The sequence below is a fragment of the Dendrobates tinctorius genome, unplaced genomic scaffold (genome assembly GCF_039654945.1).
Source record: "Dendrobates tinctorius isolate UK_male_01 unplaced genomic scaffold, ASM3965494v1 ptg000296l, whole genome shotgun sequence".
Classification (NCBI taxonomy): Eukaryota; Metazoa; Chordata; class Amphibia; order Anura; family Dendrobatidae; genus Dendrobates; species Dendrobates tinctorius.
Window position 1 is genome coordinate 418,665 of NW_027361963.1, and position 117,069 is coordinate 535,733.

The 117,069-nt window shown below is 46.3% G+C and overlaps 2 protein-coding genes across 6 annotated transcripts; one reads left to right on the top strand and one right to left on the bottom strand.

Moving 5' to 3' along the window:
* Positions 1-18,330: 18,330 nt before the first annotated feature.
* On the bottom strand, positions 18,331-53,451 carry LOC141073080 (uncharacterized). Its single transcript, XM_073560408.1, has 7 exons — positions 53,290-53,451; positions 52,706-52,853; positions 52,207-52,386; positions 50,910-51,033; positions 43,780-43,877; positions 43,539-43,656; positions 18,331-20,002 (listed from the first exon to the last, which is right to left on the bottom strand). The coding sequence occupies exons 2-7, from the start codon at positions 52,781-52,783 to the stop codon at positions 18,534-18,536; spliced, it is 2,067 nt and encodes a 688-aa protein (XP_073416509.1). The 5' UTR covers positions 52,784-52,853; positions 53,290-53,451; the 3' UTR covers positions 18,331-18,533.
* Positions 53,452-53,464: 13 nt separating this feature from the next.
* Positions 53,465-102,264, top strand: LOC141073090 (uncharacterized). Of its 5 annotated transcripts, none has more exons than XM_073560425.1 (10): positions 53,465-53,567; positions 54,649-54,796; positions 59,798-59,977; positions 60,793-60,916; positions 72,560-72,657; positions 72,736-72,814; positions 80,749-80,846; positions 80,959-81,088; positions 100,355-100,487; positions 100,782-102,264. In XM_073560425.1, exons 2-10 carry the CDS (start codon positions 54,719-54,721, stop codon positions 101,620-101,622), a joined length of 1,761 nt encoding a protein of 586 aa, XP_073416526.1. In that variant the 5' UTR covers positions 53,465-53,567; positions 54,649-54,718; the 3' UTR covers positions 101,623-102,264. The 5 variants fall into 5 exon arrangements, with proteins under 5 accessions (XP_073416526.1, XP_073416525.1, XP_073416527.1 ...); XM_073560424.1 differs by having other exon boundaries at positions 53,559-53,768; XM_073560426.1 differs by lacking the exon at positions 59,798-59,977 and having other exon boundaries at positions 53,559-53,768.
* The last annotated feature ends 14,805 nt before the right edge of the window (positions 102,265-117,069 follow it).

The window sequence follows — 117,069 nt, forward strand, 5'->3', positions numbered from 1 at the left end:
TCCCTGTATAGTAATTCTACATAACATACACATTATAGATGGCACGCTCTTCATCCCTGTATAGTAATTCTACATAATATACACATTATAGATGGCGCGCTCTTCATTCCTGTATAGTAATCCTACATAATATACACATTATAGATGGCGCGCTCTTCATCCCTGTATAGTAATTCTACATAATATACACATTATAGATGGCGCGCTCTTCATCCCTGTATAGTAATCCAACATGATATACACATTATAGATGGCGCGCTTGTGACGAACAGCCCACCGCTGTTCGTCCAAATACGGAGGCGACTGACGGGGGTCCCGCTGCCACCAAAACACGACAGACAGCGGACCCTGTGTCACCACTATGTCACAATCCCACCACTGACACGGGTGTATCAGCGGACGGAGGGACGAGAAACAATGCCGGCATACGGCTATCACAGGCACAGTTGGGGCTTATCTGTTATCTCACCACTGGCACCATGTGACAAAAATATCCAGCAAGCTAATCTTGCTCTACAATTTGCCACAGGGGGAGTTTAATTTGGATGCCCCACCACTGCTATCAATCTTCCAAGTACTGCGGGGATTTATGTATATCCCACTTTCTCAGTTCCACTTTGGATCTCGCAGCTCTCCGGCACCCCCCTTACCCTCAGGTCAGTCAGAGAACTGCACCTAGGATAATTAGTCGCCGGACGGGCTGCCTGTTGTGAATCGGCAATTAGGCTTCTGCAGTAAGGGAATTATCAATGCTGTGGCCGCAGCCCCTCATTCAGCAATATAAGACCCTTCTGGACTGCCAGCAAGCCGCAATAGCCGTGCTGCCACGTGCTCCATCCCCAAGTGTCCAGCGAGTGGAATCTCATGGGCAATCCGCAACAACTCAGTTCTGAACTGATAGGGGACGACCAGCTGTCTCTCCCTCAACCACTCCTTTTTAGGATCTCCGGATACTGTCTCCCGGTACAACCTTCCTCGTTCCCAGAACACCTTCTCCTTATCAGACTCGGAGGTGGGCGTCTTGGCGAGACCTCTCAATTTCTCCAGGCTGGCATCTGAGTGCAGAGCAGCCTGGAACTCCATGCTGGAGGCTGCCAGAAGTGACGTCAGGGTCCCCTCTTTACTGGGACCCTCTGGGACCGGCTCTGGGTTCACCTCTGGTTCAGTCTCTCCTGTAGCAGCAGAGGGTCCAGAAGACAGTGCGTTACCTGCGATCTGGGCACTCTGACTGCGTGTGACAGCTTCTATGTATGCTGCCTCCCTGGGGATTTCTACAGACCCACCAGCCGGTGCTGCCCTGGGCTCTACCTCCCCATCCACCCCCAACACTTCAGGAGCAGTGCTACTTATGAGCCAGTTACCTTCCTCGGTGGCACTGGTCAGCTGCATGGCATTACCTTCCTCATGGTCCCCATGCACCTCCCCGTTTCCTTGAGCACCGTTGCTTGCTCCTATCAGGGGTTCCTCAGCCGTCTCACTCCGCAGAGTAACGGGGCTGAGCACTTCAGTACCTGTGGACACATCTACCGTTTCAAAGAAAGGGTTAACGGGTTCAGTCGGCACAGATACATCAACATCATCATCATCCTTCGTAGGAAAACAATGGTTATCAGATTGCTTTGGTACATTCACATCAGCATCATACCTGGGGGAAGAATGGTTGTTAGTTGCATCATTACTCATCAAGGCATTAGCAGGTAACACATTCAGATTCCCATCATCATCATCAGGGTTAACGTTACCCTTATTATCAGATTGGAGAAGGGTGTCAGGGACGTAGTATGCAACCATCCGCCCCAAGTCAGTCCCCAATAAAACATCAGTGGGCAAGTTTTCAGACACTCCCACCTCCCTCAACCCGCTCCCAGCACCCCAATCAAGAAAAACCCGGGCCACTGGCAAGGGACATCGGGTGCCTCCAATCCCGGTGACAGTCAGGGTTTTCCCCTCAACAAACTCTTCAGGGGCCGCCAGTCCAGGACGGATGAGGGTTCGTTCAGCCCCGGTGTCCTTGAGGCCTGTAGCAAGACGGGCCCCCACCTGAACAGGTTGAACGTTGTCGTCAGCCCTCCCAACCACACCTCCCACCAAAAGAACAGAGGCGTTGGGCCCGGGGGCCTTGGCTGGGGGGTTCTTCGGCCTATTCGGACAGGCGTAAAAGAAGTGACCAGGCCGCTGGCAGTGGTGACACAGGCGACTGTCAGTAGCCGGCCTGCTGTTGGCAACAGGGACTGGGCTTCCGGAGGGACGGCTAGCTGGGGCACTGGGGTTGGTTGCAGGCTTACCCCCTTTCCAGCTGGTGGCGACTGGCCTCCGCGTCTCGGGCTTCCGGTTGGCCTTGTAGTTGTCGGCGATCTGCGCCACTTTGTCCGCGTTCGTTGGTTCGCGGTCCAGGATGAACTGTCGGACCTCAGCTGGGCAGAGATGCAGGAACTGGTCTTTGATCATCAGGTCCCATAGCAGCTCAAAGGATTCAACGGACAGTCCATGGATCCACTGGTCAAAGTGGGTCCTGAGTCCTTGCACCACATCACTATAGCTATCGTGTGGGCCATGTTGGAGGTTCCGGAACTTCTTTCGGTATACCTCAGGTGTCAACCGGTATTTGGCGATCAGGGCCTGCTTTATGGCACCGTAGTTGTCATCGGCTTCTGGCGGAAGAGAAGCAAATGCCTCCAGGGCTTTGCCTTTTAGCCCTGGGGTCAAGCACCTTGCCCATTGGTCTCTAGGCAGCTGGTACTGTCTGCAGGCTTTCTCAAAGGCTCGCAGAAACGTGTCCAAGTCCCTGTCCTTTTCCATCACGGGAAAATGCTCTGGCCGGGGTTTAGGAGTCTGGACACTGCTGGGCTCACCGTTTCGGGCTGTGGGAGCATGCCCCCCTTGTCGGAGCATCTCCAGCTCATGGGCTCTCTGGGCCTCAGCTCGGCGCTCAGCTCTCTCCGCCTCCCGCTCGGCTCGCTGCTCTCTCTCGAGCTTGCTGGATCATCGCCAGACGTCTATCACGGTCTTCGGCAGGGAATGCGTCCAAGGCCGCTTGCAGGTAGGGGTCCAGCGTGCTCTGATTGAATGTGGGGCTAGCGCTCATGAGTGGAGCCTCTGCTGCAGCCCCATTGCCACTTGGGCCAACTTCTGCGCCCGCTGGATTCTGGTCGTTGTCCAGCTGCACTAGAGCAGCGATCATTTGAGCTCTGCTTTTGTTCGTGGCGTCAAGGCCTTGGTACGTGCATAACCCAGCAAGAACTTCCTTTGTCTGCTGTTTGTACCAAGGTTCTCCTTTTGCCGCCATGGTTGCCAAATAAAAGATAGAAAAGAAAAATGGAGAAAAAGGGAGGGAATACTTGCACGTACACAAAAAATGTCTCAGGACTAGTAACCACTGAGTCTGTTCTCCAAAACCTATGATGCAGGATTCCCGCAGGAACTGTGCAGGTTTTTAGTGAGAGGAATGATTGCTCAAACCAAATCACTAATGCTCTAGGATTATCCCACCGCTCTGCCATCAATATGTGACGAACAGCCCACCGCTGTTCGTCCAAATACGGAGGCGACTGACGGGGGTCCCGCTGCCACCAAAACACGACGGACAGCGGACCCTGTGTCACCGCTATGTCACAATCCCACCACTGACACGGGTGTATCAGCGGACGGAGGGACGAGACACAATGCCGGCACACGGCTATCACAGGCACAGTTTGGGCTTATCTTAGTTATCTCACCACTGGCACCATGTGACAAAAATATCCAGCAAGCTAATCTCGCTCTACAATTTGCCGCAGGGGGAGTTTAATTTGGATGCCCCACCACTGCTATCAATCTTCCAAGTACTGCGGGGATTTATGTATATCCCACTTTCTCAGTTCCACTTTGGAACTCGCAGCTCTCCGGCGCCCCCCTTACCCTCAGGTCAGTCAGAGAACTGCACCTAGGATAATTAGTCGCCGGACGGGCTGCCTGTTGTGAACCGGCAATTAGGCTTCTGCAGTAAGGGAATTATCAATGCTGTGGCCGCAGCCCCTCATTCAGCAATATAAGACCCTTCTGGACTGCCAGCAAGCCGCAATAGCCGTACACAACGTGCTGCCACCAGTCACGGTTACTTAATTCACAGTGTTAAATTAAGAGGGTCCGTGGCAAACCCCTTGAATTAGTAGCGATTATCTATCAAAGGCGTATAGTTCGATTCTTAGAGCATGGAGACAGGCTAAATATTAAATCATTTATTTTCCGAAAGAGGACAGTGATTACAGATGAAAGTTGCTATAAAATTGAGACATAAAATATGTTCAGTACAAATATAAAATAAAAGGATTAAAAACAGAGGTACACTCACGGTTGTTCATGACTCTTTAGGCAAACCCATGCGGCGGAGAAAGAAGGTGGAGCCACACATCTCCACTCATCTGGAGTTCTTGTCAGCACGAGGATTGGAGCTCTTCTGAGCTGGTTTTGCCCAGGGAATGCCTTATAGACTTTCCTATGTGACATCACGGAGAGGTGCATTCTGGGTTGATCCCACCTCTCTCATCCAAGTTATGTTTTGGTTACAAAACTTAGATTAGCTATAACTTTATGGGAGAAGCTGGTAGGGATTCATCATTGGTATCATGCTTCCCAGCGTAATGAGCCCATCAAGAAAACATCAAACATCTATGCGATATGACCGTCCATTTGGGAGCAAATCATTTCTCAGGTTCTGGACATGGTAGAACTGCAGAAGTGACACTGTAGCGGAGCTGGGACCGCTCTGATCACAAAAATATAATTTTTATATTTCTGCTGTGTATGGTTTTCGCGGGGCAGGCTCTTAAAGTTTTATCAAAAACTCCTGGCTTCGGACAAAGTTTTTTCCCTCTCTTTTTTTTTCTCTCAGCTGTGGAGAGGAACCAAATGGTTGTAACAGCAGGGGGTCTCCTATTACTAGTGCGAACGCAGGCTGTAGAGGAGGGGGGTGGCACTGCTCTGTGTGTGTGAAGGGAGGAGGGGTGAAGCTGCAGGGCCAGCAGCCTGGATTGTCATATCTGCTGGATCTTTCTGGAAAGTAACAACAGAAAACATCATATTTTTGTAGGCAAAACCCCATACCTCACAGACATTGTATATCACAGCGCTCTTCATCCCTGTATAGTAATCCTACATAATATACACATTATAGATGGAGGGCTCTTCACCCCTGTATAGTAATTCTACATAATATACACATTATAGATGGCGAGCTCTTCATCCCTGTATAGTAATTCTACATAATATACACATTATAGATGGCGCACTCTTCATTCCTGTATAGTAATCCTACATAATATACACATTATAGATGGCGCGCTCTTCATCCCTGTATAGTAATCCTACATAATATACACATTATAGATGGAGCGCTCTTCACCCCTGTATAGTAATTCTACATAATATACACATTATAGATGGCGAGCTCTTCATCCCTGTATAGTAATCCTACATAATATACACATTATAGATGGCGCACTCTTCATTGCTGTATAGTAATTCTACATAATATACACATTATAGATGGCACGCTCTTCATCCCTGTATAGTAATCCTACATAATATACACATTATAGATGGCACGCTCTTCATCCCTGTATAGTAATCCTACATAATATACACATTATAGATGGCACACTCTTCATCCCTGTATAGTAATCCTACATAATATACACATTATAGATGGCGCGCTCTTCATCCCTGTATAGTAATTCTACATAATATACACATTATAGATGGCGCACTCTTCATTCCTGTATAGTAATCCTACATACTATACACATTATAAATGGCACGCTCTTCATCCCTGTATAGTAATTCTACATAATATACACATTATAGATGGCGCACTCTTCATCCCTGTATAGTAATTCTACATAATATACACATTATAGATGGCGCGCTCTTCATTCCTGTATAGTAATCCTACATACTATACACATTATAAATGGCACGCTCTTCATCCCTGTATAGTAATTCTACATAATATACACATTATAGATGGCGCACTCTTAATCCCTGTATAGTAATCCTACATAATATACACATTATAGATGACGCGCTCTTCATCCCTGTATAGTAATTCTACATAATATACACATTATAGATGGCGCGCTATTCATCCCTGTATAGTAATCCTACATAATATACACATTATAGATGACGCGCTCTTCATCCCTGTATAGTAATTCTACATAATATACACATTATAGATGGAGCGCTCTTCATTCCTGTATAGTAATTCTACATAATATACACATTATAGATGGAGCGCTCTTCATCCCTGTATAGTAATCCTACATAATATACACATTATAGATGGCACGCTCTTCATCCCTGTATAGTAATCCTACATAATATACACATTATAGATGGCGCGCTATTCATCCCTGTATAGTAATCCTACATAATATACACATTATAGATGACGCGCTCTTCATCCCTGTATAGTAATCCTACATAATATACACATTATAGATGGCGCGTTCTTCATTCCTGTATAGTAATTCTACATAATATACACATTATAGATGGCGCGCTCTTCATTCCTGTATAGTAATCCTACATAATATACACATTATAGATGACGCGCTCTTCATCCCTGTATAGTAATTCTACATAATATACACATTATAGATGGAGCGCTCTTCATCCCTGTATAGTAATTCTACATAATATACACATTATAGATGGTGCGCTCTTCATCCCTGTATAGTAATCCTACATAATATACAAATTATAGATGGAGCGCTCTTCATCCCTGTATAGTAATCCTACCTAATATAGACATTATAGATGGCGCGCTCTTCATCCCTGTAAAGTAATTCTACATAATATACACATTACAGATGGCGCGCTCTTCATCCCTGTATAGTAATCCTACATAATATACACATTATAGATGGAGTGCTCTTCATTCCTGTATAGTAATCCTACATAATATACACATTATAGATGGAGTGCTCTTCATTCCTGTATAGTAATTCTACATAATATACACATTATAAATGGAGCGCGCTTCATCCCTGTATAGTAATCCTACATAATATACACATTATAGATGGCGCGCTCTTCATATCTGTATAGTAATCCTACATAATATACACATTATAGATGGAGCGCTCTTCATCCCTGTATAGTAATTCTACATAACATACACATTATAGATGGCGCGCTCTTCATTCCTGTATAGTAATTCTACATAATATACACATTATAGATGGAGCGCTCTTCATTCCTGTATAGTAATCCTACATAATATACACATTATAGATGGCGCGCTCTTCATATCTGTATAGTAATCCTACATAATATACACATTATAGATGGAGCGCTCTTCATCCCTGTATAGTAATTCTACATAACATACACATTATAGATGGTGCGCTCTTCATCCCTGTATAGTAATCCTACATAATATACAAATTATAGATGGAGTGCTCTTCATTCCTGTATAGTAATCCTACATAATATACACATTATAGATGGAGTGCTCTTCATTCCTGTATAGTAATTCTACATATTATACACATTATAAATGGAGCGCGCTTCATCCCTGTATAGTAATTCTACATAATATACACATTATAGATGGCGCGCTCTTCATTCCTCTATAGTAATTCTACATAATATACACATTATAGATGGCGCGCTCTTCATTCCTCTATAGTAATCCTACATAATATACACATTATAGATGGCGCGCTCTTCATATCTGTATAGTAATCCTACATAATATACACATTATAGATGGCGCGCTCTTCATCCCTGTATAGTAATTCTACATAACATACACATTATAGATGGCGCGCTCTTCATCCCTGTAAAGTAATTCTACATAATATACACATTATAGATGGCGCGCTCTTCATCCCTGTATAGTAATTCTACATAATATACACATTATAGATGGCACGCTCTTCATTCCTGTATAGTAATTCTACATAATATACACATTATAGATGGCGAGCTCTTCATTCCTGTATAGTAATTCTACATAATATACACATTATAGATGGCGCGCTCTTCATTCCTGTATAGTAATTCTACATAATATACACATTATAGATGGCGCGCTCTTCATTCCTGTATAGTAATCCTACACAATATACACATTATAGATGGCGCGCTCTTCATCCCTGTATAGTAATTCTACATAATATACACATTATAGATGGCGCGCTCTTCATTCCTCTATAGTAATTCTACATAATATACACATTATAGATGGCGCGCTCTTCATCCCTGTATAGTAATTCTACATAATATACACATTATAGATGGCGCACTCTTCATCACTGTATAGTAATTCTACATAATATACACATTATAGATGGCGCGTTCTTCATCACTGTATAGTAATTCTACATAATATACACATTATAGATGGCGCGCTCTTCATCCCTGTATAGTAATCCTACATAATATACACATTATAGATGGCGCGCTCTTCATTCCTGTATAGTAATTCTACATAATATACACATTATAGATGGTGCACTCTTCATCCCTGTATAGTAATTCTACATAATATACACATTATAGATGGTGCACTCTTCATCCCTGTATAGTAATTCTACATAATATACACATTATAGATGGCACGCTCTTCATCCCTGTATAGTAATCCTACATAATATACACATTATAGATGGCACGCTCTTCATCCCTGTATAGTAATTCTACATAATATACACATTATAGATGGTGCACTCTTCATCCCTGTATAGTAATTCTACATAATATACACATTATAGATGGCACGCTCTTCATCCCTGTATAGTAATCCTATATAATATACACATTATAGATGGCACGCTCTTCATCCCTGTATAGTAATCCTACATAATATACACATTATAGATGGCACGCTCTTCATTCCGGTATAGTAATTCTACATAATATACACATTATAGATGGTGCACTCTTCATCCCTGTATAGTAATTCTACATAATATACACATTATAGATGGCACGCTCTTCATCCCTGTATAGTAATCCTACATAATATACACATTATAGATGGCACGCTCTTCATCCTTGTATAGTAATCCTACATAATATACACATTATAGATGGCGCGCTCTTCATCCCTGTATAGTAATTCTACATAATATACACATTATAGATGGCGCGCTCTTCATTCCTCTATAGTAATTCTACATAATATACACATTATAGATGGCGCACTCTTCATCACTGTATAGTAATTCTACATAATATACACATTATAGATGGCACGCTCTTCATCCTTGTATAGTAATCCTACATAATATACACATTATAGATGGCACGCTCTTCATCACTGTATAGTAATCCTACATAATATACACATTATAGATGGCGCACTCTTCATCACTGTATAGTAATCCTACATAATATACACATTATAGATGGCACGCTCTTCATCCTTGTATAGTAATCCTACATAATATACACATTATAGATGGCACGCTCTTCATTCCGGTATAGTAATTCTACATAATATACACATTATAGATGGTGCACTCTTCATCCCTGTATAGTAATTCTACATAATATACACATTATAGATGGCACGCTCTTCATCCCTGTATAGTAATCCTACATAATATACACATTATAGATGGCACGCTCTTCATCCTTGTATAGTAATCCTACATAATATACACATTATAGATGGCGCGCTCTTCATCCCTGTATAGTAATTCTACATAATATACACATTATAGATGGCGCGCTCTTCATTCCTCTATAGTAATTCTACATAATATACACATTATAGATGGCGCACTCTTCATCACTGTATAGTAATTCTACATAATATACACATTATAGATGGCGCGTTCTTCATCACTGTATAGTAATTCTACATAATATACACATTATAGATGGCGCGCTCTTCATCCCTGTATAGTAATCCTACATAATATACACATTATAGATGGCGCGCTCTTCATTCCTGTATAGTAATTCTACATAATATACACATTATAGATGGTGCACTCTTCATCCCTGTATAGTAATTCTACATAATATACACATTATAGATGGTGCACTCTTCATCCCTGTATAGTAATTCTACATAATATACACATTATAGATGGCACGCTCTTCATCCCTGTATAGTAATCCTACATAATATACACATTATAGATGGCACGCTCTTCATCCCTGTATAGTAATTCTACATAATATACACATTATAGATGGTGCACTCTTCATCCCTGTATAGTAATTCTACATAATATACACATTATAGATGGCACGCTCTTCATCCCTGTATAGTAATCCTATATAATATACACATTATAGATGGCACGCTCTTCATCCCTGTATAGTAATCCTACATAATATACACATTATAGATGGCACGCTCTTCATTCCGGTATAGTAATTCTACATAATATACACATTATAGATGGTGCACTCTTCATCCCTGTATAGTAATTCTACATAATATACACATTATAGATGGCACGCTCTTCATCCCTGTATAGTAATCCTACATAATATACACATTATAGATGGCACGCTCTTCATCCTTGTATAGTAATCCTACATAATATACACATTATAGATGGCGCGCTCTTCATCCCTGTATAGTAATTCTACATAATATACACATTATAGATGGCGCGCTCTTCATTCCTCTATAGTAATTCTACATAATATACACATTATAGATGGCGCACTCTTCATCACTGTATAGTAATTCTACATAATATACACATTATAGATGGCACGCTCTTCATCCTTGTATAGTAATCCTACATAATATACACATTATAGATGGCACGCTCTTCATCACTGTATAGTAATCCTACATAATATACACATTATAGATGGCGCACTCTTCATCACTGTATAGTAATCCTACATAATATACACATTATAGATGGCACGCTCTTCATCCTTGTATAGTAATCCTACATAATATACACATTATAGATGGCACGCTCTTCATTCCGGTATAGTAATTCTACATAATATACACATTATAGATGGTGCACTCTTCATCCCTGTATAGTAATTCTACATAATATACACATTATAGATGGCACGCTCTTCATCCCTGTATAGTAATCCTACATAATATACACATTATAGATGGCACGCTCTTCATCCTTGTATAGTAATCCTACATAATATACACATTATAGATGGCGCGCTCTTCATCCCTGTATAGTAATTCTACATAATATACACATTATAGATGGCGCGCTCTTCATTCCTCTATAGTAATTCTACATAATATACACATTATAGATGGCGCACTCTTCATCACTGTATAGTAATTCTACATAATATACACATTATAGATGGCGCGTTCTTCATCACTGTATAGTAATTCTACATAATATACACATTATAGATGGCGCGCTCTTCATCCCTGTATAGTAATCCTACATAATATACACATTATAGATGGCGCGCTCTTCATTCCTGTATAGTAATTCTACATAATATACACATTATAGATGGTGCACTCTTCATCCCTGTATAGTAATTCTACATAATATACACATTATAGATGGTGCACTCTTCATCCCTGTATAGTAATTCTACATAATATACACATTATAGATGGCACGCTCTTCATCCCTGTATAGTAATCCTACATAATATACACATTATAGATGGCACGCTCTTCATCCCTGTATAGTAATCCTACATAATATACACATTATAGATGGCACGCTCTTCATCCTTGTATAGTAATCCTACATAATATACACATTATAGATGGCACGCTCTTCATTCCGGTATAGTAATTCTACATAATATACACATTATAGATGGTGCACTCTTCATCCCTGTATAGTAATTCTACATAATATACACATTATAGATGGCACGCTCTTCATCCCTGTATAGTAATCCTACATAATATACACATTATAGATGGCACGCTCTTCATCCTTGTATAGTAATCCTACATAATATACACATTATAGATGGCGCGCTCTTCATCCCTGTATAGTAATTCTACATAATATACACATTATAGATGGCGCGCTCTTCATCCCTGTATAGTAATTCTACATAATATACACATTATAGATGGCGCGCTCTTCATCCCTGTACAGTAATCCTACATAATATACACATTATTGATGGCGCGCTCTTCATCCCTGTATAGTAATTCTACATAATATACACATTATAGATGGCGCGCTCTTCATCCCTGTATAGTAATTCTACATAATATACACATTATAGATGGCGCGTTCGTCATCCCTGTATAGTAATTCTACATAATATACACATTATAGATGGCGCTCTTCATCCCTGTATAGTAATTCTACATAATATACACATTATAGATGGCGCACTCTTCATCCCTGTATAGTAATTCTACATAATATACACATTATAGATGGCGCGCTCTTCATCCCTGTATAGTAATTCTACATAATATACACATTATAGATGGCGCGCTCTTCATCCCTGTATAGTAATTCTACATAATATACACATTATAGATGGCGCGTTCGTCATCCCTGTATAGTAATTCTACATAATATACACATTATAGATGGCGCTCTTCATCCCTGTATAGTAATTCTACATAATATACACATTATAGATGGCGCGCTCTTCATTCCTGTATAGTAATTCTACATAATATACACATTATAGATGGCGAACTCTTCATTCCTGTATAGTAATTCTAGATAATATACACATTAGAGATGGCACGCTCTTCATCCCTGTATAGTAATTCTACATAATATACACATTATAGATGGCGAACTCTTCATTCCTGTATAGTAATTCTACATAATATACACATTAGAGATGGCACGCTCTTCATCCCTGTATAGTAATTCTACATAATATACACATTATAGATGGCGAACTCTTCATCCCTGTATAGTAATTCTACATAATATATGTGACGAACAGCCCACCGCCGTTCGTCCACTTACGGGCGACACTAACGGGGGTCCCGCTGCCACCAAAACGCGACGGACAGCAGACCCTGTGTCACCACTATGTCACAGTCCCACCACTGACACGGGTGTATCAGCGGACGGAGGGACGTGACACAATGCCGGCACACGGCTATCACAGGCACCGTTGGGGCTTATCTTAGTTATCCCACCACCGGCACTATGTGACAAAAATATCCAGCAAGCTAATCTCGCTCTACAATTTGCCGCAGGGGGAGTTTAATTTGGATGCCCCACCACTGCTATCAATCTTCCAAGCACTGCGGGGATTTATGTATATCCCACTTTCTCAGTTCCACTTTGGAACTCGCAGCTCTCCGGCGCCCCCCTTACCCTCAGGTCAGTCAGAGAACTGCACCTAGGATAATTAGTCGCCGGACGGGCTGCCTGTTGTGAACCGGCAATTAGGCTTCTGCAGTAAGGGAATTATCAATGCTGTGGCCGCAGCCCCTCATTCAGCAATATAAGACCCTTCTGGACTGCCAGCAAGCCGCAATAGCCGTACACAACGTGCTGCCACGTGCTCCATCCCCAAGTGTCCAGCGAGTGGAATCTCATGGGCAATCCGCAACAACTCAGTTCTGAACTGATAGGGGACGACCAGCTGTCTTTCCCTCAACCACTCCTTTTTAGGATCTCCGGGTACTGTCTCCCGGTACAACCTTCCTCGTTCCCAGAACACCCTCTCCTTATCAGACTTGGAGGTGGGCGTCTCGGCGAGACCTCTCAATTTCTCCAGGCTGGCATCTGAGTGCAGAGCAGCCTGGAACTCCATGCTGGAGGCTGCCAGAAGTGACGTCAGGGTACCTCCTTTACTGGGACCCTCTGGAACCGGCTCTGGGTTCACCTCTGGTTCAGTCTCTCCTGTAGCAGCAGAGGGTCCAGAAGACAGTGCGTTACCTGCGATCTGGGCACTCTGACTGCGTGTGACAGCTGCTATGTATGCTGTCTCCCTGGGGATTTCTACAGACCCACCAGCCGGTGCTGCCCTGGGCTCTCCCTCCCCATCCACCCCCAACACTTTAGGAGCAGTGCTACTTATGGGCCAGTTACCTTCCTCGGTGGCACTGGTCAGCTGCATGGCATTACCTTCCTCATGGTCCCCATGCACCTCCCCATTCTCTTGAGCACCGTTGCTTGCTCCTGCCAGGGGTTCCTCAGCCGTCTCACTCCGCAGAGTGATGGGGCTGAGCACTTCGGTACCTGTGGACACATCTACCGCTTCAAAGAAAGGGTTAACGGGTTCAGTCGGCATAGATACATCAGCATCATACCTGGGGAAAGAATGGTTGTTAGTTGCATCATTACTCATCAAGGCATTAGCAGGTAACACATTCAGTTTCCCATCATCAACATCATCATCAGGGTTAACGTTACCCTTATTATCAGTTTGGGGAAGGGTGTCAGGGACATAGTATGCAACCATCCGCCCCAAGTCAGTCCCCAATAAAACATCAGTGGGCAGGTTTTCAGACACTCCCACCTCCCTCAACCCGCTCCCGGCACCCCAGTCAAGAAAAACTCGTGCCACTGGCAAGGGACAACGGGTGCCTCCAATCCCGGTAACAGTCAGGGTTTTCCCCTCAACAAACTCTTCAGGGGCCGCCAGTCCAGGACGGATGAGGGTTCGTTCAGCCCCGGTGTCCTTGAGGCCTGTAGCAAGACGGGCCCCCACCTGAACAGGTTGAACGTTGTCGTCAGCCCTCCCAACCACACCTCCCACCAAAAGAACAGAGGCGTTGGGCCCGGGGGCCTTGGCTGGGGGGTTCTTCGGCCTATCCGGACAGGTGTAAGAGAAGTGACCAGGCCGCTTGCAGTGGTGACACAGGCGACTGTCAGTAGCCGGCCTGTTGTTGGCAACAGGGACAGGGCCTCCGGAGGGACGGCTAGCTGGGGCATTGGGGTTGGTTGCTGGCTTACCCCCTTTCCAGCTGGTGGCGACTGGCCTCCGCGTCTCGGGCTTCCGGTTGGCCTCGTGGTTGTCGGCGATCTGCGCCGCTTTGTCCGCGTTCGTTGGTTCGCGGTCCAGGATGAACTGTCGGACCTCAGCTGGGCAGAGATGCAGGAACTGGTCTTTGATCATCAGGTCCCATAGCTGCTCAAAGGTTTCAACGGACAGTCCATGGATCCACTGGTCAAAGTGGGTCCTGAGTCCTTGCACCACATCACTGTAGCTATCATGTGGGCCACGTTGGAGGTGTCGGAACTTCTTTCGGTATACCTCAGGTGTCAGCCGGTATTTGGCGATCAGCGCCTGCTTTATGGCGTCATAGTCGTCATCGGCTTCTGGCGGAAGAGAAGCAAATGCCTCCAGGGCTTTGCCTTTTAGCCCTGGGGTCAAGTACCTTGCCCATTGGTCTCTAGGCAGCTGGTACTGTCTGCAGGCTTTCTCAAAGGCTCGCAGAAATGTGTCCAAGTCCCCATCCTTTTCCATCACGGGAAAATGCTCTGGCCGGGGTTTAGGAGTCTGGACGCTGCTGGGCTCACTGCTTCGGGCTGTGGGGGCATTCCCACCCCGCTGGAGTACCTCCAGTTCATGGGCCCTCTGCGCCTCCCTCTCGCTTTGCTGCTCTCTCAGCCTCCGCTCGGCGCTCAGCTCTCTCAGCCTGGGCTTGACGCTCGGCTTGGGCCTCCTGCCGATATTGCTGGATCAGCCTCACCCGCCCATCACTGTCTTCGGCGGGGAGTGCGTCCAAGGCCATTTGCAGATAGGGGTCCACCCCGTTCTGGTTGAATGTGGGGCCAGCGCTCAGGAGTGGAGCCTCTGCTGCAGCCCCATTGCCACTTGGGCCAACTTCTGCGCTCGCTGGATTCTGGTCGTTGTCCAGCTGCACTAGAGCCGCGATCATTTGAGCTCTGTTTTTGTTCGTGGCGTCAAGGCCTTGGTACGTGCATAACCCAGCAAGAACTTCCTTTGTCTGCCGGTTGTACCAAGGTTCTCCTTTTGCCGCCATGGTTGCCAAATAAAAGATAGAAAAAGAAAAACGAAGAAACGGGAGGGGGATACTTGCAAGTACACACTAATGTCTCAGGACTAGTAACCACTGAGTCTGTTCTCCAAAACCTATGATGCAGGATTCCCGCAGGAACCGTGCAGGTCTTTAGTGAGAGGAATGATTGCTCAAACCAAATCACTAATGCTCTAGGATTATCCCACCGCTCTGCCACCAATATGTGACGAACAGCCCACCGCCGTTCGTCTACTTACGGGCGACACTAACGGGGGTCCCGCTGCCACCAAAACGCGACGGACAGCGGACCCTGTGTCACCACTATGTCACAATCCCACCACTGACCCGGGTGTATCAGCGGACGGAGGGACGTGACACAATGCCGGCACACGGCTATCTCAGGCACCGTTGGGGCTTATCTTAGTTATCCCACCACCGGCACCATGTGACAAAAATATCCAGCAAGCTAATCTCGCTCTACAATTTGCCGCAGGGGGAGTTTAATTTGGATGCCCCACCACTGCTATCAATCTTCCAAGTACTGCGGGGATTTATGTATATCCCACTTTCTCAGTTCCACTTTGGAACTCGCAGCTCTCCGGCGCCCCCCCTTACCCTCAGGTCAGTCAGGGAACTGCACCTAGGATAATTAGTCGCCGGACGGGCTGCCTGTTGTGAACCGGCAATTAGGCTTCTGCAGTAAGGGAATTATCAATGCTGTGGCCGCAGACCCTTATTCAGCAATATAAGACCCTTCTGTCCTGCCAGCAAGCCGTAATAGCCGTACACAATGCGCTGCCACCAGTCACGGTTACTTAATTCACAGTGTTAAATTAAGAGGGTCCGTGGCAAACCCCTTGAATTAGTAGCGATTATCTATCAAAGGCGTATAGTTCGAGTCTTAGAGCATAGAGACAGATCTAAATAATTATTTCATTTATTTTCCGAAAGAGGACAGTGATTACAGATAAAAGTTGCTATAAAATTGAGACATAAAATATGTACAGTACAGGTATAAAATAAAAGTGGAGAAAACAAAGAGATTACACTCACAGTTCCATATTGTTCCTTAGGCAGACCATGCGGCTAAGGTGGGTGGAGGCGGAGCTGCACTTCTCCGCTCATCTGAGTTCTTGTCAGCACGGACTCTGCAGCTGTTCTGAGCTGGTTTGCCCAGGAAATGCCTTATAGACTTTCCTATGTGACATCACAGAGAGGTGCATTCTGGGTTGATCCCACCTCTCTTATCCAAGTTATGTTTTGGCTACAAAACTTAGATTAGCTATAACTTTATGGGAGAAGCTGGTATGGACTCATCAGTGGTATCATGTTTCCCAGCGTAATGAGCCCATCAAGAAAACATCAAACATCTATGCGATATGACCGTCCATTTGGGCGCAAATCCTATCTCATGTTCTGGACAGGGTAGAACTTCGAAACATACGCGGTCTCGAAGCTGGGACCGCTCAGGTTACAAAAATATGATTTTCATATCTCTAGGGTATTTGGTTCTTATGGTATAGTCTCTCATAGTTTTATTCGTTTCAAACAAAGAAGTTTAGTTCCCGCACTTTTTCTCTTTCAGCTGAGAGAAGCCAAATGGTGTGAGGAAGATGGTCTAGCTAATTAACATTCCTGCTCTTCCAGAGGAAGTGGCAGGGTTGGTAAAACCTGGGGGGAAGGAATTCCTACTACTGACAGTTTACAATGTCCTAGGATGGAGGATTTGTTAGCACATTGCAACAGAAAACATATCTTGCAGATATTGTACATCACAGAGGAATACAATGAAAATGCATGGTGCCTACATTGAAACATGGTGGTGTCAGTGTCCTTATGTGGGGCTGCAAGAGCGCTGCTGGTGTCGGGGTCTACGTTATTGATGGAATTCACAAATGTTCTGCTTTATAGTGAAAGAGAAGATGCTGCCATCACTCCGTGCTATTGGCAGGCCTGCACTTTTCCATCATGACATTGGTTCAAAACACATATGTAAGGCCAATGTTGTATTTTTAAATAGCATCGTAAAAGTGATTCAGTGGCCAAGTATTTTCTGATCTGAACCCCAAACACCTATGGTGAATTCTGAAGAGACAAGTTGCCATCACTTTCCATCCATCATCCAAGCGCTAAGAGCGCTCGTTATTGAAAAAGAGAAAGATAGATGATGTATTATGTAACAAGGCCTAGAAGACTTGGTGCTGTCATTAAAAAATCATGGAAGACATTCAAAATGATAGATGGAGTAGCTTTTGATGTGGGGTGTACTCATTTTTTATCAACTAATTTGTGTAACCCTAAAGATTTTGTAATGAAAGTTATATTAACCTATCTTACATGTTTTGATTGCAATAAAAGTTCCATGAAACTCAGTGTTGGCAACATTTTAGAAATTGTTCTTGTGTTCAGTGAGATATTAATAAAAATCTTACCGATCAAAGGGGTGTACTCATTTATGCTGAGCAATGTTTATTAAAATTTAAAAAACACAACATAATTACAGCTTGTTTCCTGCATGCCTTCTCTCCTGTTTTACAAGATATGATTTATGTATGAAAGATTTCCACCATTCTGAACATGCGTCTATGTGTGACTTCTCTCGTGGCTCACAAGACTTGATTTTTTTTGTGAAGCATTTCTCACAGACTTAACATGAATACGGCTTCTCTCTTGCGTGAATTCTCTGATGTTTAATAAGATTCCTTTTATTTGTAAAGCATTTCCCACATTCTGAGCATGAATATGGTTTCTCTCCTGCATGAATTCTCTGATGTGTAATAAGATTCCCTTTATCTGTAAAGCATTTCCCACATTCTGAGCATGAATACGGCTTCTCTCCTGCATGAATTCTCTGATGTTTAATAAGATTTCCTTTAACCGTGAAAGACTTCCCACATAGTGAACATGAATACTGCTTCTCTCCTGCATGAATTCTTTGATGTATAACAAGATTCCCTTTAACCGTGAAAGACTTCCCACATTCTGAACATGAAAATGGCTTTTCTCCTGTGTGAGTTCTCTCATGTGTAGCAAGCTTTGATTTATATAAAAAACATTTCCCACATTCTGAACATGAATATAACTTCTCTCCTGTGTGAATTCTCTGATGTATAATAAGACGCCCTTTATCTGTGAAAGACCTCCCACATAGAGAACATGAGTACGGCTTCTCTCCTGTATGAATTCTCTGATGTGTAGTAAGATTCCATTTATCTGTGAAAGACTTCCCACATAGTGAACATGAATACGGCTTCTCTCCTGTGTGAGTTCTCTGATGTGTAATAAGACTCCCTTTACCTATGAAAGACTTCCCACATAGTGAACATGAATACGGCTTCTCTCCTGTATGAATTCTCTGATGTGTAGTAAGACTCCCTTTAAACGTAAAAGACTTCCCACATTCCGAACATGAAAATGGCTTTTCTCCTGTGTGAATTCTCTCATGTGTAGAAAGATAAGATTTATGTAAAAAACATTTCCCACATTCTGAACATGAATATGGAGTCTCACCTGTATGAATTTTCTCATGTGTAATCAGAGTCCATTTATTTGTGAAGGACTTCTCACATTCCGAACATGAAAATGGCTTTTCTCCTGTGTGAAATCTTTGATGCATTAGAAATGCTGTTTTACGTTTAAAGCATTTCCCACATTCTGAACAGGAGTATGGCTTCTCTCCTGTATGAATTTTCTGATGTGTAATGAGATTCCATTTATTTTTGAAGGACTTCTCACATTCCGAACATGAAAATGGTTTTTCTCCTGTGTGAAGTCTCTGATGTATAACAAATTTTGATTTAAATGTAAAGCATTTCCCACATTCTGAACAGCAGTATCTTTTTTTTGCTTTGTATATTCTTTGTGCTAAAAAATCTGAGCTTTTAGTAAGTTGCTTGTCACACTGAAATCTTGTATCCACTTTGTCACCTGGAATTGTGGTAACAATGTGAGATTGCTCAGGAGAGGGTTCCTCATGATTAGGAGGATTATAAGAAAGTGAAGTGCTGTGAAGTCCAGGAGCTCCATGAAGGGTAATGAGGTTTTCTCCATTAGACTGCTTCCTGATATCTTCTTTTTTACAATTTAGTGATAAACCGTTACCCTCACAAGGATTTCCTAAAAGGATGAAAGACAGAGTGGATGTGAATTTTTTTTCTACAACACAAAAGGGATTTCTACATTTATTTTATGGAGATCACAATGAAAACCCTCATCAGTAAAAGTAGCGGTAATAAAGCAGTGTTTCTCAACTCCAGTTCTCAAGACCCACCAACAGGTCAAGTTTTCAGGATTTTCTTAGTATTACACAGGTGATAATTTCATCACCTGCTAAAGCAATAATTCCATCACCTATATGTCATGATCCAGGCCGAGTTTTGCATCCTGTCTCTCTTTCTCGGTCTGATCATGTCAAGGGTTAACTTTTCTCTGCCTCGTTCTGGCATCAGGTCGGCTATTTCTCTCCACTGGATCCTGCAGGTGGTGTCAGTTATAGTTACTACCTACGGCGTGTGTAGCTGACTCTGTTTGCCCTGATTTGTCCTGCTGTTTTTGCTGACTGTACCCTTGTCTGTTTATTCACCTCTTCCCGTCTCTACTCTGTGTTCCCCATCTCATGTTTTGACTCCCTGGTATTTGACTTGGCTTGGATCCTGACCTGCTGTTTGTCTCTTGTTTTTGGCATATCTGCTCCTGACCGATATTGACCCATTTGCCTTGTTTCTGACCCTGTGCTTGGTTATTCCTTTGGTACTGCACTACAGACTATTATAAACCTGGCTTGTTTCACTATTCTGCTACCACCTGGTGGTTGCCTTGCTGCTGCGCTTCAGGTTTGCTCCTGCTGTGTGCAGTCCTCCCTCCACTCTATTGCCATCTAGTGGAGCTGCATCTACCTGCTTAGCAGCAGCGTGACATTACTGACCACAGAGTTTTTTTTCCTTTGCTTCTCTGTTTATGGATCCTCTCCGTACCTTGGCGGATCAGATGTCTAGTCTGTCACTACTGATGCAGGATTTGTTTGTCGAACATAGGGCCATGGCCATGTTCCATAACCAACTACAAAGGGAGCTTTCTGTGACTGTTAACACCCTTCAGGGTTATATTTTCCAATCTACCTGTAAGCACTCTGACCCTGTAGATGTGTTGCTACACTCTCCTGAACCTACAGTCAAGCTCCCAGATACCTTCTCCGAAGAAAAGGATAAATTCCGTAAGATCAGGGAGAGTTGTAAGCTACTGTTCTCTCTTAGACTCCAATCCTCTAGAAGACGAGTCAATGGGTGGGGATAGTTATTTTGTTACTGCGGTAGGGTCCCCAATCGTGGGCTTTCTCTTTACCTGCTTCTGCCCCTGAACATGTGTCTGTGGATAGGGTCTTTGAGGCCTTAGGACTGATTTTTGATGAACCAGACTGGTTCAGGGTGGCAGAGGACACAATCACGGGTCACTCCCAGGGTAAACTCACTGCCGGATGGTGTTGCACAGAGTTTAGGTGATGGTCCACTGAAGTGACCTTGGACGACTCAGCGCTAAGATGCAAGTTCAGGAGGGGACTGTCGGATCATCTTAAGGACGCTTTGGCTCTCCATTCGCCACCCAGCTCCTTGGAGGAGGCTATGACTCAGGCCATTCATATGGATCGAAGGTTGCAGGAGAGAGGTGTAATACAGCAAGAGATTCCATTACATTTGGCTAACTCTGATGTGGTACCTCACACGGAACCTACAGAGGGGAGATCTTGTTTTTATTGTGGAGATCCTGGACACTGCATAAAGGACTGCCCCTCTTGCCTATCATCTAACAAGCTGCCGAGTCTGGGTGATTTCCGAGGCGGTCACCCAGACTCTCAGGTACCTTTTTCCTCATATCAAAGAATATTGTTGTAGGTTGAACTTTGTTGTGGGAGTTGCTACACGTCCACTTCAGCTTTTGTGGACTGTGAGTCATCCATGAACTTTATTAACTCTAACTTGGTGACCAAGTGTAAGTTAGGGACAGTTAGGCTTGAGACTCCAATTCATATTATTTCCAATGACAAAACACCACTGGTTAAGAATGTATTTAATTTGGTCTCAGAGGAGTTCCTCAAAGTGGGTTCCTTGCATCAGGAACGTATCTCATGTTATGTCCTGGACAATCTTCCAGCGGGACTGATGTTGGGATTTCCTTGGTTAGTTACACAACAAAGTTATAGACTGGTAATCTCGGGATATTGCAAAATGGGGTCCAAATTGTTTTACGGGTTGTCTTTCTACTGTATTTGTGTCATCCGTTAATCTGGAGGGTATTTCGGAGTACCTGAAGGATTTTGAGGATGTATTTTCCAAAAAGGAAGCCGAGGTCTTACCACCACACCGCTCTTTTGATTGTACGATTAATCTGATTCCGGATGCTAAATTACCTAAGGCCTGTCTGTACAACCTCTCCGGCCCGGAGCGAACCGCTATGAAGAAGTATATCTCAGAAAGATTACGTAAAGGTTTCATCCGTCCCTCTGTCTCGCCTGTGGAAGCTGGATTCTATTTTGTTAAAAAAAAAAAAAAGATGATGGTTTCGCCCTTGCCTGGGTTTTTGGGAATTAAATAAAGTTACAGTGAGAAATACCTATCCCCTCCCACTCATTCCTGATCTGTACAACCAATTATCTGGGGACAAGTGGTTTTCTAATTTGGACCTCAGGGGAGCGTATAACCTTATTCGTATTCGGGAGGGGATGAGTGGAAAACGGCATTTCTCACCTCTGAGGGTTTGAGAATTTGGTCATGCCCTTTGGTCTAACGAATGCACCAGCAGTTTTTCAGAATTTTATTAACCATGTCTTTGCTGACTTCATTGGGCACTTTATTGTGGTTTAGACGATATTCTTGTATTTTCATCTGACAAAGAAGCTCACATGGGTCATCTACGTGCAGTTCTCTAGAGGTTACGGGAGAACTCCCTGTTTGCTAAGCCTTAAAAGTGCTCATTATTCATCCAGAAGCTGTCCTTTCTGGGGTTCATCTTGTCTACCAAGGGATTTGCATGGATCTTGGAAAGGTACAGGCCATTATTGATTGGGTACAATCCAGAGACCTTAAGGGTCTTCAGCATTTTTTGGGTTTTGCCAGTAATTACCATAAATTCATTAATGAGGTTTTCTCAGGTGGTCAAGCCCCTCACGGATCTCACTCGGAAGGGGGCTGATCTCAAAAACTGGTCTGCTTCAGCAGTGGCGGATATTTTCTTCATTAAAAGAATGTTTTATGTCTGCCCGTGTTGAATCAGCCCGATCCGTCTGAACCGCTCATTGTTGAAGTGGAGGCATTGGAGGTGGGGGTGGGGGCGGTGTCTCAAGTACCCGTCACTTTAATTTAAGACCTTGTACCTTTTTTCTCGAAGAAATTTTCTCCTGCTCAGAGAGATTATGATGTTGGGAATCGTGAGTTATTGGCCATAAAACTGGCTTTTGAAGAATGGAGGCACTTTTTGGAGGGGGCTGTTCATCGGATCACAGTGATTACGGACCACAAGAACCTGTCCTACATTGAGTCTGCTAAATGTTTGACTCCTAGACAGGCGAGGTGGTCGTTTTTTTCTCATGCTTTCATATTTCCATCACTTTTCAACCTGGTTCCAAGAATGTCAAGGCTGATGCCTTATCTCGCAGCTTGGATCTGATATCACCTCCCGAACCTCCTTCCTCCATTCTTCAACACGGGGTGGTCATTGCTGGGGTGTCCTCAGAATTGGAGCGGAAGATTTGTGAGGCTCAGTCTCTTGCTCCTCCGTCTTTGCCTGATAAGCTCTTTGTTCCTGTTCAATACCTGTTGAGGGTGCTTCGAGTTTCACGATTCTGCTCTCAGTGGGCATCCTGGAATCTCGGCCTCCCGGAGAGCTATTGCTAGGTTGTTTTGGTGGCCCTCTATGGCCTTGATGTTACTATGTTTGTGTCTGCTTGTGATACGTGTGCTCTTGCTAGAGTCTCCCATAACCGGCCGGGGAATTGGTGCCATTGCCAATTCCGGACAGACCTTGGACTCATTTGTCCATAGATATTATCACTTATCTCCCTCTTTCTAATGGTAAAATGATGGTCTGGGTAGTGGTTGACAGATTCAGTAAGCAGGCGCATTTTGTATCTTTGGCAGGACTACCTAATGCAGAGACACTAATTGCTTGTGTAGCACGTTTGTGTGGTTACATGACGTGCCTCTGAGTGTTTCTGATAGAGGGGTTCAATTTGTGTCCAAATTTTGGAGGACTTTTTATAAAAGGTTGGGTATTAGCTTGACCTTCTCCTCAGCCTACCATCCCGGGACCCACGGTGACACAGAGGACCAGTCACTTCAACAAATTTTGTGGTCTTGCCACATCTCAGCAGTGATTGGTGATCTTCGTTGCCCGTGGCTGAGTATACATTTAATAATCGGATTAATCAGTCCACTGGCACCTCTCCGTTCATTTGTAACCACGGTTTTCACCCACATTTTGGCAAATTTTCCAGGATGGATGCAGTATGTCCAGGGGCAAATTAGGCAGTTTAGTGCTTGGGGAAGATTTGGAGGGAGGTCCAGAAGAACATTGGGGAGACTCAGGACAAACATAAACATTTTGCTGATAAACAACGATCTTTAGGACCTGTATTTCTGGTAGGAGATAAAGTGTGGTTGTCTACTAAGAACATACGGTTGAAGGTGTGTCCCAAGTTTATTGATCCTTATGAAATTATTGAGGTTGTCAATCCAGTTGCCTTTCGTTTACGCTTACCTCCGTCGCTTTGGATTTCCAATGTGTTCCATAAGTCCCTCCTGAAGTCATTTGTACCTTCCTCTGTGCCGCCACCTGTCTCTGTGGACGGTCAGATTGAGTATGAAGTGGAATGGATTGTGGATTCTTGCATGGTCCGCTGTTCACTTCAGTTTCGTTCAGTGGAGGGGTTACGGCCCGGCACGATCTGTCCATGCTGATCTCCTGGTTTGGACCTTTCACACCTGATAACCTGGAAAGCATGGGGGTCTGGTGGCCCCCCTTGAGAGGAGGGTACTGTCATGATCCAGGTGGAGTTTTGCATCCTGTCACTCTTTCCCGGTCTGATCATGTCAACGGTTAACTTTTCTCTGCCTCGTTCTGGTGTCAGGTCGGCTATTTCTCTCCACTGCATCCTGCAGGCGGTGTTATAGTTTCTGCTTGCAGCGTGTGTAGCTGACTCTGCTTGCCCTGATTTGACCTGCTGCTTTTGCTGACTGTACCTGTGTCTGTTTATTCACCTCTTCCCGTCTCGACTTTGTGTTCCCCTTTTCATGTTTTGACTCCCTGGTATTTGACTTGGCTTGGATCCTTACTTGCTGTTTGTCTCTTGTTTTAGGCATATCTGCTCCTGACCGATATTGACCCATTTGGCTTGTTTCTGCCCCTGTGCTTGTCTATTCTTTTGGTACTGCGCTACAGACTAATATCGACCCGGGTTGTTTACCTATTCCACTGCCACCTGGTGGTAGCCTCGCTGCTGCGCTGCAGGTCTGCTCCTGCTGTATGCAGTCCTCCCTCCACTCTGTTGCCATCTACTGGAGCTGCATCCACCTGCATAGTAGCAGCGTGACACTATGCAATACTAAGGCAATCATGAAAACTTGACCTATTGGTGGGTCTTGAGGACTGGAGTTGAGAAACACTGGCCTAAGGGCATGATAGGAACCCTTAGGGTATGTGCACATGTTGCAGATTAGCCTGCGGAATTTTCTGCACAGAACCCGCTCCTCTTAGCAGAAAACGCAGGTGCGGATTTGATGCAGATTTGTATGCGTTTTTGTAAAGCTAAATAAAAATGTTATTTAACAAAAAAAGATTTGTGATGTCATTTCTGTCCACCCTCCTCTTTTACATTTGTCCAACCCACACTCCATTACACACACAGATAGACAGATGATAATAGATAGATAAATACACCATGTTCCAAATTATTATGCAAATTGCTTTTAAGTGTCATAGCGTTTTTTTGTCAATGAAACCCATTGTATTATGTCTCAGGGTTCTTTGGATCACTGAAATCAATCCCAGATACCTGTGATAATTAGTCTGCCATGTGAGCCCAATAAAAGGAAAACTGGATGTTCCACACAATTGAGCAGGGCACAATTTTCAAGTAACATGTGAAAGAAAAAGGATCTCTCTGCTGGCAAAAAAGCATCAAATAGTGAAATGCCTTGGGCAAGGGATGAAATCATTAGATATTTCCCAAAAACTTAAGCGTGATCATCGTACTGTTAAGAGATTTGTGGCTGATTCTGAACACAGACGTGTTTGTGCAGATAATGGCAGAATGAGGAAGTTTTCTGCCCGGCAAGTTCATCGGATTAAGAGAACAGCTGCTAAAAAGCCATTACAAACCAGCAGATATTTGAAGCTGCTGGTGCCTCTGGAGTCCCTCGTACCTCAAGGTGTAGGATCCTTCAAAGGCTTGCTGTGGTGTATAAACCTACTATGTGGCCACCCCTAAACAGTGCTCACAAGCAGAAACTGTTGCAGTGGGCCCAGACATACATGAAGACTAATTTTCAAACAGTCCTGTTTACTGATGAGTGTTGAGCAACCCTGGATGGTCCAGATGGAGAGGTGGATGGTTGGTGGATGGCCACCATGTCCCAACAAGGCTGTGACGTCAGCAAAGAGGTGAAGCAGTCATGTTTTGGGCCGGAATCATGGGGCAACAACTGGTAGGGCCCTTTAAGGTTACTGAAGGTGTGAAAATGACCTCCGCAAAGTATATAGAGTTTCTGACTGACCCCTTTCTTCTATGGTATAAAAAGCAGAAACGTGCCTTCAGGAGCAAAATCCTCTTCATGCATGACAATGCACCATCTCATGCTGCAAAGAATCCCTCTGAGTCATTGGCTGCTATGGGCATAAAAGGAGATAAACTCATGGTGATCTATGTATAGATCTATCTATCTAGCTGAAAAGAAGAAGAGCAGCATCCAATCCAGGTGAGAAATGTATAAATTTATTCAGCCATGAAGAAATGCAACGTTTCAACCACCAAGTGGTCTTTTTCAAGCGCTTGAAAAAGACCACTTGGTGGTTGAAACGTTGCATTTCTTCATGGCTGAATAAATTTATACATTTCTCACCTGGATTGGATGCTGCTCTTCTTCTTTTCATTGGGATTCCTGTTGTCCGACTGGGTCTTTGGACTGTGAGTGTGCATCTCCCTGATCCTGTAAGTGCTGTTTGCCATTTTTCTATTTACTATCTATCTAGCTGTCTGTCATTCCATCTATCTATCGATATATCTATAGCTAGATCTATGGATATATATCAAAAGATAGATAAATCCATATCTATATCTATCCATAGATATTTCTATCTTTTGATATATCTATGGATAGATATAGATAAATAATAGCAAGGCCGATGTTTATTAATGATCAATGTTTAATTTTTCAAAAAAATAAAGAGAAAGAAAATGGCGTGAGCTCCCTCACAATTTTCTGCGCCAGAGGGGGAAAGCCGACGGCCAATATTTGCAGCCTGAGATGGGGATCTTCCCAGGCTATGAATATCAGCCCGCAGCTGTCTGCATAGCCCTTACTGGCTATTAAAATAGGGCCCCCCCCCCCCAAAAAAAAAAAAAAAAAATGGTGTACGATGCGCCAATTCTGGCACTTAGCCTCTCTCTTCCCACTGCCATGTAGCAGTGGCATATGGGGTAATAAGGGGTTAATGTCACCTTGCTATTGTAAGGTGACATTAAGCCCGGTTAATAATAGAGAGGCGTCTATGTGACGAACAGCCCACCGCCGTTCGTCTACTTACGGGCGACACTAACGGGGGTCCCGCTGCCACCAAAACGCGACGGACAGCGGACCCTGTGTCACCACTATGTCACAATCCCACCACTGACACGGGTGTATCAGCGGACGGAGGGACGTGACACAATGCCGGCACACAGCTATCACAGGCACCGTTGGGGCTTATCTTAGTTATCCCACCACCGGCACCATGTGACAAAAATATCCAGCAAGCTAATCTCGCTCTACAATTTGCCGCAGGGGGAGTTTAATTTGGATGCCCCACCACTGCTATCAATCTTCCAAGTACTGCGGGGATTTATGTATATCCCACTTTCTCAGTTCCACTTTGGAACTTGCAGCTCTCCGGCGCCCCCCTTACCCTCAGGTCAGTCAGGGAACTGCACCTAGGATAATTAGTCGCCGGACGGGCTGCCTGTTGTGAACCGGCAATTAGGCTTCTGCAGTAAGGGAATTATCAATGCTGTGGCCGCAGACCCTTATTCAGCAATATAAGACCCTTCTAGACTGCCAGCAAGCCGCAATAGCCGTGCACAACGCGCTGCCACCAGTCACGGTTACTTAATTCAGTGTTAAATTAAGAGGGTCCGTGGCAAACCCTTTGAATTAGTAGCGATTATCTAACAAAGGCGTATAGTTCGATTCTTAGAGCATGGAGACAGATCTAAATAATTTCATTTATTTTCCGAAAGAGGACAGTGATTACAGATAAAAGTTGCTATAAAATTGAGACATAAATATGTACAGTACAGGTATAAAATAAAAGTGGAGAAAACAAAGAGATTACACTCACAGTTCCATATTGTTCCTTAGGCAGACCATGTGGCTTTAAGGTGGGTGGAGGCGGAGCTGCACTTCTCCGCTCATCTGAGTTCTTGTCAGCACGGACTCTGCAGCTGTTCTGTGCTGGTTTGCCCAGGGAAGGCCTTATAGGCTTTGCTTTGTGACATCACGGAGAGATGCATTCTGGGTTGATCCCTCCTCTCTCATCCGAGTTATGTTTTGGCTACAAAACTTAGATTAGCTATAACTTTATGGGAGAAGCTGGTATGGACTCATCAGTGGTATCATGTTACCCAGCGTAATGAGCCTATCAAGAAAACATCAAACATCTATGCGATATGACCGTCCATTTGGGCGCAAATCATATCTCAGGTTCTGGACATCCGAGAGTTTTGCAACAGGCACCACAGCGAAGCTGGGTCTGCTCGGATCGCAGAAATATGATTTTCATATCTCTACTTGGTACGGTTTTCGCAGGGCAGGCTCTTAAAGTTTTTATTTCAAAGACCTTTTTCCCGCATTTTTCTCTTTCAGCTGAGAGAAGCCAAATGGTGTGAGGAAGATGGTCTAGCTAATTAACATTCCTGCTCTTCCAGAGGAAGTGGCAGGGTTGATAAAACCTGGGGGGGGAAGGAATTCCTACTACTGACAGTTTACAATGTCCTAGGATGGAGGATTTGTTAGCACATTGCAACAGAAAACATATCTTGCAGACATTGTACATCACACCTCCCCCTTAAGAGGGCGCTAAGGAGGCATTACCTCTCGGTAATCGGCCATGCGCACCTCAGCGGGTTCGCCCCGGCGGGACAACCCATCGGCATTGCCGTTTTCACTGCCCTTCCTGTGTTTTACAGTGAAGTCATACTGCTGAAGGGCAAGGCTCCAGCGGAGCAATCTTCCATTGGTTCCCGACACTGTGTGCAACCAGCTCAGAGGGTTGTGGTCAGTTACCACCGTGAAGGCGCGCCCGTACAGGTAGGGCTGCAAACGTTGCAGTGCCCACACCATGGCCAGACACTCCTTCTCGATGGTCGAGTATGCCACTTCCCTCGGCAAAAGTTTCCGGCTTAGGTACAGCACGGGGTGTTCTTGGTCTCCCGAGTCGACCTGGCTAAGCACAGCACCGAGGCCAAACTCGCTGGCGTCGGTCTGTACCAGAAACGGGCGACTGCTGTCGACTGCTCTCAACACTGGAGAGTTGCACAGGGCTGCTTTCAAAGCTTGGAAAGCCGCCTCACAGTCATCTGTCCAGTTGACTGTTTGGGGTAGCCTCTGCTTGGTGAGGTCAGTCAAGGGTTTGGCAAGGGCGCTATAGTCCTGTACAAACCGCCTATAGTACCCTGCAGTGCCCAAGAAGGACTTCACCTGTTTCTTGGTCCTGGGGGTGGGCCAGGACACGATTGCGTCCACTTTTTCTGGCTCCGGACTCATGGAACCCCCGCCTACCCGGTGCCCCAGGTAGTGGACCTTGTGCATGCCTATCTGGCACTTCCCCGGCTTGATGGTCAGGCCTGCCTTGTGAAGACGCTTGAGCACCTCCTGGAGGTGCTGAAGGTGTTCCTCCCAGGTGGAACTGAAGACGGCAATATCGTCTAAGTACGCCACTGCGTACTCCTCCAGTCCCCGAAGCAGGTGGTTGACCATCCGCTGGAAAGTGGCAGGGGCATTCTTCATGCCGAAGGGCATGACCGTGGACTCGTACAGTCCAAAGGGGGTGATAAAGGCGGATTTCTCCTGCGCCTCAGGGGAATCTGCCAGTATCCCCGACTCAAATCCATGATGGATATGTAGTTGGCGTTTGTCAACCGCTCGAGCAGATCCTCGATGCGCGGCATCGGGTGGGCATCAGAGGTTGTGATGGCGTTGAGCCCCCTGTAGTCCACGCAGAACCGGGTGGTTCGATCCTTTTTAGGCACGAGGACTACAGGTGAAGCCCACGCACCTTTTGACCGTCGAATCACTCCCAGCCTTAACATCTCATCGACCTCTTGGCGCATGACTTGTTGCACCGTTTCAGAGATCCGATAAGGTGTTCGCCGTAATGGGGCATGATTCCCGGTGTCCACCTCATGAACCGCTAACTCCGTCCTCCCAGGACGGTTGGTGAACACGGGCCGGAAGAGTTCCAGGGTGGCCATCAACTGCAACCGCTGGGACACGGTGAGCGAACCACTTATCTCCATGTCCTCAATGGACCCATTGGCCTTGGCCTGGGCCAGCATGTCCAGGAGGGAATCTTCCTCCCCATCCTCTGGCAGATTGCAGACCGGTAGGACGCAAGCTTCACGTTCGTAGTGCGCCTTCAGCATGTTGACGTGAAAGGCCTTGCGCCTACCCCGAGCATGGTCAAGCGTGACCACGTAGGTGACCGGGTTGAGCTGTTGGTGGACGACGTACGGGCCTTCCCAGGCTGCCTGAAGCTTATCCGTTGGTACAGGGACCAGCGCCCACACCTTTTGACCCACCTGGTAGGTCCGCTCCCGGGCGTTCTGGTCATACCAGTGCTTCTGGTCAGCCTGAGCCTGCGTCATGTTGTCATGCACCAACTGCGTCAAGGTCTGCATCTTGTCACGGAAGCGCATGACATAATCCACGATGGACACTTCTGTGGGGTTTGGCTCATCTTCCCAGGATTCTCTTATCAACCCAAGGGGTCCCCGGACTCGCCTGCCATACAGGAGCTCGAAGGGGGAGAACCCGGTCGAGGCCTGCGGAACTTCTCTGTAAGCGAACAGCAGGTGTGGGAGGTACCGCTCCCAGTCGCGCCCTTGGGTCTCAACCAGTATGCGGAGCATCTGTTTGAGGGTACCGTTGAAGCGTTCACACAAACCATTAGTCTGTGGGTGATACGGACTCGATACCAGCTGCGTCACCTGCATTTTCTCACAGAGAGCCTCCATTAGGCGAGACATGAATTGGGGCCCTTGATCGGTAAGCATCTCCCTGGGAAATCCTACTCTTGAAAAGATGGTCACCAGTGCGTCAGCCACCTTATCTGCCCTGGTTGAAGACAGAGCTACTGCCTCCGGGTACCGGGTAGCGTAGTCTACCACGGTGAGAATGTATCGCTTTCCGGAGCTGCTGGGGACGGACAGCGGCCCTACAATGTCCACCGCGATTCTCTGGAAAGGCTCCTCTATCACCGGCAAAGGAATAAGGGGAGCCTTAAGAGCAGGCCCCGCCTTACCCACTTTTTGACAGGTGGCACAGGAGCGGCAGTAGTGTGTTACATCTGTCCCCATCTTGGGCCAATAAAAGTGTTGAGACAGCCGTGCCTTTGTTTTGCTGATCCCCAAGTGTCCAGCGAGTGGAATCTCATGGGCAATCCGCAACAACTCAGTTCTGAACTGATAGGGGACACTGTCTCCCGGTACAACCTTCCTCGTTCCCAGAACACCCTCTCCTTATCAGACTTGGAGGTGGGCGTCTCGGCGAGACCTCTCAATTTCTCCAGGCTGGCATCTGAGTGCAGAGCAGCCTGGAACTCCATGCTGGAGGCTGCCAGAAGTGACGTCAGGGTCCCCTCTTTACTGGGACCCTCTGGAACCGGCTCTGGGTTCACCTCTGGTTCAGTCTCTCCTGTAGCAGCAGAGGGTCCAGAAGACAGTGCGTTACCTGCGATCTGGGCACTCTGACTGCGTGTGACAGCTGCTATGTATGCTGTCTCCCTGGGGATTTCTTCAGACCCACCAGCTGGTGCTGCCCTGGGCTCTACCTCCCCATCCACCCCCAACACTTCAGGAGCAGTGCTACTTATGGGCCAGTTACCTTCCTCGGTGGCACTGGTCAGCTGCATGGCATTACCTTCCTCATGGTCCCCATGCACCTCCCCATTTCCTTGAGCACCGTTGCTTACTCCTGCCAGGGGTTCCTCAGCCGTCTCACTCCGCAGAGTGATGGGGCTGAGCACTTCGGTACCTGTGGACACATCTACCGCTTCAAAGAAAGGGTTAACGGGTTCAGTCGGCACAGATACATCATCATCCTTCCTAGGAGAAGAATGGTTATCAGTTTGCTTTGGTACATTCACATCAGCATCAGCATCGTACCTGGGGAAAGAATGGTTGTTAGTTGCATCATTACTCATCAAGGCATTAGCAGGTAACACATTCAGTTTCCCGTCATCATCATCATCATCATCATCAGGGTTAACGTTACCCTTATTATCAGTTTGGGGAAGGGTGTCAGGGACATAGTATGCAACCATCCGCCCCAAGTCAGTCCCCAATAAAACATCAGTGGGCAGGTTTTCAGACACTCCCACCTCCCTCAACCCGCTCCCGGCACCCCAGTCAAGAAAAACTCGTGCCACTGGCAAGGGACAACGGGTGCCTCCAATCCCGGTGACAGTCAGGGTTTTCCCCTCAACAAACTCTTCAGGGGCCGCCAGTCCAGGACGGATGAGGGTTCGTTCAGCCCCGGTGTCCTTGAGGCCTGTAGCAAGACGGGCCCCCACCTGAACAGGTTGAACGTTGTCGTCAGCCCTCCCAACCACACCTCCCACCAAAAGAACAGAGGCGTTGGGCCCGGGGGCCTTGGCTGGGGGGTTCTTCGGCCTATTCGGACAGGTGTAAAAGAAGTGACCAGGCCGCTGGCAGTGGTGACACAGGCGACTGTCAGTAGCCGGCCTGCTGTTGGCAACAGGGACTGTGCCTCCGGAGGGACGGCTAGCTGGGGCATTGGGGTTGGTTGCTGGCTTACCCCCTTTCCAGCTGGTGGCGACTGGCCTCCGCGTCTCGGGCTTCCGGTTGGCCTCGTGGTTGTCGGCGATCTGCGCCGCTTTGTCCGCGTTCGTTGGTTCGCGGTCCAGGATGAACTGTCGGACCTCAGCTGGGCAGAGATGCAGGAACTGGTCTTTGATCATCAGGTCCCGTAGCTGCTCAAAGGTTTCAACGGACAGTCCATTGATCCACTGGTCAAAGTGGGTCCTGAGTCCTTGCACCACATCACTGTAGCTATCATGTGGGCCACGTTGGAGGTGCCGGAACTTCTTTCGGTATACCTCAGGTGTCAGCCGGTATTTGGCGATCAGCGCCTGCTTTATGGCGACATAGTCATCATCGGCTTCTGGCGGAAGAGAAGCAAATGCCTCCAGGGCTTTGCCTTTTAGCCCTGGGGTCAAGTACCTTGCCCATTGGTCTCTGGGCAGCTGGTACTGTCTGCAGGCTTTCTCAAAGGCTCGCAGAAACGTGTCCAAGTCCCCGTCCTTTTCCATCACGGGAAAATGCTCTGGCTGGGGTTTAGGAGTCTGGATGCTGCTGGGCTCACCGCTTCGGGCTGTGGGGGCATTCCCACCCCGCTGGAGTACCTCCAGTTCATGGGCCCTCTGCTCCTGGCGCTCGGCTCTCTCAGCCTCTGCTCGGCGCTCAGGTCTCTCAGCCTGGGCTTGACGCTCGGCCCTCTCAGCCTCAGCTTGGCGCTCACGTTCGGCTTGGGCCTCCTGCCGATATTGCTGGATCAGCCTCACCCGCCCATCACTGTCTTCGGCGGGGAGTTCGTCCAAGGCCATTTGCAGATAGGGGTCCACCCCGTTCTGGCTGAATGTGGGGCCAGCGCTCAGGAGTGGAGCCTCTGCTGCAGCCCCATTGCCACTTGGGCCAACTTCTGCGCTCGCTGGATTCTGGTCGTTGTCCAGCTGCACTAGAGCCGCGATCATTTGAGCTCTGTTTTTGTTCGTGGCGTCAAGGCCTTGGTACGTGCATAACCCAGCAAGAACTTCCTTTGTCTGCCGGTTGTACCAAGGTTCTCCTTTTGCCGCCATGGTTGCCAAATAAAAGATAGAAAAAGAAAAACGAAGAAACGGGAGGGGGATACTTGCAAGTACACACTAATGTCTCAGGACTAGTAACCACTGAGTCTGTTCTCCAAAACCTATGATGCAGGATTCCCGCAGGAACCGTGCAGGTCTTTAGTGAGAGGAATGATTGCTCAAACCAAATCACTAATGCTCTAGGATTATCCCACCGCTCTGCCACCAATATGTGACGAACAGCCCACCGCCGTTCGTCTACTTACGGGCGACACTAACGGGGGTCCCGCTGCCACCAAAACGCGACGGACAGCGGACCCTGTGTCACCACTATGTCACAATCCCTCCACTGACACGGGTGTATCAGCGGACGGAGGGACGTGACACAATGCCGGCACACAGCTATCACAGGCACCGTTGGGGCTTATCTTAGTTATCCCACCACCGGCACCATGTGACAAAAATATCCAGCAAGCTAATCTCGCTCTACAATTTGCCGCAGGGGGAGTTTAATTTGGATGCCCCACCACTGCTATCAATCTTCCAAGTACTGCGGGGATTTATGTATATCCCACTTTCTCAGTTCCACTTTGGAACTCGCAGCTCTCCGGCGCCCCCCTTACCCTCAGGTCAGTCAGGGAACTGCACCTAGGATAATTAGTCGCCGGACGGGCTGCCTGTTGTGAACCGGCAATTAGGCTTCTGCAGTAAGGGAATTATCAATGCTGTGGCCGCAGACCCTTATTCAGCAATATAAGACCCTTCTAGACTGCCAGCAAGCCGCAATAGCCGTGCACAACGCGCTGCCACCAGTCACGGTTACTTAATTCACAGTGTTAAATTAAGAGGGTCCGTGGCAAACCCTTTGAATTAGTAGCGATTATCTAACAAAGGCGTATAGTTCGATTCTTAGAGCATGGAGACAGATCTAAATAATTTCATTTATTTTCCGAAAGAGGACAGTGATTACAGATAAAAGTTGCTATAAAATTGAGACATAAATATGTACAGTACAGGTATAAAATAAAAGTGGAGAAAACAAAGAGATTACACTCACAGTTCCATATTGTTCCTTAGGCAGACCATGTGGCTTTAAGGTGGGTGGAGGCGGAGCTGCACTTCTCCGCTCATCTGAGTTCTTGTCAGCACGGACTCTGCAGCTGTTCTGTGCTGGTTTGCCCAGGGAAGGCCTTATAGGCTTTGCTTTGTGACATCACGGAGAGATGCATTCTGGGTTGATCCCTCCTCTCTCATCCGAGTTATGTTTTGGCTACAAAACTTAGATTAGCTATAACTTTATGGGAGAAGCTGGTATGGACTCATCAGTGGTATCATGTTACCCAGCGTAATGAGCCTATCAAGAAAACATCAAACATCTATGCGATATGACCGTCCATTTGGGCGCAAATCATATCTCAGGTTCTGGACATCCGAGAGTTTTGCAACAGGCACCACAGCGAAGCTGGGTCTGCTCGGATCGCAGAAATATGATTTTCATATCTCTACTTGGTACGGTTTTCGCAGGGCAGGCTCTTAAAGTTTTTATTTCAAAGACCTTTTTCCCGCATTTTTCTCTTTCAGCTGAGAGAAGCCAAATGGTGTGAGGAAGATGGTCTAGCTAATTAACATTCCTGCTCTTCCAGAGGAAGTGGCAGGGTTGATAAAACCTGGGGGGGGAAGGAATTCCTACTACTGACAGTTTACAATGTCCTAGGATGGAGGATTTGTTAGCACATTGCAACAGAAAACATATCTTGCAGACATTGTACATCACAGTCAATAAGACACCTATGCATTATTAATCTAAGTAATAAAGGGTAATAAAAACCACACACATAAGAATAAACAGGGATTTTTGTGAGTACTCACCGTAAAATCCTTTTCTCCGAGACGCTCATTTGGGGACACAGAGACTGTGGGTGTATGCTACTGCCGTCTGGAGGCTGACACTAGGTATACAAAAAACAAGTTAGCTCCTCCTCCGCCACATACACCCTCTCCCCGTTAGCGGGCGGAAACCAGTTTAGTGCAAAAAGCAGTAGGAGGACATAAACATAATTTTAACTTATGCCAAACATATGTCTGAAAAAGGACCACCCTACCTTAAATAAGGAATTATACTAATTAAATAAACAAGAGCCAACTGGCTATCAGGGTGGGTGCTGTGTCCCCCAATGAGCGTCTCGGAGAAAAGGATTTTACGGTGAGTACTCACAAAAATCCCTGTTTCTCCTTCGTCTCATTGGGGGACACAGAGACTGTGGGACGTCCTAAAGCAGTCCCTGGGTGGGAAGACAACTCACCGCTCCAAGCCGCATGCCCTCCTGACTAAAGGTGTGCCACTGCTGCCTGGAGAATTTTCCTACCCAGGCTCGCATCAGACAAAGCCTGAGTATGCACATTGTAATGTTTACAAAAAGTGTGCAGGCTGGACCAGGTTGCTGCCTTGCATACCTGCTCTGCCGAAGCCTGGTGCCGAAGCGCCCAAGAGGCGCCCACTGCCCGAGTAGAGTGCGCCCCTATTCCCGTAGGAATCGGCGTGCCTCTAAGACGGTAAGCCTCCTGAATAGTTAGGCGAATCCATCTGGCTATGGTTGACCGTGAAGCTGCGAGCCCCTTACTGCGCCCTTCGGGGATCACAAACAGCGAGTCTGTCTGGCGGAAAGGTGCTGTCCTTGACACATACCTCCTGTGAACTGGTGCCAGACAAAACGAAGGCAGAACAATGTCCTCATTAATATAGAAAGAGGACACGACCTTCGGCAAAAAAGGCGGCGGCGGTCTAAGGACTACCTTATCCTTAAAAAAAGTCAAAAATGGAGCCCTGCAAGACAATGCCCCCAATTCCGAGACCCGCCTAATGGAAGTTATGGCTACCAGAAACACCACCTTCCTGGAGAGATATTGCAACGAAACCTCCTGTAGCGGCTCAAACGGGGCCTCCTGCAGGACACTCAGTACCAGATTCAGGTCCCAGGCCTCCAAGGGTGCCCTAAAGGGGGGTACCAAATGAGAGACCCCTTGAATGAACGTCCTGACCTGCATGATGGTAGCGATCTTTCGCTGAAAAAGGACCGACAAGGCCGATATCTGCCTCTTAAGAGAACTCGGAGCCAACCCTGCGTCTAGGCCGGACTGGAGAAAAGCCAGGATGTTGGGGACCGAGAAGGATAATGGCGCAACTCCGCGTTCTCGACACCACTGAAAGAAAACCTTCCAAGTGTTATGGTAGATTCTCGCCGAGGCCGGTTTCCGGGCGCTAACCATTGTAGCCACATCACGTCCGAACCCCGCCCGAGTCAGAACCCAAGATTCAACGGCCATGCCGTCAAACACAGGGCCCCTAAGTTCGGGTGGCAGATCGGCCCCTGAGACAGCAAGTCTGGACGTTCTGGTAGCCTCCAGGGTACGTCTGCGAGGAGCTGCACCAGATCCGCATACCATGCCCGACGGGGCCAGTCTGGGGCCAGCAGAATCGCCTGAACCCCCTCGGTCTTGATCTTTCTGATGACCCTCGGGAGAAGTGGCAGCGGGGGAAATAAGTACGGGAGCCGAAACTGGTTCCATGGTAGGACCAGCGCATCTACTGCGAGCGCTCACGGGTCCCGAGACCGGGTGACAAACACGCCCACCTTGGCGTTTTCCCTGGAGGCCATCAGATCCACGTCTGGAGTCCCCCACCGCTGGCAAATTTGCTGAAAAACATCGGGGTGCAGAGACCATTCCCCGGTCGCGATCCCCTGCCGGCTTAGGAAATCTGCCGCCCAATTTTCCACGCCTGGTATGTGGACTGCTGAGATCATCGAGTGGTTCCTCTCGGCCCAGCGGAGTACATGTTCTATCTTGCGCATGGTTGCCTTGCTGCGCGTGCCTCCCTAGTGATTCACATATGCTACTGCCGTGGCGTTGTCTGACTGAATCCGGACCGGGCGCCCTGCCAGCAAGTGCTGAAACTGCTGCAGTGCCAACCGCACTGCTCGAATCTCCAACAAGTTGATAGGGAGACGCGCCTCCTGAGGCGACCATTGCCCCTGGGCCGTGTGGTGGCGGAAGATTGCCCCCCAACCGAAAAGACTTGCATCGGTCGTGATCACTAACCACTGATCCGGGGGAAAGGGCCTTCCTTGACGGAGAGAGGAGTCGCGCGTCCACCACTGAAGCGCCCCTCGGATCTGAGAGGACAACCTGCACTGATGATCGAGCGAGAACGGGCTTTTGTCCCATGTCGCTATGAGAGCATGCTGCAGGGGGCGGAGATGAAATTGCGCAAACGGAATTGCTTCCATCGCCGCCACCATCTTCCCTAGAACCCTCATCCCAAACCGGATAGTGTGGGCCCCGGCTGTTGAAGGGTTCGAACTCCCTGCCGCAGTGCTCGAGCCTTGTCCTGAGGGAGAATCACCAACCCTCGGGAAGTATCGAAAATCATCCCTAGAAATAGAATCCTCTGGGCTGGAATAAGGGATGACTTCTTCCCGTTGATCAACCACCCTAGGCGAGTTAGGGTGTCCAGAGTAATGCTGACATTCTCTTCGCAAGCTCGAAAGGTCGAACCCTTTACCAGGAGGTCGTCCAGGTACGGCATAACCACTATGCCCCGAGAATGTAGGGTGGCCATAACAACCGCCATCACTTTCGTGAATATCCTGGGGGCCGTGGCCAACCCGAAAGGTAGGGCCACAAACTGGAAATGTCGCCCATTGATTGCGAACCTCAGGAATTTTTGATGCGGGGGAAAAATAGGGATGTGCAGGTAGGCGTCCTGGACATCGATGGGAGGCCAAATATTCTCCCTGCTCCATGGACGCTATGACCGACTGGAGAGATACCATGCGGAAATGCCTGACCCTGATGAACCTGTTCAGGAGCTTTAAGTCCAGAACCGGCCTTACTGTTCCATCCTTCTTGGGTACCGCGAATAGGTTGGAATAAAAACCCCAGGTTTTCTCGCCGTGTGGTACCGGGACAATGACCTCGTTGCGATGCAGCACTTTGATGGCCTCTAGCAAAGCCTGTGCCCGAACTTCCGTCTTGGGAAGCCGAGAAAGAAACAATCGTTTTGGCGGATCCCTCATAAATTCTATTTTGTACCCGGAAGACACTAATTCTGCCACCAATGCGTCGCGCGCCACTGCGACCCAGACGTGGCAGAACCTGAGCAGACGTCCGCCTACCCTGCTGTCCCCGGGTACTGGATGTTTCGAGTCATTTTGTTGAGGTCCTTTGAGATCTGGCCCCCCTTGATCTGGGCGGCCGGCCCCGCATTCTGCCCAAGGGGTTGGCCTTGTACGTAACCTGACGCTCTTTGTCTTGGCCATAGCGAGCTGGGCCGGAAGTACCGGCCGCTGCCATCCCTGGGGTACGAAATGCTCGAAAGCGCGTTTGTGGTTGACGAAACGGCACTTTATTCCTCTGTTGTGGAAGAAAGCTGCTTTTTCCCCCCGTGGCGTCTGAAATAATCTTATCCAATTTCTCCCCAAATAACCGGTCCCCCTGAAAGGGCAGAGAAGTCAACGATTTTTTAGAGATTGAATTAGCTCGCCACAGCCTTAGCCATAAGGCTCTCCTAATGGCGATTGCGTTTGCCGCCGCTAGCGCTGCGCCATTAGCTGCATCTAAAGATGCATTGATTAAATAGTCCCCTGCCATTGCGATCTGACTTGCTATCTCGCCTACTTCTGTCGGCACCTCTCTATCCTGCAGGATTTTGTTCAAAGACTCCGACCACGACATCATGGCCTTGGCTACCCATGTCGCTGCAAAAGAAGGGAGGAGCGCTGATCCTGATGCCTCATATACCGAGCGGGCTAAGCCCTCTCTGAGCCGATCCGTGGGGTCCTTAATGGCGGAGCCACTGGGAACTGACAACAGGGATCTTGAGGCTAGGCGAGACACTGGGGGATCCACTACCGGGGATTCCGCCCATTTTTTACAGAGCTCTGATGCGAACGGATATTTCGCTTCTAGCGTTTTCTGTCCCGAAAACCGCTTATCAGGACGTTCCCTGTGCCGCTGCACAATGTCCTCGAACTCAGGATGGGATCTAAATACTCTGTGTGGTATCCTGGCCCTTTTAAAAGATACCTTATGACCTGTAGCTGGGGAGACATCATCCTCAATACCCAGAGTCTGATTAACAGCTTCAATAAGACTGTCTACCGTCTCCCGACACCCCGGTATATCCAGGTTCAAGGGTTCCTCTACGTCGTCACCCGAACTCTGCTCGTTCCCGGAAAAAGGTGACGGTGAGCGTGATGCCACACTCGCGGATGCTGACGCACCGGAGGGGCCTGGAGACACAGTATGGGTTCTTTTCCTGTGCGTCTGCCTTGAGAGTGTGCGGCCCCTGCAGCCCGGAGGCTCCTGTGAGGTGGACGACTCCTCCCAAACAAGCGAGCCATCGTCTCTACCCCTATCCGGGGCCTGAAGGGTCTCAATCGCTTTCGTAAGTGAAGCCATGGACCGAGACAGTGATAACGCCCATTCCGGGGGATCCAGACCCCTGGGCTCTGTCGCAGGGGAGGGCTCCTGGGCGCGTTCGGAGTCGCAGGCTTCACACAATTTGATAGTCTGTGCTCGTGGGAACATAACCCCACAGGAAACGCATGCGGCATAAAGGAACGTGTGCGTTTTCCCTTTTCCAGACATAATGCCGCTTACTCCTATCACAAGCTAAAGGGGAAAGGAGGAGGAGGAGGGTAACTTTTAAATGTGCCCCGGGCAGTCCAGGACAGGGTCGCACTTACCCACAGTCTGTGTGCCCCCCTTCCAGCGTGACTCCTTGCCCTGGCGGATGCTCAGCCTGGTGCCGACCCTCTGGGTAGGTTGCCCGTGCTTTTTCCGCATGCGGCCTACCCTGCTCTGAAGCCGGTGCCTCAATTTAAGCCAGCGCCCGCCCTAGGCTGAGGGGCGGCGCCGGATCGGTCACGCCGCGCTGGGGGCGGCGCCGACCGTGACGTCACGCTGGGGGCGGCGCCGGCCGTGACGTCGCGCCGGGGGGCGGCGTCGGCTATGATGCTGCGCCGGGGGCGGCGCCGACCGTGACGTCGCACTGGGGGCGGCGCCGGCCGTGACGCCGCGCCGATCACGCCGCCGCGTGCCCCTAATGGCGGCGCCGACCGTGACGCCATCCTGATGAGTCCAGCTCACCCCCCGACGGCGCCCGGCCCTGGGCCTACTCCGGTCCTACACCCTCGCCCTTCCTGCAGGTATTCTTAGGCGAGGGGCAAGCGAGGAGCGAGGGGGAGTGGGGGTACCTGGCTCCTACTCCTTGCCCAGAGCCCTCCCCAGCTGCAAAAACTTACCGGGTATTTTGCTCCGTGGACGGTGCAGGCACCCTAACTCCGTCTGCCCAGCAGGGGCGAGGAGAGGGACCGTCCGCCGCCATGCAGCACCGCCGTCTAGCGTTGATGGAGCAGTGGGGGCGCACAGACTAGTCTTGTGCCACTGTGCAAGCCCATGGTTTCCATACCTAGGGGTGGACAGGGCTAAGTCTGGCATAATGTCCCACGTTGCGGGAGAGAAAAACGTGGAGGGATACTCGCACTTGGTCGCCCGTTGCTGGTTTGGGGAAATCGGATCCTTTCAATAGGATGCGTTGCCCCTGTCTCATCTTCAAAAAATAATAAACACGGAAAAAATAGATGTCTGGGGAAAAATCCCAGAGATGTCCCTCGGTGCGGGAAAGGATACGCGGAGCGATGCTCAACGCGTGCTCGCCCGTTGTTGGTTTGGGGAGATCGGACCCTTTCTATAGGATCCGTCGCCCCTGTCTCCTCTTCATAGCGAGAGAACCGAAAAGGAATTAAAAAAAAAAAAATAGTCTGGAGAACTCCAGACTGCGTGTGCCTCCAAAGACACTAAGCATAAAACTGGTTTCCGCCCGGTACCGGGGCGAGGGTGTATGTGGCGGAGGAGGAGCTAACTTGTTTTTTGTATACCTAGTGTCAGCCTCCAGACGGCAGTAGCATACACCCAAAGTCTCTGTGTCCCCCAATGAGACGAAGGAGAAAGTATGTTAAGGAAATAAAACACAACATTTTTACATAATTTTTATTACACGCCCAGATCCAAGCGAAGCCATCAATCACCTGCAAAAAAATAAAAAAAACAAACCAATATACTCCCTGTCCAACGTAATCCCAATAATAAGGATTGTCCCACGACCATCTCCCCTATAGAGCTGTCACATCAGATGTGACCACTCTATAGGCCTCCGATGACACACTGACCGGAGATAACCCTCCAGCAGTGTGTCATTGGAGATAAGCCTCTCGCTGTACGGCACTACAGCGTGAGAACATTTTAGTAGTATTGTAGTGCCCTGTACATTGCGGTGTCCAGTACACTGTAGTGCTCCGTATACTGTAGTGCCCAGTACAATATGCTCAGCTTGTGCTTCTGGAGACATGTACCCTGTAAATGAAGTGGGGATCCTCGATACATTAATGTTAAATGTATGGAGCCCAACTGAGGTTTAGGAACACAGTGGGGCTCAGGAGGAGGGTGTATTTGGATTTGAGAGCTCGTATTTTGGTGGATTTCTTTTGTTCTTTGCCATGTCACTTTTCCAAAGCCTTTGTGCCATCAGTAACGTGGACACCTCCTACATTTCTGTTAACAAATGAGGAACCTTAGTGGGGACTTTTTTTTATCTAGGTTAACTAGAAGCTTTTATAGGAGGCATTTTGAGGTACACAACATTTTGATTCACATTTATCCTGTGCTCCACGCTGAGCACTTACATCAGGTTTTCCATCTAAATCTACAAAATACGTGATTCAGATGACACTTCCGAGGTATCCATTCCCTATAGTGAGGCAGTAGTTACTCTGGACTGTCTGGCCTCTGTTCAGTGGTGTCCTCCTTTTCAGTGCTACACAAAACTGTGGTCGATCGCCCTTTATGCACGCTTAAAAAGACGGTCACTGCCGAACCATAGGACAGAGTGCGTCCACAGTGTCTCCATCTTCCTTATTATAGGGAATCTTCCACCAGAGGTTCAGTCTGAATCATAAGCTCAGACATATATATGGCAGCACAGGATTTATGTAAGAAAAATATTAAAGTAAAGGAAGGAATATTAAAAATTTATCATTAGAAAAATTAAATATACGCTTCCTAAATCATTAAAAAGAGGTGTGAAGGCGGCCCTGTTATTCATCGGTGCACCGCCAGACTCTGTACAGGAGCAGTCGCGCCATCGCCGGACATTTCTGTAGTGAACAGTGAATAAAGCTTCACTGCACTGGAGACTTCACACGATATCACACACCGGTCATCATTGTCACACGCCAATCATTATTACAGACTAGATATTATGACAAACCTGTGGAAACATCTACCGGAATCTCCTCCTTCCCGGCACTGACACACGGCTGATTCTCCCTCGTCATCACTTCTTCATCTGTCTCATCCTTCACTTTATTCTTAGTCGGATCTTCCTCCTGATATATCAGATGTAACAATCAGCACAATACAAGAAACCACCAAAATCTGTGACACCTATGACCTCGATCAGAAATGTCCCCCCCATATACAGATCCGGTACATGGCTCAGCGTCGTCTACCTGATGATCCTCCGGGATGTTGTGATTCTCCTCTGGACAGTCCTGGGAATACAGAGGTCGGGGACAGCTCTCTGGTGGATTTCTTTCCACGAGTTCATCTGTAGGAAACACACAGTGAAGGAACACCGGGTCAGTGGTTACCCGCCGATGTTCATTTCTATCCTTAGTTAATAATAATAATAATAATAATAATAATACATTTTATTTTTATAGCACAGACATATTCCGCAGCACTTTGCATTTCAGAGGGGATTTGTACAGACAATAGACATTACAGCATAACAATAATCACATACAGTAGATTATAACAAATACCAAGAGGAATGAGGGCCCTGCTCGCAAGCTTACAGTCTATGAGGAAAGAGGTAGACACGAAAGAATAGAATAATAGAATAATAGAATCGTAGAGTTGGAAGGGACCTCCTGGGCCATCTGGTCCAACCCCCTGCTCAAAGCAGGATTCGCTAAATCATCCCAGTTAGATGTCTGTCCAGCCTCTGTTTGAAGACTTCCATTGAAGGAGAACTCACCACTTCTCGTGGCAGCCTGTTCCACTCATTGATCACTCTAACTGTCAAAAAGTTTTTTCTAATATCTAATCTGTGTCTCCTCCCATTCAGCTTCATCCCATTGCTTCTAGTCTTTCCTTGTGCAAATGAGAATAAAGTTGATCCTTCTACAATGTGACAGCCCTTTAGATATTTGTAGACAGCTATTAAGTCTCCTCTCAGTCTTCTCTTTTGCAAACTAAACATTCCCAAATCCTGCAACCTTTCCTCATAAGACAGGGTTTGCAGACCGGTCACCATTCTGGTCGCTCTTTTCTGAACTTGCTCCAGTTTGTTGATGTCTTTTTTAAAATGTGGTGCCCAAAATTGGACACAATATTCCAGATGAGGTCTGACCAAAGAGGAGTAGAGGGAAATAATTACTTCACGTGATCTAGACTGTATGCTTCTGTTAATACATCCTAGAATTGCATTTGCCTTTTTTGCTGCTGCATCACACTGTTGACTCATATTCAGTCTGTGATCTATTAGTATACCCAAGTCTTTTTCACATGTGCTGTCACTTAGCCCTATTCCTCCCATTCTATATATGCTTTTTTCATTTTTATTGCCCAGATGTAGTACTTTGCATTTCTCCCTGTTAAAAACCATTCTGTTAGTTGCTGCCCACTTCTCCAGTTTATTTAAATCTTTTTGAATCCTCTCTCTCTCTTCTCTAGTATTAGCTATCCCTCCTAGCTTTGTGTCATCAGCAAATTTAATCAGTTTACCCTCAATTCCTTCATCTAAATCGTTGATAAAGATGTTGAACAATACAGGGCCCAGGACAGAGCCCTGTGGTACCCCACTTGAGACATTCTTCCAACTGGATGTGCAGCCATTTACGACCACTCTTTGGGTCCGATCACTAAGCCAGTTATGAATCCACCTAACAGTTGCCTTGTCCATTCCATACTTAGTCATTTTTTCAATAAGGACTGTATGAGAGACTTTGTCAAATGCTTTGCTGAAGTCAAGATATACTATATCTACAGCATTTCCTTGATCCACCCAATCAGTAATACCATCATAGAAGGAAATTAAATTAGTCTGACATGACTTATTAGTTACAAACCCATGCTGACTCTGTTTAATCACTTCATTCTTATCCAGGTATTGACATACATGTTGTTTAATAATTTGTTCAAAGATCTTTCCTGGTATAGAAGTCAGACTCACCGGCCTATAGTTGCCTGGGTCCACCTTCTTCCCCTTTTTGAAGATAGGAACAACATTTGCTCTTCTCCAGTCTTCTGGCACTTCTCCTGTTCTCCAAGAATTTTCAAAGATTATGGAGAGGGGTTCAAAAATTTCTTCTGCTATCTCCTTCAGTACTCTGGGGTGTAATTCATCTGGACCTGGAGACTTGAATACATTTAGGTTAGCTAAGTGTTTCCTCACTATCTTTCTGTTTATAGATATCCTGGATTCTTCTATTCCCTTAATAGGACAGTGAATAACAGTTGATGTTACATTTCCTTTCTGAGAGAAAACAGATGCAAAATAGGAATTTAAAAGTTCAGCCTTCTCAACATCCTGTCTTACCATTTCATCATTTTCATCCTGTAAAAATCCTATAGCATCTTTGACTTTTCTTTTACTTTTGACATATCCCCAAAATCCTTTATTATTGCTTTTGACATCTCTTGCAAGCCTCAATTCATTTTCAGCTTTAGATAATCTGATTTGTGCCTTGCAGGTTCTGCAGACAGCATTATATTCTTCTTTAGATATGCCTCCTTCTTTCCATTTTATAAACATTTTTTGCTTCCTTTTTAGCATGTGCTTAAGTTCTGTGTTCATCCATCCTGGTTTCCTTAAATGCTTCCTATTCTTCCCTCTTTTCGGAATTGTTAACAACTGTGCTTTGAGAATTTCATTTTTCAAGATTTCCCATCCTTCCTGGTCATTTTTGTCTTTAAGGATATCCAGCCATTGGATCCCTCCAATTCTCTTTCTGAATCCCTTAAAATCTGCCTTTCTGAAATCTAACCTTGACGTCTGAGTCTTCACAGGTCTTCCGCCTCTAGTTATCCAAAATTCTAAAATAGCATGGTCGCTACCTCCTAGGGTCCCAGCCACTTTTACCTCCTCAACCATTTCCTCCCTGTTTATAAGGATTAGATCCAAGGTAGCAGTTCCCCTTGTTTTCTCCCTTACCTTTTGGAAGATAAAGTTGTCAGCAAGAGAGGATAAGAATTTCCTTGACCTGTTAGTTTTGCCTGAGAGAGATTCCCAACAAATGTCTGGATAGTTGAAATCTCCCAAAGGTGGGTGGTAACAGTTGCCCTGATTGTATGGACCAGCCATAATGTTAAGTGTGTAACAGTACGGACACAGAGGGCTAATGGATGCATAAAGCATGTGGGAACATGATGCGGGGAACCTGGTTATGGTAAAACTTTTGGCTGTGCCACACAGGAATAGATTAGGTTAATGTGTTGAGGCGATAGGCCAGTCTGAATAATTGCGTTTTCAGGGAACGCTTAAAATTGTGGGGATTGGGGACTAATCGTATTGACCTGGGAAGTGCATTCCAAAGAATTGGCGCAGCAAGTGTAAAGTCTTGGAGACGGGAGTGGGAGGTTCTGATTATTGAGGATGCTAACCTCAGGTCATCAGCAGAACGGAGGGCGCGGGTAGGGTGGTATACTGAAACAAGGGAGGAGATGCAGGGTGGTGCTGAGGCATGGAGGGCTTTGTGGGTGAGGGTAATAAGTTTGTACTGGATTCTGGAGTGGATGGGTAGCCAGTGTAATGACTGGCACAAGGTAGAGGCATCGGTGTAACGATTGGCGAGGAATATGATCCTGGCTGCAGCATTCAAGACAGATTGGAGAGGGGAGAGTTTGGTAAGAGGGAGACCGATTAGAAGGGAGTTACAATAGTCGAGACGAGAATGAATAAGAGAAACAGTAAGAGTTTTTACAGAGTCAAAAGTAAGAAAAGGTCGAATTCTAGAAATATTTTTGAGGTGCAGATGACAAGAGCGAGCCAGTGATCGGATGTGGGGGACAAAGGAAAGCTCGGAATCAAGTATGACCCCAAGACAGCGTGCATGTTGCTGGGGAGTAATAGTGGAACCACACACAGAAATGGCAATGTCGGGTATAGGTACATTAGTAGAGGGAGGAAACACCAGGAGTTCAGTCTTTGACAGGTTCAGTTTCAGGTATAGTGAGGACATGATATTAGACACAGCGTTTAGACAATCGCCGGTGTTTTCTAGAAAGGCTGGCGTGATATCAGGAGAAGAAGCGTATAATTGGGTGTCATCAGCATAGAGATGGTACTGGAAACCAAATCTACTGATTGTTTGACCAATAGGGGCAGTGTACAAGGAGAAGAGGAGGGGACCTAGAACCGATCCTTGAGGAACCCCAACAGTAAGGGGAAGGTGAGAGGAGGAGGAGCCAGCAAAAAATACAGTAAAGGAGCGGTCGGAGAGATAGGAGGAGAACCAGGAGAGAACGGTGTCCTTGAGGGCAATGGAAGGGAGCATAGTGAGGAGGAGCTGATGATCCACAGTGTCGAATGCTGCAGAGAGATCCAAGAGAATTAGAATGGAGTAATGACCATTTCATTTAACTGTTAGTAGATCATTAGAGACTTTAGTGAGGGCAGTTTCAGTGGAGTGTAAAGAGCGGAAACCAGATTGGAGAGGGTCGAGAGCAGAGTTTTCTGAGAGATAGCGGATCAGACGGGAGTGGACCAGGCGTTCCAGGAGTTTAGAGATGAAGGGAAGATTAGAGACAGGTCTATAGTTAGCGGCACAGTTTTGGTCAAGGGATGGTTTTTTAAGTAGTGGATGTATGATGGCATGCTTAAATGAGGAGGGAAAAATACCAGAAGAGAGAGAGAGGTTAAATATTTTAGTTAGGTGAGGGGTGACAGCAGGAGAAAGGGACTGGAGGAGATGTGACGGAAATGGATCACTGGTGCAAGTGGTTGGGTGAGAAGATGCAAGGAGCCTGCTTACTTCTTCTTCTGTGACTGGTTCAAAATCAGAGAGTGAGCTAGATGCAGTGGGGGAGGGAGGACAGTGCATGGTATGAGGTGATTGGGAGATAATTTCCTGTCGGATCTGGTCAATTTTTTCTTTGAAGTAATTGCCCAGATCGTCAGCTCGGAGCTCCGTGGTTGGGGCCTGTACTCTTGGATTGAGTAGAGAATGAAAAGTGTCAAAGAGACGTTTCGGGTTATTGGACAGTGAGGTGATGAGGGTGTTGAAATAGGCTTGTTTGGAGAGGTGAAGGGCAGTGTTGTATGTTCTAAGCATAAACTTATAATGGATGAAATCTTCATGTAGATTTGATTTTCTCCACAGACGTTCGGCGCACCTGGAGCACCGCTGCAGGAAACGTGTTTGCACCGTGTGCCAGGGTTGTCACTGTCTGCATTGTGGTGTTCTATTTATAGGGGGTGCAAATTCATCCAGGGCAGTTTGAAGTGTTTCATTGTAATGCTTCAATGCAGAATCAGGACATGAGAGGGAGGAGATAGGGGCCAATGAAGACTGCAAGTTCTTCATAAGTTTCTGGGTGTTAATGGCCTGTATGTTTCTATAAGTCTGGACAGTGGGGGTGACCTGAGCAGCCTGGCAATTCTTGATAGAGAATGAAAGAAGATTGTGGTCAGAGAGCGGGAGAGGGGAGTTTGCAAAATCATCCACTGCACAAAGCCGAGAGAAGATCAAGTCGAGGGAGTTTCCGTCTTCATGTGTTGGAGAATTAGTAAGCTGCGAAAGGCCAAATGAGGAGGTTAGAGATAAAAGGTGAGTAGCAGATGGGGCGAGGGGAAGAGCAACGGGGATGTTGAAATCTCCCATGATGAGGGTAGGGATGTCACAGGAGAGAAAATGTGGAAGCCAAGTGGCAAAATGATCCAGGAACTGATGGGAGGGGCCGGGAGGACGATACACCACCGCCACTCGTATGGAGAATGGGGTGTAGAGTCTGACGGCATGGACCTCAAAAGAAGGGAAGACTAGTGAGGGTAGTTGAGGGATAACCTGAAAGGTACATTTTGGTGATAGGAGCAGACCAACGCCTCCACCTGCTCTAATGACAGAGGTCAATTACAGGCCTCTCTCATCTTTTTATGTGGGAGAACTTGCACAATTGGTGGCTGACGAAATACTTTTCTTCCCCATTGTAACTTAAAAATCATGGTTATTCCACAAAATATTGATTTCTGAACTCTTCCTGAGTTAAAACATTAGTACTGTTGATGCTAAATGATTATGAACTTGCTTTCTTTGCAGTATTTGAGGTCTGAAAGCACTGGGGTTGTTTTGTAATTCTGACCATTTCTCATTTTCAGAAAAAAAAAAAAATACAAAATTAAGTGCTTGGAAATTCGGAGACATGTTGTCAGTAGTTTATAGAATAAAAGAGCAATTTACATTTTACTCATAAATCTTTATATATAAATCTGAATGTGTGTGTATCACCAACAAATCACAAAGCAGCAGAGCGGGGCTGAGGATGGATACAGCAGGACAGTGCATGGAAAGCGGGGCTGTGGAGGAAGACAGTCTTCATGACAGGGGCCGAATAGTGCCGGCACCCTCCCAAACCTGTCCCAGTTCAGTCGGCGCTCCCCATCACCAACTGCGCTCTCCCCTGCAGCTTCCCGGCCTAAATTTAGTCCCCGGCTTCTACTGCGGCCTACTACAGCGCTAGGCCACGCCCCCCGCAGACCTCCCAATCACATGCGCTGCAGGGCTGCTCTAGCTCCGCCCACTCTGGCCGAACTAACAATCTGCACACCTCTCGCTCCTGGTGCCGGCGGCACCGCGTGTGGTGCATGGAGAGCGGGGACGTGGAGGAAGGAAGACAGCGGGGCTGTAGAGGGAGAGAGCGGGAGACCAGAGCTGTGGAAGGACACCAGGACATGAATGTAGAGTGCGGCAGCAGAGGGATAGAACGGGACGGCGGATGGAGAGTGGGACTGTTAAGGAAGACAGCGGGACACACAGTTAAGTACTATGCCCGGGCTCTCCAGCTAGTATACCTATAAAGAGAAAAATCAGACAAACTGAACATTTCAAAATGGTCTCTTAATTTTTGCCAGAGCTCTATATTGGGGGGAAACTCTCTCTCCCATATCTCTCGCAAGAGTTATCACGTCTCTTCTGGAAAATCCCTTAATAAATACTATTTGGACACCAACAATCTGTATACACTCTACATTAGTGACGTAACTACTGAAAAATCAAAACCCATTGTGACGGGGGAGGAAGATGTGAATGGATGTTTATCGCCTGAGTCATGGAAAGAAGCGACTGAAATGACAAATCAGATGGAAATCAAAGGTGCCCCCAGGTGCTCTAAGGAAGGCTAAATAATTCTGAAAGAAGCCGCCGAGAACGAAGACTCAAGACTGATGAAGACGAGACGACAGCGGAGAAACCGCGACTCACAGATCAGAAGAAAATAATCAGGAAAATGAAAGCTGTTGTCAGACGGAGAAAATGTAGAGAAAACCAGAGCAAGTCTGGAGAAAACTCATCTATTATAGGACTACGCCGGAGAGACGTCATCACATCCACCGGAGCCAACAAGGAGCCTCGCTGCTCACCTCGTGGTGTAAGAGGCCGGAGCTCCTCCATCATCACGGCCTGGTACCGATCCTGGTGTCCTTCTAGATACTCCCACTCCTCCATGGAGAGATAGACAGCGACGTCCTGACACCTTATAGGAACCTGACAACAACGACACCGTCACCACCCAGAATCCTCCAGTGCTGTATAATGTCCCAGCAGTCACCTCTCCGCTCATCACCCAGAATCCTCCAGTGCCGTTCTGTATAATGTCCCAGCAGTCACCTCTCCGCTCATCACCCAGAATCCTCCAGTGCTGTCCTGTATAATGTCCCAGCAGTCACCTCTCCACTCATCACCCAGAATCCTCCAGTGCCGTTCTGTATAATGTCCCAGCAGTCACCTCTCCGCTCATCACCCAGAATCCTCCAGTGCCATCCTGTGTAATGTCCCAGCAGTCACCTCTCCGCTCATCACCCAGAATCCTCCAGTGCCGTCCTGTATAATGTCCCAGCAGTCACCTCTCCGCTCATCACCCAGAATCCTCCAGTACCGTCCTGTATAATGTCCCAGCAGTCACCTCTCCGCTCATCACCCAGAATCCTCCAGTGCTGTCCTGTATAATGTCCCAGCAGTCACCTCTCCGCTCATCACCCAGAATCCTCCAGTACCGTCCTGTATAATGTCCCAGCAGTCACCACCTCTCCGCTCATCACCCAGAATCCTCCAGTGCCGTCCTGTATAATGTCCCAGCAGTCACCTCTCCACTCATCACCCAGAATCCTCCAGTGCCTTCCTGTATAATGTCCCAGCAGTCACCTCTCCTCTCATCACCCAGAATCCTCCAGTGCCGTCCTGTATAATGTCCCAGCAGTCACCTCTCCTCTCATCACCCAGAATCCTCCAGTGCTGTATAATGTCCCAGCAGTCACCTCTCCGCTCATCACCCAGAATCCTCCAGTGCTGTCCTGTATAATGTCCCAGCAGTCATCTCTCCGCTCATCACCCAGAATCCTCCAGTGCCGTCCTGTATAATGTCCCAGCAGTCACCTCTCCGCTCATCACCCAGAATCCTCCAGTGCAGTCCTGTATAATGTCCCAGCAGTCACCTCTCCGCTCATCACCCAGAATCCTACAGTCCTGTATAATGTCCCAGCAGTCACCTCTCCGCTCATCACCCAGAATCCTCCAGTGCCGTCCTGTATAATGTCCCAGCAGTCACCTCTCCTCTCATCACCCAGAATCCTCCAGTGCCGTCCTGTATAATGTCCCAGCAGTCACCTCTCCTCTCATCACCCAGAATCCTCCAGTGCTGTATAATGTCCCAGCAGTCACCTCTCCGCTCAGCAGCTCGATCATCTTGTTGCTGAGCTCCAGGATCTTCTTGTTCCTCTCATGTATCGGGGAGTGCGGGGGAGGCTCTGTGATGGGGTCCAGGCTCCGCCCTCCTGACTCCTGGAGATGGATGATGGGAGTCACACAGTCCCCCGGTGTCTTCCTCACTATTGTGTAGTCCTGTGGATGGAGAGAGACACTTAGGGAGAAGAATTCCTTCCCGACTCCAGATCTGACAATCAGTAGAAATCCCGGGATCAATAACCGTCTCCAGTAATCTGGGGCCATAACCGGGAATATTATTACACTCCGGACAGACATCCCGGCCCCTCTACAGCTCTTACAGGGAATCCCCATGACAACTCCTCCGGGCAGAGAGCTCCACAGAATCCCTGCTCTTACAGTAGAGAATCCTTCTCCTCCTATTCTGGATTTCCTCTTCCCGGTGTCGGACTCGTCACATCACACAATAAAGCTGATAGAAATGTAGAGGAGTTACCTCTCCGCTCAGCAGGGAGATGATCTCCAGGGCGCAGTGGAATAATCTCCTGGTGGTCTCATCCCTGTCCTCGTCCATCCTCGGGGGTCATTCAGGAGGAGGAGGGATGAGCACTGGATCAGCTGGAGGGATCTCGTCCTGCCGGCGTCTTCATGATGAAGGAGAAGATGGAAATCACAGGGGACGAGAGAACGACAATCACTAAATTCTGCCCAAATATCAACATTTATCAGGAAGAATCTGGAGGAGAAGCCACAAAACTCCACCGCGGCCTCCTCCGCCGATCTGACCGCTCATCATCAGCCTCGTAGGCGGAGGACGGTCACCGTGGTAACTACACCGCCAGCGGGGGACGGTCACCGTGGTAACTACACCGCCAGCGGGGGACGGTCACCGTGGTAACTCCACCTCCAGCGGGGGCCGTGAGGTGAGGAGGAGACGCTGCACATCCCCCATACAATGCTGTCCGTCCCCAACACTGAGGAGCCGCAGTCACATGGAGCAGGAGCCTCCACAGGAACAGCTCTGATCTCCCCCCACACTCTCCTCTCACAGATTCACCACAAACCCTCCTGTCATCTCACCGGAATGGCGGGAACCGGAAATCTGCTGCTGGCTGACCCCAGAGAACACGAGCTGCGCACACCCGGGACGGAGCGGCTGCACTGAGCGCGGGAGGACCTGTGGTGACGTCACCGTCATGTGATCAGGGGGCGGGGCTCAGGAGAGAAGAGGTGAAGGACCTGTGGTGACGTCACCGTCATGTGATCAGCTCATTCCCTCAGCTCCTGCAGTGCAGCAGAACCCTCTAGTTGTTAATATGCAACGCTGTGGGAGTAAATCACCAACCAAGCTTACACTGGTAAGATCCGCTCCCTGGTCACATGACGGTGACGTCACCACAGCTCCTTCACCACTTCTCTCCTGAGCCCCGCCCCTGGTCACATGACGGTGACGTCACCACAGGTCCTCCCGCGCTCAGTGCAGCCGCTCCGTCCCGGGTGTGCGCAGCTCGTGTTCTCTGGGGTCAGCCAGCAGCAGATTTCCGGTTCCCGCCATTCCGGTGAGATGACAGGAGGGTTTGTGGTGAATCTGTGAGAGGAGAGTGTGGGGGGAGATCAGAGCTGTTCCTGTGGAGGCTCCTGCTCCATGTGACTGCGGCTCCTCAGTGTTGGGGACGGGCAGCATTGTATGGGGGATGTGCAGCGTCTCCTCCTCCCCTCACGGCCCCCGCTGGAGGTGGAGTTACCACGGTGACCGTCCCCCGCTGGAGGTGTAGTTACCACGGTGACCGTCCCCCGCTGGAGCTGTAGTTACCACGGTGACCGTCCCCCGCTGGAGGTGTAGTTACCACGGTGACCGTCCCCCGCTGGAGGTGTAGTTACCACGGTGACCGTCCCCCGCTGGAGGTGGAGTTACCACGGTGATCGTCCCCCGCTGGAGGTGGAGTTACCACGGTGACCGTCCCCCCCCTGGCGCTGTAGTTACCACGGTGACCGTCCCCCCCTGGCGCTGTAGTTACCACGGTGACCGTCCCCCCCTGGCGCTGTAGTTACCACGGTGACCGTCCCCCGCTGGAGGTGTAGTTACCACGGTGACCGTCCCCTGCTGGAGGTGGAGTTACCACGGTGACCGTCCCCCCCCTGGCGCTGTAGTTACCACGGTGACCGTCCCCCCCTGGCGCTGTAGTTACCACGGTGACCGTCCCCCCCTGGCGCTGTAGTTACCACGGTGACCGTCCCCCGCTGGCGCTGTAGTTACCACGGTGACCGCCCTCCGCCTACGAGGCTGATGATGAGCAGTCAGATCGGCGGAGGAGGCCGCGGTGGAGTTTTGTGGCTTTTCCTCCAGATTCTTCCTGATAAATGTTGATATTTGGGCAGAATTTAGTGATTGTCGTTCTCTCGTCCCCTGTGATTTCCATCTTCTCCTTCATCATGAAGACGCCGGCAGGACGAGATCCCTCCAGCTGATCCAGTGCTCATCCCTCCTCCTCCTGAATGACCCCCGAGGATGGACGAGGACAGGGATGAGACCACCAGGAGATTATTCCACTGCGCCCTGGAGATCATCTCCCTGCTGAGCGGAGAGGTAACTCCTCTACATTTCTATCAGCTTTATTGTGTGATGTGACGAGTCCGACACCGGGAGGAGGAAATCCAGAATATTATTATTATAGCGCCATTTATTCCATGGCGCTTTACATGTAAGGAGGGGTGTACATAATACATACAAGTGCAGTAATCTTAAACAATACAAGTCATAACTGGTACAGGAGGAGAGAGGACCCTGCCCGCGAGGGCTCACAATCTACAAGGAATGGGTGAGGATACAGTAGGCGAGGGTAGAGCTGGTCGTGCAGCGGTTTGGTCGGTCGGTGGTTACTGCAGGTTGTATGGTTGTCGGAAGAGGTGGGTCTTCAGGCTCTTTTTGAAGGTTTCGATGGTAGGTGAGAGTCTGATATGTTGTGGTAGAGAGTTCCAGAGTAGGGGTGATGCGCGAGAGAAATCTTGTATGCGATTGTGGGAAGAGGAGATAAGAGGGGAGTAGAGAAGGAGATCTTGTGAGGATCGGAGGTTTTGTGCAGGTAAGTACCGGGAGACGAGGTCACAGATGTATGGAGGAGACAGGTTGTGGATGGCTTTGTATGTCATGGTTAGGGTTTTGTACTGGAGTCTTTGGGTAATGGGGAGCCAGTGCAGGGATTGACAGAGGGGAGAAGCTGGGGAATAGCGGGGGGACAGGTGGATTCGTCGGGCAGCAGAGTTTAGAATAGATTGGAGGGGTGCGAGAGTGTTTGAGGGGAGGCCACAGAGCAGGAGGTTGCAGTAGTCAAGGCGAGAGATGATGAGGGCATGGACTAGGGTTTTTGCAGATTCTTGGGTGAGGAATGAACGGATCCATGAAATATTTTTGAGTTGAAGTCGGCAGGAAGCGGAAAGGGCTTGGATATGTGGTTTGAAAGAGAGATCAGTGTCAAGCATAACCCCGAGGCAGCGATCTTGTGGGACTGGGGAGAGTGGGCAGCCGTTTACTTTAATGGATAGGTCCGTTGGGGGGGGTCACATGAGATGGGCGAAAGATGATTAATTCTGTTTTGTCCATATTAAGTTTTAGAAATCTAGCGGAGAAGAAGGATGAAATAGCAGATGGACATTGAGGGATTCTGGTTAGTAGGGAGGTGATATCTGGTCCAGAGATGTAGATCTGTGTGTCATCAGCATAGAGGTGATACTGAAATCCATGAGATTCTATGAGCGTTCCGAGGCCGAAGGTGTAAACGGAGAAGAGCAGGGGCCCTAGGACTGAACCTTGCGGGACTCCGACGGATAGGGGGCGCGGTGAGGAGGTGGTGTGGGAGACACTGAATGTCCGGTCTGCTAGGTATGACGCGATCCAAGATAGGGCCAAGTCTGTGATACCAAGAGATGAGAGGGTCTGTAGTAATAGGGAATGGTCCACTGTGTCAAAGGCAGAGGACAGGTCCAGGAGGTGGAGGACAGAGTAGTGTCGCTTGGCCTTGGCTAGTAGGTCATTGGTGACCTTAGGGCAGTTTCAGTGGAGTGGTGTGGCCGGAAGCCGGATTGCAAGTGGTCAAGGAGGGAGCAAGAAGAGAGGTGGGAGGATCGTTCAAGATGGACGTGTTGCTCCAATAGTTTTGAGGCATAGGGGAGAAGTGATATAGGGCGATAGCTAGATATAGAGGATGGGTCAAGAGAGGGCTTTTTGAGGATAGGTGTGATTGAGGCATGTTTAAAGCTTGAGGGGAAAACACCATTTGTTAGTGATAGGTTGAAGAGATGGGTTAGGGTTGGGTTGAAGACTGTGGTGAGGTTTGGGATGAAGTGGGATGGGATCGGGTCAAGTGCACAGGTAGTGAGATGTGATCTTGAGAGTAGAGTGGAGAGTCGATCTTCTGTAATGGTGGAGAAGTTGGTTTTGGGGGAGAAGGGCAGGGCAGGTAGGAGGAAGGGCACTGGGGGTTGTTGACCAAAACGGTTTCTGATGTTATCAATCTCCTTGAAAAATGAGGCAAAGTCTTCAGCTGAGATGAGTGGAGAGGGAGGAGGTGCTGGGGGGAGGAGGAGAGAATTTAAGGTGTTGAATAACTGTTTGGGGTTGTGAGACAGGGAGGATATGAGAGATGAGAAGTAGGTTTGTTTTGCTGCAGCGAGTGTGGCCTTGAAAGTAGTGAGGGACTGTTTGAATGTGATGAAGTCCTCATTGGAGTGGGATTTTTTCCATCTCCGCTCAGCAGCCCGCCTCAGTTCTTTGGTCAGACTGGTGTGCCAGGGCTGTCTGTTATGAATGAGTCACCGGAGGAGGAAAAAACAAAAATACAAGCTAAGTCCCTAAAACCGGAGAGGTTGGTAGCTAGCGGATTGCAGACCCCTGATCCTATTCACAACAACTAACAGTAGCCGTGGGGTGTTCCTACGGTGGTCCTAGACACCTCGTTCACAGCCGCAGAACTAAAATAACCTAAAGAAAGAAAGGGGAAATATAAACTGCCCCAGAGCAGACCCCAGAGCAATAGACAGCCCCCAACATGTATTGACGGTGAAAACAGATGAAAACACAGACAGAAAGACAGGCTGAGCAAACGATGGGGCCCTCACTAACTAGATAGGACAGGAAAGAAAAGCAACTGTCTGCAATCACGCAAAAACCCTGCCAAAAATAATGTTCAACACGTCTGATAGAAAAGGCCCTGAAGTCACTAGACTTCAAAATCACTATATCAGCACTCAGGTATATTCTGAAAACAGAGCAAAGAGATCAACTGATCAGAGACAAAAATGGAATTCAGCCAGTCCTAGCCAGGGCTGGCTGCACACAAACACTAAGTAAACCAGACAAAATCTCATGGAACAATAGCAGAGCAAAAACTTAGCTTTAGTAGACAGGACTAAACTGGAGGCCAGAGCTCAGAGCAGAGAGGATCACCAGCAACCCAGCAGGGTGTTGGAGGCCTTATATCCACTCAGAGATTCCGGATGTCCAATCACACTCCACCTGTTCAGATGACAGGTTTTTCCCATCCAAATCAATTTCACTACCTCCTTTCACCAGCAGATGGAGTTCATCGGACATCAAAGGTGAAGGAGAAAATGAGCTCATAACTGCTTTCTGTTGATTTTGCGAGTTTTGGTATGTTTGAGAGGGGTAACTGATTCCAAAGCTACAGCTATTGTGGTGTTATATAGAGCGGCAGCGGCATCCGCATTGTGTAGGGTACTTATGTCTGTAAGAGGGAGGAGGGATTCAGACAGTGAGTGTAGATCGAGGTGTTGAAGATTTCTGCGAGGGTGTGCGAGTTTTTGAGGTGGGGATTGTGGACCTGAGGAGGAGAGGGAAGAGAATGTAAGTAGGTTGTGGTCAGAAAGAGGAAGAGGTGAGTTAGAGAGGCGGGTGAAGATGAGGTCTAGTGTGTGGCCATCTTTGTGAGTGGCTGCAGAAGACCATTGAGTGAGGCCGGAGGAGGAAGTGAGAGATAGAAGTTTAGTGGCAGCTGAGAGGGAAGTGTCAATGGGGATGTTGAAGTCGCCCAAGATGATAGTGGGGATATCAGTGGAAAGGAAATGGAGTAGCCAGGTGGTGAAGTGGTCAAAGAAGGTGGTGGCTGACCCTGGAGGGCGGTATATGACAGCTGGTTGGAGGGGGAGTAGATGCGCACAGAGTGCACCTCGAAGGAAGGGAGGGTAACAGAGGGCGGCAGTGGGATTGGGGTGAAGGAGCAGTTATCTGACAGGAGAAAACCAACTCCTCCACCATGTTTGCTGCTGGGGTGGGGGGTGTGGGAAAGGTGGAATCCACCATATGAGAGTGCAGCAGGAGAGGCTGTGTCAGAGGAGGTGAGCCAGGTTTCGGTGATAGCGAGGAAGGATAGTTTGTTAGTAATAAAAAGATCATGGATGAAGGAAAGTTTGTTGCAGACAGAGCGAGCGTTTCCCAGAGCTCCTGTTAGTAGGACTGGGGAAGCTGGGGCCGGGCGAATGTGTACAAGGTTGGAGTGGTTACGGAAAGTTGTGATTGAGCGTGGATAGACTGTGGGAATGTGGTGAGGAGGACCAGGATTTGGAGAGATATCGCCTGCAGTGAGGAGGAGCAGAGAGAGTGTTAGCAGGTGGGAGCAGGAGAGGGCATGAGGGGGCTGTCTGTGTTTGGAGACAGAGGATTGTATGTTGAGGAACAGATCTGAGAAAGAGGCGCGATGGATTGGAAGGATTGAAGAAGAGATGAACAGTTCCTTACTAGGTGCAGGGATTAGTGGGTTTATCAGAAAGTGAAGGATTATAGGGGTCAGAGTGGAAACAAACAGAAACATTGTTTACAGTGACTCTTCCCAGTACCTTCTGTTCAATTCTGGATTAATTCATATTTTCATATCATCTCACACTTCTAGGATACACACTGCAGACTAAAGTCTTGGCAGACTTGTGCTATGCAATATTTGTGCTACAAAGTGCATTCAGGTGTGAAGCTGAGAGGAGTGGTCTGTGCTCATCTTGGTCAGATAATTGAGTGGACCAGATGCATATGATCAAGCCAAAGTAAACAAGGTCCTAAATAATACTGGGGTAAAGCAGGGGGTTAGTGGAGAGACATAACGAGTGAATGCTAGGAGCAGAGGTAAGAAGTCTTTGTGGAAAGCTGAGTGACGTACCTTTAGGGAGAATAGATAGACATGCTGGTTAGAGTGCGATGGTGGCAGATGAGAGGGCACAGTCTGTATGCATCATTCTGGATTAATTAATATTTACATATCATCTCACACTTTTAAGATACACACTTCTAGGATACACACTGCAGACAAAAAAAAAAAAAAAAAAAAAGGGAGGAGCGAATAGGAGAGAAGGATTCTTTACTGTAAGAGCAGGGATTCTGTGGAGCTCTCTGCCCGGAGGAGTTCTCATGGGGATTCCCTGTAAGAGCTGTAGAGGGGTCGGGATGTCTGTCCGGAGTGTAATAATATTCCCGGTTATGGCCCCAGATTACTGGAGACGGTTATTGATCCCGGGATTTCTACTGATTGTCAGATCTGGAGTCGGGAAGGAATTCTTCTCCCTAAGTGTCAATCTCCATACACAGGATTACACAATAGTGAGGAAGACACCGGGGGACTGTGTGACTCCCATCATCCATCTCCAGGAGTCAGGAGGGCGGAGCCCGGGCCCCATCACAGAGCCTCCCCCGCACTCCCCGATACATGAGAGGAACAAGAAGATCCTGGAGCTCAGCAACAAGATGATCGAGCTGCTGAGCGGAGAGGTGACTGCTGGGACATTATACAGGCAGCACTGGAGGATTCTGGGTGATGAGCGGAGAGGTGACTGCTGGGACATTATACAGCACTGGAGGATTCTGGGTGATGAGCGGAGAGGTGACTGCTGGGATATTATACAGGACGGCACTGGAGGATTCTAGGTGATGAGCGGAGAGGTGACTGCTGGGACATTATACAGGACGGCACTGGAGGATTCTAGGTGATGAGCGGAGAGGTGACTGCTGGGACATTATACAGGACGGCACTGGAGGATTCTGGGTGATGAGCGGAGAGGTGACTGCTGGGACATTATACAGCACTGGAGGATTCTGGGTGATGAGCGGAGAGGTGACTGCTGGGATATTATACAGGACGGCACTGGAGGATTCTAGGTGATGAGCGGAGAGGTGACTGCTGGGACATTATACAGGACGGCACTGGAGGATTCTAGGTGATGAGCGGAGAGGTGACTGCTGGGACATTATACAGGACGGCACTGGAGGATTCTGGGTGATGAGCGGAGAGGTGACTGCTGGGACATTATACAGGACGGCACTGGAGGATTCTGGGTGATGAGCGGAGAGGTGACTGCTGGGACATTATACAGGACGGCACTGGAGGATTCAGGGTGATGAGCGGAGAGGTGACTGCTAGGACATTATACAGGACGGCACTGGAGGATTCTGGGTGATGAGCGGAGAGGTGACTGCTGGGACATTATACAGGAGGGCACTGGAGGATTCTGGGTGGTGAGCGGAGAGGTGACTGCTGGGACATTATACTGGAGGATTCTGGGTGATGACGGTGTCGTTGTTGTCAGGTTCCTATAAGGTGTCAGGACGTCGCTGTCTATCTCTCCATGGAGGAGTGGGAGTATCTAGAAGGACACCAGGATCGGTACCAGGCCGTGATGATGGAGGAGCTCCGGCCTCTTACACCACGAGGTGAGCAGCGAGGCTCCTTGTTGGCTCCGGTGGATGTGATGACGTCTCTCCGGCGTCCTCCTATAATAGATGAGTTTTCTCCAGACTTGCTCTGGTTTTCTCTACGTTTTCTCCGTCTGACAACAGCTTTCATTTCCCTGATTATTTTCTTCTGATCTGAGAGTCGCGGTTTCTCCGCTGTCGTCTCGTCTTCATCAGTCTTGAGTCTTCGTTCTCTTCTTTCAGAATCTTTCTCCTTCCTTAGAGCATCGGTCACATTTTCTCTGCAGATGTCTCGTCCTTCTCTCCGTTCTCTCCTGTGAGTTCTTTCGGTCTCTAAGTCTGTTGTGGATTATTACTCAGCAGAGTCGGGGTTAATTTACTGATGATTTTCCCTCTAATCCGCTGTCGCTTGTCCGTCCCTCAGAATCGGTGTAGGCTCAATGTCGTCATCAGTCGTGGTCGGCGTCCGGCTCCTCCCTCTTGGCTGACACTTGTGTCGCCTTCCTTGGACTCCTCCTTCATTTTCTCTTCGTTGTGACAAATCACTTTCTCCGTTCTGTGCACAAAGTCCTGGATAAATATCGGCCCCGGACATCCCTCAGACCTCGGGACACGAGTCGCTGTCCTGACATAAAGATGTAACGTGGTGGAGCCGATCACCCGTCAGTCTGACATGGAGGCTTTCCAGCCTTTCTCCGGCCCCGCGTCTATTCACCCCTCGCTCTGCAGGCGTAGAAGCACAGAACTCTCCGTACTGGAGGAGGTTGGATCACCGTGCACTGCTCTCTATAGGGGGTAATGTTTCTCCTTGAGGAGAGCGACAATTCTGAGTTAAGAGAGTTATTGGCCATGCAGTGCCCCATGGGACATAAGATATGCAAATTTCTTTTTCCCAGACGCAGAGAATGGGTCTTTAGTTCCAGATTTAGAATACAGCAGTCCTACAAGTTAATATCAATGTTTCAGTCCCATCCTGATGGGGCTAATTTCCATTTTCCATTGTTTTCCTCCCCTTCCTCAATAAGTGAGAACATTGTTATGTTCCATACACAGACGTTTGTAGTTTTTTTTTGTGGTGGTGAGCCCACCTCAGTGCCGGGACGTGTCAGCTGTTTTCAACAGCTGACATGTGCCCGCAATAGGCGTGAGCGGAATTGCAATCTGCCCGCTCCTATTAACTAGTTAAATGCCGCTGTCAAACGCTGATAGCGGCATTTAAATGGCGCTTCCGGACGCCGGTCCGGAAATAAACGCACCGCTGACCCCCGTGACGTGATCAGGGGTCATCAGTGCGTTATAACAATGAGGTCTCCTCGAGGCCTCTATGGTTGTTGATGACGGATTGCTGTGAGCGCCACCCTGTGGTCGGCGCTCGTAGCAATGCTGTAATTCAGCTACATACAACCCCTGGCAAAAATTATGGAATCACCGGTCTTGGAGGATGTTCATTCAGTTGTTTAATTTTGTAGAAAAAAAGCCGATCACAGACATGGCACAAAACTAAAGTCAATTCAAACGGCAACTTTCTGTCTTTAAGAAACACTAAAAGAAATCAAGAACAACAATGTGGTAGTCAGTAATGGTTAGTTTTTTAGACCAAGCAGAGGGGAAAAATTATGGAATCATGAAAAACAAACCAACGAAAAAAACCACCAACACATCACTAGTATTTTGTTGCACCACCTCTGGCTTTTCTAACATCTTGCAGTCTCTGAGGCATGGACTTAATGAGTGTCACACAGCACTCGTCATCAATCTGGCTCCAACTTTCTCTGATTGCTTTTGCCAGATCAGCTTTGCGGGTTGGAGCCTTGTCATGGACCATTTTCTTCAACTTCCACCAAAGATTTTCATTTGGATTGAGATCCGGACTATGTGCAGGCCATGACATTCACCTTATGTGTCTTTTTTCAAGGAATGTTTGCACAGTTTTTGCTCTATGGCAGGATGCATTATCATCTTGAAAAATGATTTCATCATCCCCAAACATCCTTTCAATTGATGGGATAAGAAAAGTGTCCAAAATATCAACATAAACTTGTGCATTTATTGAAGATGTAATGACAGCCATCTCCCCAGTGCCTTTACCTGACATGCTGCCCCATATCATCAATGACTGTGGAAATTTGCATGTTCTCTTCAGGCAGTCATCTTTATAAATCTCATTGGCACGGCACCAAACAAAAGTTCCAGCATCATCACCTTGCCCAATGCAGATTTGTGAGTCATCACTGAATATGACTTTCATCCAGTCATCCACAGTCCACGATTGCTTTTCCTTAGCCCATTGTAACCTTGTTTTTTTTCTGTTTAGGTGTTAATGATGGCTTTCATTTAGCTTTTCTGTATGTAAATCGCATTTCCTTTAGGCAGTTTCTTACAGTTCGGTCACAGACGTTGACTCCAGTTTACTCCCATTCGTTCCTCATTTGTTTTGTTGTGCATTTCCTGTTTTTGAGACATATTGCTTTAAGTTTCCGGTCTTGACGCTTTGATGTCTTCCTTGGTCTACCAGTATGTTTGCCTTTAACAACCTTCCCATGTTGTTTGTATTTGGTCCAGATTTTAGCTGACTGTGAACAACCAACTTCTTTTTGCAACTTCTTTTAAGAGTTTGATAATCCCCTCCATTGTTTCAATTGACATCTCTCATGTTGGAGCCATGATTCATGTCAGTCCACTTGGAGCAACAGCACTCCAAGGTGTGCTCACTCCTTTTTAGATCAAGACTAAAGAGCAGATCTAATTTGATGCAGGTGTTAGTTTTGGGAATGAAAATTTACAGGGTGATTCCATAATTTTTTGCCACAGAATTGAGTGATTCCATAATTTTTCCCCTCTGCTTGGTCTAAAAAAAAATATCCATTACTGACGACCACATTTTTTGTTCTTGATTTCTTTTAGTGTTTCCTAAAGCCAGAAAGTTGCCATTTGAATTGACTTTAGTTTTGTGCCATGTCTGTGATCTGCTTTTTTTTCTGCAAAATTAAACAACTGAATGAACATCCTCCAAGGCCGGTGATTCCAGAATTTTTGCCAGGAGTTGTAAAGGTGATGCAAGCATCGCTCATATGTAGCAGAGGCGATCGAGCTACAGCATCTTCTAGCCTCCCATAGAGGCTATTGAAGCATGGCAAAAGTAAAAAAAAAAAAAAAGTTTTTAAAAATATGATAAAGATTAAAAAAAACCCATAAAAGTTCAAATCACCCCCCTTTCGCCCCGTTCAAAATAAAACAAATGAAAAAAAATCACACATACACATATTAGGTATCGCCGCGTTCAGAATCGCCCGATCAATAAAACAAAAAATTAGCCCGAGCGCTAAACAGCGTAGCAAAAAAAAAAATTCAAAACGCTATAATGACATTTTTTTGGTCGCCGTGACATTGCAATAGAGGGCGATCAAAAGATCGTATCCGCACAAAAGTGGTGTCTTTAAAATCGTCAGCCCGGCACCCAAAAAATAAGCCCTCACCTGACCCCAGATCGCGAAAAATGGAGACGCTACGGGTGTCGGAAAATGGCGCAAATTTTTTTTTTATTTTTTTTTTTAGCAAATTTTGTAATTTTTTTTACCACTTAAAAAAGAACCTAGACATGTTTGGTGTCTATGAACTCGTATTGACATGGAGAATCATAATGGCAGGGCAGTGTTAGCATTTAGGGAACCTAGCAGAAAAAGCCAAACAAAAAAACAAGTGTGGGATTGCACTTTTTATTTTGCAATTTCACCGCACTTGGAATTTTTTTTCCCTTTTTCGAGCACTATACAACATGGTAAAACCAATGATATTGTTCAAAAGTACAACTCGTGCTGCAAAAAACAAGCCCTCACATGGCCATATTGACAAAAAAATAAGAAAGTTATGGCTCTGGGAAAAGAGCGGAAAACAAAAACACAAAACCAAAAAAAGCTCTGGGGGTTAAGGGATTAAAGAAAGGAATGTTCAATGTTAGGAGGAATAACAATTACTGTGCAAAATGCTGAGGGTGATCCCTATGCACATCACACAGCAATGGATGGATCAAAAAAAGAAAGGGAGAAACAACCAAAAGCAGAAAACAGAGAAAACACAGTAAAGGGATGAATCCTCTTCATAGGAAAAGCAGATGTTTTTCAGACCTGTAACATTCATCATCACAAAATACAAGGGCGGTTGGTTGTGCAGAGGAACCATAGATAGTGTCATCTGCAAATATTGAAATTCTACTCTTTATGCCCCCTACAAGGTCATTAATAAAAAAAAGAAGCTGGCCCAATACTGACACCTGTGGTACCCCATTGCTAACCATGACCCAGTCAGAGTGTGCTCCATTAATAACCACCCTTTGTTTCCCATCCCTGAGCCAGCTCTTAACCCACTTACACATATTTTCCCCTATCCCCATTGTTCTCATTTTATGTATCAACCTTTTGTGTGGCACCGTATCAAAAGCTTTTGAAAAGTCCATCTACACCACGTCCACTGCATTACCATGGTCCAGTCCGGAACTTACCTCTTCATAAAAGCTTATCAGATTAGTCTGACAGGGACGGTCCCTCGTAAACCCATGTTGATATTGGGTCATGAGGTTATTCTTCTTCAGATACTCCAGCATAATATCTCTTAGAAAACCCTCCAGGATTTTACCCACAGTAGAGGTTAAGCTCACTGGCCTATAATTTCCAAGTTCAGTTTTTGTCCAAGTTCAGTTTTTTGAAAATTGCAAAATTTTAAAAATTTTCACCATATTTCCATTTTTTTTTTTTTAAATAAATATCAGTCATATCGAATAAATTTTACCACTAACATGAAGTACCATATGTCACGAAAAAAACAATCTCAGAATCAGCGGGATCCGTTGAAGCATTTCAGAGTTATAACCACATAAAGTGACAGTGGTCAGAATTCAAAATTAAGGCCTGGTCATTAACCTACAAAGTGTCTTGGTCCATAAGGGGTTAACAGGAAAGAGATCTTCTGGATTCACAAATTGAATACTATAAATCCCCATGGACTTAACGAAACAACTGATTTGTTTAAGTAACGGAGATATGTCTATGGTTCCTCTGTACAACCAACCTCCTTTGTGTTTTGTGATGATGAATCTTACAGGTCTGGTAAACATCTGCTTTTCCTATAAAGAGGATTCATCCCTTCATTGTGTTTTCTCTGTTTCTCCTTTTTTTTTTTTGTCCATCCATTGCTGTGTGATGTGCATGGGGATCACCCTCAGCATTTCGCACCGTAATTGTTATTCCTCCTAACACTGAACATTCCTCTCTTTAAATTAGTCTAAGAGCTTTGGAGCTTCTTTTATTTACTGCTGTCCGTTATCTACCATTATCTTGTGTAACTACCACCAAATAATGAGGTGAAATCAAATGCAAGCCACTTTGTAGGTTAATGACCAGGCCTTAATTTTGAAGTCGGACCACTGTCACTTTATGTGCTTATGTGGAACGCTTCAACGGATCCCGCTAATTCTGAGTTTTTTCGTGACATATTGTACTTCGTGTTCTTGGTAAAATTTCTTCGATTTAACTTGCGTTTATTTGTGAAACCTAACGGAAATATGGTGAAAATTTAAAAAATTTTGCAACTTAAAAACTTTTTAATTTTTATGCCCTTAAATCAGAGAGATTTGTCACAAAAAAATACCATATATACTCGTGTATAAGCCGACCCCTCCCCTAATTTTGCCACAAAAAAACTGGGAAAACTTATTGACTCACGTATAGGCCTAGGGTGGAAAATGCAGCAGCTACTGGTAAATTTCAAAAATAAAAATAGATACCAAAAAAAGTAAAATTAATTGAGACATCAGTAGGTTAAATGTTTTTGAATATCCATATTGAATCAGGAGCCCCATATAATGCTCCATACAGTTCATGATGGGCCCCATAAGATGCTCCATACAAAATACACCCCATATAATGCTGCACAAAGGTTAATAATGGCCCCATAAGATGCTCCATAGAATAATATGCCCCATATTCTGCTACATAAAGGTTATGGCCCCATAAGATGTTTCATAGATTATGCCCCATAAAATGTTCCATAGAATAGGCCCCATAAGATGCTTCATAGATTATGCCCCATATGTTGCCCCATAAGATGCTCCATTGACTATGCCCCCATATGCTGCCCCCATAAGATGCTCCATTGAATAGGCCCCCCGGGCAGCATGGTGGCTCAGTGGTTCGAATCCCACCAAGGACAACATCTGCAAGGAGTTTGTATGTTCTCCCCGTGTTTGTGTGGGTTTCCTCCGGGCACTCTGGTTTCCTCCCGCATTCTAAAGACATACTGATAGGGAATTTAGATTGTGAGCCCCATCGGGGACAGTGATGAAAATGTGTGTAAAGCGTTGCGGAATATGTTAGCGCTATATAAAAATAAAGATTATTATTTATTATTATTATGCTGCCCCCATAAGATGCTCCATTGAATATGCCCCATAAGATGCTCCATTGAATATACCCCCATATGCTGCCCCCATAAGATGCTTCACTGAATATCCCCCCATATGCTGTCCCCATAAGATGTCCCATAGATTATGCCCCCATACATTGCTGCCCCCATAAGATGCCCCATAGATTATGCCCCCATACATTGCTGCCCCCATAAAATGCTCCATAGAATATGCCCCCATAAGATGCTCCATTGACTATGCCCCCATATGCTGCCCCCATAAGATGCTCCATTGAATAGGCCCCCATTAGATGCTCCATTGAATATACCCCCATATTCTGCCCCCATAAGATGCTTCATTGAATATCCCCCCATATGCTGCCCCCATAAGATGCCTCAGATTATGCCCCCATACATTGCTGCCCCATAAGATGCCCCATAGATTTTGCCCCCATATATTGCTGCTGCCGATACTGCAGGTATATAAAAAAAAAGACATACTCACCTCTTGTACCTGGGGGCCAGGTGTCGGGTCCTGAGCAGGCGGAGACACCGTCGTGCTATAGGGACAGGTGTCGCCGTTGGCTCAGGACCCGGCACCTGAGATATTCAACTGTCTCAGTTCCAACACTGCTCGCCGCTGTCTGCCCGCCCTCTGTCAGTGACGTCAGGCAGCAGAGGACGTGCACTGACTACGTCAACGCGCCCTCTGCTGCCTGGACGCCACTGACAGAGGGACCCGGCGGGCAGACAGTGGCGAGCACCGTTGGAACCGGGACAGGTGAATATAGCATATACTTACCTCCCCCTGGAGCGTCTCTGCAGCCCCATTCTCCCATGGTCTTCCTTCAGCGGTCACGTGGTTCCGCTCATTAAAGTCATAAATATGTGCATATTCAAGACTTTAATGAGCGGTACCAGGTGACCGCTGTAGGAAGGAAAGGAGACCGTGGGACAAGCAGGGGGGCTGACACCCCCGCTCCCCCTCCCCACCTACCCCCTGGCTATATGACTCACGTATAAGCTGAGAGGGGGATTTTCAGCCCAAAAAATGGGCTGAAAATCTCGCATTATACGCAAGTATATACGGTAGTTAATAACATTTCCCACATGTCTACTTTACATCAGCACGATTTTAGAACCAAAACTTTTTTTGGTTAGGAAGTTATAAGGGTTTAAAAGTTGACCAGCGATTTCTCATTTTTTACAACAAAATTTACAAAACCATTTTTTTAGGGACCACCTCACATTTGAAGTCACTTTGAGGGGTCAATATGGCAGAAAATACCCAAAAGTGACACCATTCTAAAAACTGCACCCCTCAAGGTGCTCAAAACCACATTCAAGAAGTTTATTAACCCTTTAGGTACTTCACAAGAATTGAATCAATGTGGAAGGAAAAAATTAACATTTAACTTTTTTTCCCCAAAATTTTTCTTTGGACTTATTATTTTGTCACGGGTTTCAGAAGAAAATGAATCACAATATTTGTTGGGCAATTTCTCCTGAGTACGCCGATACCCCATGTGTGGAGGAGGACAAATCTTTAGGCGCACGGCAGTGCTCAGAAGGGAAGGAGCATCATTTGAGATTTTGAATGTCAAATTGGCTGAAATCGAGAGTGGACGCATGTCGCATTTGGAGAGGCCCTGATGTGCCTAAACAGTGGAAACTCCACATAAGTGACCCCATTTTGGAAACTAGACCCCCCCCAAGGATATATAACGTACAGCCGTAAAATTAAAAAATCATATTTTTTCCACAAAAATGATCTTTTCATCCCCAATTTTTATTTTCCCAAGGGTAACAGGACCCCAAAAGTTGTTGTGTAATTTGTCCTGAGTACGCAGATACCCCATGTGTGGGTGCATGGCAGAGCTCAGAAGGGAAGGAGCGCTGTTTGACTTTTTCAATGCAAAATTGGCTGGAATCGAGATCGGACGCCATGTCACGTTTGGAGAGTCCCTGATGTGCCTAAACAGTGGAAACCCCCCACAAGTGACCCCATTTTGGAAACTAGACCCCCCCATGGAGCTTTTCTAGATGTGCGGTGAGCACTTTGAACCCCCAATTGCTTCACAGAAGTTTATAATGTAGAACTTAGTAATGAAGAAACGTTGGCACAACTCCAAAATAGGTGGTGCACAAGTAGGGGCCCAATCCGTGATCAATGATATATAAACTTGGCACACACACGTGGAATACTGATGCGAAAGGTGATATTTTAATAAGATATAGTACATACAGTCAGTGACGTTTCGGTCTTATGACCTTCATCAATGTACCCTGTATTGTACTCAATGCTTTTGGTGTGTGAGCAAAAGATCCACAAGGGGTTACAATAGAATGCTTGTGGCCGCTTTTCGGACCATAGGTGCACAGAGTGTGTCTGAGCAGTGAACGCGGCGTCCGCCGTTTGTTCTAAGTGGAGAACAAACGGCGGACGCCGCGTTCACTGCTCAGACACACTCTGTGCACCTATGGTCCGAAAAGCGGCCACAAGCATTCTATTGTAACCCCTTGTGGATCTTTTGCTCACACACCAAAAGCATTGAGTACAATACAGGGTACATTGATGAAGGTCATAAGACCGAAACGTCACTGACTGTATGTACTATATGTTATTAAAATATCACCTTTCGCATCAGTATTCCACGTGTGTGTGCCAAGTTTATATATCATTATAATGTAGAACTGTGAAAATAAAAAAAAAATCATATTTTTTTCCACAAAAATGATCTTTTTGCCCCCAAATTTTTATTTTCCTAAGGGTAACAGGAGAAATTAGACCCCAAAAGTTGTTGTGCAATTTGTCCTGAGTACACTGATACCCCATATGTGGGGGTAAGCCACTGTGAATGCCTTGGGAGGCAGAATACACAAATCCACAAAAGGTGAAGAATTGGTTTTATTTTTTATGCCGTTCCTCGTGCGGTATTAGTGATTAGGTGACTTTATTCCTTGGGTCGGTGCGATTACAGCGATACCAGATTTATATCCTTTTTCGTGTTTAGATTCTATCACACTAAGGCTGTGTGCCCACGATGCGATTTTTAAGCGTTTTTGCCGCGATTTTCGGTGTGAAAACGCTGCGAAAACGTTTAAAAATCGTGTACAGAACGCCCCCCATGCATTCCTATGGCATTCCGCACATGCTGTGCTAATGCTGCGCTTTTTTCTGTGGCGGAATCGCATCGCGGAAAAAATCGCAGCATGCTCATTCTTTTGTGCGAAATCGCAAAGAATTGCCGCGATTCCGCACCCATAGGAATGCATGAGAACCGCTTACTTCCCGCATGTGGCTATGCCCACCATGCGGGAAGTTAAGCGTCTCATGTGCGGTTGGTACCCACGGTGTGGAGGAGAGGAGACTGTCCTCCAGGCCCTGGGTACCATACCCCTGTAAAAAAAAGAATAAAAAATAAAAAATCGGGGTATATTTACCTTCCGGTGTCCCGCGCTGCCATCCCGGGCCTCAGCGTTCCCAGTAATGCCTTGCGGCAGGGTCCTATAATGACGTAGTCTCGTGAGATCACTATAGTAACGCGAGACCAACGTCATCACAGGTCTCCCAAGGCATTACTGGGAACGCTGAGGCCCGGGATGGCAGTGCGGGACGTCGGAAGGTAAGAATAACAATATTTTTTATTTTAAATTCTATTTTTTACAGGGATATGGTACCCAAAGCCCGGAGGACAGTCTCCTCTCCTCCGGACCGTGGGTACCATCCGCAATTGTTCTGCTTACTTTTCGCATGGTGGGCACAGCCACATGCGGGAAGTAAGCGGAACAATACATTCCTGTGGGTGCGGGATCGCCGTGATTCCGCAAAATTAATGAGCATTCTGCGGTTTTTTTACCGCGCAGCGATTCCGCCGCGGAAAAAACCGCAGCATTAGCACAGCATTGCGGAATCCCATAGGAATGCATGGGATGCTTATTTTTCGCGGCAAAATCGCTTGGTGAAAACCGCCGCGGAAACGCGAAAAAAACGCCACGTGTGAACTCAGCCTAATGCATTATACCTATGCTGAAAGCTACTGACACCATGCTATGAGCTTGGTCTCAGTAGATTTCCGTAGCTGGATGACCTGGAGGTTGTCATTACATCTCCGGGTCATCATGGCACAGGTCGGGCTCCGCAATTATATCGCGGGGACGCCGACCCTCTGCCTCCCTCCCTGAACACTGCGATCGCGCTCAATCGCAGCACTCGGGGTTAACAGCCAGGGGCTGCGGGGGTGCTGCTCCTGGCTGTTAGTGCAGGAATCTCAGCCACTGCAGTGCTGAGCTCCTGCACTGAGATCGGGCAGGAGAAGCTGAAATTTCAGCCTCTCCTGCTCGATCGCTGCTGTGTTTGGTCGTCAGATTGACTGACCAATCACAGCGCTTGGGGTACAGGGACCGACTGCAAGGGTCCCTGCACCCCTTGCTGTGCCTGACAGCTATCATAGACAGTCCTCCGGGCTTTGGGTACCATATCCCTGTAAAAAATAGAATTTAAAATAAAAAATATAGTTATTCTTACCTTCCGACGTCCCGCGCAGCCTTCCTGCCTCTCTATCATAGACAGCTGTCGGCACTGAACTGTCACTGCGTGTTTACACGGTACCAAAGGCAGGACATGCACAGTCCGTCCTGGTGCGGGAAGTTACATCCTGCCATGATGGACTGTGCACGTCCATAGACATTAAGGGGTTAATGTATGAGCAATGTTTTTAGTGATATACTACATTATGTTTTATGATTGTTTTTGTATGTATTTTACAAGTATACATATGTGTTTCTGTCTGATTTGCCGCTCACTGGGTGTGTGTTTTTTTTTTGTTTTGTTTTTTTTTTTGATAGAAGGCATTTTCATGGGTCTCTTTCGCGATAAATAACAGACTGTGTGTGTGTATAGACTATCCTGAGGAAGTGGTGTGTCATCACGAAATGTGTAGAAATAAAGTCTTTCGCTTTTGTATCCTCTTGGCCTCCTCTGGTTCATCATTCTGACGGGCGAGCAGTGCAGTGTGATGCCCCATTCTCTTCACCCAACAAGGAATCATCCTCCAGGTGCAGAGCAGAGAGCATTAGGCTTTGGCCTCACTGATTATCACTTCATACTTGGGCCCACAATGTGCTGGGACCTCGGTACCGGTGGTGAGGACCACAACAGTGTAATTTAGTCCCTGATACATAAACCTAGAATTACCGAGAGACGTGTCTCATATATAGACAGATACACGGCAGGTCATGTATTCAGTCTGTGTGTCTCCACAGATGGATCCAGGAGGAGAAATCCACCAGAGAGATGTCCCCGTCCTCTGTATCCCCAGGACTGTCCAGATGAGAATCACAACATCCTGGAGGATCATCAGGTAGATGACACTGAAGCCCCCACAACATCTGACCATGAAGTGATGGGACCTGAGCTCATCTTACATTTTTCTTTTTAGGGTGAAGATCTGATTGATATTAAGGTTGAGGTTATACATGGAGCAGAAGAGGCGATCACAATATGGGCCGATCAGCAGGGTGAGGAGGGGAGACTGTCATGTCTGTTCTGTGGTCACCAACTACTACTTCCATCATCTTATCACATGACACAATCTATAGTGACATGTAAAAGTGTGGGCACCCCTGATAAAAATTACTGTTATTGTGAGCAGCAAGTTGAAGATGAAATGATCTCTAAAAGGCCTAAAGATGGCACATTTCCTTTGAATTTTAGGTAAAAAAAATACATTTTAGCAGTTTTTAAATTTAATAAATTACAAAAAGGACAATGCGCCCAAGCAAAAGTTTGGGTTCTCAGGTAACTTTGACCAAGGTTTCAGACCTTAATTAGCCTGTTAGCTTTATGGCTTGCTCTCTATCATCGTTAGGAAAGGCCAGGTGATGCAAATTTCCCAGCTTTATATAAACCCTGCCTCCTCTAACCTTGTGCCAAAAAATAGCAGCCTTGGCTTCTTCTAAGCAGCTGCCGAGCACTCTGAAAATGGTGGCGGCCCACAAAACAGGAGAAGGCTATAAGATGATAGCAAAGAACTTTGTAGTTGCCCTTTCCTCAGTTATCAGCGTAATTAAGAAATGGCAGTTACCAGGATATGTGGAGGGAGGTCAAGATAAGGTCTGGAAGATCATTCAACATTTCAGTGAAAGCTGTTTGTAGAATTGCTAGAGTGGCAAATCAGAAGCCCCTCTTGACTGCAAAAGACCTTCAGAAAGATTTAGCAGACTGGAGTTTTGGTATATTACAATATACCAGTAGTTGTCCTTGGGCAAGACTACTAACACTAGTGCCTACCTCAATAAACATGAGTGTCACAAACAAATAGTCATGCCGGCTCGGACGTCGCCCGGATTAACAAGGTCCGCGTCAGATGTCAAGGAACCAGGACAATCTGATGATAAATGGTCTACTGGAACAAACCATTCATGGACAAGGCATGAGAACCTGGATCTACTATAACAGTAGACCAAATGAAAGAGGATATACACTCACTGGCCACTTTATTAGGTACACCATGCTAGTAAGGGGTTGGACCCCCTTTTGCCTTCAGAACTACCTCAATTCTTCGTGGCAGAGATTCAACAAGGTGCTGGAAGCATTCCTCAGAGATTTTGGACCATATTGACATGATGGCATCACACAGTTGGCGCAGATTTGTCGGCTGCACATCCCTGATGCGAATCTCCCGTTCCACCACATCCCAAAGATGCTCTATTGGATTGAGATCTGGTGACTGAGGAGGCCATTTGAGTACAGTGAACTCATTGTCATGTTCAAGAAACCAATCTGAGATGATTCAAGCTTTATGACATGGCGCATTATCCTGCTGAAAGTAGCCATCAGATGTTGGGTACATTGTGGTCATAAAGGGATGGACATGGTCAGCAACAATACTCAGGTAGGCTGTGGCGTTGCAACGATGCTCAATTGGTACCAAGGGGCCCAAAGAGTGCCAAGAAAAAATTCCCCACACCATGACACCACCACCACCAGCCTGAACCGTTGATACAAGGCAGGATGGATCCATGCTTTCATGTTGTTTACACCAAATTCTGACCCTACCATCCGAATGTCACAGCAGAAATTGAGACTCATCAGACCAGGCAACGTTTTTCCAATCTTCTACTGTCCAATTTCGATGAGCTTGTGCAAATTGTAGCCTCAGTTTCCTGTTCTTAGCTGAGAGGAGTGGTACCCAGTGTGGTCTTCTGCTGCTGTAGCCCATCTGCCTCAAAGTTCGACGCACTGTGCGTTCAGAGATGCTCTTCTGCCTACCTTGGTTGTAACGGGTGGCAATTTGAGTCACTGTTGCCTTTCTATCAGCTCGAACCAGTCTGCCCATTCTCCTCTGACCTCTGGCATCAACAAGGCATTTCCGGCCACAGAACTGCCGCTCACTGGATTTTTTTTCTTTTTCGGACCATTCTCTGTAAACCCTAGAGATGGTTGTGCGTGAAAATCCCAGTAGATCAGCAGTTTCTGAAATACTCAGACCAGCCCTTCTGGCACCAACAATCATGCCACGTTCAAAGGCACTCAAATCACCTTTCTTCCCCATACTGATGCTCGGTTTGAACTGCAGGAGATTGTCTTGACCATGTCTACATGCCTAAATGCACTGAGTTGCCGCCATGTGATTGGCTGATTAGAAATTAAGTCTTAACACACAGTTGGACAGCGGTACCTAATAAAGTGGCCAGTGAGTGTATGAGGTGTATGAGGAAAATCTGGATGGATACAAGGCCTGCATGTCCACTGACTGAGAAACAACTAGTCACCCAACTTTTCAATATCATAAGGAGAAAGCTATTATCACAACTTGAGATGGATCAACTGCACTGCAGATCCACCTGGAAGAACAACATGTGCAACCCCCTGAAGATCCTGATCTCAATCCTGCAACTGGAGAGCACTGCAGCTGATAAACTAAATACCATCAATACCAGAGATCGACTGCCAAGGCCCAGAAAAGAAACACCACCAGACCGAATGCTAGAAGATGCCAATAGAGTGCTTGCATCAATACCTACCACCACGATAACTTAAACTAATAAACTGATCTATGCTACTGCCTCAGCCATCATGGAAATGCTTGGCTATACATCCAGCAAGAACAACAGCAGTACGTGCCCCCCTTGGAAAAGAAGACTGGAGACAAAAATCAAGGTGACACGAAGGAAAGTTAGCCAAATAAATAGAGAAGTGTGTAAAGATCAAGAATAAAACCAAGCTGGACACGTACAAAGACCTGACCCCAGCTGAAACCCTAGAGACTGCTAAAAAAGCTAGAGAAGCTGAGGCCAAGAAGATAAATGCCCTGTTTCCCAGAGAACCATCCACCAAGGCAACAACTCCACCAATGGCAAAGACTGAACAATACTGGAGGAACATATGGGAGAAGGAAAACACACAACACCAGTGCAATGTGGCTGCAAGATCTGAGAATCAAACATCAACCACCTAGAGCAAGAACCAGTCACCATTAGAGAAGCAGACATCCAACATTGGGTCAAGAACATGAAGAGCTGGACAGCACCTGGCCCAGACATGATCCACACCTGAACGCATGGCAAAGCAGATGAACCAACTGTTAGAAGAATTCCACCACCCAGCTTGGCTAACACAAGGTAGAACAGTGCTGGTTATGAAGAATTCTCACAAATGAACAGTTCCATCCAACTACCGCCCAATAACCTGCCTTACAACAACATGGAAACTTCTGTAAGGCATCATAGCCACCAAGCTACAGAACCATATGAACCAGTACATGAATCCAGCCCAGAAAAGCATTGGGACTGACACCGGAGGCTCTAAGCACCAGCTCCTAATAGAGCAGTCGCTAAAGACTCAAGAGCCAGACAGACCAATCTCAGCCCTGCCTGGATTGACCACAGGAAAGCCTATGACTCAATGCCACACACATGGATCTGTGAATGCTTGGCCATCTACAATGTCAACAGGAAATTAAGAACCTTCCTCAGAAACTCAATGGGGTTATGGAGAACAACATTGGAAGTCAACTCAAGACAACTAGCACAAGTTACCATCATATGTAGCATATACCACCACTGTCCCCATTGCTGTTCTGCATAGGCTTGAACCCTCTCAGTCAGATAATTGCAGAGTCTGGCTATAGATACAAGTTCAAGAGTGGAAACACCATCAACCATCTCCTTTACATGAATGACATCAAGCTGTATGCAAAAAACAAACGAGACATTGATTATTTATTATTTATTATTTTATTTATTGTTATAGCGCCATTTATTCCATGGCGCTTTACATGTGAGGGGGGAATACATAAAAACAAGTACAATAGTCTTAAACAATACAAGTCATAACTGGTACAGGAGGAGAGAGGACCCTGCCCGCGAGGGCTCACAATCTTCAAGGGATGGGTGATAATACAGTAGGCGAGGGTAGAGCTGGTCGTGCAGCGGTTTGGTTGATCGGTGGTTACTGCAGGTTATAGGCTTGTCGGAAGAGGTGGGTCTTCAGGCTCTTTTTGAAGGTTTCGATGGTAGGTGAGAGTCTGATATGTTGTGGTAGAGAGTTCCAGAGTAGGGGAGATGCGCGAGAGAAATCTTGTATGCGATTGTGGGAAGAGGGGAGTAGAGAAGGAGATCTTGTGAGGATCGGAGGTTGCGTGCAGGAAAGTACCGGGAGACGAGGTCACAGATGTATGGAGGAGACAAGTTGTGGATGGCTTTGTATGTCATGGTTAGGGTTTTGTAATGGAGTCTCTGGGCAATTGGGAGCCAGTGAAGGGATTGACAGAGGGGAGAAGCTGGGGAATAGCGGGGGGACAGGTGGATTAGTCGGGCAGCAGAGTTTAGAATAGATTGGAGGGGTGCGAGAGTGTTTGAGGGGAGGCCGCAGAGCATGAGGTTGCAGTAGTCAAGGCGAGAGATGATGAGGGCATGGACTAGGGTTTTTGCAGATTCTTGGGTGAGGAATGAACGGATGCGTGAAATATTTTTGAGTTGAAGTCGGCAGGAAGTGGAAAGGGTTTGGATATGTGGTTTGAAGGAGAGATCAGCGTCAAGGATTACTCCGAGGCAGCGAGCTTGTGGGACTGGGGAGAGTGGGCAGTCATTTACTGTAATTGATAGGTTCGTAGGGGGGTCACGTGAGATGGGGGAAAGATGATGAATTCTGTTTTGTCCATGTTGAGTTTCAGATATCTAGTGGAGAAGAAGGATGAAATAGTGGACAGACATTGAGGGATTCTGGTTAGTAGGGAGGTGATATCTGGTCCAGAGATGTAGATCTGTGTGTCATCAGCATAAAGATGATACTGAAAGCCATGAGATTCTATGAGCTGTCCCAGGCCAAAGGTGTAAATAGAGAACAGCAGGGGCCCTAGGACTGAACCTTGTGGGACTCCGACAGATAGGGGGCGAGGTGAGGAGGTGGTGTGTGAGTGGGAGACGCTGAATGTCCGGTCTGTTAGGTATGATGAGATCCAGGAGAGGGCCAAGTCTGTGATGCCGAGGGATGAGAGGGTCTGTAATAATAGGGAATGGTCCACTGTGTCAAAGGCAGCCGACAGGTCCAGGAGGAGGAGGACAGAGTAGTGTCGCTTGCTCTTGGCAGTTAAGAGGTCATTGGTGACCTTAGTAAGGGCAGTTTCAGTGGAGTGGTGTGACCGGAAGCCAGATTGTAAGCGGTCGAAGAGGGAGCAAGAAGAGAGATGGGAGGACAGTTCAAGGTAGACATGTTGTTCCAGTAGCTTGGAGGCGTATGGGAGAAGTGATATAGGGCGATAGCTAGATACAGAGGATGGGTCAAGAGAGGGCTTTTTGAGGATAGGTGTGATGGAGGCATGTTTAAAGCTTGAGGGGAAAACACCAGTTGTTAGTGATAGGTTGAAGAGATGGGTTAGGGTTGGGATGAAGACTGTGGTGAGGTTTGGGATGAAGTGGGATGGGATCGGGTCGAGTGCACAGGTGGTGAGATGTGATCTTGAGAGTAGAGTGGAGAGTCGATCTTCTGTAATGGTGGAGAAGTTGGTTTTGAAGGTGGAGGGCTGGGAAGTCGGGAGGAAGGGCTCTGGGGGTTGTTGACCAAAACTGTCCCTGATGTTATCAATTTTCTGCTTGAAAAATGAGGCAAAGTCTTCAGCTGAGATGAGTGGGGAGGGAGGAGGTGCTGGGGGGCGGAGGAGAGAATTGAAGGTGTTGAATAACTGTTTAGGGTTGTGAGACAGGGAGGATATGAGAGATGAGAAGTAGGTTTGTTTAGCTGTGGCGAGTGTGGTCTTGAAAGTAGTGAGGGACTGTTTGAATGCGATGAAATGCTCGTTGGAGTGGGATCTTTTCCATCTGCGCTCAGCAGCCCTGGAAGCTCGCATTGATTCACTGATCCACCTGGCAAGGATCTACAGTGAAGACATCGGGATGTCCTTTAGACTGGAGAAGTGTGGCTGGTTGATAATAAAGAGAGGCAAGGTAGTCAAGACTGATGGCGTGGAATTACCAGCAGGGAATATAGCATATGTACAGACATGCTGCAAGTACCTCGGCATCCCACAGGGATATGGGAACCATGATGAGGAGGCAAGGAAAGCAGCAACATCCAAATACCATCAAAGGGTAAGACAGGTCCTGAAGAGCTAGCTCAATGGGAAGAATAAAATCCGTGCCATCAATAGATATGCCCTGCCAGTTATCAGATACCCTGCTGGCATAGTGTGCTGGCCAAAAGAAGAGATGGAAGCTGCAGATGTGAAGACACCTCCAATGCATGGAGATCTCCACCCGAAGTCTAAAACACAAAGATTGTATACCAACAGAATGAGTGGTCGAGGCTTGATAAGCATCCAAGCCACCATCACGGATGAAATAAGAAGTATCCAGGAATACATCAGTAAAATGGCACCAAAAGATGAGATGCTGAGAAAAAGCCTAAGGCAGCAACAACAGATCTGGAAGGAAGAACAGGAGCATGAAGCGCCATAACAAGACAAGCCGCTGAATGGGATGTACCATCGACAGAATGTTGAGGGAGCTATTTAGGGAGGGCTAAATTAACCCTTCACGGTTGATCCAGTGATTTCCAAATTAATCCACAAAGTGTTGCTAGCAACTGGGAATGACCACACGGAGACGGGGGTCTCTGTACGGGAGGATCGAGACAGATCACTAGTCCCCTTTATTTTAGTCACTTCTTTTATAATATTTTGCTTAATTATGCAAAGTTCTCAACTACCAATAGCATCATTTCACTTTATAAGCCAATAATTTTGCAAGAAAACTGGAAACTGCATATATGTCCGTATCCAAATAGCACAGAAAGTAATATAATCGCATATTCTTCAGTTCTACACCCCCGGTTCCCTTATCTTGCACCTGATGGGAACAGTCTGGTTTCATCCTAATTACAAAAATTTATCTTACAGCAACAAAAATGGAGAAACGAAACCTTCAGAGAATGGAGAAAATGAAACTTCAGCTCTGATTTTAGTTTTAACCCTTCACATGATAATGGAGGTGGCTGACTTGGCGAAATTCTACCAATAGCTGGAGAAAGCTGATTCCCAGACAGCACAGAGGACCTAATGATAGCGGCACAAGAGCAAGCACTAAGTATCAGATCTATGGAAGCAGGAATCTACCACACAAGACAAGACCCAAGGCGCAGACTATGCAAAGAAACCTCAGAAACCATCCAACACATAGTGGCAGGGTGCAAAATGCAAGCAGGAACAGCGTATACTGAACGCCACAACCAAGTAGCGGGAATTGTATACAGGAACATCTGCGCAGCATATGGGCTAAGAGCCCCCTAAGTCCAGGTGGGAGACGCCAGAAAAAGTGATGGAGAACAAAAGGGCTAAAATACTGTGGGACTTCAAGATCAGAAGGATAAGCAGGTGTTGGCTAACCAACCAGACATTGTGATAGTAGACAAGGAACAGCAGACAGCAATGATAATAGATGTGGCAGTGCCAAGTGACAGCAATATCAGAAAGAAGGAATATGAGAAGCTGGAAAAATACCAGGGCCTCGAAGGAGAACTGGAGAAGATGTGGAAGGTGAAGGCAACAGTGATTCAAGTGGTGATAGGAGCACTTGGCACAGTGACCCCCTATAAGTTGGAAGAATGGCTACAACAGATCCCAGGAGCAACATCTGAACTCTGTCTAGAAAAGCGCAATACTGGGAACAACTAAGATCCTGCGCAGAACCTTCAAACTCCCAGGCCTCTGTTAGAGGACCCGAGAATGAGAAAGGACAACAAAGACCACCCGCAGTGGGGGTGGGAAGGAAGTTATATGTATATATAGATATATTTTTTGGCCTAAATTACAAAGGAAATGTGCCATCTTTAACTTTAGCCCTTAGAGATCATTTCATCTTCAACTTGCTTAACTGTTGACAATAATAGCAATTTTGTGCAGGAGAGCCCAAACTTTAACATGCCGCTGTATTCCATCACTGTGTGTTTCCTACAGATGGACGCGTGGAAAGAAATCCACTAGAGAGATGTCCCCGTTCTTTGTATCCCCAGGACTGTCCAGAAGAGAATCACAGTGTCACAGATTATCATCAGGTAGACGGTGTTGAGCCCTGTACCAGATCTGTATATGGGGGGGACATTTCTGAGCGAGATCATAGGTGTCACAGATTTTGGTGAGTTTTTTGTTTTGTGCTGATTGTTACAGCTGATATATCAGGGGGAAGATCTGACTAAGAATAAAGTGAAGGATGAGACAGAAGAAGAAACGATAACAAGTTGGGGTCAGCCGTGTGTGAGTGACGTGAAGGAGGAGATTCCGGTAGATGTTTCCACAGGTATGTAATAATGTCCAGTCTGTAATAATGACTGGCACATGACAATGATGACTGGCGTGTAACAATGATGACCAGTGTATGATATAGTGTGACATCTCCAGTGTTCACTGCAGAAGTGTCCGGGGATGGCGCGGCTGCTCCTGTACAGAGTCCGGCGGTGCACCGATTAATAACGGGCCAGCTTCACACCTCTTTTTAATGATTTAGGAAGCACATATTTAATTTTTCTAATTATACATTTTTTAATATTACTTCCATCCTTTCATATTTTTCTTACACAAGTCCCATGCTGCCATATAATTGTCTGAGCTTGGATTCAGACGGAACCCCAGTGGAAGATTCCCTATAATGAAGCAGATGGAGGCACTGGTGGACACACTCTGTCCTATGATTCGGCGGTGACCGTATTTTTAATTGTGCATAAATGGGTGATCGATCACAGTGTTGTGCTGCTCTGAGAAGGACACCTCTGAACAGAGGCCCGACGGAGACCAGAGTAACTCTGCTGCCTCATTATAGAGAATGTATCCCTCGTGGGTGTCATGTGAATTACATATTTTGTAGATTTAGATGGAAACCTTGATGTAAGTGCTCAGCGTAGAGCACAGGATAAATGTGATCTAAAATGTTATGTACCTTAAAATGCCTCCAATAGAAGCTTCTAGTCAACGCAGAAAAAAAAAGTCCCCGCTCAGGTTCCTCATTTGTTAACAAAAATATAGGAGGTGTCCACATTACTGATAGCCTTGTCACTTTTCCAAAGCCGTTGTGCTAACAACCAAAGAAATTCACCAAAATCTGAGCTCCCAAATCCAAATACACCCTCCTCCTAACCCCCCACAGTGTTCCTAAACCGCAGTTAGTGTCCATATGTTTAACAATAATGTAGCGAGGAGCCCCACTTACCGTATTTTGCGGATTATAAGACACTCCAGATTATAAGGCGCACCCCAAATTTTGAGGCGAAAAATAGGAAAAAAACTTTGTCAATAAAGTGGTGGTACTTCTTATAATCCATGCGTCTTATTGCTTACCTGGGGTGGTGGCTGCGGTGAAGCAGGGTTCCAGGGCCACTGCTGGAGAAGGCAGGAGTGGGGTGATGCTGTAGGCCACAGGCTGGGATGAGGGGATGTTCCGTACTGCGGGGGATTCGTGCTGAAGGTGCTCCGTGCTGTGTGGGGCTCTGGCTACATTTTGTGAAAGGCCAGAGCCCCCCGCAGTTGCATGGTTTCCTATGCGGTGGACTTCGGGAAAATGGCTGCCAGGGGCGGCGCATGCGCAGATGGAGATCTCAACACCAAGAACTCGGGAAATGGGTGACAGGACAATTGTGTACAAGATAATTGTGTACGGACTATTGTGTACAGACAATTGTGTACAGGCCAATTGTGTACAATGACAATTGTGTACAAGGCAATTGTGTACAAGGCGATTGTGTACAAGGCAATTGTGTACAAGGCAAATGTGTACAAGGCAATTGTGTACAAGGCAATTGTGTACGGACAATTGTGTACAAGGCAATTGTGTACAAGGCAATTGTGTACGGACAATTGTGTACAAGGCAATTGTGTACAAGGCAATTGTGTACGGACAATTGTGTACAAGGCAATTGTGTACAAGGCAATTGTGTACGGGCAATTGTGTACGGACAATTGTGTACAAGGCAATTGTGTACGGACAATTGTGTACAAGGCAATTGTGTACAAGGCAATTGTGTACGGGCAATTGTGTACAAGGTCATGGAACCGTGTACAAGAGGCAATTGTGTACGGACAATTGTGTACAAGGCAATTATTTGTGTACAGGCCACTTGTACAGGCCACTTTCACACTGACGCTTACTTTCGGTTTCAGTACTCACCCCTTGCAACTTTCACCATGACTTTTACTTGTTGTGTACAGGCCACTTGTACAGGCCACTTTCACAATGACGCTTACTTTCACTTTCATTACTCACCCCTTGCAACTTTCACCATGACTTTTACTATGAGCAAGTCTGAAAAAGACAAAGATAATTGTACAGGCCACTTTCACACTGACGCTTACTTTCGGTTTCATTACTCACCCCTTGCAACTTTCACCATGACTTTTACTATGAGCAAGTCTGAAAAAGACAAAGATGTCCTTAGGCTTGGGGGACACGAGTATATCCTGCACAGGACACGTGATGACAGCATCAAAGAATGGCGGTGCAGGCAAGTCAACAAATTCAAGTGTCCCGCACGCATGCACACATCTGGAGCCGCGATTGTTAAACAGCCGACTGAGCACAGTCACTCTGCAGATCCAGTTCAAGCTGAAGCCAGAGCTACAATGGCTGCTCTGAGGCAAGAAGCAATCAGCTCTCAAGCATCTACTAGAAGCATTGTTGGACAGGTTCTTCGAGACAGGTCTGATGACGTGTTGTCTCGAATGCCCAAGCGAAGTGACGTTGAGCGAAATACACGTCGGGTCAGGCAGCGAGCAAACACCATGCTGGCTCCTCCTCAAAGCATCAATTTTGCTATCCCCCAGGAATACAGCGACATCATTTTATATGACTCTGCAAGAGATGACCCCCAAAGGATTCTTGTCATTGGTAGCAATGAACTGTTGCCTTATTTCGAAAGAGGAGACACATGGTTTGGCGATGGAACGTTCAAGGTGGTGCCAACCATGTTCTTTCAGCTGTATTCTCTCCATGCAAAAGTCGGCAACTCCTATCCTCCCCTGATCTACTGCCTGCTGCCAAACAAGACTGGTCCAACCTATCGTCGAATGATCACGGCGCTCAAAGGGTTGATGCCAGGTGCAAATCCCCAGAAAATTCTTCTTGACTTTGAGATGGCAGCAATGTCAGCTTTCCAAGATGAGTTTCCAGCTGCAGCGATTTCTGGCTGCTTCTTTCATATGAGCCAGTCCATTATTCGAAAGGTCAATGAGCTGGGCCTAAAGGCTGAATTTGAGGCTGAGGATGGAGAGTTCAATCTCAAGGTAAAATCTTTGGCCTCCTTGGCGTTTGTCCCACCAGCCGAAGTAAGTGCAAGGTATGACGAACTAGCCCAAATCTTCCCTGATGATGATGCTACCAATCAGCTCCTCTCCTACTTTGAGCATACCTACGTTAGGGGGCCAGGAGTAGATGGACGCTTTCGAAACGCAAGGTTTACTCCAGAGGTCTGGAATCATTATGCTGACGCTTTGGCCTCTGCCCCCAAGACCACGAATTGCTGCGAGGGGTTTCATAACGCCTTACAAGCACTCTTTCTTTGTGCTCATCCTACCGTGTGGAAACTGTTCAACGGACTCATTAGTGACTTGGCAATTCATAGACTTACAGCCCAGAATGCTGAGGTACTGAATGTTGAGCATCCACGAAGCAAGTATGTCCAGCTAGCTGAACGACTGCGTGTGAAAGTGGCTGATTATCACAATCAAGGAGACAAGCTGCGGTATCTACGAGCGATCAGCAACATGCAGGCACGATAGACAAGACCAGCAATATTTGAAGAATAAGAATAGAAGAAGCTTTGAAACTGTTATTCAATAAGCAATCTTACGTTAAAATCAATGATGAATATAGTATTTTCTTTTTTTGGACGTTTAATTTTTTGTTTTCCCTATACTTGTCTGTAAATAATCGTCCGTACACAATTGTCCGTACACAATTGTCCTTGTACACAATTGTCCTTGTACACAATTGCCCTGTACACAATTGTCTGTACACAATTGTCCTTGTACACAATTGCCCTGTACACAATTGTCCGTACACAATTGTCCTTGGACACAATTGCCCTGTACACAATTGTCCTTGTACACAATTGTCCTTGTACACAATTGCCCTGTACACAATTGTCTGTACACAATTGTCCTTGTACACAATTGCCCTGTACACAATTGTCCTTGTACACAATTGTCCTTGGACACAATTGGCCTGTACACAATTTTCTGTACACAATTGTCCGTACACAATTATCTTGTACACAATTGTCATGGAACCCGGGAAATGGGATCTCATTTGCTGAGATCTCCTCTCCCGAGATATTGGTGCCAAGATCTCCATCTGCGCATGCGTCGCCCCCGGCAGCCATTTTCCCAGATTCTACCGCATAGGAAACCATGCAACTGCGGGGGGCTCTGGCCTTTCACAAAATGTAGGCAGACCCCCCCACAGCACTGAGCACCCGCCGCGGCGCTCCACACATCCGAACACCCCCTCATCCCAGCCTGCGACCTGCAACGACCCTGGGACCCTGCTCCACGGTGGCCGGTAAGATATATCTGCATTATAAGACTCGCCCCCCATTTCCCCGCCAAATTTGGGGGGAAAAAGTGTCTTATAATCCAAAAAAACGGTAATTTACGGGGTGCGTGTCTCCAGAAGCACGAGCTGAGCATAATGTACAGGGCACTACAATGTACTGGATGCTACAGTGTACAGGCACTATAACATACCAGGCACTGCCATATATCCGGGCACTATAATGGCATTTTTGCATGTTCACTTAGCAACATCCATTGCTGCTCGTTTCTGGAAAACACATGGAATCAAATTCATCACTACACCTGTAGATAAATTCCCAGAGTGGTGTAATTACCAAAATGGGGTCACCTGAGGGGGGATTCTGCTCTTCTGCCACTTAGGGGCTCTGTATATGGAGTCCACAAACTATTCTATGAAAATTTGTTCTCCAAGAGTCAAATAGCGCTTCTTCCCTCCTGAGCCTCGCCATGTAGCTGAGCAGTACTGTACAGACACATATGGGGTATTGCCACGTTCAGCAGAAATTGTGTAATAATTTATATAGTCCTCTTTACCCATTTCCTCCTGTGAAAATGTAAAATCTGGGGCTAAAACAACATTATAGTGGTAAAATGTAATTTTTTACTTCACCGTTCATTGGTATAACATTTTGTGAAACACATATGGAACCTATGGATGATTTCTTTGTGAATATTATGGCTAAAACACCATTTTGGGGGGAAAAATGTCATTTTTAATTTTCACAGTCCAGTGTCACCATACCATTACATAAAATCCTTGATGGGTGTGGTTTCCAAAATGCGGTCAGTTGTGGGGGGATTTCACTGTGTAGGCACATCAGGGGCTTTGCAAACACAACATGGTGTCCGCTATCTATTTTAGCCGATTTTGTACTCCAAAAGTCAAATGGCGCTGTTTCCTTTCTGAGCCCTGCCATGCGCCTAAACAGTAGTTTTTCCCCAGATATGGGGTATCGACATGCTTAGGGGAAAGTACATAAATAAATGGAAATGACCAAAATTTACCACTGACATGAAGTAGAATATATCGCAAAAAAACAGTCTTAGAATCATTGCTATGTGTGGAAGCTCCAGTTAATGCCTCTTAAAGTTATGCTTGTCAGAATTGTAAAATGAGACTTGGCCATTAATGCACAAAGTGGCTTGGTCCTTAACCCCTTTCTGACCTTAGACGTACTATTCCGTCCATGTGCCCTGGGACTTAATGCCCATGGACGGAATAGTACGTCATCATCGATCAGCGGCGCTCACGAGGGAAGCGCGGCTGATCGCGGCCAGGTATCAGCTGATTATCACAGCTGACACTCGACACTATGTGCTAGGAGTGGTCACGGACCGCTCCCGACACATTAACCCCCGGCACATTGCGATCAAATGTGATCACAGTGTTTCGATGGCATAGGAAGCATCGGGCAGGGAGGGGGCTCTCTGTGTGCTTCCCTGAGACCCTCAGAACGTGATGTGAATGCGTTTTTCCAAGGGCCCTCCTCCCTGCATTCTCCCGGATCCAAGATAGCCGCAGGGTCCTTCCGGGTCCTGCAAGGAGGTGGCATCTCAGTGCCTGCTGAGAGCAGGTGCTAAGAAGCCTACACTGCCTGTCAGATCGCTGATCTGACACAGTGCTCTGCAAAGTGTCAGATCAGCGGTCTGTCTTTGCATAGTAATGTTCCACCCTGGGACAATGTAAAAAAAAAAAAAGTTAATTTTTTTTTTTTTTTTTTTTTTTTTTTTTTTAACGTGTAAAAATAATTAAAAAAAAAAAAAATCCTAAATAAAGAAAAAAAATATTCCCCAATAAATTCATTTCTTTATGCAAATAAAAAAACAAAAGTACACACATTTAGTATCGCCGCGTCCATAACGACCCACCCTATAAAACTGTCCCACTAGTTAACCCCTTTATTGAACCCCTTAAAAAAAGCAAAAAACAATGCTTTATCATCATACGACCGAAGAAAAAGTGCAATAACACGCTATCATAAAGACGGATATAAATAAGCATTGTACCGCTGAAAACGCCATCTTTTCCCGCTAAAAACGAGCTGCCATACAGCGTCATCAGCGAAAAAATAATAAAGTTATAGCTCGCAGAATAAAGCGATGCAAAAAGAGGGATTTTGGGTTCTTACCATAAAATCTCTTTCTTGGAGCCTTCATTGGGGGACACAGATAACCATGGGTGTATGCTGCTGCTGCTAGGAGGCTGACACTATGCAAAAAAGGAAAAAACTAGCTCCTCCCCGGCAGTATACACCCACTGACAGGCACCAAGTATCTCAGTTGGTGAGAAAGCAGTAGGAGAAGCAACCAAAAAACTCTCAAGATATGTACCAACCCAACAAGGGACTAGAAGACCCAACACGGTACAACTTAAACAGGGAGGGTGCTGTGTCCCCCAATGAAGGCTCCAAGAAAGAGATTTTACGGTAAGAACCCCAAATCCCTCTTTCTTTATTGCTTCATTGGGGGACACATAACCATGGGATGTTCCAAAGCAGTCCCGAGGGTGGGAACAGCAATAAAGGAATGAAAGAAAGAAGGACTTAGGTCGGTCAATGCGCTACCGCCGCCTGCAGAACCTTCCTACCAAAAGCTGCATCAGACGAGGCCTGGGTATGAACCCTGTAGAACCTTGCAAAGGTGTGCAGAGACTAGCAGGTCGCGGCTCTGCAAAGTTGTAAGGCCGAAGCCTGGTGTCGCACACTCCAAGAAGCCCCTACAGCCCGGGTGGAGAGGGCTCTCACTCCCGGAGGGGGCAGTTTTTCCTGGAGTCGGTAGGCTTCCAGAATGGTAGAACAAATCCAACGAACGATTGTGGATTTGGGTGCCGGAAGCCCTTTCCGGCGACCCTCAGAGATGACAAGCAGGGAATCGGATTGGCGAAGCGGTCCTGGCAAGGTAGACACGCCAGGCTCTCACTACATCCAGTTTGTGGAGCGACTTTTCCAGAGGGTGAACAGGCGCAGGACAAAACGAGGGAAGGACGATATCCTCGTTAATGTGAAACGGGGATACTACTTTTGGAAGGAAGGCGGGAACTGGCCTGAGAACGACCTTATCCTGGTGGAGGACTAGGTACGGAGAACGACAGGATAAAGCCGCCAGCTCAGAAACTCTCCTGATGGATGTAATGGCGATTAAGAAAGCCACCTCACCATGAGAGAAGGGACAGAGGAATGTCCTGGATCGGTTCGAATGGCGCCTTTTTGGAGAGCACCAAGAACGAGATTAAGATCCCATGGATCTATTGGAGAATGTTGAGGAGGAGCCACATGGGCGACTCCCTGGAGAAAAGTCTTAACCTGCGGTAAGGAGGCCAGATCCTTCTGGAAGAGAATCGCCAAAGCAGATACCTGGCCTTTGAGGGTACTGAGGGACAGGCCCGTATCTAAACCGGACTGGAGGAAGCCAAGTATAGCTGGAATTGAGAACGACAATGGAAAAACATCGTTATCATCGCACCAACGGAAAAAAAACCTTCCAGTACCTATGGTAAATGCGGGAGGAGGCTGGCTTCCTAGCTCTGATCATGGTCTGAAGGACCCGGCTGGAAAAACGTGATACTCTCAGAATCGCGGCCTCAACGGCCATGCCATTAAACTCAGACTGAGAATTCTGGTGTATCCAAAAATGTCCAATAATCAATTAATGGCACTTCCAAACACATTCATAGTACATAGCATGGTCATATATACCAAAACTAATAGAAGAGAACCATTTATAAAATACCTTTTTTTTTATTTATTTCTTTTAAAAAAAATTGACAATAAAAAAATGCCACATTAATATGCTCAATACAATTATACCCCAAAATAAGGGGACACAAACCACAGATATATAGTATCAAAAATTATTCATGTATGCAAGCACAATTCTATTATATAGATAGCATATAATTAAATATAATTTTATGAGGATAGAGGGTATTTTACTCTTCGCCACGACAGCACCCACTGGAGGTATCGGATCCGCCCATTTGGAACAGGAAACCCTACAGGAAAGATAAAAGGGGCGGTCCGCCTTTCCTCTTCAGTTTTGGTTTCCTGTTCCAAATGGAGCAGGATCCTGCAGGATCTTACCTGGGCCATGCATCCGCCTGTGCGGTCTCCTCGGGAACGGCAGGGGCTGCGGTCCGGAAGCAGCGTCGGGGGAGATTCCGTTTGACGGCTCCCCCCTCGTCTGGTGGCATAACGGCGATGACCGGGTCCGGGGAGGGCCGCCCGGTCTTACCAGGGAGCGGGCCGGTCTGGCATCCGGAGGCAGAACACCCCCCCCCCCCCCCATCGGTGGGGATACAGCGTGGGAGGTGAAGCCATGAGCGCGCGAACCGCGCGTGTGAGTAGCGGTGGCGCAGGAGCCGGCCGGCGCCCGACGCTCCTATACCCCGGAAGTAATGGTTGAACTTCCGGGGTAGGATGGCGATGACGCGGCGCATGCGCCCTGACACAGGGCGACTTCCAGGGGCACGACAGGAGTGAAGATAAAACAGCGCTGCAGCGCTGCAACGATGGAACCATGTCGTCCCCCACGGAGTCGCAGGCCCCAGCAGGGGATTCAGCTGGGGGCAATTCCACCAGGGACCGCAGCGCCAGGACAGAGACTGCCCGCAGGAGCGAGGCAGCAGAAACCAGATCCAGACCGTCTCAGCCATCCGACCCGGTATTAAGCTTCACTGGGTGAGTGTGCAAAGTATATACTCTACCTATTAAGCTAGCCTCCTCCCCCCCCCCTCTCTCTTTACCTTTGACCTCCCACTTCAGTCAAAGAAAAAAGAAAAAACTAAACATAAAGAATGCGCATTATGTTCAGAGCCTCTCCCTGACTCCTACCCAAAAAAACTCTGCAAACAATGCATGAAAGAGACCAGGCAGGGGTCGACGATATCTTCTAAAGATATCCGAGCCATAATTAGGGAGGAGATACAAGCCATCAACCGCGCCAGCACTCCCTCAGAGTCCAGTCATAAGAAACAGGTCGTTGTTAGTTCAGAATCAGAGGAAGAACAGGAGTTAAATTCAGGCTCCTCATTCACGTCCTCATCGTCATCCTCGGAGATGGAAGGACGCGCATGTTTTCCACTGGACAGCGTAGATAACCTAGTAAAAGCGGTTAGAAATACTATGGGGTGTGAAGAGGAAAGGGGAGCCCAAACCGCGCAGGACATTATGTTTGCGGGATTGGCAGAAAAAAAGAGGAGATCATTTCCGGTGATACCGGCAATTAAGGACCTCATCAAAAGAGAGTGGGAAAAGCACGACCAGAGAGGTTTTCTCCCATCAGCCTCAAAACGGAAGTATCCGTTCACTGATGAAGACCTATTGAAATGGACTAAAATACCAAAGGTGGATGCCGTCATAGCCTCCACTTCCAAACAGACCTCGATCCCGGTCGAGGACGCAGGATTGTTAGCAGACCCATTAGACCGAAAGGCAGAATCTTCGCTCAAAAGGTCCTGGGAGTCCACCACCGGGGTATTCAAACCCGCAATAGCCAGCACATGTACTGCTAGACCAATGCTGGTATGGCTAGATCAATTAGATCAGCAGATCGAGCAAAGAGTGTCAAGGGAGAAACTGCGTGCAGCCATCCCGTTGATAAGAGGTGCAGCTGCCTTTATGGCAGATGCTTCAGCGGACACCCTAAGACTGGCAGCGAGGTCGGCAGCCCTGGTGAATAACGCCAGACGCGCGCTGTGGATAAAAAGCTGGAAAGGGAACGCACAATCAAAATCCAAAATTAGTGCAACCCCATGCGAGGGTGAGTTCCTCTTCGGGAAAGCCTTAGACGAAATTCTCGCCAAGGCAAAAGAGAGGAAAAAGGCCTTCAGTGATTCTCCCATTCCGTTTTATAGGAAAACCTTTAAGAGACGGCCATTCGGGAGAAGAAGACAGTCGGACAGAACGAATAGATGGGCCACGAAAGACGAAAAGCAGAAGGGTACCATCTTCAGAGGGCCAACATATAGGAGAGATAAAAATTAAGAGTTTAGACCCACCAGTTGGGGGTATATTAAAATTTTTTGTTACCAAATGGGAACAAATTACATTAAGCCCATGGATTTTGAACATAATCAAGGAAGGAATAAAGATTGAATTCCTTCAGATCCCTTATGAGTTCTTTGTTATAACTCGCCTTAATTCCTCAGTTCAGCAAAAGGCTCTCGAAGACGAGATTCGAGTCCTACTAGCTAAAAAAGTTTTAGTTGACGTCCCTGAGGAACAAGAGGGTAGAGGCTTTTACTCTCCCCTGTTTTTGGTTTCTAAACCAGACGGTACGTTTAGAACCATTATTAATTTAAAGAAGCTTAATTCATTTATAAAAAATTATAACTTCAAAATGGAATCAATTAGATCCACTATAAAGCTTCTTTTCCCAAATTGCGTAATGGCAGGGATTGATTTAAAAGATGCTTATTATCATCTCCCTATTCACAATAGATTCCAGAAATACCTAAGAGTCGCAGTGGAAGTCGAGGGCAGGATTCGTCATTTCCAATACGCGGCCATGCCCTTCGGGCTTTCCACGGCACCAAGAATATTTACCAAGGTGATGGCAGAAGTGATGGCAGAAGTGATGGCCTACCTTCGCCAAAAGGACACACTGATCGTGCCGTATTTAGACGACTTCCTAATAATTGGGAATTCAGTCAAACAATGTACCGAACGCGTGACTGACGCAATCTCCTCTTTTCAGAGCCTTGGCTGGATCATCAATATCCAAAAGTCCAGACTCGATCCGCAATCTCTCCAGACATTTCTAGGATTTCAACTAGATTCCTTGACCCAGAGATGTCTACTACCTCAGGTAAAAATCACCCTCACGAAACAAAAAATACGAGCAGCTATAGATAGACCACGTGTGTCCTTGAGAGGAGCAATGTCACTATTAGGATCACTAAATTCTTGCACCCCGGCAGTCCGGTGGGCCCAGTACCATGTCCGTACACTACAACACCAGATCCCCCAAGAGGATAAGCGACATAGTGGTCATTTACAGAGCAAAATAACCCTGTCACAAGAAGTCTTGACTTCTCTAGAGTGGTGGTTAGATGATGACCATTTATGTTCAGGAGTTCCATGGGTTATAGTTCCATCCTGTATCGTAACCACCGATGCCAGTCCCCAGGGCTGGGGAGCCCACATGGAGAATGGGTTTCATCAGGGAAGGTGGAATAGAGAGGAATGCGAGTACTCATCCAATTTAAAAGAACTGACTGCAGTGTTCTATGCTCTATACAACTTCCTTCCGCAGCTCCAACAGAAGCATGTCAGGATCCTATCGGACAACACCACCACAGTGGCCTATATAAACAGACAAGGAGGGACTCGATCAGAGACTCTGATGTCTTCAGCGGCAAGAATTTTAAACTTAGCAGAAAACTATTTTTTGTCCCTCTCGGCCCTTCATATCAGAGGCGAGAGCAATCAAAAGGCAGACTTCCTAAGCCGACACACTCTACGGCAAGGAGAGTGGTGCCTCAATCAGAAGGTCTTCAGGGACATAGTAGCCCTATGGGGACAACCCGAGGTGGACCTTTTCGCCACAAAGGAGAACAGGCAGATAAAAACATTTGCCTCCCTATCTCCATCAGATCACCCAGACATACTAGACGCCCTTCTAGCTCCATGGAATTTCAACCTGGCGTATGCGTTCCCTCCATTGATCCTCCTACCTCAAGTAATTCGGAAGATCAGAGACGACAAAGCAAGGATAATCTTAATAGCACCGTTCTGGCCAAAAAGACCGTGGTTTTCGTGGCTGCAAATTATGTCAATAACAGATCCTTGGGTCCTTCCTTCGACTCCCAACCTACTCTCCCAAGGCCCCTTTTTCCACCCTCAAGTGGTCAGCTTGCACTTGACGGCGTGGAATTTGAGAGGCAGTTATTGAGGACAAGAGGATTCTCTGAGTCTTTAATTACTACACTACTACAAAGTAGAAAACAGTCCACAACCCAAATTTACACTAGAATATGGAAAAAATTTCTTCAATTCCATACAGTACCTCATACAGCAGAAGTTCCGATAATCCCAATCTTGGAATTTCTGCAGAAAGGGAAAGACTTAAGCTTAGCAGTAAATACGCTAAGAGTACAAATATCGGCATTAGGAGCACTATATGGCCATAATATAGCAGGCAACAAGTGGATAACTCGATTCATTACAGCATGTGAACGAATAGCTCCAATCCACATACCCTCCGTCCCTACATGGGATCTAAATCTGGTCTTAGACGCCCTAACGGTAGACCCCTTTGAGCCGATCGACACAATACCCTTCAAATACTTAGCACTTAAAATGGCCCTCTTGGTAGCACTGACCTCAGCTAGAAGAGTGGGTGATATCCAGGCCTTGTCAATAGATCCACCTTTTTTTCAAGAATACCAAGACAGATTGGTATTAAAACCAGACCCTGCCTACCTGCCAAAAGTGGCAACAAAATACCATAGATCTCAGGAGATACTCCTCCCAACCTTCTATAAAAATCCCTCTACTCCGGAAGAGCAGAAGTTCCATACTCTGGACGTCAAAAGAACTGTCCTAAATTATATTGAGAGGTCCAACAGTTGGAGGCAGAGTAGGGCCCTATTTGTTTCATTTCAGGGCTGTAAGAAGGGGTATGGAGTCACGAAGAGCACCATTTCCCGGTGGATCAGAGAGGCCATTTGTTTAGCCTACTACGCAAAAAACGAAGATCCTCCAGGGAACATCAGGGCGCATTCCACCAGGGCAATGGCAACTTCTTGGGCGGAAAAGGGAGATGTTCCGATTGAAACTATATGTAAGGCGGCAGTTTGGTCATCCCCTTCTACCTTCTATAACCACTATAGACTTGATCTTTCATCAGCCTCTGACTTAAGCTTTGGCAGGACTGTCCTTGGCACGGTGGTACCACCCAGGTGATGGTCTCTGGAATCTCTCCAGTGGGTGCTGTCGTGGCGAAGAGTAAAAAGCCGGATTACTTACCGGTAATGCTCTTTTAATGAGTCCACGACAGCACCCGCTCACTTCCCTCCCTAAAGATATCAATAGTTAAAGTATATCAACCAAATAATGGATAAGAAAGATGTTAAAATAAGAGAACATTGCCTAATCCTTGGCGGTCCTTCTGGTACTCTGAAACGTAAAACTGAGGAGGAAAGGCGGACCGCCCCTTTTATCTTTCCTGTAGGGTTTCCTGTTCCAAATGGGCGGATCCGATACCTCCAGTGGGTGCTGTCGTGGACTCATTAAAAGAGCATTACCGGTAAGTAATCCGGCTTTTCATATCAATAAAATAGTGCCAGAGGCATCTCATAAATTATCATGAATCTTCCCTATATCATTTCATATCATAGTTATTTCAATGCACAAAAGCCCAATTATAATGTTTATGCACCTATAAGATTCCCCACAAAATAATCCATATATTTTACTAATTGTATTACTTAAAGTCAATCTCTGACAAGATGTAAAAGGTGAAAAAGATTTACTCAAAGGTGGATGGAAGATCCCACAGGAAAAAGATATGCAACATGAATGATGATGCAATAATAAAATAATAAAAATAATAGTAAATGGCAAAGTCTTAGTAGAAATAAAAATGCCTTTATTAAAATATTGGCACAACAATTAAATGCATTAAAAATGTGTGTATATATATAATAATAAAAAAGAAGAAAATTAATAAAATATACAACCACATTAGCGATATATTTATGGATAATGGAACAACCATACCATAACAAAAAAGGCTTGATTAATAATACAGATAAAAAAAATACATAATTGTGGTAACACAGAAATTGTATAAACAATTAAACGTGCCAAGAAGTGCAAATGTGCAAATAATACAAGTCGCCCTAAGGCGTGTGCAATTAAGACAAAAAATATATACACCTGTAAGCCAATAACCGCTATGTGAGTGGTATAATAACGCGCGTTATTATACCACTCACATAGCGGTTATTGGCTTACAGGTGTATATATTTTTTGTCTTAATTGCACACGCCTTAGGGCGACTTGTATTATTTGCACATTTGCACTTCTTGGCACGTTTAATTGTTTATACAATTTCTGTGTTACCACAATTATGTATTTTTTTTATCTGTATTATTAATCAAGCCTTTTTTGTTATGGTATGGTTGTTCCATTATCCATAAATATATCGCTAATGTGGTTGTATATTTTATTAATTTTCTTCTTTTTTATTATTATTATATATATATATATACACACATTTTTAATGCATTTAATTGTTGTGCCAATATTTTAATAAAGGCATTTTTATTTCTACTAAGACTTTGCCATTTACTATTATTTTTATTATTTTATTATTGCATCATCATTCATGTTGCATATCTTTTTCCTGTGGGATCTTCCATCCACCTTTGAGTAAATCTTTTTCATTTATACCGGATGGTCTGCCATCCTTTTCTTGGGAGATTGGTTCAATCACACTTTTTGATATTTATTTATACCTCTATATATTGGTGTTATTACTATATTATATATTATTATATTGTGTGTTTGCAATCTTTTTCCCCTGTTCATTCATAAGATGTAAAAGGTGGCAGTGCTCCCCTGCGCAGGGTAGCGGTGGGTCTAAAACAGAGGGCCCTTGAAGGGTTGGGCATAAGTAGACTGAGCAGTATGGCCACAAGAATCAGAGAGGAAATTGCAGAGGGGAGCTAATTTTTGCCTCAGAACTATAGTACAGCAGAGCCTACCGAGTTGCAGATGCACAGCAGGAGCTGATGTGTCCCCCAAGCAGCCCAGGAAGCGACGAGATTCCAGAGGACACTGAACGACGAACGCGGTGGGCGGAGCTTAGTGGTAGAGCCGCAATTGGATAGAGACAGAGGGGGAGGCGCGGTAAAGAAGGTGACTGACGGCGCCAAAGAGAAAGGAGCCCTGTCATGGGCTAAGGAGGGCGCGAAAAAAGCACGCTCAGAGCGGGGAGGAGGGAGCCACCAAAGTGAAAGTAACGCGGTCCCCCGCCTGAATCTCTATACCAGAAGACGCTGAAAATGCTCGCAACGCCGACATAGCCAAGGAGATACAAGGTAATAACTGCCTGTGGACCCCACCGCTGTGACCTCCGGCTGTATGTGAGGAGAGAGGCGCGCGGCTGAAAGGCTGCAATTCAATAGGTACCGACCCCGCTAACTAACGAATGCAGAGGTGGTAATTTCAAACAGGGGACACTGTAGAGGCCACTAGAAGTGCTTCCCTGTGGAAAGCACGGGGCTGGAGGGATCGTTCAGACCGCTTACCTGACGTCCCTGAAGAGGATGACCACAGGGGCCCACGAATAGAAAGCAGACCGCTGGGAAACGTCCTCTGTACCCGCATCATGCTGAAGACGGAGTTAAACTCTTGTTGGAAGGGAAGAAGTCACCACTGATGACCGCCGTCTTCCTCTCAGCCCTGTCCCGGGAGAGGGGTGAGGAGGAGAATCTGCCAAGACCGGCCACCTGTCATCAGCCCATAGCACCTGAGGGTGATAGGGAAAAGGTCCTGCCTGCGGTACTGAGAGTTGCGATGTGGGTGACACCACACTGCTCGCTCAGCCGCCTGATATGGGAAAGCAGGATGAGATTTACACCGTTTCCCGACGCTGAATCTGAAAAATAAATGAGAAAACAATACATTCAACTAAAACCTAAACGGAAAAAATGAAACATTAACTGCGGATCTGGGGAGATCCCGGTCCGCCTCCTACAGACACTAAGCACAAACTGAGCTCTCAAAATGTTATGCAAAAACTATTTTGTGCAATAAAAAGCATCTTTTAGTGTGTGACAGCTGCCAAACATAAAAACTCCGCTATAAATAGTAAATCAAACCCCCCCCCTTATCACCCCCTTAATTAGGGAAAAATAAAATAAAGTATTTCCGTTTTACCGTTTGGGTCGAGGTTAGGGTTGGGGCTAAAGTTAGGGTTTAGATTGGGGCTAAAGTTAAGGTTGGGGCTAGGGTTAGGGAAGAACTAAAGTTACGGTTGGGGCTAAAGTTAGGGTTGGGATTAGGGTTAGGGGTGTGTTAAGGTTATGTTTAGGGTTGGAATTAGAATTGAGGGGTTTCCACTGTTTAGGCACATCAGGAGCTCTCCAAACACGACATGGCACCACCATTAATTCAAACCAGTTTTGCATTCAGAAAGTCAACGGTGCTCCCTTCTGAGCCTCAACGTGTGCCCAAACAGTGGTTTACCCCAACAAATGGGACATCAGAGTACTCAGGAGAAATTGCACAACAACTTTGGGGGTCTAATTTCTCATGTTACCCATGGGAAAATAAAAAATTGGGGGGCTAAAAAAATCATTCTTGTGGAAAAAAAAAATGATTTTTTATTTTCACAGCTCTGCGTTATAAACTTCTGTAAAGCACTTGGGGGTTCAAAGTGCTCACCATCTAGATAAGTTTCTTGGGGGGTTCTAGTTTCCAAAACGGGGTCACTTATGGGGGGTTTCCACAGTTTAGGCACATCAGGGGCTCTCCAAATACGTCATGACACCTGCAGACCATTCCATCAAAGTCTGCATTCCAAAACGTCACTACTTCCCTTCCGAGCCCCGACGTGTGCCCAAACAGTAGTTTTCTCCCACATACGGGGTATCAGCGTACTCAGGACAAATTGTACAACAACTTTTGAGGTCCATTTTCTCCTGTTACCGTTGGGAAAATTGCGGGGGAGCTCCAATGTTTAGGCACCCAGGGGCTCTTCTGAAAACTTGACCTGTTGGGTCTTGAGGACTGGATTTGAGAAACACTGCCTTAGGCCATAGAGCCAAGCTAAAAAAAAAAATCACATTTTTTTCAACAAAAATATTTTTGCACCTAATTTTTTATTTTCCCAAGGGTAGAGGAGAAATTGAACCCCAACAGTTGTTGTGCAATTTGTCCTGAGTAGTCGGATATGGAATATATGTGGGGATAAACCACTGTTTGGGTGCATGGCAGAGCTTGGAAGGGAAGGAGCACTGCTTGACTTTTTCAACACAGAATTGGCTGGAATTGAGATCAGACGCCATGTCGCATTTGAAGAGCCCCTGATGTGCCTAAACAGTGGAAACCCCCCAATTCTAACTCCAACCCTAACCCCAACACACCCCTAACCATAACCACAAACCTAACCCTAATCCCAACCCTAACTTTAGCCCCAACCCTAACCCTAATGGGAAAATGGAAATAAATACATTTTTTTATTTATTTTTCCCTAACTAAGGGGGTGATATCGGGGGGTTTGATTTAGTATTTATAGCGGGTTTTTATGTTTGGCAGCTGTCACACGCTAAAAGACGCTTTTTATTGCACAAAATAGTTTTTGCATCACATTTTGAGAGCTATAATTTTTACATATTTTGGCCCACAGAGTCATGTGAGGTCTTATTTTTTTGCGGGACGACTTGACGTTTTTATTGGTACCATTTTTGGGCACATGACATTTTTTGATCACTTTTTATTCCGATTTTTGGGACGCAGAATGAACAAAAACCGGCATTTTATGAATTTCTTTTGGAGGGGGGGGCGTTTACACCGTTCCGCATGCGGTAAAATTGATAAGGCGGTTTTATTCTTCTGGTCAGTACGATTACATTGATACCTCAGTTATGTATTTTTTTTTATGTTTTGGCGCTTTTATACAATAAAAACAATTTTATATAAAAAAAAAAATTGTTTTTGCATCGCTTTATTCTGAGAGCTATAACTTATTTTTTCGTTGATGACGCTGTATGGCGGCTCGTTTTATGCGGGACAAGATGACGTTTTCAGCGGTACCATGTTTATTCATATCCGTCTTTTGATCGCACGTTATTGCACTTTTTGTTCGGTGGTATGATAATAAAACATTGTGTTTTGCTTCTGTTTTTTGTTTTGAAGGGGTACACTAAAGGGGTTAACTAGTGGGACAGTTTTATAGGGCGGGTCATTACGGACGTGGCGATACTAAATATGTGTTTTTTATATTTACAAAAAGAATTTCTTAGGGAATATTTTTTATTTAGAAATTTCTTTAAAATTATGTTTACACGTGTCACTGTCTAGTGTCAGATCGCTGATCTGACAGTTTGCACAGCACTCTGTCAGATCAGCGATCTGACAGGCAGTGAAGCAGGCTTTCTTGGTGCCTGCTATCAGCAGGCACTGAGGAAGCTGCCTCCCTGTAGGACCCCGAAGGCCCCTACGGCCATATTGGATCTGGGGGCCTGCAGGGAGGAGACCCTCGGAGCAGCGCAGCACATTGCTCTGCTCCGAGGGTCTCAGGGAAGCACACAGGGAGCCACCTCCCTGCGCAATTCTTTCCTATGCCCCCGGTACACTGCGATCATGTTTGCCAAGTGTTATAGTGCTGGGTCTCAGCTGTGATAATCAGCTGACACCCCCCCCCCCCCGTGAACGCCTCTGATCGCACTGGACATACTATTCTGTCCTTGGAACTTAGGTGCCAGGTCACATGGACGTTAAAGTGTGTCAGACATTGTTAAGAACAAAGTTTGGTAATCTTCAACTGCTGTCTGCTATGCTTAATCCAACATACACAAAATATTCCAACATAGTAGCCCCTTGGAGTGTTTGCTTTTAACATTTTTTGATGGCCTCACCACACTTTGTGTGTGACTGTGGTAAATCTAATGTTTAGACTTCATTAATAACACCTGACAAAATTCTTCACACAAAGCCACCCATTACATATGGCTAATGGTCATTGCTAATTGTGGTAATGTTTGTGTTATTATACACAGCCAAAGTCCTGCAGGCTATGTTTGTCCAAACGGTTTAGAACACTGCTCATGATGGACAATCCTTAATTGTTTGCCTCACACCATGGCTCAAAGTGGTCACACACTTAGTCTCAGTGGCAACGTCGAAACTATTTTTGGCATGTTTGTTTTGACCAGGCATGATGATCGTACCCAAAGAACTTTTGAAATCTAACATAGCTGAACTTATTGTGTTGTTTAAGTAAGCTTTTGGTCTTGGCATAAATGTGACTTGTTGTCTTTACACTTTCCCAACAGTTGATTTGGTTAAACGGCAATGGCATTCAGCGACGGACCAGTTTAGGTTGGAATTTAATCCCCTCCCCTTCACATCCGGTGCTTCAAAAAAGCGCAAATTATCTTTTCTCAGGCCAATCCTGGAGCTAAATCCGTAAGTGGGACTCAGTATGATTTTTCAAACATATTAACCTAACAACACTGTATTTTACCACATTTCCATAGATCAAACATATTTAAACCTTCATGTAAATCTGTGATCAAGTTATCTTTCAGAAGTACATTTGTATTTTACATTATACACACACGTGTATATGTGAAAGTACCAAAAAGCCACATGTTCGAGACCTAGCTTCATATGTTATCACAAACTAGTCACTTTTAACTAGTTTATTTTTGGAATAATTTTTACCCAATTAACAGTTTGTCACAATGTTCTTTATCCTAGAACTGATGACAACCTTGAAGACTCTGATAAGTCACCAACAACAGCAAAATCAGTGCCATGTATCGCTGCATCGGAGACCGAAGCCCCAGCGGACCCGAATCCAGCAACACAGCCTGAGGAACAGGTGTCTGTCGCTGCTGAAACCTCCACTGATGCTGGTCATGGAAGCACACAAACAACCGCCCCAACAACATCCCAAACAGCAGCCCCAGCACCACAGGCATCAACATCCAATCTGCCTCGGTATTTTACACACGGTCTGCGAGAGAGACGAACCAGGCGACATAAAGAGCCACATATGTTGCCAGAGCTCATTGATGCTAGAGTTTTAGCCAAACTAAATTCCATGACACCTGAAAATTCTGCAGATCGTTTTTGTAGGTCCCTCTCTCTTTGCTTAGCCAAAGTTCCGGGTGAACAGCAGGAACGTGTACGGACTGCAATATTGACCCTCGTTGCTGCAAGCCAAGGCAAGCAGAAACCAAAAAAGGTGCTTGGACCCATTGAACAATGGCGAGCTGGCCAGCATCAAATACAGATGCCATCTGCTACCAACATAACACATGCCCAAAATGTAGGTACGCTATCTTCAGTGGCTGACCTTGGAGCAGCAACACAACAATCACAGCACATGCCTGCACCCTCGTCCATGCCTCCAGCTCCTGCCTCCAGACATCCTTATCCCCAAATGTATGCTCCTGTTTGGTTTCCTCCTGCCTGTTCGTCCATCCATGATTATGTGCAAATGTCTGATCCTGCCTCAGTTCCTCATGCCAGTAGCCAGCAATATGGGCAAATGTCTGATACTGCCTCAGCGCCTCATGCCCACACCAGTAGTTAATATTGGCAAATGTCTGATCCTGCCTCATGCCCGTGCCAGTATCCAGCAATATTGGCAAATGTCTGATCCCAGCACTTCATACAGCTAACATTCTGAATCAATCTCCTCCAGCATGTCTGTGAGGGGTAGTGGGGGTAATTTTGCTATGCCACAGTCCTACAATCTGCCCTCAAGGCACCAGACACCATTGGTGAGCCAATTTGGTCAGCACAGCCATATGACAAGAAGTGATAACTATAGTAGTTTGCAATCATATCTGAGCCAGATTGCTGACTCACAACCTACTTTACCTCAGACACAGTGTTTCCAAAACATTTTTGGGTGAGTCTTACATAACAAACTTATCCCCCATCTACATCTGGTACACCAGCAATTTTGCCAACTCAACCTCCTCAAATAACCACACGCCAGCCCACAATATCTACAGGACAAAAGGCTACACAGTCCTCCGCCCTGAATGTGGAAGCACAGAAACTAACACAGATGAATCTTTCTCAAGTCATGGTGACTTAGTTTATTTATGAAGAACCTAAATAAGTAGAATACTGTCATTATTTTTTGCACAATTTGTGTTTTGTTTTGCTACACCCTCAGATGAATACATGTGTTGCATTAAAAATAAAACATTTGTTTAGTGTTAAAGGGAATCTGTCACCGGAAATTTGCGGGCTATGCAATTGCCCTGTGTCCGGTCCGATGGGCGGTGATTCTTTTCTCCACCCCATCTGTGGCCGCCGTCCGCGATATTTTCTGGAATTAGAGTAATTCTCCATATTTTGCGCATGCACAAAGCAATCTTGCCTCGTGCCTGCACAGTATGCTTTGCCCAACTGCGGACAAAGCCGAAAATCATTACTTCGCGTGCGCCGGTACACTATGTCCTGGAAGTATTTCACTGTGTTCCAATTAAAACAAGACAATCAGTGTCCCAATAGCACACCCCTGTATCCAAATAACACATGTAACCCAAAATAGGAATATAAGTCCCCTTATGCCAATATCAAACCACTGCAAGCAATAAAAGCCTGTCAAGATGGACTATGGGCAATTGGACAAAATCCACCAATGGACTGAAATCCTGTCCACTATAAACCATGTGGCGGGCCAGGGGCAAAGGCACAGAAGTGTAAATTCCAGCAGAGCCAATAAGATAAATATCTCATACTGCATGTGCAGAGTGTTAACCGAGCCCTGGAGACCTGCCTGACCCAAAAGGGTGGAATAATGGCCGCCCACCAAACTCCTATGGAGTAGGAAAAAAAAAAAAAGGAGGCTGCAGGAGAATATGCCCGTGGAAAGCCAGAATCGGCAGGGAGGACATGGAGCAGGGGTGTAGAGAGAGACCCCCACGCGAATTGCTTAAAGCAGCTTTGTCAGGGGAAGTGTGCTTGCTTACCCAAAGAACGCATCTTAATTATCATCCAATTAGTGTCATAATCACTATCTGGTGTGTGAGTATTGAAGGACGTGGCCCCGGACATGTTTCATCCCCAGACACTGGCCGACCTGCCGTGGTATCGCGAGAGTACCGCTAGGACACGCTTATCACAAGATCACATGTGGGTGGTTCAGGTGCGCGTGCGCAGTACTTCAGACCGGATGCTGGCCGTCCTTCCGCGGTATCGTGAGAGTACCGCTAAAACGTGCTTATCTCGAGATTACGTATGGATGGTTCAAGCACGCATGCGTAGTACATCAGACCGGTCTGAAACAGCAACTCGTTGCTGTGTATAAGAGAATGCACGTGCGCTAACAGGGTAGGCACAGAAAGAGACACATGAACAATGCCCAAAAAGATAGCCCATAGAGAGTAAACGTGCATTCATATGCTAATGTTATGTATACATAGCTAATGACCATCCATAGTGGCCAGCCTATGTAGGAGGCGCAGAAAGGCATAATGCCCTATATATATATATATACACACACACACACACACACACACACTGTGTGTGTGTGTGTGTATATATATATATATATATATATATATATATATACACAAAACCCGCATGAGCGAGCATGGGATGATAAAAATATACACATATCAACAATGAGAGTATAACCTGCACCAAGAAAAAAAAAATCCCCCCCCCAAAAAAAATATATCAAAAAATTTTTTTATAAAGAGAAAAAGAAAGATCCTTGTAAAAATAAGGTACTAGATGGTAAACAAAAACATGCACCCAAAGGGGATCACGAGGACCACTATTGGAAAATGTATAAATAATACCCATAAAAAAGGCAGCCTATGGGAGATAAACATACATTCATATGATATGGCCATCCAGCGAGGTTGGCCAAACTTCGACTTCAAAATGGTTGAAGAACATGCCTGGAGAGCGCAAAACCCTCATCAGCAACAATGATAAATGGTGCAGGTGGGCCCAATGCTCCAAGAAGCACACGTGGTTGAGGCAGATTTAACCCCTTAACGACCGCCGATACGCCTTTTAATGGCGGTAATTAAGTGTACATAAACCACAGCGCCGCTAATTCACGGCGCTGTGGAGAAAGTGAATAGCGCCCCCCAGTGTCAGATTTTCTCCGGGGTCTTGGCGGCCGGGGGTAGCCGAGATCCCAGAGAACATGAATCGGTCGGTTTTTACCGACCCCCGCTTTTGCGATCGCCGTTATTAACCCTATAACGGCGACCGCAAAAAAAAAAAAAGCCGCGATTTTGCATTAAATTTCTCTTTCCTCTGATGTGATCGCACATCAGAGGAGAGAGAACTAGGGTCCCCGAACCCTCCCCGGTACTTCTCCAGGGTCCCCTCCCGGTGGTCTCGCGTCCCGCCGGAGTCCTCCGGTGGGCGCCGCCATCTTGGATCCGGAAGAAAATGGTGGGCGCATGCGCAGTGCGCCCGCCGGGAATCTGCTGGCTCCGGCTGGCAGATTCCATTCATTCATTTTGATCACTATGATAAACTATCATAGTGATCAAAATAAAAAAAATAGTACATAACCCCCCTGTTTATCACCCTCTTAGGCCAACATAATGAAATAAAGAAAATATTTTCAGTTTTCCATTAGGGCTAGGGTTAGAATTAGGGTTAGGGCGAACTAGGATTAGGGTTAGAATTAGGGTTAGGGGTGTGTTGGGGTTAGGGTTAGAGCAAGAATTGAGTGGTTTCCATTATTCACCAACTTTGGGGGTCTAAAAAATCACTTGTGGGACTTTATTTTCACGGCTCTGCATTTATAAACTTCTGTGAAGCCCTTGGGGGTTCAAAGTGCTCACCACATATCTAGATAAGTTCCTTAGGGGTCTAATTTCTAAAATGGTGTCACTTGTGGGGGGTTTCCACTGTTTAGGCCCATCAGGGGCTCTGCAAACGCAACATGACACCCGCAGACCATTCCATCAAGTCTGCATTCCAAAATTGCACTCCTTCCCTTCCGAACTCTCCCATGCGCCCAAACAGTGGTTCCCCCCCACATATGGGGTATTAGCGTAATCAGGACAAATCGCACAACAACTGTGGGGGTATGATTTCTCCTGTTACCCTTGAAAAATAAAAATTTGGGGGCGAAAAGATCATTTTTGCGGAAAAAAATGGATTTTTTATTTTCACGGCTCTACGTTATAAATTTCTGTGAAGCACTTGAAGGTTCAAAGTGCTCACCACACATCTAGATAAGTTCCTTAATGGGTCTAGTTTCCAAAATGGGGTCAAATTGTTGGAGGTTTCCACTGTTTGGCTGGGGTCACACTAACCGACGCAAAATACAGTCAGTATTTTACATGCGTAATACGGATGAATGACCCCTAAATAGTGCTCTGTATGTCATCCGTAAGCAAGGTGTGGTCGCATATTTTGCGCATGTCAGCATCCGTATGTAATCCGTATGGCGAGATTTTTTCGCAGGCTGGCAAAATGGACATATAATGGAGCCCTATGACAGGGTTTATAACAAAAATGAAAGAATAGATATAGACACATAGAATGCATATATACACTCACTGGCCACTTTATTAGGTACACCTGTCCAACTGTGTGTTAAGACTTAATTTCTAATCAGCCAATCACATGGCGGCAACTCAGTGCATTTAGGCATGTAGACATGGTCAAGACAATCTCCTGCAGTTCAAACCGAGCATCAGTATGGGGAAGAAAGGTGATTTGAGTGCCTTTGAACGTGGCATGATTGTTGGTGCCAGAAGGGCTGGTCTGAGAATTTCAGAAACTGCTGATCTACTGGGATTTTCACGCACAACCATCTCTAGGGTTTACAGAGAATGGTCCGAAAAAGAAAAAAAATCCAGTGAGCGGCAGTTCTGTGGCCGGAAATGCTATGTTGATGCCAGAGGTCAGAGGAGAATGGGCAGACTGGTTCGAGCTGATAGAAAGGCAACAGTGACTCAAATTGCCACCCGTTACAACCAAGGTAGGCAGAAGAGCATCTCTGAACGCACAGTGCGTCGAACTTTGAGGCAGATGGGCTACAGCAGCAGAAGACCACACTGGGTACCACTCCTCTCAGCTAAGAACAGGAAACTGAGGCTACAATTTGCACAAGCTCATCGAAATTGGACAGTAGAAGATTGGAAAAACGTTGCCTGGTCTGATGAGTCTCGATTTCTGCTGCGACATTCGGATGGTAGGGTCAGAATTTGGCGTAAACAACATGAAAGCATGGATCCATCCTGCCTTGTATCAACGGTTCAGGCTGGTGGTGGTGGTGTCATGGTGTGGGGAATTTTTTCTGGGCACTCTTTGGGCCCCTTGGTACCAATTGAGCATCGTTGCAACGCCACAGCCTACCTGAGTATTGTTGCTGACCATGTCCATCCCTTTATGACCACAATGTACCCAACATCTGATGGCTACTTTCAGCAGGATAATGCGCCATGTCATAAAGCTCGAATCATCTCAGATTGGTTTCTTGAACATGACAATGAGTTTACTGTACTCAAATGGCCTCCTCAGTCACCAGATCTCAATCCAATAGAGCATCTTTGGGATGTGGTGGAACGGGAGATTCGCATCAGGGATGTGCAGCCGACAAATCTGCGCCAACTGTGTGATGCCATCATGTCAATATGGTCCAAAATCTCTGAGGAATGCTTCCAGCACCTTGTTGAATCTCTGCCACGAAGAATTGAGGCAGTTCTGAAGGCAAAAGGGGGTCCAACCCCTTACTAGCATGGTGTACCTAATAAAGTGGCCAGTGAGTGTATATATGTATGTATTCTATATGTATATATCCTTTCGTTTCTTTATTAAACCTGTCAGTGTGAGTTTACTGTATCGCGCACTGAATTGCCGGCTTTACTAAAAGACACCGGGTGCGTATTTCTCGCAAGTCACACGTGTGGTCCGTGTGTAATCCGTATTTTTTGCGCACCCATAGACTTGCATTGGCGTATTACGGGCGTAGTACGCTGACAGTCCCAGCATGCTGCGATTGGCACGGAGCGTAGAATACGGAGGAGAAATATACGGCTGGTGCGAGGGACCCCATAGAGAATCATTGGTCCGTGTGTAATGTGTGCTTTTAGCGCCTCTCACTCGGCCGTATTCCTCGCCAGTGTGACCCCGGCTTATAGGCACATTAAGGGCTCTCCGAACGCAACATGGCATCCGATCTCAATTCCAGCCAATTCTGCGTTGAAAAAGTCAAACGGCACTCCATCACTTGCGAGCTCTGCCGTGTGTTGAAAAAGTGGTTTACCCCCACATATGGGGGTATCGGCGTATTCTGGAGAAATTGTACAGCAAATTTTGTGGTTGATTTTCTCTTAACACTTGTGAAAATAAAAAAAATTGGTTCTGAAGTAAATTTATTGCAAAAAAAGTTAAATGTTAATTTTTTCCTTCTACATTGCTTTAGTTCCTGTGAAGCATGTAAAGGGTTAATAAACTTCTTGAATGTGGTTTTGAGCACCTTGAGGGGTCTAGTTTTTAGAATGATGCCACATTTGGGTATTTTCTGCCATATAGACCCCTCAGAATGACTTTAAATATGATGTGGTCCCTAAAAAAATGGTTTTGTCAATTTTGTTGTAAAAGTGAGAAATCGCTGGTCAACTTTTAACCCTTACAACTTCCTAACAAAAAAAATTTTGCTTCCAAAATTGTGCTGATGTAAAGTAAACATGTGGGAAATGTTATTTATTAAGAAATTTGTGTGACACCTCATTTAAGGGCATAAAAATTTAAAGTTTTAAAATTGCAAAATTTTCGCCATATTTCCGTTTTTTTCAGAAATAAACACAAGACTTATTGAAGAATTTTTACCACTAACATGAAGTACAATATGTCACGAAAAAACAGTCTCAGAATCAGCGGGATCCGTTAAAGCGTTCCAGAGTTATAACCTCATAAAGGGACAGTGGTCAGAATTGTAAAAATTGGCCCGGTCATTAAGCTGCAAACTGGCTCTGTCGCTAAGGGGTTAAATTATTGTCAGCAAGTAGCCGAGCTAATCTTGAAGCTCTAAAGATTCAAAGCATCAGAGGCACTCCCATATGCCCCAATGTCAGCAAGAACACGAGTAGTTGCTGTCAGCTACAGCCAGCTGCACTAAGGAAAATAATGAGACCCAGAGTTTGGCGGCTTCTTGACACGAATGTGTTTACCATCCAGGGCACCAATGCGATTTGGGAACTCTGTGGCTTCCATGAAACCCTGGGAAATCCGCAACCAGTGTGGTTGGCTGAGGCATGAAGTCTTCAAACAGAGGCTGGACAGACATCTGACTGGGATGATTTAGCGAATCCTGCTTTGAGTAGGTGGTTGGACCAGATGGCCCAGGAGGTCCCTTCCAACTCTACAATTCTATGATTCTGTTATAAAATTCAAATAAATAGCCAAAGGTTTCACCTCACTTTCTTATCATTGCCTGGCCTTGAATGGAAAAAAATCAGAAACAGGCAGAGATGCTTACCTGTCTCAACAGGCCTCAATACAACTGCACTAACAGGGAGCAGCGGACTGTGGCCTCTGTTCACACGGGTTGCATTATAGTTATCACCTATGGTGTTACTAATAGGCTGTGAACCAGATGCTCTGCATTCCCTGTGTGAACACTGCCACATACGGATTATATTTTTTTGCACTGGGTGCAGCGGACCCAAGTAAAATGGCAGCTGCCCAGGTGCAATAATACCAAATGAGACAGCCAGCCTACAATCAGGGATTGGCCGTGTGGCACAGTCCGCTGCTCCCTGTTAGTGCAGTTGTATTGAGGCCTGTTTAGACAGGTAAGCATTTCTGCCTGTTTCTGCTTTTTTCCTGAATATTGGAGGATTTTTTCCCCTTTCTGAGGTTTTTATATTAGAGTAGGACTGGCAAGTGTAAGGACCCTTGACGCGGGTTGCCAGCTTCCGTATTATGGCCATACTATCAACCAATACCTTACATATATTGATATGTTTTTGTGCTCTGTATATTTTTTCAGGGTGCAGTTGGGCCCAAATGGTTCTGCTTACTGTGGCCTCTGTTCACACGGGATGCACTCTAGTTAGCACTGGGCAGCCCCCCTATATGGTGTTACTAAGAGGTTGTGAACCAGAAGCTCTGCATACCCTGTGTGAACACTGCCACATATGGATTATTTTTTTGCACTGGTGTACCACACGGCCAATCCCTGATTGTAGGCTGGCTGTCTCATTAGGTATTATTACACCTGTGCAGTTGCCATTTTACTTGGGTCCGCTGCTCCCTGTTAGTGCAGTTGTATTGAGGCCTGTTTAGACAGGTAAGCATCTCTGCCAGTTTTTGTTTTTTTCCTGAATATTGTAGGATTTTTTTCCTCTTTTCTGTGGTTTTCCTGGCCTTGAATGGGCCATGAGTTACTGGCATCAGAAGAGCTTTTAACAAATTCATATCAAAAGGAAAGACCTCACCTCGCTTTCCTCGATTTCCCCAATCATCAAGGGACTATGATTGCCGATATCCAAAAAGTGGGGGGGGGATACTTAATTATGCCCGCAAAATACCCCACAGAAAGAATCTCATTAGACTCTTGCTACCATATCCCCAAGGGTTTTTGTTTGCTTCCCAACACGTTTTGTTTGTTAGGGTGTGTGAACACGTTGCGGATTCTGCTGCGGAATTTTCCGCGCGGATTTGTCTAAATCCGCAGGTCAAAAGACCTGCGGTGTATCTGCAGATTTTCTGTGGTTTAGCCTGCGGTTTGACACCTGTCATGGAGCAGGTGCTAAACCGCTGCAGAATCCGCACAGAGAATTGACATGCTGCAGTTTTGAAACCACAGCAAATCCACACTGAAAAATCCACACCGTATGCACTGCGGTTTTCATTTTCCATTGCTTTTAATGGTACTGTACACCGCAGCAGAAACTGATGCGGATCCGCAGGACCAAATCCGCTGCGGATCCGCAGCAGAATCTGCAACGTGTGCACATACCCTTAGGCTATGTGCCCACGATGCGATTTTTAAGCGTTTTTGCTGCAATTTTCGGCACGAAAACGCTTAAAAATCGTGTACAGAACGCCCCCCATGCATTCCTATGGCATTCCGCACATGCTGTGCTAATGCTGCGCTTTTTTCTGTGGCGGAATCGCATCGCGGAAAAAATCGCAGCATGATCATTCTTTTGTGCGGAATCGCAAAGAATTGCCGCGATTCCGCACCCATAGGAATGCATGAGAATCGCTTACTTCCCGCATGTGGCTATGCCCACCATGCGGGAAGTTAAGCGTCTCATGTGCGGTTGGTACCCACGGTGTGGAGGAGAGGAGACTGTCCTCCAGGCCCTGGGTACCATACCCCTGTAAAAAAAAGAATAAAAAATTGGGGTATATTTACCTTCCGATGTCCCGCGCTGCCATCCCAGGCCTCAGCGTTCCCAGTAATGCCTTGCGGCAAGGTCCTGTGATGACGTAGTCTCGTGTGACTCTAGTGGTCTCGCGAGATCGCTATAGTAACGCGAGACCAATGTCATCACAGGTCTCGCAAGGCATCGCTGGGAACGCTGAGGCCCGGGATGGCAGCGCGGGACGTCGGAAGGTAAATATACCCCGATTTTTTATTTTTTTTATCATTTTTAACATTCTATCTTTTACTATTGAGGCCGCATAGGCGGCCTCAATAGTAAAAAGCTGCTCACACTTGTCAAACACTGTTTGACGAGTGTGACCAACCTGTCAATCACTTTCCAAGCAATGCTTCAAATCGCTTGGAAAGTGCTTGAGAAAATCGCGGCAAAATCGCCAACAGAATCACGGTGAAATCGCGCGGAAAAAAAACACGCGATTTCTGGGAAGGAGTCCGGTTTTCATTGTGCTTTTTAAAACGCTACGTGGGCCCATAGCCTTAGGCTGAGTTCACACGTGGCGTTTTTTCGCGTTTCCGCTGCAGTTTTAACCGCGCGATTTTGCCGCGAAAAATAAGCATCCCATGCATTCCTATGGGATTCCGCAATGCTGTGCTAATGCTGTGGTTTTGACCGTGGCGGAATCGCTTCGCGGTAAAAACGCAGTATGCTTATTAATTTCGCGGAATCGCGGCGATCCCGCACCCATAGGAATGCATTGTTCTGCTTTCCGCAGGTGGCTGTGCACACCATGTGAAAAGTAAGCAGAACATTTGCGGATGGTACCCACGGTCCAGAGGAGAGGAGACTGTCCTCCGGGCTTTGGGTACCATATCCCTGTAAAAAATAGAATTTAAAATAAAAAATATTGTTATCCTCACCTTCCGACGTCCCGCGCAGCCTTCCCGCCTCTCCACACTCCCGGTCCCAGTAAGCCTTTGCAAGCGATGACGTCCGTTCTCGCGGGATCGCGATGTCTCGCGGTCATTCGCGCGGCGTCGCGATCCCGCGAGAACAGACGTCATCGCGGTAATTGTCGCAAAGGATTATTATATTTTTTTTATTATTTTTTACATTTTATCTTTTACTATTGAGGCCGCATCGGTGGCCTCAGTAGTAAAAAGTTGGTCACACTTGTCAAACACTATGTTTGACGAGTGTGACCAACCTGTCAATGAGTTCTCCAAGCGATGCTCCAGATCGCTTGGAAACGCTAGTAATTCTGCAAGCTAATTACGCTTGCAAAATGCTAGTTTTTCCGCGGGAAAATCGCGGGAATTTAAAATGCGATTTTCCCGCGGAATGGAATTCTCGCGGTAATTTCCGCGAGAGTTCCGCTACGTGTGAACCCAGCCTTAGACTCATCAGGGGAAGGTAAATGAAGCACAGTAGGGGATATGTATCTACTGTTAAATAGGACCCATTGTAAATATGGGGAATGGACCAGCCGGTTCATAGTCGGTGAGACCTTTGGCTATTTATTTGAAATTTGTAATACCAAAATAATAGATGTTTTTGCCCTCACAGTTGAATTGTTATGCTGGATTAATATTCCTTGATTCTTTTTATGGATTTAAAATTGCTGATTGATACCTAATGACATTTAAACACTAGGTCAGCAGTATAGCTGAATTTGATTTCATTTGTGTCCTTGAGCATTTTATGGCTATAAAGCTGTTGATTGACATCCAAGAATATTCAAGTTGATCGGTCAGCAGTACAGTTGAGGGATATTTGTCATGTGTTTTCTTTCACGTAGTAGAGTAATAGGAAACAAAAAGGCGCAATAGGGTCTTATCCCATGGATTATTCCAATCAATGTTAGAGAACTGCACACTTGATGGTGCAGAGTGAAAGCCTGTAGATGTCAGCTTCTGCAGATCCACAGGTCGGCAAACGACCTCTCAGACGTTATAATTAGGGATGAGTGACTTTGCCTTTTTTAGGGTCGAGTCGGGTTTCATGAAACCTGACTTTCTCAAAAGTCAAGTCGAACTAAATCGTCCGACTATCGGGAAAAGTCGGAAGTCCGACTGAAACACGAAACCCCCCAATTCATGTCAATGGGGAAGCAAAGTCGGTAGGAAGTGGAGGACACCTACATGCCGGACCGCGTTTTTAACCCCTTAACCACCAAGGGTGGTTTGCACGTTCATGACCGGGCCAATTTTTACAGTTCTGACCACTGTCCCTTTATGAGGTAATAACTCTGAAACGCTTCCATGGATCCCGGTGATTCTGACATTGTTTTCTCGTGACATATTGTACTTCATGTTAGTGGTAAAATTTCTTTCATATAACTTGCGTTTATTTGTGAAAAAAAATGGAAATTTGGCAAAAAATTTTAAAATTTCGCAATTTTCCAACTTTTAATTTTTATGCCATTAAATCACAGATACGGCACACAAAAAACTGAATAAGTAACATTTCCCACATGTTTACTTTACATCAGCACAATTTTGGAACCAAAATTTTTTTTTTGTTAGGAAGTTGTAAGGGTTAAAAGTTGACCAGCGATTTCTCATTTTTGCAACACCATTTTATTTTTAGGGACCACATCACATTTGAAGCCACTTTGAGGGGTCTATATGATAGAAAATACCCAAAAGTGACACCAGTCTAAAAATTGCACCCCTTAAGGTACTCAAAACCACATTCAAGAAGTTTATTAACCCTTCAGGTGCTTCACAGGAATTTTTTGAATATTTAAAAAAAAATGAACATTTATTTTTTTTCACAAAAAAAATACTTCAGGTTCAATTTTTTTTATTTTCCCAAGGGTAAAGGGAGAAATTGATATGTGGGGGGGAACCACTGTTTCAGCACATGGCAGAGCTCAGAAGGGAAGGAGCGCCGTTTGACTTTTTCAATGCAAAATTGGCTGGAATTCAGATCGGACGCCATGTCATGTTTAGAGAGCCCCTGATGTACCTAAACAGTGGAAACCCCCCACAAGTGACCCCATTTTGGAAACTAGACCCCCCAAGGAACTTATCTAGATATGTGGTGAGAACTTTTAAACCACAAGGGCTTCACAGAAGTTTATAACGTACAGCGGTGCAATTAAAAAATATTTTTGCCACAAAAATGATCTTTTCACCCTCAATTCTTTATTTTTTCCAAGGGTAACGGACCCTAAAAGTTATTGTGCAATTTGCCCTGAGTACGCTGATACCCCATATGTGGGGGTAAACCACTATTTGGGCGCATGGCAGGGCTTGGAAGGGAAGCAGCGCCATTTGACGTTTTTGGCTGGAATTGAGATCGGACACCATGTCGCATTTGGAAAGCCCCTGATGTACCAAAACAGTGGAAACTCCCCACAAACGACATCATTTTGGAAACTAGACCCCCCAAGGAACTTATCTAGATGTGAGGTGAGCACTTTGATCCCCCCGTGCTTCACAGAAGTTTATAACGCCCGGGCTTGAAAATAAAAAAATCGTATTTTTTCCACAAACATGATCAATTTAGTCTCCAATTTTTTTATTTTCCCAAGGGTACCAGGAGAAATTGGACCCCAAAAGTTGTTGTCCAATTTGTCCTGTGTACGCTGACACCCCATATGTGGGAGAAAACTACTGTATGGACACACGTTGGGGCTCGGAAGGGAAGTAGTGACGTTTTGGAATGCAGACTTTGATGGAATGGTCTGCCGGTGTCATGTGCGTTTGGAGAGCCCCTGATGTACCTAAACTATTGAAACTCCCCACAAGTGACCCCATTTTGGAAACTAGAGCCCCCCACGGAACTTATCTAGATGTGTAGTGAGCACTTTGAGCCCCCAAGTGCTTCACAGAAGTTTATAACGCCCGGGCATGAAAATAAAAAAATCATTTTTTCCACAAAAATGATATTTTTGCCCCTAATTTTTTATTTTCCTAAGGGTAACAGGAGAAATTGGACCCCAAAAATTGTTGTGTAATTTGTCCCGAGTAGGCTGATACCCTACATGTGGGGGTAAAACACTGTTTGGACGCATGGCAGAGCTTGGAAGGGAAGGAGCACCATTTGACTTTTTCAATGCAGAATTGGCTGGAATTGAGATCAGACGCCATGTTGCATTTGGAGAGCCCCTGATGTGCCCAAACAGTGGAAACCCCCAATTATAACTCCAACCCGAACCCCAACACACCCCTAACCCTAATCTCAGCCCTAAACCTAATCTCAGCCCTAACCCTAGCCCTAATGGGAAAATGGAAATAAATACATTTTTTTAATTTTATTATTTTTCCCTAACTAAGGGGGTGATAACGGGGGGTTTGATTTACTATTTATGGCGGTTTTTATGTTTGGCAGCTGTCGCACGCTAAAAGACGCTTTTTATTGTAAAAATAGTTTCACCACATATTGAGAGCTATAATTTTTCCGTATTTTGACCCACCGAGTCATGTGAGGTCTTATTTTTTGCGGGACGAGTTGACGTTTTTATTGGTACCATTTTCGGGCACGTGACATTTTTTGATCGCTTTTTATTCCGATTTTTGGGACACAGAATGAACAAAACCAGCGTTTCATGAATTTCTTTTGGGGGGGGCGTTTACACCGTTCCGCGTGCGGTAAAATTGATAAAGCGGTTTTATTCTTCGGGTCAGTACGGTTACAGCGATACCTCATTTATGTCTTTTTTTATGTTTTTCGGTTTTATGCAATGAAAACAATTTTCTATAAAAAATAATTATTTTTGCATCGCTTTATTCTGCGAGCTATAACTTTTTTATTTTTTCGCTGATGATGCTGTATGGCGGCTCGTTTTTTGCGGGACAAGATGACGTTTTCAGCGGTACCATGGATATTTATATGCGTCTTTTTGATCGTGCGTTGTTGCACTTTTTGTTCGGCTGTATGATAATCATTATTTTTTGCTTAGTTTTTTATTTTTTAAGGGGTTTGCTAAAGGGGTTAACTAATGGGACAGTTTTATAGAGCGGGTCGTTACGGACGCGGCGATACCTAATATGTGTACTTCTATTTTTTATTTCCAAAAAATGAATTTATTAGGGAATTTTTTTTTTTTTTAATTTAGCGATTTTTTTTTTTTTTTTTAATTATTTTTTACTTTTTTTTTTTAACTTTATTACATAGTTCCAGGGGGACATCACTGTCCTGTGACAGATCGCTGATCTGTCACATCACAGATCACTGTGACAGATCAGCAATCTGTCACAGGCATTGCAGAAGGCTTCCTCATGCCTGCGCTTTGCAGGCACTGAGGAACTCAGCTCCCTACAGGCCCCCGTCACCATCTTGGATTTGGGGACCTGCAGGGATGGAGCCCCCCGCAGCAGCGCTGCACACTGCGCTGCCGTGGGGGGCTCAGGGAAGCACGGAGGGAGCCCCCTCCCTGCCAATGCTTCCCTTTAACCCCCGATACACCGCGATTGTGTTTGAACACAGTGTGCAAGGGGTTAACGTGTCATTGTGCCGGGTGTCAGCTGTGATAATCAGCTGACACCTGGCCGCGATCAGCGGCGCTCGCCACGTGGGCACCGCTGATCTCTGTGACGTACTATCCCGTCTCTGGGAATTAAGTCCCAGGGCGCATGGACGGGATAGTACGTCACATGACAGAAAGGGGTTTAAGTGTGCGAAATTCTCTCTCTCTTCCCGGACGCTGCACATGTCATCTGTGGCCCACAGTATACGTCCTTGCTCATTGGCTGAAAAAATAGTCACCTGCAAGCATTCTGTGAAATCCGACTTTGGCGCTCGGGTTGCCGACCGCATGGCCGACTTCACGCTATGGTTGGGTTTCGTTTGGAAAAACCCGACTTTGGCATAAGTCGGCGACTTATGAATCTGGCCGACCTGTTTCGCTCAGCTCTAGTTATAACACTTATGTGTGGTTGAGATCTGCGCTGCTGTGACTAAACGGATCCAGGTATAGTTGTAAGACACTGATGGTTTATTCAGCGCAATTCAAAGCCTGTGGCTTCTTCAGGAAAGAAGGGCGTTGTTGGTTTTTTGCCTTTGTGGGGAATATTTTAATCATATCTAATAAAATCGTGCTGTAATCCTGCCCTGCTTTTCATGCAGATTGTTCGGGATTGCTGGTCATTCCTGTATTCTGAACTAAACTTATTAAAAAAAGAAAAAACGCAATCTCCCACGGTCATAAGTATTCAGCCCCTCTGCTCAGACACTCATATGTAAGTCACATGCTGTCCTTTTCCTCGTGATCCTCCAGGAGATGGTTCTACTCCTTCATTGGAGTCCAGCTGTGTGTAATTACACTGACAGGACTTGGTTTGTAAAGGTGCACACCTGTCTATATAAGACCTCACAGCGCATGTCACACCAAATGAGAATCATGAGGTCAAAGGAACTGGCCAAGGAGCTCAGAGACAGAATTGTGGAAGGCACAGATCTGGCCAAGGTTACAAAGGAATTTCTGCAGTACTCAAGGTTCCTAAGAGCACAGTGGCCTCCATAATCCTTACATGGAAGTCTTCCTAGACCTGGCCATCCAGCCAAACTGAGCAATCGTGGGAGAAGAGCCTTGGTGAGAGAGGTAAAGAAGAACCCCAAGATCACTGTGGCTGAGCTCCACAGATGCTGTAGGGAGAAAGGTCCACAAAGTCACCTATCACTGCAGCCTCCACCAGTCAGGCCTTATGGATATATGAAAGCCGCATAGAGATTGCTTAAAAACACAAGAACATCGG

What these genes read in the sequence shown, in the direction of transcription:
- LOC141073080 (XM_073560408.1), bottom strand. Translation starts at nt 52,783, where the DNA reads ATGGACGAGGACAGGGATGAGACCACCAGGAGATTATTCCACTGCGCC. An exon ending in TCTCCCTGCTGAGCGGAGAG is followed by an intron (nt 52,387 to 52,705) that starts GTAACTCCTCTA and finishes CTCCATCCACAG; the next exon opens with GACTACACAATAGTGAGGAA. An exon ending in ACATCCCGGAGGATCATCAG is followed by an intron (nt 43,657 to 43,779) that starts GTAGACGACGCT and finishes CTGATATATCAG; the next exon opens with GAGGAAGATCCGACTAAGAA.
- LOC141073090 (XM_073560425.1), top strand. Translation starts at nt 54,719, where the DNA reads ATGGACGAGGACAGGGATGAGACCACCAGGAGATTATTCCACTGCGCC. An exon ending in AATATGGGCCGATCAGCAGG is followed by an intron (nt 72,815 to 80,748) that starts GTGAGGAGGGGA and finishes TGTTTCCTACAG; the next exon opens with ATGGACGCGTGGAAAGAAAT. An exon ending in TCCGGTAGATGTTTCCACAG is followed by an intron (nt 81,089 to 100,354) that starts GTATGTAATAAT and finishes CTTTCCCAACAG; the next exon opens with TTGATTTGGTTAAACGGCAA.